The 144,179-nt window shown below is 46.6% G+C and overlaps 2 protein-coding genes and 1 pseudogene across 3 annotated transcripts; 1 reads left to right on the plus strand and 2 right to left on the minus strand.

Annotated features, from left to right (window-relative positions):
* The first annotated feature begins 2,174 nt into the window (after nucleotides 1-2,174).
* On the plus strand, nucleotides 2,175-107,930 carry LOC147430794 (zinc finger (CCCH type) helicase family protein). Of its 2 annotated transcripts, XM_086493353.1 has the most exons (16): nucleotides 2,175-2,369; nucleotides 43,393-43,570; nucleotides 44,145-44,321; nucleotides 100,365-100,521; nucleotides 100,658-100,969; nucleotides 103,436-103,582; nucleotides 103,711-103,891; nucleotides 103,990-104,270; nucleotides 104,356-104,484; nucleotides 105,738-105,891; nucleotides 105,980-106,245; nucleotides 106,408-106,590; nucleotides 106,660-107,193; nucleotides 107,285-107,376; nucleotides 107,474-107,494; nucleotides 107,645-107,930. In XM_086493353.1, exons 1-16 carry the CDS (start codon nucleotides 2,216-2,218, stop codon nucleotides 107,799-107,801), a joined length of 3,123 nt encoding a protein of 1,040 aa, XP_086349479.1. In that variant the 5' UTR covers nucleotides 2,175-2,215; the 3' UTR covers nucleotides 107,802-107,930. The 2 variants fall into 2 exon arrangements, with proteins under 2 accessions (XP_086349479.1, XP_086349478.1); XM_086493352.1 differs by adding an exon at nucleotides 104,950-105,243 and having other exon boundaries at nucleotides 107,285-107,930.
* On the minus strand, nucleotides 52,369-53,601 carry LOC147430795 (uncharacterized). Its single transcript, XM_086494450.1, has one exon. It carries the CDS (start codon nucleotides 53,253-53,255, stop codon nucleotides 52,533-52,535), a length of 723 nt encoding a protein of 240 aa, XP_086350576.1. The 5' UTR covers nucleotides 53,256-53,601; the 3' UTR covers nucleotides 52,369-52,532.
* LOC147430796 (uncharacterized) lies at nucleotides 68,159-71,388 on the minus strand (annotated as a pseudogene).
* Nucleotides 107,931-144,179: the final 36,249 nt, after the last annotated feature.

A 144,179-nucleotide genomic window follows, 5' to 3' on the forward strand; every position in this document is an offset into this window, starting at 1 on the left:
CTCAATAGTGGTTAAGCCATAGGCAAGCCCTGTAGGACTCCACTATTAAGACCATAGCTCTTGTCGATGATGCCCCAAAAAACTGCACAAAGGCAGGCGCACTGCAAGGCTGGAAAATCCCTATTCTACTAACTCACATGCAATTAATAATACCAACCATTTATAGCTAGCTTGAAAACCTCCCTTCCTGAGCAAGAAAAGAGAAACGTGTGCTCTGATACCAACGTAATATTTAATGTCCTAGTAACTTGTGTGTAGCGGAAAAAAGCATGAACATAGTGAGCATTTCATTAGAATAGATTCCTAATGAGAATAACAAGAGTGCTTGGGTGGAGAGAGCAACAAAAAGCATAACACCTAGTTAGATAGCATGAACAATGCTTCAAAAGAGAGAGAAATTAAGCAATTGACAACAGTTGAGGACCGGGTTTGCATGGAACTGGTCCCCCCTCCACAAGGCTTTGTATTATGGTTTCTACCATCAAGAGAGACATTTTACAATACAATTCTTTGTGTTCCTTCAATACTAGTTAGTGCAATGAAGATGGAAACTTCAAGCACTAAGCAAAACACTTATCAAACACAACATCAATTCCCTCACGGTCTCAGACCCAAGACCCTAGACACCGTCGAAGATGGTGAGAGCTAGCGGGGTATGAGAGTAGATTGAGAGGAAGAAGGAGTAGTCTTACGAGAAAGATGTACATCTCCTCACATAATCACTCATATTAGCATCTTAGTTTAGTAATTAGCATGGTAGAGGAGATGAGCATGCATTGAAGCTTGGCTCTTGGTTGGATTTGCATCACAAAGCCTTGAGAGTTGTTGGTGTAGGCTTCCCTTCTCACAAGCTTGGAGTAGGTGATAAGCTTTCCATTAAAGCTTGAGAAGGAGAGAGAGAGTCTTCTTACTCCACACATAGACTTTTGTGCGTGTGTGTGTGCGTGTGTGTGCAATAATGCCTTTGAAAAATCACCCCCCCCTCTCTCTTGGTCAACCCCTCTTGCTATTTGCTCATGCTCACACCCTATTGGACCTCCCCAGGCTTAGCCAATGAAATTTAAGCAGCATAAGTGATAGCCTGCTGACATGTGCCCCCTTTTCCCCTTTTGTGAGAGCTTTAGGTAATTAATTATTGCAACTAAACTCTCACTAGACCCCGTTGTCTCTTGGCCAATAGGAATCAAGCAAGCCATTGGGCTGCTGAATGCTCATTGGACCCCTTGGGAGACTGTCCAATAGTCTTCTAGAGAGCTTAATTCCTACTGGCTCTTTTATTAAGTGTTTTTAAATTAATTAAACTAGATTTACTCTAGCATAATTCTCATTGGTCCACCTCCATTGTCATCCAATAGGATTTGAGTACACCTTGTGGGCATCTGGCCTAGGGAGCTGACATGTGTCCCTGATTCCCTTTGTGTAAAGGGAGCTTGTGTGTGTGTGTGTGAGAGAGAGAGAGAGAGAGAGATTCTCTCTCATCCCCTACTTCTTGGGCTCGCCCCCTCCTTTGTAGGACTTGGGAATACTTTTTGGGACACACACAAAGCATCCAATTTCCTAAGCTTTTGACTATTGGACACAACCTTTGAATTTTGAAACCTGAGCATTTTGGAAGTCTTAATAGGCTGAACCCTAAGGTCTTTGGAGCCCATTGTTGCACATAGCTCTTTTGCAGATGGCCCCCCCTTTGGATCCCTATTTTTCCTCCTTTGGATCCCTACGTCTGTGGCCGATTTGCCAGCTTAACCATTATTCTAGCTTTTTCTCCCCTGACACTTCCCCATATTAAATGATCAGTTTAACATAAGAAAATCATTTAGGAGAATTAGATATTAGTTATTATGATAGGTGCATTAGCTCATGACAATTGCATAGCATGCACGGTTTTCACTACTTCACTGTTGATAGTCTACTCCACTGGCCACGTATCCAAATTGTTATCGCCCACATTAGTGAAGGGCATAGTATCTCACGAAAGATCTCCTAAGAGTTTCCCTAAAACCCTTGCCTTGGGGGCAATCAATGGGAGACTACCACGTGGCTTAAGAGTTTCCTTAAAACCCTTGTCTTGGGGGCAATCACTGGCAGACTGCCACGTGGCTTAAAATAGTATTCATACTCCAAACCACACTAGAGGAGAAGTATAAAGAGAGCTTCTATCACCACCCTATGGCCTCCTTCCTTTCCTCATTACCTAACGGAGGAGGAGCTTCGAATGGCCTCGCCTTGCTCTTTACGGCAGCACACAGAAAACGGCGCTTCCATGGCTTCTTCCAGCAAAAACTTACCCGTTCGTCTTCAAAAAAGACGGATTGTGGACAAAGTGCAGCTCAACCGAGTGACCCTTATCGTTGCCAAGACGGGCTCAGGTTTCTTGCTTGATACTTTCTGCTGTGCATACGTTCATAAACATACCTGCAGTAGTTTGTATGTGTGTGTGTGAGAGAGAGAGAGAGAGAGAGAGAGAGAGAGAGAGAGAGAGAGAGAGAGAGAGAGTTATTAACGTCTTCTAGAGGCCGAAGTCGGCCTATGACACAGAAAGTTGTACATGTGTGTGTCCTCTGGGTATCAAGAAAAGAGGACAAAAGTGTTGAAAATAGACGTGTTACAGAATAGAAGAGACTAATATGTGGGTGTAAACATGTGTATGTGGGATGAAGGGGATAGAGCTCTAACTCTAATGGGTGTGGAGCAATATGCATAGGGGAGTACACATGAGAGGTAGATTCTTTGAAAGTTAAGGCTGCCTACGCATAGAGATGCAAACAAGCATATGTATGTGGACACCGACTCTCTCTCTCTCTCTCTCTCTCTCTCACACACACACACACACACACACACACACACACACACACACACACACACACACACACACACACACATGGACGTGACGCACGTGCGCGCACACACACATGCGTGCATTCACGTGCAACCCAAAAAAAAAAGGTGGTGGGAATTTCAAAGTGATGCAACAAAGGTTCAACCAAAAAGGGGCTTGTATGGCATGCAACTAGAAACAACCATGAAACAACTTTGATGCCTACAGAGGTATTATCTACATGAAAGTAGAAATGTTATGTTATGCACCACTAGCAGAGAACCCGACACGACACACAAGAGAATCACTTAATAATATTTCACAACTTTAATATCACAGTTCAATTTGGTCGACACGGCCCAACGTAGTTCCATGTCCAGAGGTATTGGCCCCAAAGAGTGGTGTCCCTTTCGATATTTCTTTTATATTAATGTTTGATTAAAATACAACTCCCACGGGTCCTCGGCTTTTGGACTCTGCGTCCAGATGCTCTGAAGAGTGAGGCTCTTTGCCCTTTTTATTCTTACAAGGGATGCCAAAAGCAGAGCCCCAAAAGCAATTAAACTCAAAGCAAAGAGTTCCAAAAGCAATTGGTCCTCAAAATCTGCCAAAAAAAAGCATCGATGTAAATTTCGAAAATCCGCACAAGCTGCCACGTCATCAGTTAACACAACAAGTGGAATTCCGTACAGTCTGCCACGTTAGCCTGCCAGCATGTTTTGCGGGGGTCCGTATTGTCACAAATCGAGGACGTGGCAGTAGTTGTAACAAACTTGGACACCTCAAGTCTAGATTCTACCGCGACACAACAGAGATTCACTTCAAAACAGTTCACGATTCACACTTGAGTTGACGTGGCCCGGCATAGTTCCGTGCCTAGAGGTAGTGGCCCCAAAGACTGGTGCCCCTTTCGGTATTTCTTTTTGTATTATCTGTGTTCAAAGTAGAAGAGAGTGGGTAGGTGCTCACTCTTAGACTCTGCGTCCATTGCTCTGAGAAGTGAGGCCATGCACACTTATTTATTGTTATAAGGGATGCCCAAAAGTAGAGTCCCAAAAGCATTCAACTTTAAAGGCTTTTAAAAATAAAGCAACTGTCTCATAAACTATCTAAATATCAGTCAACGCTAAAAAAGCAGATTTCCGTACAACTGTCGTGTCAGCCTGTTAGCGGATTTTACGGGACGTTTGTGCAGTACTGCTACATCAGCCTTGCGGATTTTGCGCCAAAAAATCCGAGTTGCCACGTGTCTGTTGTACAGTGAGTGTCCGGGTCTGCTGTTTGTACCTGGGACAGTGCCACGTCACTAGTTTGTGACATACCCCCCTCTTGAAAGCATTGTAATCTCCCTCGATTATGCCTGCAAAACAGACAGAGGCCATAAATTGTCTTAGCAGACACGGAGACGCAGTAGGAACAACACATCTAGCACATGTACCAATCGACAGTCACATCACAGGACATCACAGGATATCACTTGACATCACATGACAAATCACATTCAAAAATCATTCCAAATCTCAGACCACGATTAATCGGCAATGTATTTAGCAATCGCATCTAGATCCAATCGGGACCTCACAGATGTCCGATTGACTAATCCATATTGCAATTATGTCTATAGAGATTTATGAGACCGAAATGCGATTGGACCTCACAGATGCCCGATTTAACTAATCCATATTGCAATCATGTCTATAGAGATTTATGAGACCGAAATGCTGCAGTCATTTTGTCTATCAGTTTCTGCACTCAAACAAGTCAAGTACAAATCAATCAGTATCATTTTCATTATCGGGAATTCCAGTTTATAAAGTCATACAACAGAATACTGTCAGCCCAACAGTATCCCTGAAACCCAAAGGGACATTAGTGACTCTATATCAAAAATCGGGGAAATCTGTTGACAAAGGAGCAGAGTGACTCCCCTCTTGTGCAAACCCGTTGCACTTGTCACGTGACACATCCAACCCTATGTGTCCATGGACAAGCTACAACATGATCAAGGTTTAGTTCAGTCAAGTCAGTTTAGAATAGGAAGTGATCTGGCACTTTTGTGAGTCTGTTCGCAGACCGTGCCTGTCCAAACACTTAGTGTAGATGCATATCCTGTGGTTGCACACAGCATGATCATAAGCATTTCCATCAGAATCCTTCAAGGGAATTTTCCAATGCATTTAGCCTATTTTCCCTATTTTTGACATTTTTCACTTATTATTTTTAAGTGACTTTTGTTGGAAAGTAGGTAGGCAAATTGAGTAAGTTTGTATATAAGCAAACCTAGGCTAGCACTAATTGGCAGAAGAGGCAGCAGGAGCACCTTGCTCAACAGATTCCTTCTTAGCAAGACCAACCCCCGCGACTACTCGCGTTTTCTCCACAGAAGACCTAGCGTTTTTGCATCAGATCAGCCTTGGCGATTTGTGCACAGCAGATCAGCCCCGGCGTCGTCAAGACACAGTAGATCAGCCTAGCGTTTTGCATTTGCAGAACAACCGGCGACAGCAACAGATTTTCAGCCCTAGCATTTTTGCATCTGCATTATACCCCAACGTTTTGCAGATTCTCAGCCTTAGCACTCGCAGAAGAACCCCCGAACCTCGCAGATCTCACCTTCCCACAACAGTTCCTAGCCACACGGTCAATTTCCGCAAGGTTTACAGTTTCAGCCCGGAAAACGCAGATTTCAGCATCTGCGTTTTCAGCGCGTCGTCGTTGCATCGTCGTCATCGATATAGAGTCAGAATTCAGCAGAGATAAAGATTTGCAGATTTCAATCCCTTAGCATTTCCAGGTTTAGCCCGTCTCGTCGTCGTCCTCATCGTCGTTGACATCGTCGGCAAGTCCAAGCATTGTAGAGATTTGTGCAATCATAAGTAGACCGCTCTCGCCATAGCGAGTGGGGCCTTCGAAGGAGGGTTTTACAACGTCTTTGGTGTCGTATTCTCTTCTCTCTCTATCTCTCAGTCTCATACACTTTCACGCACAGTGTTCATTCACTTTGTTTGTGTCCATTGCACTCTCTCACTAAAGGAACGGAAAGCTCTCCCTTCCGTAAGTAAAAGGAATCCTTGAGCACAGTTCGGAGCACTTATCTTGAGCAAAGTTCAAACATTCATTCTGCTGCACCTTACATTGGTATCAGAGCTTTGGCAGTGTTCTGTATCACTCAAGGAAAGAACCACAAGATTTTTTTTTTGCTTTGTTGCGGTCGCACGTAACCCAAGTCCTCTTGGGCGTGTCGATTCCTAATCGTGTTTTTGAAGAGTGACAGGAATTCCAGGAAAGAAGGGCTTGTCCAGCCTCCCCTTGTGCCTCTTTTCACTCATTGAGAGCGGACCGTGCACTTAGCGGCCGGCCAATCGACGTGAGGTGGACAAAAGCAACCTTGGTGTGAGCGCAAGGCCGCCAAGCCCGCGGAAAAGAGCAGAACTCGGGTGAAGAGAAGATCCTTCTCTAACACAGATTGCAAGCGAAAGGACCGCAAGAACCTCAAGAACCTCAAGACCCTCAAGAACCCCAAGAACCAAGACCCCCAAGAACCCAAGTTCCTCGTGAACCTAAGAACCTAAGACCACAAGAACCCACGACTTCAGTGGACGGTCATCACTCGAAGCGGAATGGATACTTCGCTTGGAGGTGATGAGCATGAGAGAGGCGAAGAAGAATTTTCCCCACCAGGAGGTTTTTCCGACCCTCTCCCTTCCCCATCTACTTCAAGGATTGCACTAACTCCTATGAAGGAGTTGCCGCAGTTGTTTATGGACAAGAAGTTAAACCGAAAAGCAGAAATAGAGCGTGAACACGAAGAAAAGATGAGCCATAGAGCATCAATACACATAAAGAGTGGCAGCCATACATCGCGAGAACAAAGAAAGAGAAGCACAATTTGATCGCGAGAACAACGAAAGACAAGCAGAATATGACCACGAGAACAAAGCCATCAAAGAAAAGAGCGACCAACACATGAAAGAATTCTCGCGACTCTTTTCTCAAGTTCAGGCACAGATTCGGGAAAAGGAGACTCTTTCAGTCTCTCCTCCACCAAAGCAAGACACACATGATTTGTATGATGATGATTTGAATGACAATGATTTGCATGATGATAAGCATGATGATTTGAATGACAATGATAAGCATGATGATATGGATGACAATGACAAGCACGATGATTTGCATGATCAAGATGTGATTTCTCACAAACATGATAATTTGCATGAAGATGATGTGATTGTTCACAAGGATGATGAGTTAGTTGATGCTTCTAGCGAAGCTAACCTCGTTGCAGATTCGATCAATCACGAAGGATCGATCTTGGCTCTCGAGCCTAGGTCCAAAGCACCCCCTCAGGAAAAACCGATCTTGGCTCTTGAGCCTAGGTCCAAAGAACCCTCACAAGAAGTATTATCTGTTCGCATGATTGATATGCACGCATTTTACGAGTGTTTCATTTGTGATCGTTTACTGTATTTTAGTCAGCGTCTTTATGTGATCCCTTTTCTAGGCATGACATCTTGTACGTTGCGCACCTTTCACTCATGAATGGGCACAATTGTATGTGGATTGTTCATGAAAAGCTGAAAAGTATGTATGTAAGGAAGTCACATCCCATGTCTCTGCCTTGGCATGACACATTTGTAGAAAGAGCACATAAAAGTAAAGCACCAAGCATGGGCATTTCCGTTGTGAATTGCCACAGTTGATTGCTTTGGATCAAAAGAGAAAGATTCGATCTCATTGTTTGTGTGTGTGGTGAATAGTTTGGCACTCCGTCGCTTTGTTCATCTACCTTGCATGCACACTCTTTGAGGAAGAAAATATTTTTTCCACTCACTTTACATGGAATAGGTATGTTCATGGTTTTGTGTTGGAAATGGTTTCAGGAATTTTCAGCCATGGAGATTCTTGAAGAAGAAAGAAGCATGACACTCGACGAGTTGAAGCATCGAAGGAGCCACAGAAGATTGTCGCTTTCGGCGTGACCCAAAGAAGCAAGCGTTGCAGACCTTTATGAAGTTCAAGTATCGCACGACCAACTATCAGAGTGGGCCGACGAAGAGTCCTTCACAGGATTTTGGATGCTATTGGTGATCTCCCTTGATGCCATACAATTCGGTTCCAGTACCTCACTTTGAAAAGGAGGGGATGTCATGTGACACATCCAACCCTATGTGTCCGTGGACAAGCTACAGCATGATCAGGGTTCAGTTCAGTCAAGTCAGTCTAGAATAGGAAGTGATCTGGCACTTTTGTGAGTGTTCGCAGACCGTGCCTGTCCAGACGCTTAGTGTAGATGCATATCCTTTGGTTGCACACAGCATGATCATAAGCATTCCCATCAGAATCCATCAGAATCCTTCAGGGGAATTTTCCAGTGCATTTGCCTATTTTCCCTATTTTTGACATTTTTCACTTATTATTTTTAAGTGACTTTTGTTGGAAAGTAGGTAGGGCAAATTGAGTAAGTTTGTATATAAGCAAACCTAGGCTAGTACTAATTGGCAGAAGAGGCAGCATGAGCACCTGCTCAACAAGCAACTTCTCAGCAAGACCAACCCCCGCGATTACTCTTGCATTTTCTCCATAGGAGACCTAGCGTTTTTGCATTAGATCAGCCTTGGCAATTTGTGCACAGCAGATTAGCCCCGGCGTCGTCAAGACACAGCAGATCAGCCTAGCGTTTTGCATTTGCAGAACAACCGGCGATAGCAGTAGATTTTCAGCCCTAGCGTTTTTGCATCTGCATTATACCCCAACGTTTTGAAGATTCTCCGCGACGGAACCTCAAGAAACACCAGCGTTTTCAGTTTTCAGCCTTAGCACTCGCAGAAGAACCCCCGAACCTCGCAGATCTCACCTTCCTGCAGCAGTTCCTCGCCGCACGGTCAGTTTCTGCAAGGTTTACAGTTTCAGCCCGGAAAACGCAGATTTCAGCATCTTCGTTTTCAGCGCGTCGTCGTCGCATCGTCGTCATCGACATAGAGTCAGAATTCAGTAGATAAAGATTAGCAGATTTCAGCCCCTTAGCATTTCCAGATTCAGCCTGCGTCTCGTTGTCGTCCTCATCGTCGTCGACATTGTCGGCAAGCCCAAGCATTGTAGAGATTTATGCAATCATAAGTAGACCGCTCTCGCCATAGAGAGTGGGGCCTTCGGAGGAGGGTTTTACAATGTCTCTGGTGTCGTATTCTCTTCTCTCTCTATCTCTCAGTCTCATACACTTTCACGCACAGTGTTCATTCACTTTGTTTGTGTCCATTGCACTCTCTCACTAAAGGAACGGAAGGCTCTCCCTTCCGTAAGTAAAAGGAACCCTTGAGCACAGTTCAGAGCACTCATCTTGAGCAAAGTTCAAACATTCATTCCGCTGCACCTTACAACACTAGATTCGCCATGCTGAAATCGGAGTTCAATCGGAGTAGACTATGTTAATCCGAATGCTTCAAGGTAAAGTTCCACAATCTGAAGAGTATCTGCTAGGTCCTCCTCCTCCATCCACTTCGCATCCAATCCACTTCTATCTTTATGTGCCAGTATCTGTTCTAGAACGAGTATCTCCTCACTTTCCTCCACTTTGGGTTGCTCATCTGGCTCCCCATCATTGGACACATCGCCTTTAAATTTTAAAAGGCTTCAAGAGACTCACATGAAAAGCATTGTGAATTCTCCAAGTATCGGGCAGCTTCAGTCTAAGGGAGACATGTAAGGTGCAGTGTGAATGTTGAACTTTGCTCAAGATGAGTGCTCCGAACTGTGCTCAAGGTTCCTTTTACTTACGGAAGGGAGAGCCTTCCGTTCCTTTAATGAGAGAGTGCAAGTGATCACAAACAAAATGGATAAATACTGTGAATGAAGGTGTATCAGACTGAGAGATAGAGAAAGAAGAATACGACACTAGAATGTTGTCAAACCCTCCTCCAAGGGCCCCACTCTCTATGGCGAGAGCGGTCTACTTATGATTGCACAAATCTCTACAATGCTTGGACTTGCCGAAGATGTCGACGACGATGAGGACGACGACAAGACGGGCTGAAATTTGAAAACGCTAATGGTTGAAATCTGCAAATCTTGTATGTGGTGAATTTTGACTCTGTTGGTGACGATGTCGATGATGACGATGCAACGCCGATGCGCTAAAACCGCAGATACTGAAATCTGCGTTTTCCGGGCTGAAACTGCAAACTTTGCGGAATCTAACCGTGCAACGAGGATCTCCTACGGGAAGGTGAGATCTGCGAGGTTCGGGGGTTCCATTGCGGAGTCTGACTGCTGAAAACTGAAAACGCTAACTGAGGTTCTGTCGCGATGAATCTGCAAAACGCTGAGTTGCTTTGCTGATGCAAAAACGTTGGGGCTGATTTCTGTCTCTGATGAAAAGACGCTATGGATATGATGCTTCTGCTAATGTCGGGGCTGATCTGCAATGCCAAACGCCAAGGCTGGTTCTCCCATGCAAAAACGCTAGGCTTGGTGCTGCTATTCTGCTATTGCCGGGCTGGTCTGCTGTCAAAAACGCCAGGGCTGAGATTGTGTAGTGAGGATCTGCTATAGGAAGGTGAGATCTACGAGGTTCGGGGGTCCTACTGCAGAGTTTGAAAACTGAAAACGATGATGCTAACTGAGGTTCTTTCGCGATGAGTCTGCGAAACACTGAGTTGCTTTGCTAATGCAAAAACCTTAGGGTTGATTGTTACAGACTTGGACACTCCAAGTCAAGAATCAATCGCGATAGCACCAAATAACCACTTCAAAACAATTCACAGATCACAATAGATTTGCACTGGCCCGGCGGAGTTCCGTGCCTAGAGATATTGGCCCCAAAGACTGGCGCCCCTTTCGGTATTTCTTTATGTATTAAAATCAATGCCAGAGTACAAAGAGCGGTTAGGTTTCACTCTCAGACTCTGCGTCCAGATGCTCTGAGAAGTGAGGCCCTCACCGCATATTTAAATGTTACAAGGGATGCCCAAAAGCAGAGCCCCAAAAGCTTGAAAGCAAAAGCAGATTCTCTCTCTCTCTCTCTCAATGAGAGCAACAAAAAGCAATTATGCCTTCTCTCTCTCTATCTTCCAAAGCGTAGCCAAAAGTTGGAATTTGCGTCGCTAAAAAAAAACCAAATTTTTTTTTTCCACCTCCGCGATTTTCGAAAATATCCGTACAGTGCTGACACGTGGCATGGCTGCCTGCTTTTAGGGTTTCCAGCCATTTTAGGGTTTCAGCCAGCAATTAGGATTAGGGTTTCCAGAAATTAGGGTTTTTGCAAAATTAGGGTTTGCAGGATTTTTAGGGTTTCTGGCAGTTTCTGCTGCCGGTAGCCACGTCATCACTTTGTGACACTGATTTCTGTCTCTGATGAAAAAACGCTATGGATCTGATGCTTCTGCTAATGCCGGGGCTGATCTGCAATGCAAAATGCCAAGGCTGGTTCTCCCATGCAAAAACGCTAGGCTTGGTGCTGCTGTTGCTACTCCCGGGCTGGTCTACTGTGCAAAAACGCTAGGGCTGAGATGATCCAAAAAAACGCTAGGTGTTGCAATTTGCAAAACGCTAGGTCTTCTGATGGGGTTCTGCTGAGAAGTTGCCTGTTGAGCAAGGTGCTCTTGCTGCCTCTTCTGCCAGAAAGTGCTAGCTCTGATTTCCTTATATATTATCTTAGGCAAATTGCCGTACCCAGTTCCCAACAAAAGTCACTTAAAAATAATAAGTGAAAAATGTCAAAAATAGGTCTGTGCACTGTAAAAATGCTCTTGATGGGTTCTGATGGAAATCTGATGATCATGCTGTGTGCAACCAGAGGATATGCATCTAATCTAAGTGTCTGGACATGCATGGTCTGCGAACAGACTCACAAAAGTTCCAGATCACTTCCTAATCTAGGCTGAATGAACTAAATTGAACCCATGTCATGAAGTAGCTTGTCCACGTACACATAGGGTTAGATGTGCACGTGACAAGACATGATTTATCTTTAAGAAAGGTCCATAGTATCTCATGCTAAGCTTTGGAAAAAGCCGCTCGTTTCCCTTTTTCTTTCTCAGGCGTGCCTTCTCAAAACGTAAGAGAACCTAATCGCCTTTAATTTCAAATCGCGACGATGTCGATCTGCTGCCTTCTTGTGTCTTTCCTGAGATTTCTCTAAAGCCTCCCAGATGTTGGCAAAAGCAGTGTCCAAGTCCCTCGTGTACTGGTCGGCCTCAAAAATCTTATCTTTTGTGCTTAGGAAGGGGTGAACCTTCGGAGCACCTTCAATAATCTACTTCCCCGTCGAAGAATGGATCGTGTTATTGTAGAGAAATTCCACCAAAGGCAAAAACTTTTCCCATTGAGTCTTCTGATCCGAAATGTAAGACTCAAATAAATCCAGTATGACTGAATTTGCAATCTCAGATTGCCCATCTGTCGGGTGGAAAGATGACGAGAACTGCAACCGTGTGCCAATGTTCTCCCAAATAGCCTTCCAAAACAAACTCATGAATTGGGGGATCTCTGTCAGAGACAATTGTCTGAGGCATGCCATGTAATCTGAATATCTGGGCAATGAACAGTCTCGCTAAATGATCTGGCTTGACTGTTTTCTTCACTGGAATGAAATGAGCTTGCTTGCTAAATCTGTCAATAACAGTCCAGATACCATCGTGCCCACTCTGTGTCTTTGGGAGATCAAAAATGAAATCCATAGCAATACTTTCCCAAGGGGGGGTGGGAATGGGTAAAGGTTGTAACAATCCCTGTGCTTTATGCCTGTCAAACTTGACCTTCTGGCATACCAAGCAACTGCATACAAAATCGTCCACATCCTTCTTGAGTCTCGGCCAAAAGAAGTATCGCTCCACATGTCACAAGACGGGCACCACGTGCCAATATAAAAGAACAGACTGAACAGACTTTTAGCACTTCAATAACAACTGAACTGAAAGAGAGAGACGACACGCGAGTCGGAGTGGCGGAATTCCACCCCAGAGAGTATTGGCCCCAAACCTTGGTGTCACAAGATGGGCACCACGTGCCAATAGAAAAGAACAGACTGAACTGTCACGTGACACATCCAACCCTATGTGTCCGTGGACAAGCTACAACACGACAAGGGTTCAGTCAATCCAGTCAGTCTAGATTTAGAAGTGATCTGGCACTTTTGTGAGTCTGTTCGCAGACCGTGCATGTCCAAACACTAAGTGTAGATGCATATCCTCTGGTTGCACACAGCATGATCATAAGCATTTCCATCAGAATCCATCAAAATCCTTCAGGGGAATTTTCCAGTGCATTTTACCTATTTTTGACATTTTTCACTTATTATTTTTAAGTGACTTTTGTTGGAAAGTAGGTAGGGCAAATTGAGTAAGTATGTATACAAGCAAACCTAGGCTAGCACTAATTGGCAGAAGAGGCAGTAGGAGCACCTCGCTCAACAGGCAACTTCTCAGCAGAACCCCAAGCCCTAGCGTTTTTGCTCCACAGCAACCACCTAGCGTTTTTGGACCAGATCAGCCAGCGTTTTTGCACTTGCAGATTCCGGCGACAGTAGAACATCAGATCAGCCTAGCGTTTTGCATTTGCAAGAAACCCGGCGACAGATTTGCAGATTTTCAGCCCCAGCGTTTTTGCATCTGCACCATAAGCCAACGTTTTGCAGATTCACCGCGACGGAACATCAAGAAACCTCAGTGTTTTCAGTTTTCAGCCTTTAGACCCCACAGATAAAGTCCCGAACCTCACAGATCTCACCTTCCCGCAGCAGTTCCTCGCAGCACGGTCAGTTTCTGCAAGGTTTACAGTTTCAGCGCGTCGTCGTGGCATCGTCGCCATTGACATCGTCACCGACATAGAGTCAGACTTTAGCAGATAAAGATTTACAGATTTCAGTCCTTAGAGTTTTCAGATTTCAGTCCGTCTCGTTGTCGTCCTCATCGTCGTCGACATAGTCGGCAAGTCCAAGCATTGTAGAGATTTGTGCAATCATAAGTAGACCGCTCTCGCCATAGAGAGTGGGGCCCTTGGAGGAGTGGTGTCGTATTCTTCTCTCTCTATCTCTCAGTCTCATGCACCTTCATTCACAGTGTTCATCCACTTTGTTTGTGTCCATTGCACTCTCTCACTAAAGGAACGGAAGGCTTTCCCTTCCGTAAGTAAAAGGAACCTTGAGTACCGTTCGGAGCACTCATCTTGAGCAAAGTTCAAACATTCACTTCCGTTGCATCTAACATTGGTATCAGAGCTTTGGCAGTGTTTTGTATCACTCAAGGAAAGAACCACAAGAACCATATAATTTTTTTGCTTGTTGAGGTCGCACGAACCCGAGTTCGCTTGGGCGGGTCGATTCCTAATCGTGTTTTGAAGAGTGACAGGAATCCCAGGAAAGAAGGGCTTGTCCAGCCTCCCCTTGTGCCTCTTTTCACTCATTGAGAGCGGACCGTGCACTTAGCGGCCGGCCAATCGATGTGAGGTGGGAAAAAGCAACCTTGGTGTGAGCGCAAGGCCGCCAAGGAGTGCTCTTGCGGAAAAGAGCAGAACTCGGGTGAAGAGAAGATCCTTCTCAAACACAGATTGCAAGGGAAAGAAGAACCTTAAGAACCTCAAGAACCTCAAGACCCACAAGAACCCAAGACCACAAGAACCCAAGACTTCAGTGGATGGTCATCACTCGAAGCGGAATGGATACTTCGCTTGGAGGTGACGAGCATGAGAGAGGCGAAGAAGAATTTTCCCCACCAAGAGGTTTTGCCGACCCTCCCCCTTCCCGTTTACGTCAAGGATTGCACTAATTCCTATGGAGGCTTTCAACAAGATGGTGATGGACATGAAGTTAGACCGTGAAGCACGAAAAGCAGAAAGAGAAGCAGACAGAAAGGCATACGAAGAAGAAATGACAGCCATAGAGCGTAAGTACGACTTGGAAGAAAAAGAAAGTCAAGCCAAATTTGATTGCGAGAACCAAGCAAGAAAAGAAAAGAGAGACCAACACATGAAAGAGTTCTTGCGACTCTTCTCTCAAGTGCAGGCACAGATGCAAGAGATTCAGGAGACAGAGACTCTACAAGTCCAAGCATTGTAGAGATTTGTGTAATCATAAGTAGACCGCTCTTGCCATAGAGAGTGGGGCCCTTGGAGGAAGGTTTGACAACATTCTGGTGTCGTATTCTTCTCTCTCTATCTCTCAGTCTCATGCATCTTCATTCACAGTGTTCATCCACTTTGTTTGTGTCCATTGCACTCTCTCACTAAAGGAACGGAAGGGAGGTAAGTAAAAGGAACCTTGAGCACAGTTCGCAGCACTCATCTTGAGCAAAGTTCAAACATTCACTTGTGCTGCACCTAACATGAACAGACTTTTAGCACTTCAATAACAACTGAACTTAGAGAGAGAGAGAGAGAGAGAGAGAGAGAGAGAGAGAGAGAGAGAGAGAGAGAGAGAGAGAGAGAGAGAGAGAGAGTGGAAAAATTATAGTCTTCTTTAAAGCCTGTGCATGCAATGAAGATAAACAAATAGCCGGAATGCCAAACCGTTCATCAAACACACGCAAAAAGTGGAATCGAAATTTGTCTTTCTGATCTAAATCTATCAACTGTGGCAAATCACAATGGAAATGCCGTTGCTTGATGCTCAATCCTTCTTGTGCTCTTACGGATACTGTGAAGAGAAATGGAATGTGGATTCCTTGAATGCAAACATTTTATCTTTTCATGAGTAATCCGCATACATCCGTGCTCATTCATGAGTGAATTGTGTTCATCATACAATATGGCATGCTTATGAAAAGGGAACACATAAAGACTGTGACTAAAATACAGGAAACCGTCACGAATGAAATACTCGAACAATGCGTACTGACTAATCATGCGCATACACAATACTTCTTGTGGGGGCTCCTTAGATCTTGACTCGAGAGCCAAGATCGGTTCTTCGTGATTGATCGAATCTGCAATGAGGTTAGCTTCACTAGAAAAACATCAACTAAACCATCATCTTTGTGAACAATCACGTCTTTATCCTACAAATCATCATCATGTGAATAATCACATCTTTATCATGCAAATTATATGTGTTGTGCTTTGGAGAAGACAAGACTGAGAGAGTCTCCTTCTGATTCTTTTCAATCTTTGCCTGCACATTAGAAATGAGAGATGAAGAATGAACAACTTCCTCCCCACGAATGACAATGGGAGAGTAACTTTTGGCATTGAAAGTGAAAGTATTGGTTGATGGCAGTTTTTAGGGTTTGGAGGAATTTTAGGGTTTCAGCTAGAAATTAGGGTTTCTGCTGTCCGCCACGTCATCACTTTGTGACAGCAAGATATCTCCTTTCAAGGTGTCGGGCTTCGCTCCCGGTATGGACTCTCTCATTACACAAGAGTGCTTTGATGTGTTGTTCATTGTTCAACAAGCGTCTTTCTGCAGGAAAATTGTAGTCTCTTCTCTTTCAGGATGTGATATGCTTTTAGGCATTCGATGGTTTCGTGAGCATAACCCTCTCATTGATGACGTGGCGGACAGCAGAAACCCTAATTTCTAGCTGAAACCCTAAAATTCCTCCAAACCCTAAAATTGCCGGCGCGTGATGACATGGCAGCAGGTACGGATTTCTGCTTTTTGCGGCGCGTTTTACGGTAGCCTTCTTTTTCTTCTCCACGCAATGAGAGAGAGAGAAAATGCTTTTTGCTTTGAGTTGGACTCTTTGAGAGAGAGAGAGAGCAGCTGCTTTTGATTTTGAAGCTTTTTGGGGCTCTGCTTTTAGGCATCCCTTGTAAATCTTTAAATAATTGGCTTGGGCCTTCACTTCCCAGAGCATCTGGACGCAGAGTCTGAGAGCGAACCCCGAGTCACTCTCTTGTACTTTGAACTGATTAATATAAAAAGAAATACCGAAATTGGGGCCAATATCTCTAGGCACGGAACTCCGTAGGGCCAGTGCAAATCTATTGTGATCTGGGAATTGTTTGAAGTGGTTATTTGGTGCTGTCGCGATTGATTCTTGACTTGGAGTGTGCAAGTCTGCTACAGTGGTATCAGAGCATGGCCGATTTCTCTTCTACGGGAAATCTAATCCCCAATTTTTTTTTTCGGCAGCACCTATGGCTTCACGCAAGGATCAGTCGACTCCCTCTGCATTTGGAGATTCGGGTAGGGATCACAACGAAGATTCAGGCAGAGAGTATGGCCCGCCTCGGCCTACTCAGGCGGAGCGGCGAGAGATGGAGCGTCGACAGTTGATCGGCGATGCAACGAAGATGATGCTCAATTTTGCGAAGGACCCAAAATTTGCAAAATATATGAGCGAGACTTCTGAGCAGTGGCAGAAAACCACTACACCCACTCTCAAGAAACCTTCTGCTCACAAGAAATATTCAGAGAAGGAATTAGAAGAGGTGGTTGATGCACAGATCGCCTAGCTTTTTGACGCGCAAAAGAAAGCCAAAAAGCACGGCAAAAAGCAGAAGAAAAGCACTGAATTCCCGGGATATTTGGGTCGTCAGTCAACTTTTGATAAGGCAAAGAAACAGAAGAAGCGTGTTCGATTTGAAGGAGTACCCAGTTCTTCTTCTTCTTCTTGTGATAGTTCTTCTAGCTCTTCAGATTCGAGCGAAGAAGACAGAAAAGGTAAAAAGCGAAGCAAGAAACAAAGCTTCGGAAAGGGCAAGAAAAAGGCAAAGAAGGCCAAATCTCGCCCAGAGCCTGACAGTTCTACTGAGGACTCGTCTACAGACAGCTTAGATTCTGATGATGGAAACTTGTATGCGAACAAGAAGAACTTTTATAAAGCCAACCAGTATGACTTTCTTGAAGATAAAAGCAAGAAAGTTCGAGAGTTTAAGGAAGGTAGCCACTCGATCAAGTTTGATACTTTTTCAGGATACTCAGATGCTTCGAAAGCTTTGTCTTTTATACAACAGTTTGCCATCGCTTTCGCGGGAGGACGCTATTCAGAGCACTCCAAGATTCGGAGAGCTGCCTCTTACTTTGACGGGAATGCTCGTACTTGGTGGTCCACGCTTCTTTTAAACAAGACTGCGCCAGTTAAATGGTTGAAATTTAAGAAGCTTTTAATTTCTTCTTGGTTGACGCAAGAATATGAACGAGATATATGAGCTGCTTGGAACCATCTTCGGATGACCAAGAAAGATAGAATCAATGCTTACTGTGAGAGATTCTCGAGCTCTTTTCTACCCGCCTCTTCATTCAAGAAAATCTCGTTCAGAGAACAGATTGAGCGGTTCACCTTGGGTCTACCTACAGAGATCCGAGATCACTACTTGGAGCAGAAGTCAACTTCTATTCAGGAGTTGATGAGTCATGCGAAGCGGGGTTTTGCCATTCACTCTGACAGTCTGACCTACCTCACAGATGAGGCCATGACACAACGAGCCGAACAGACTTCTGGGAATGGAAGTAGAAAGAAAAAGAGCAACCCAGAGAAAAACAATGCATGACCCAAGCTTACTCCTCAAGAGTGAGCTCGATTCATCAAGGAGGGGAAGTGCTTTGGATGCGGGGAACATGGACACATCTCCGCGAAGTGCCCTAAAAAGGCACAGAAAGAACAGAATGATAAGGACGACGACAAGCCTGAGAGTTTGAGAGCAGCTGAGGAACGTGGACGAAAAGGCAAGATGAAAACAGGACTGGTTCCAGATTGTGTGGGTACCGATCCCGACACCATGGATGAGAGTACAGAACTTTGCCGAGCTTGGGGCAAAGTGAAAGATCAAGAGGCCCTGATTTTCTTTGATGGAGGAGCCAAGGCCAACTTCATTTCACCAGAATTGGCGGCACGGCTCGAGATTACTCCCGATCGGATGGGACCACTTGCAGAGGCAGTTCTAGCGGCACCCGACAGGGACGTAGCCATTACACCTATCATTGGCAAACTTTGGTTGCATTGTCAGGGGTATTTGGGGCATGAGGACTTCTTCATATTGCCTTTGGAGGGTTGTGATGTTCTCTTAGGGATTCCTTGGTACCACAAGAACAACGCCGTGGTCGATTATCGGGCGAGAAAAAGCGACTTTGACCACAGAAAAGGGTAGAACAATTGTACTTGATATTAAACTGAAGGGCAAGTCTGTCCCTATTGTATCGGCTTCGGCCATTTCAAAATTAATGAAATCCAGTCTGTTTGTTTACTCGATCTTTATGAAAGAATTGAGCGATAAGGATAGGACAAATATGTCTAAACTTGAGAAAGAACGCCAAGATTTTCTCCACTCTCACGCCGATTGCTTCTCAAAGGGCCTACTAGGAGAGTTACCACCTGCTCGTCCTGAAGATCATACCATTGATCTGATACCTGGAAGCACACCACCGAACCGGCCACCTTTACCGTGTGAGCCGAGCACAGAATGAAGAGATTATGGACCAGGTGAAAGACCTCTTGGAAAAGGGTCTTGTCCAGCCTAGTGCTTCACCGTATTGATCTCCAGTGTTGTTGGTTTTGAAGAAAGACGGATCTTGGAGGATGTGCATCGATTATAGATCTCTCAACAAAATCACCATCAAGAACAGATTTCCGATTTCTAGGATCGATGATATACTTGACAGGTTACAGGGATCCTCGTGCTTTAGCAGGATTGACTTGAAGAGTGGATATCATCAGATCCGAATCGCACCGGGAGACGTCTACAAGACAGCCTTTTGGACTACTTTTGGGTTATTTGAATGTTGTATTTTCTCAGAAGCAGCAAGATCTACTAACGCTAGATAACCCTTGCAAAAGCTTTCTCCAAGCGACATTTAACCGGATGATGGACAGGATTTTTTCGAGAGTACAGACTATTTGTTGGCACTTTCTTTGACGACATCATTGTTTTCTCCAAGAATGAGGCAGAACACAGAGATCATGTGCTTCAGGTCTTTCAGCCATTACGAGATCACAAGTTAGTGATTAATGCAAAGAAAAGTGAATTTTTCCTACCAGAGATACACTTTTTGGGACACATTGTCTCAGCAGCTGGAGTGCAAATGGACCCGGCCAAGATAGAGACTATTTGTGATTGGCCCGATTTGAAGAATGTCCATGAAGTTAGAAGCTTCTTGGGACTGTGTTCATACTACAGGCGGTTTATACGAGAGGTTGCAGAGGTTGCTTCCCCTTTGCATATCTTGACATAGAAAGGAGTCCCTTTTTCGTGGGGATCCACAGAGGTAACTGCCTTTTGGACCTTGAAAGAGAAATTGACTACGGGACCACTTTTGACTTTGCCGGACTTGTAGAAGTCATTTGAAGTATATTGTGATGCTTGTGGTCGTAGTCTCGGTGCGGTCTTGATGCAAGAAGGCCATGTCATTGCTTACGAGAGCCGATTGTTCTCTAGGCCGGAGATGACAGCACAGACATATGAGAAAGAGCTTTTGGCGGTTATCTATGCTCTTACTCAGTGGCGGCACTACCTACTCGGAGCGGATTTTACTGTCTTTACAGACCATCAGAGTTTGCGCTACTTCTTGTCACAGAATCAGCTTTCGGAAAAGCAGATGCGGTGGGCGAACATCTTGTCACAGTTTCACTTCCAGTGTAAGGTGAAGTGGAATGAATGTTGTATTTTCTCAAAATTAGTGATCTTTATTGCTCAAGGTTCGTTTTAGTCGTTAGGGAAAGAGAGAACTTTCCGTCTTGTAGAGTGCTGTGGTCACGAACAAAGTGAGTGGGTTGTGCGTGCAAGTGAATGAGACTGAGAGAAGGAGAGAGAAGAGATACGACACCGAGAGGTTGTAAAACCCTCCTCCGAAGGCCCCACTCTCGTCGGCGAGAGTGGTCTACTTTGATTGCACAAAGGTGTACAATGCGAATGCAATGGACTGATGCAATGGGACTATGCCGATGACGACGACGACTTGATGGCTGAAATCTGAGATCTTATAATTGTTGAATTTCGGGACTGTTTTGGTGGCTGAAAATGACTGTTTTGGCTGCGTTTTTATGGATGAAAATGGGGGAACATCTGCAACCGTCTTGGGGGGAATCTGCTACTGTGCATAAGGCTGAAAATACTGTGGTTTGATGCAGTTTAGGGCTGAAAACGAAAACGCTGGCTGATCTTATCTCTTGCCAAAAACGCCGGGCAGATCTGGGTCAAAGAACCAAAAACGCTGGGCCTTGGGTTGAAATCGCTGAGCTTTTGCAAGGGTTATCTAGCGTTAGTAGATCTTGCTGCTGCTGCTGGTAACTGGGGAAAACGCCAAGCACTGGGGGATGATGGTGATAGCTACTGAAGATGAAAAACGCCAAGGAAAGTGGAAGGATGGCGAGGGTCTACGGGGGGGGGGGGGGGGGGGGGGGGGGGGGGGTTTGGGGTTTTACTGCTGAGAAGTTGCTGTTGTGAGCGGGAGGAGGGGAAGCTCCTGTTGCCTCTTCTGCCAGAAAGTGCTAACTTGGGTTTGCTTATATATTAACTTAGCAAAATTGCCCTACCTACTTTTGTTGGAAAGTCACTTAAAAATAATAAGTGAAAATAACCAATAAATAGGAAAATAGGTTGAATGCACTGGAAAATTCTCCTAACTGATGCTAATGGATTCTGATGGGAATTCCGATGATCATGCTGTGTGCAACCGGAGGATATGCATCTATACTTAGTGACTGGGCATGCACGGTCTACGAATAGACTCACAAAAGTGCCAGATCATTGCTAATCTAAATTGACTGAACCCTGTTGTGGTGTAGCTTGTCCACGGACACATAGGGTTGGGATGTGTCACGTGACATCCCCTCCTTTCCAAAGTGAGGTACTGGTACCGAACTGTATGGCGTCGAGGGAGATCGCCAACAGCATCCGGAATCTTGGAAGGGACTCTTCGCCGGCCCACTCTGATGTGTGGATCGTGCGGTACTTGAACTTCATAAAGGTCTGGAACGCTTGCTTCTTTGGGCCGCGCCAAAAGCGACTCAAAGTCTTCTGTGGCTCTTCTGATGCTTCAACTTCGTCTAGAGTCCTGCTTCTTTCGTCTTCAAGAATCTCCATGGCTGAAAACTCCTGAAACCATCTCCAACACAAAACTATGAACATACCTATTCCATGTAAAGTGAAGGAAAAAAATCGTGTCTTCTCTAAAGACTGTGTATGCAATGTAGATGAACAATTAGATGGAGTGGCAACCTGTTCATCAAACACATGCAAACAATGCGGTCGAACCTTTTCTGTTTGATCGAAAACAATCAACTGTGGCAAATCACAATGGAAATGCCCATGCTTGGTGCTCATACTATCATGTGCTCTTTCGGAAACTGTGTCATGCTAAGGAAGAGACATGGAATGCGCCTTCCTAACATACAAACTTTTCAACTTTTCATGAACAATCCGCATACATCCGTTCTCATCCATGAGAGAAACGTGCTCAACATACAATATGTCATGTCGAATAAAAGGGATCACATACCGATGCTGACTAAAATACAGGAAACCTTCACGAATGAAACACTCGAACAATGCATGCGTATCAATCATGCGAACACATAATACTTCCTGTGAGGGTTCTTTGGACCTAGGCTCGATAGCCAAGATCGCTTCTTCCTGAAGGGGTTTTGTGGACCTAGGCTCGAGAGCCAAGATCGATTCTTGGTGATTGATCGAATCTATAACGAGGTTAGCTTCGCTAGAAAAAGCATCAACTAACACATCATCCTTGTGAACAATCACATCTTGTTCATGCAATTCATCATGCTTGTCTTTATCATCCAAATCATCATGCAAATCATGGTCAATCAAATCACCATCATGCTTCACACAATCATGCAAATCCTGTGTGTCATGCTGTGGAGAAAGAGAGACTGAGAGAATCTCCTTTTCCTGAATCCTTTCAATCTTGTCCTGCATATTAGCAATGAGAGATGGAGAAGGAGAAGTATCCACTCCATGAAAGACAGTAGGAGAATCACTGTCGGCATTGAGAGTTATAGTGTTAGCCGTAAATTTTATGACAGCATCAGTCTCACGAAACCACTTAATGCCTAAAATCATATCACATCCTGAGAGAGGAGAAACAACAAATCTTCTAGTGAAGGCAGTCTGTTGGATTGCAAACAACACATCAAGGCATTCCTCGGTGATGAGAGCGTCCATACCAAGACGAAAGCCAGAGACCTCGATAGGAGATCTCGGACTAACTTCGAGGCGGGCTCTCTCAACAAGAGAGGAACTGATCACATCATGCATACTACTTGGGTCAAACAATATGACAAAACGGTGCCCCGACGTACGACCATAACATTTAATGAGAGAATCATCATTGGGAGGGTCCTGAGAAAGTGTGGACACAATCGTGTTATCATTCATTGCATTGACAGATGTAGTGGGTACTGTGGGTTCTTTAGATTCATTCGATTCAAGCTTAGGAAATGTTCTTTTTATGTGACCCTTAATGTGACAATAAAAACAACGACCTTCCTTAGAATAAGTGCTTTGTTCTTCCGTCGTGATGTAACCTCCTACAATTCCTTGTGCTACCTTTTCATCTAGAGTAAGCTTAGGTTTAGCAGTTGTGTTAGCCTTACCCTTAGATTCATTCGAAGAATTCTTTGATGAGATACTGTTGGTAGATTGGTTAGAAGAGTTATCATTCTTACCATTCTTACCGTTCTTACCGTTCTGAGGGTTCTGAGAAGTCTGCGAGGTACTTGTGGAAGTCTTGTTTTCCTTAGGCTTTCCCTTGCTGTGGTTCATCTCCTGTGCGAGAGCAATCGCTACCGCCTTGTTGAGATCGATTGGATCCAATACCTCGACATCGTACTTGATATACTTGTCCAATCCAAAGAGAAAAGCCTCTTTGCGCTCTTCATCCGACATGCGTAATTGAGTGCCTAGCTGCAAAACACGATTAGAGAAAGACATAACTGGCATACCATTTTGCTTGAGAGCTTGCCAATCGTCCTTCAATCGCGCAAGGTACTGAGGTGGCATAAACCGCGCCTTGAGCTTGTCTTGGAAATTCAGCCCAACTAAAAGAGGGGCGTGAGATCGTCGGCTGCCTCTAGGTGCGCGGCTAGCTGTGCCTCTTGCCATGCGTGGTACTAATTAATGGCATCACCGGCAAGGTACATAGCTGCCGTCAATACTTTGCTATTTCCTGTCTTCTTAGTTGTCGCAAAATAAGCATTAAATTGATGCAACCAAGAATGAATAACTGTAGCATCCATCTTACCGTCATACTTACTGAAAATCAACTTTTCTGTAACTGGATGGTTGGAATCCGCGTCGTGGCTTGCGCCACTTGACGAACTTCCACGATCTTTGGGTGGTTCGGTCTTCGAGGCTAGGATGTGGGAAATAAATTCTTGATGACGAATCTCCCTTTGAGCCTCTCGTTCATCGCGCTCGCGTTCGAAAGCAAGTCGATTTTCTTCTTGTTTTGCGGCAAGAGCAATGCGCTCACGCTCCTGAGCAAGGCGATTTTCTTCTTGTTTTGCGGCAAGAGTGGCGTTTCTTTCATCGCGCTCGCGGTCCTTGGCTTCTTGTGTTTCTGCTTTGCTTGCGAGTTGTGCCAATGCAACTTGATTCGTTTCTTGTTGTTGTGCCATCATGTCCAACATCGACTTGACCATCATCTCCATAGGAGTGAGTGCAACTCGTGGCGTAGACGGCGAAGCGGGAGGGTCGAAAAAGTCTCCTGGTGGGGAAAAATCTTCGCCGCCTCTCTCATGCTCATCACCTGTATGTGAAGTATCCATTCCGCTTCGGGTGACGACCATGCACTATAATCTTGGGTTCTGAAGTTCGCAAGGAACTTGGGTTCTTGAGGTCTTGAGGTTCTTGAGGTTCTTGAGGTCCTTGATTTGTGAGAATCTAGGGTTCTTGAGGTTCTTGAGTCTTCAGGGTCTTGGGTTCTTGGGGTTCTTGAGGTTTTCTTTCGCTTGCAAATCGCGTTGGAGAAGGATGTTCTCTTCACCCGAGTTCTACTCTTTTCTGCGGGCGCACCCCTTGGCGGCCTTGCGCTCACACTAAGGTTGCTTTTTCCCACCTCACGTCGATTGGCCGGCCGCTAAGTGCACGGGCCACTCTCAATGAGTGAAAAGAGACACAAGGGGAGGCTGGACAAACCCGTCTTTCTTGGGATTCCTATCACTCTTCAACAAAACACGATTAGGAATCGCCACGCCCAAGTAAACTTGGGTTCGTGCGATCGCAACAAGCAAAAAAATTCTTGTGGTTCCTGTGGTTCTTGTGGTTCTTTCCTTGAGTAATGCAAAACACTTCCAAAGCTCTGATACCAATGTAAGGTGCAGCGGAATGAATGTTGTATTTTCTCAGAATTAGTGATCTTTCTCAAAAATTCTTGTGGTTCTTTCCTTGAGTAATGTAGAACACTTCCAAAGCTCTGATACCAATGTAAGGTGCAGCGGAATGAATGTTGTAGTTTCTCAGAATTAGTGATCTTTATTGCTCAAGGTTCGTTTTAGTCGTTAGGGAAAGAGAGAGCTTTCCGTCTTGTAGAGTGCTGTGGTCACGAACAAAGTGAGTGGGTTGTGCGTGCAAGTGAATGAGACTGAGAGGAGAGAGAAGAGATACGACACCGAGAGGTTGTAAAACCTTCCTCCGAAGGCCCCACTCTCGTCGGCAAGAGTGGTCTACTTTGATTGCACAAAGGTGTACAATGCGAATGCAATGGACTGATGCAATGGGACTATGCCGATGACGACGACGACTTGATGGCTGAAATCTGAGATCTTCTAATCGCTGAATTTCGGGACTGTTTCGGTGGCTGAAAATGACTGTTTTGGCTGCGTTTTTATGGATGAAAATGGGGGAACATTTGCAACCGTCTTGGGGGGAATCTGCTATTGTGCATAAGGCTGAAAATACTGTGGTTTGATGCAGTTTAGGGCTGAAAATGAAAACGCTGGCTGATCTTATCTCTTGCCAAAAACGCCGGGCAGATCTGGGTCAAAGAACCAAAAACGCTGGGCCTTGGGTTGAAATCGCTGAGCTTTTGCAAGGGTTATCTAGCGTTAGTAGTTCCTGCTGCTGCTGTTGGTAACTGGGCAAAATACCAAGCACTGGGGGATGATGTCGATAGCTACTGAAGATGAAAAACGCCAAGGGAAGTGGGAGGATGGCAAGGGTCTACTGCCTGGGGGGAGGGGGGGGGGGGGGGGGTTACTGCTGAGAAGTTGCTGTTGAGCGGGAAGCTCTTGCTGCCTCTTCTGCCAGAAAGTGCTAACTTGGGTTTGCTTATATATTAACTTAGCAAAATTGCCCTACCTACTTTTGTTGGAAAGTCACTTAAAAATAATAAGTGAAAATAACCAATAAATAGGAAAATAGGCTAAATGCCCTTGAAAATTCCCCTAACTAATGCTAATAGATTCTGATGGGAATTCCGATGATCATGCTGTGTGCAACCGGAGGATATGCATCTATACTCAGTGACTTTGGCATGCACGGTCTACGAATAGACTCACAAAAGTGCCAGATCACTGCTAATCTAAACTGACTGAACCCTGCTGTGGTGTAGCTTGTCCACGGACACAGGGTTGGGATGTGTCACGTGACATCCAGATTGTCCATCTTTAGGGACAAAAGAATGTGGTGGCAAATGATTTGTCTCGGAAGGCGTTGGTTCTGGCTATTTCCGCGATACATCAAGGAGCTTCGACGAGGATATGGTCGATTAGTATGCCACAGATACAGATTTTGCAGATATTTTCACACGGATACAGGATGGGAAGACAGTAGCTGGATACTCCCTTCGGGAAGGCTACCTGATGAAAAAGACTATGTTGTACGTTACACAGCCGTTGAGGGAAAAGGTTATGACTGAATGCCACTATCCACCTTTTACGGGTCACCGCGGCATTGCTACCGCCATGAAAGGGGTAGAGAGATACTTCTTTTGGCCGAGACTCAAAAAGGATGTGGAAGAGTTTGTGCGCAGTTGCTTAGTATGCCAGAAGGTCAAGTTTGACAGGCATAAGGCATAGGGATTGTTACAGCCTTTACCCATATCCACCCGCCCCTGGGAAAGTATTGCGATGGATTTCATTTTTGATCTCCCAAGGACACAGAGTGGTAATGATGCTATCTGGTCTGTTATTGACAGATTTAGCAAACCGGCTCATTTGATTCCAGTGAAGAAAACAGTCAAGCCGTATCACTTAGCGAGACTGTTTGTGGCCCAAATCTTCAGATTACATGGCATGCCTGAGACGATCGTCTCCGAAAGAGACCCCAGATTTACGAGTTTGTTTTGGAAGGCAATTTGGGAGAACATTGGCACGCGGTTGCAGTTCTCGTCATCGTTCCACCCACAGATTGACGGACAATCCGAGATTGCCAATTCAGTGGTTCTAGATTTATTGAAGTCTTATATCTCAGATCAGAAGACTCAATGGAAAAGATACTTACCTTTGTATATCTCAGATAAGAAGACTCAATGGGAAAGATACTTACCTTTGGTTGAATTTGCCTACAATAACACGATACATTCTTCGACGGGGAAGGCGCCATTTGAGATTGTTGAAGGTGCTGCGAAGGTTTCACCCTTCCTGAGCACGAAAGATAAGATCTTTGAAGCGGATGAATATATGCGAGATTTGGATACGGTTTTGCGAAGGTTCGCGAGACTTTGCAGAAGTCTCAAGACCGACAGAAAAAGGCAGCGGATCGCCATCGTCGCGACATGTAATTGAAGGAGGATGATTGGATGCTCTTACGTTTTGAGAAGGCACGCCTACGAAAGAAAAAGGGAAAGGAGAGGCTTTTTCCAAAGCTTAGTATGAGATACTACGGACCTTTCCAGATTACTGAAAAGATAAATGATGTCTCCTTTCAATTGAAACTGCCAGATACTTGGAGGATTCACAATGCATTCCATGTGAGTCTCTTGAAACTTTTTAAAGGTGATGTGCCTGATGATGGGGAGCCTGATGAGCAACCCGAAGTGGAAGAAAACGAGGAGATCCTTGTTCCTGAACAGATTTTGGCACATAAAGATACGAAGACTAAAGGTAAAGTCCGAAGGCGGTTCTTGGCTAAGTTTAAGAATTATCCTGCACTAGATGCGAAGTGGATGGAGGAGGAGGACCTAGCAGATACTCCTTAGATTGTGAAACTTTACCTCGATGCTTTTGGTTTAGCATAGTCTACTCCAAATGGAACCCAGAATTCAGCTTGGCCGGAGATCTGGTGCAGTGGGATGCACAAGAGGGGAGTCACTCCGCTCCTTTGTCAACAGATGCCTTGATTTAGATACTAGAGTCACTGATGTCTCTTTGAGCTTCAGGGATACTGAGAGCTGACAGTATTCTGCTGTATGACTTTATGAAATGGAATTCCTGATAATGATACTGATTTGTTTCTTCACTTCTTTTGAGTGCAGGAACTGATAGACGAAATGACTGCAACATTTTGGTCTACTTGATCTTGAATAGACATGGTTGCAATAGGGGTTAGTCAATCGGACATCGATGAGGTCCCGATTGGACCTAGATGTGATTGCTAGCTACATTGCCGATAAATCATGCTCTAAGATCCGAATGAATGTTGAATGTCATGTGATGTCTTGTGATGTCGTGTGATGTGACTGTCGATTTGGTACATGTGCTAGATGTGTGTTCCTAGTACGTAGGTACTAACAGTCAGTGTCTGCTAAGACGGTTTATGGCTTTTTTCGGTTTTGCAGGCATAATCGCGGTCGATTACAGTGCTTTCAAGAGGGGGGTATGTCACAAAGTGATGACGTGGCGGTTAGCAGAAACCCTAATTTCTGGCTGAAACCCTAAAATTGTTGCAAACCCTAAAAACTGCCAGACACCCTAATTTGCAGTAAACCCTAATTTCTGGCTGAAACCTAAATTCAGCAAACCCTAAAATTGCCGGCGCATGATGACGTGGCAGTAGGTATGGATTTTTTCTTTTTGCGGCGCGTTTTACGGCAGCCTGCTTTTTCTTCTATACATAAAGAAGGGATGAGTAGCAATCGCATAAAGCAAAGCACTCAAAGGGCAGCCCTGCCTTACCGACCGTCCCAAAGGTCAAGATTCTGTGAGAGATTCATCCAACAAGCTTGCAGAAGTGCTGTGTGCATACAAGAAAAGCACGACATGGGATAGCCTAGGCCCAAAGCCCAAGTGTTGCATGGTTTCCGCAATATAATCCAAAGAATAGTGTCAAATGCCTTTCGACCCAAATCAAGCAAGCCAGCATATAATTCCGGCTCAGTGAAAATAGCTTCCAAGTCTTGAGCCTGTCGCATCGAAAGAATGGGAGCAACATGCGATAGAAACATTTGACGCGCTTGGCGAGCTTCACTTCTGGGAGAAGAAGGGGCCTCAAAAATCTTGCCATAATGAGAGTGTAGGGCTAGTGCCAGCTCTCGGAAAGTGGAGGCCCACTCCCCTGACGGTAATTTAACTCTTCGTATAGCTTGAGAGTGCCTGGAGTGATGCAAATGCTGGAAGAATTGTTTAGAAGCACATCCTTTATCCTCAAAAGCCTGTTGACGAGCTCGTGTCTACCATTTGGTCAATTTCCTCTCATCATTGTGCCGTAGCATAACGCGAGCAGAAAGTAACTCAGTCATTTGAGTGGCAGTAAGAGAAGAATGATTAGCCAAGTGCATTAATCTGCTACAAGCATCCTTTGCCTGATAAACTTGTTCCCTTAATCGTGACAGGTAATCTTTGCCATAATCCTGGATAACACATTGAACACGCATAACAAAGCAGAACTAGGCTATGTCCATATCAACATACATCTGGGAGATCAAAGATGGAATGACCCACAATCATAGTGCGAAAAGGTTCATGCTTGAGGTAAGGATTATTGATATGCAAAAGTCTCTTCTTGGGTAGGCGGTCATTGACATCAAAAGAGCCAAAACTAAGTTTCAAGCATACGGGAAAATGATCCGAAAGACACATAGCGTAATCAATCCTCATCTCACATACAAAATCATCATATTGTTGCATGTGAAAAAGATACCAACGATCCAGCCGAGCTCGATACATAGATTGAGCATTATGCTGAAAAGTGAATCCTGGATTAGTCGCATGCAAAAAGGACCACAAATCAAGCCCATTACATGTCGTGTAAGGCGTAGCGGATGTGAATGTTGAACTTTGCTCAAGATGAGTGCTCTGAATTGTGCTCAAGGGTTCCTTTTACTTACGGAAGGGAGAGCCTTCCGTTCCTTTAGTGAGAGAGTGCAATGGACACAAACAAAGTGATGAACACTGTGAATGAAGGTGCATGAGACTGAGAGATAGAGAGAGAAGAATACGACACCAGACTGTTGTCAAAACCCTCCTCCGAAGGCCCACTCTCTATGGCGAGAGCGGTCTACTATTGATTGTACAAATCTCTACAATGCTTGGACTTGCCGACGATGTTGACGACGATGAGGACGAGGATGAGACGGGCTGAAATCTGAAACGCTAAGGACTGAAATCTGCAAATCTTTATCTGCTGAATTCATACTCTATGTCGGTGACGATGTCGATGGCGACGATGCGACGACGACGCGTTGAAAACGCAGATGCTGAAATTTGCGTTTACTCGGCTGAATCTGCAAACTTCGACGGATCTGATCGTGCAGCGAGGATCTTCTGCGGGAAGGTGAGATCTGCGAGGTTTGGGACTTCTACTGCGATGTCTGACTGCTAAAAACTGAAAACGCTGGTGCTTATTGAGGTTCCGTTGCGGGTGAATCTGCAAAACGCCGAGGCTGATCTGCAAACCAAAAACGCTAGGGTTGGTTCTGTCCTGCTGGAGAAATCTACTAACACTAGGGCTGATCTGCTGTGTTGCTATTGAATCTGCTAACGCTAGGGGTGATCTGCTGTGTTGCTGTGGAATTTGCTAACGCTAGGGCTGATTTGCTATCTTGCTGTCGCCGGGGCTGATCTGCAATGCAAGCGCCAAGGCTGATCTTTCATGCAAAAACGTTAGGCTTTTAGATGGGCTGAAAACGCTAGGTCTATTGCGGGAAGGTGGTCTTGCTGAGAAGGTGCCTGTTGAACGCGAAGTTCCTGCTGCCTCTTCTGCGAGAAAGTGCTACCTGTCAGGTTTCTTTATATACATGCTTGGCTAATTTGCCCTACCCAGTTCCCAACAAAAGTCACTTAAAAATAATAAGTGAAAAATGTCAAAAATAGGGAAGATAGGTCTATGCACTGTAGAAATGCTCCTGATGGAAATCTAATGATTATGTTGTGTGCAACCAGAGGATATGCATCTACTCTAAGTGTCTGGACATTCACAGTTTGCGAACAGACTCACAAAAGTGCCAGATCACTTCCTAATCTAGACTGACTGAAGCCATGTCACGAAGTAGCTTGTCCACGTACACATAGGGTTAGATGTGCATGTGACATGTCGACATAATTTGGTCCCATGATTGCCGTTCCATATGAAGCATGTGAGAATGGTCTGTAGTATTATCTGCAAGGTTTGGAGCATTATTAGCATTGTAACGCCAACAATAAGAGGAGATAGCACTCCACAATTGTGCCCTATCTGCAAAAGCTGTGTGTGCATATAATCTCCAAATTCGAAAACTTCCCCATTAATAATACATTGGATAACCATCCATCTCCCAGCCAGGTCATTGAAAACCAAGGTTGGGAAGAGTTCATGTTGAACAAGTATAAGCACTCCAGAATAGCCAGCTGATCCTGCATAAGCTATCCAGTAGCCCGCAAAGTAAAGAAGTCTGTCCTGCAAATTGATGCTGGTTATGCTCTTGAAGAACCACAATGTCCGCTTTACATGTATGCACATAGTGCCAGGTAAGCCGCCACTTGTTGTGATTGCACAACCCACGCACATTATAGGAGAAAAGAACTATGCATTCTATATGGTATATACAGTGGGCGAGGAAACAGAAAAAAGGGGGAGAAAACTCAAGTACTAGTGCCCATCGACACATCCTCCCCAGCTGTAGGAACCTGAGGAGATGGGTCAAGACTTGGATCCAGATGATTAAAAATAAAGGCACCTTGTGACGAAGAGGCTTTCTTGTAACAACTTCCTTGTAAGAATGAACCACCTTGTCCCAAGCTTCAACCAAAGAAGTGTTGTCATTACAAGGGAGTTTTTTTTGAACAACATTCTTCAAAGGGGGCACATAATTACGAGAAGATGCCGTAATACAGGCCGTAGTAGCTTTAGCGGTTTCTTGCGCACCAACCAAGTTTGAGAGGTCTAAACCTGTTCTTTTCCCTTGTCTTTAGTATTTGGAGAAGCAGACAATTGTAATTGTTTCCCTTTGCCTTTATTCACCCCAACAGTCGTGGAGGAGGTTGAAGTACCTTTGGTTTGAATTTCAGAAGATTTCTGAGGTGAGCGAGGTTGAGGAGTAGAGACAGCTGAAGGAGGTGGTTGTAGATTTGGTTCCGGACATTCGGACTGCATATGACCAAATTTGCCAGAGCGGAAGCAAGAATTTGTAAACTTGCCCCATTTAAGCTTGAATGGATGCTTTCCAACCACTGCATCCCCAGAATCAATCGAAATACCTGCTGGTGTGGGAATATCTGTGTCCCACAGAATACAAAAACGGTTAGTGTTTGCGTCCAGCTTAGGATGGCAAATGACTTTGCCTAGTTGAGCAGCCAACAAAGGAAGAAAGTGACGCCAAGTGCGAGGAAAATCGACCACCTCAACCCAGACGGGACACTTGTGACGAATGAGACTCTGATAGTCCTTGGTGAGAGCCCAAGGCAGCACATGAGTCATCTGGGTATTGAAAAAAAAGGAGACATTTCAAGCAAAGCATCCCGAGCATCCATGTCAGCCATCAAGACTTCATAGAACCCTCGCGCGCCAAAGTAGACTCCTCGGACTGCTTGTCATTTGAGTAGGAAATCAACCCATTGGCCTACATCCTGAGCCATAGGCATTCTACCCGGGAAAAAAAGAATCACCGTGTTAAGAGCATATTGAGCAACAAGATCCATAAGCTTCTGTATAGGGGTACGCACTTCCATGACGGGAGCGGATCCTTCCCAGGCTTGACGTGCATCCTCGAAGTCCTCATGCAAACATTCTTTGATAAGGCTTAAAGCATCCATATCCGAAGATTCCATGGCTTTCCAACGTTTGTATATACACTGATCAATTGAATCCATGTGAAGGTCACACACACACACGCACTCTTTTTTTTGGGGTTTTTAGATATTTGACTGCCATAGACACAGACAGACACACACGGGGTTGATTGTACAGAAACACTCACACCTCTCTCTCACACAAAACGACAAGAGGGCTGCGTGCAGGCGAAATCAAACTTCAACCACCGGCGTGCTGTGAAGGGCCTGCACATGGTAGATGTTGTGCAGAACAAAGTCGCGCGACAGACGAGTGGCCGAAGGATTTACCACACCCAAATCCCCCGGGCGCGTACACACAGCCACACACACTCATACACTCACACCCACACACTCTCACACTCACACACTTGCACACAACAGAGGGGGCGAAAACAGGAAAACCCTTGTATCCACACACACAACAAAACGAAGAACAATAGCTGAACAGAACACGCTGAAAGTTGACTGCGTAGGGGGTTGCTGGATGCTGCGCAGAGGGCAACACACCCATAGAGCAAGTCAAGCAGGCGCAAAAGGAGTAGGGCGCACAACCTGTACAGAGGGTGCAGCCTGTGCAGGTCGCGTGGAAGAGAATCGCGCAGGGTGCAGGGCACAGAGAGCTCGCAGTTCGTTCTTCTCACCTCTCTCTCTCACACACTTTTTTTTTTTTGTAAATTTGCTTTGATTAATTTACAAGTGGGAAACCTCAAAGCGAGAAAAACCCACGAAAAGAAAGGGATACAAAACACGGAGCACTATGAGGCTCCGAAGGCTAGAAACAGTCAAAGTAAATCCTGTAGGTATCAAGAGTGATGTCTCCAGCATCATAGGCAAAATGCAGCACTTGACCAAGAGATAATTTGAAATAGGAAAAGGGGTCAACAAAAGTGCCCTGGAACATTAAGGAATTCCTATGATGCCAGATGGCCCACATAGTCCAAAATCTGACCCAGGTGAAGAACACTGCAAACTGAGATTGTGGCGACCGAAGCACCCCAAAAAGCCAAAATCGTCTGTGAAAAGAGCCGGAAGGAAAACGCAGTCGAAGAGCAATCGACACTTGCCGAATGAAGGCTCTGGAGTGACGACAACACCACAGTAAGTGTGGCACGGTCTCCTCAGCCTCAAGGCATCTGGGGCAGCGGGAAGGCGCAATATGCCGAGCATGCAACACACTGCCAATAGGTAGAGCTCCCACCAAGCACCGCCACAAGAAAACACGTTCCTCCAAAGTCAGATGACTCTGCCAAATGCGAGACAATGTGTGTTGCCACCGCAAGAATGACTCGGAAAGCGACCACAGCTGATTACCCCGATACACAATCCATACATCAGACTGAAGGATGGCCTAGACATTGGCAGCTGAGATGCAGTCCAATCTAGTAGTAGCCAGATTCCAATGAGAGAAGCGAGAGTCCACATCTAGCGGAGGAATGAGCAAGCATCCTTTGAATCTCCCGCCAGAGAGGAGAGTAGTGAAGGCCCAACCGAAAGCGGGAGACGGCATCGGCGAAAGAAAGAACATAACCCGAGTCATCAACCACCTGATGCACCTGACAGATTCCTTTTTGGGAAAGAAAATACGCCTGTCGTGGAGACCGTTGAACCAAAGTCAAAGCAAAAACCTTGCTCCAATGCAGACTCTCCAAGCGAAGAGAGTTACCCCCAGAGGATTGTCGACCATCCCAAGCCAAATGCGAAGTGACAACCTTCCAATCAACAATTAAGGAAGAAGTAAATGGACATCCAGGAATGTGTCCTTCAAGCTTCCCAAAAACAACATCCCAATAAGTCGGTTTCCAACGACCAAAAGAAGGGGCGACTGTGCGCACACAAATGTGTGACCATGAGAGCCCAGGGTGGCTGCTACTCCACCAAATCTGGCAACAACATAGCTTTCCGAGCCAGAAGATGACGTCTCAAGTCCAAAATATTCAACCCTCCTAGCCGCTTGGGAGAACACAGCTTGTCCATAGATAGAAGCCGAAGGCCCCTCTTGCTAGACGAGGTCTGCAAAAAATGCTCTAAAATATTGGGACATGAGGGATTGCAAGCGGAACCGAGTCCAGGATAACAAAGGCAAGCCAAACTGCACATAAGCCGCAAGGATGCATTGGACAATCCTGAGACGCACATGAAGTGGCCACGTGGACAATTTCCAATAATTCAACTTGGAATGCAGACGTTGGATCCCCCAATCCAGTTTCTGCATAGCCGATACATTCCAACCCAGTGGATAACCCAAATGGCGAACCAGAACATGTGGAGGAACAATCTCCCCCGGCCACAATATCTTATGCCAGTCACACTCTTTCAGAGGCAATAGCTTGGATTTGCAAAAATTAACTTTGAGACCTGCTGCCAATCCAAGAGTATCCATAATCTGTTGTACATCATCATAGTCATTACGAGGCATGAACAAAGAGTCATCCGCATAAGCCTGACCAGCAAACTGTCGACCAGAAGGTAAAGTCAAGCCATGTAGCCTACCAGTGGAGGTCAAGGAATCCAAATACATAAACAAGGGATGAGTAGCGATCTCATAAAGCAAAGCAGCCAGAGGGCAGCCCTGCCTTACCGACCGTCCCAAAAGCCAAGATTCTGTGAGAAAACCATCCAGCAAGCCTGTAGAAGAACTGTATGCATACAAGAAAAGCACGACTAGGCCCAAAGCCCAAACGTCTCATGGTATCCACAATGTAATCCCAAAGAACAGTATCAAATGCCTTTTCAATGTCGACGTGCATGATTAAGACATCCTGTCGAGTATATTTTGCATATTCCATACCAATAATGACATTCGTGAGGTTATCAGTAATTTGACGTCGCGGAATGAAGCCGTATTGAGATTGATGCAAGCCTTCATGCAGAAAGCACTTGAGTCGGTTAGCGAGCATTTTTGCCATTAACTTATATACCACGGGCATAAGCGTAATAGGCCGCCAATGCGAGAATTCTTCACACAATGCATGCTTAGGTATCAGCTTGAGCAAACCTTCTTTCCAAGAGGAAGGCAATTCCTGTTGTTCCTAGGCTGTATTCATCATGAACAATAGAGGCACCTTCAAATTATCCGAGAAAGACAAGAAAAATTCCACAGAGAGACCATCCCAACCAGGAGCTCTCCATCGACCCAAATCAAGCAACTAGCATACAGTTCCGACTCAGTGAAAACAGCTTCCAAGTCTTGAGCCTGCCGCATCGAAAGAATGGAAGTAACATGCGATAGAAACATGTGACGTGCTTGTCGAGCTTCTTTGTGGGAGAAGACGGGGCCTCAAAAATCTTGCCATAATGAGAGTGTAGGGCTAGTGCTAGCTCTTAGAAAGTGGAGGTCCACTCCTCTGACGGTAATTTAACTCTCCTGAGACTGCCTCAAGTGATGCAAATGCTGAAAGAATTGTTTAGAAGCACATCCTTTATCTGCAAAAGCTTGGTGACGAGCTCGAGTCTGCCATTTGGCCAATTTCCTCTCATCTTTGTGCCTCTCTCTCTCTCTCTCTCTCTCTCTCTCTCTCTCTCTCTCTCTCTCTCTCTCTATGATTTCCCGAATGATTAGAGCCAAGGCCTCCGTACCACACGCGATTACCCGAGCAGAACTAGCTGCCCCTCTGATAGAAATTGAAGCTCTTACCAGATCAGTGTCCTTCATACATGGTTTATGGGATACAAATAATTGCCGATATACTAGATTGGCCCTCGAATCCTCTCGACAATTAGCAATGAAAGGAGATACATCATGCTGGTATGCGCAACTGTCCTCATGGTTTCAGAGACACGGGTTCAGTATGGAAAGATTACCCCCCTTCCAATACTCTCTTGAGGCTCCATCACTGGCAATCACACGAACGGAGATTAATAAAATCATCCGCAAGGATCTTATACAGTTGGACACTAAGAGGACATGGGTAGACCCTACACAAGAATTGGGCATGAAGATGGCCGACTACAAAGAAAACTTCCTAAAGCTATCTGAAGATGGTTTTGTGATTCGCCCGAGCTACATGGATACCCACCTATCTCATGGTTTGAGATGTGTTAATGGTCAGATTCGTACATCCTCACACTAGCTGGAAATTGAATTTGGAAGATTTAGGGGAATCCCACCTGAGAGTAGAATTTGCAAGTTATGCGGAATGGAGCCGGAGACAGAATCACACTACATATGCCATTGCACCCTATACTATGAGATACGTGGGCGTTTCCATTGCCTATTTAAAGAAGGCTTTGGACCTCTAGATAGAGTCATGCAATACCAAGATCAAAGGTGCTTAGGCCCTGTACCTACTGGAACTACATCGGCACTGGGATAATCTAATGAGAAGACAAAGAGCACTACAGCCTCAGAGGCAGATCACAGATTTCTTCGGATCGAGAGAAGTAGGAATGGAAGGAGAAACAAGAGGCCAGCAGCGAGCACAAAGGAGTACCCACATTCATACTAAAGGCACCCTCATTGACAGGGCGATTGAGCTTAGGAAATCGAGACGACCACGACCGAGATGCAGAAGCACACTTCACCGGAGGAGACTACAACAAAGGATTAGAATCATTCTAGCCAGACACCCAGAATGCTCCTAAGAAGTTTATCTAATACTTGGTATTTAGTTTTTCGCATTTATTTTCACACTTTCACACTTTTCAGACATTGTAACAGACTCACCACTTTTGGTCTCATAGGTCACTCTGGCCTTTTGAAGACGTTAATATAACATTTCATTTCATTTCATTTCTCTCTCTCTCTCTCTCTCTCTCTCTCTCTCACACACACACACACACACACACACACACACACACACACACACACACACACACACACACGACAAAACACATACACACAAAAAAAAAAGAGAAGATGGGGGGAGAGGAAGAAAACTAGGAAAAACACAGCAAAAAACCCCCTACTAGAAAGAAGGAAAGCAAACAGTAAAAGAGAAAACAGGGATAGGGACATAGAGGTAGACTTTTTTTTTTCTGGAGGAGGGAGGGGGAGTACAGGTGTTGCTGCAAAAACTGGTAGAGCAGTCCGTCAACAGCAAGGAGAGGCTTGCGGCTCCAAAACCATCGATAGCAAGGCAAGACAACATGGGTATGCCTAGGGATTTGATTTGATTTGATTTGGTATTAACGTCCGCGGGGGGCCGTAAATGACCCATGGGACCTCAAAGTGATACATAGTCTCCCCTCACGAGGGTGTATGGTGTGGTGTGTGTTATTCTCTTTTTGTGTTCCTATGAGTGTCTTTTGATGCTCAAGTATGCGGGTGAGGTATGTTCCGAGAGCTGTAGGGGAGGGGTCTATCTTGGATAATAGGTCCGCAAAGGTAGAGAAACCGCTTAGAAGTGGTTGAAAATTAGCCCGGATGTGAGCGTATTCTGGGCATTCCAATGTCACATGTGCTTCATCTTTGGGAGCTTGCATTGTACATGATGTGCATATCCGTTTAGAAGCATCAATTTTCAGCCAGCCCTCTGTTTCTATTTTGAGCATATGTGACCTTGTGCGCATCAAAGAGATGGCTCTTCGTGCCATGTGGGGCATGGGTGCTCGTATGTGGGCCTGGGCTTCCATTGGGTTTGTGTTATAGCCTTCCCAATACTTTGTGTTGACATGCTTGCAATAGTATTCAAATTTCGAGCGGTGTTGCGTTGTCTTCCACTTGGTGTGGAGGCTATTTAGTAATGCAATTTCAAAATTCAGCATATGTTCTCCCTCCTTGCCCTCCTCAATAAGCATGTCCACATATGCTTCTACATTCCATTTAGCGAACCATTTCTTAATGTCCTGTATGAGGCTCGATGACAGAAATTTGTTTTTTTTTTGTCTTTTGCGGCGCACATCCCATTTCCCATGCAATGCGGGGGATTCGAGTAGTAGGCATCACTTTGACCTTCATGATATACGTGTACATTTTTTGCAATGCTTTCATTTCTAGTGGTCTCTTGCCTGTCTCCAAGAGTAGCACGGAGTATGGTGTCGTCTTTTTGACCCCCATGTGTCGACATAGAAACTTTTTCTGAATTTTTTCAATTTCATTCCATGTGTGGGCCGAAATGCTTGCTCCCCAGATTTCCACTCCGTAGAGGATGGCTTGCACTACGCATGTCTCAAAAATGGTCGCTTTTATCTCCCATCTTTTTATGCTCCTTTGTGTGCACATGTTTTCAAATTGATAGTACTTGGCATGGCCAATGTCAATTCTATTATGTGCGCATTGTCCCCAAGCATAGTTGCACGGGATGTCAATCCCCAAGTACTTGAAACTGTCGACTTTCTCAAATTTTTTCCCTTGATACATGAGGGGGGCGTGGATATCCATCTTACGAGTCTTTACAATCATGAACTTTGTTTTGTCTACATTGATTGATAGACCCACATTTTCACAAAAAGCATGTAACGCATCGACCAATTTCTGTAGAGATGTAATGTCATGGGCGAAAAGAGCCACATCGTCTGCATAGATGAGCATGAGAAGTGTAAGCATTCCGATGGCTGGTTCATCCCCTTCTAGTTGAGGGAGGAAGCTTTCTATTTGATCAATGCATAATCCAAAAAGAGTAGGGGAGAGAGGGCATCCTTGTTTGACCCCATGTTGCTCGAGAAAGCTTTGGACAGCCCTTCGTGCGTTTTTAGTTGACATATGACTCTGTCATAGAGACGTGCTACCACACTCCTGAGATGCATCGGTACTTTTATGCATTCCATCCTTTTCCATATACCCAATCTCGGGACCGTGTCAAAGGCTTTGGTGAAATCTACAAAGCAACAGTATAATGTTTTTCCCTTTAGCCGACTCTCTTCCATTAATACCCTGAGTGAAACAAGGTGATCAATGGTGCTATGTTTTGGTCGAAAACCTGCTTGTTCTTTTGCTCGTTTCCATTTGTCTTTGCCCATGTGCTTATGCTTTGTTCTATGATGCTTCCCAAAAGCTTTGCCATGCAAGATCCTACCATAATGGTATGGTAGTTGGTAGGCTGATTTACATCCCCTTTTTTGTAAAGTGCTTTGATCCAGTTCTTTTGCCAATCCTCGGGTAGCCCTTGAACAATGGCTTGGTTTAGCATTCTATGTATCAACTCTCTGGCTCTCATACCTGACCATTTAAGCATTTCTGAGTTCAAGTGTAGTATGTCCGGAGCTTTCCCATTTGCAAGTTTCTGTATGCCTTTTTTAACCGTTTCGGAATCAAAGTGGTCTTGGGCATGGAGATCGGTTTGCATGTGTGGCATTTCTTCCGCATTATTATGCGCATATAGTTGTTCCACATACATGTACATGTCATCTGAGCTTATGTCCCCCATAATGTCATGTCTCCATCCTTTTATTTTCAGCCATTCCTTTTTGGGATTTTTCTTGAAGTTGGCTATGGCTTGTGTCTCCGTGCGTAGCTCATAGTTTCTTCTTTTCCGCCTCTTGAGATTTGTGTAGTCTTTTGATAGAGTTTCCCATTCCGTGTTCGTCGTTGACAGTGCCCGCAATTGTTTTTTTATATACTTGCACTCTTCATCAAACCATGGGTTATGCGGTAGCTCTTTAACATGATTTCCTCGCCGATGCGTTTTTCCCATTGTTTGTTCCACGGCGTCACATAGAGCTTGTTTGAAAATTGGCCATGTTTGTTCAATGTGTGATGGCATGGGTACATGAGAAAGTGCATTGTCTAGATGTTCTGCATACATTCTTTTCTTGTCCACTTGCATTTTGTATGTCCATGATCGGGCATGGGGCTGTTTTTGTGCTTTTTGAGTGGGAACTTGTAGCCATACATGGATTGGGGTGTGGTCCGAATTGGGTGACCTCTTCCCAATTGTAAAATTACTTACAATATGGGATGCCTCATATGCAATCAATACATAATCAATAACACTCATGCCTTTGTTGGTCGTGTAGCATGTGCATTCTCCCGATTTTTCGAACTTACTTGTTCCATTGACGTCGATTAGTTGTAAGGATGTCATCATACTGAGCAATGCAATACCTTGCGGGTTTGTAATGAGATCTTTCGAACATCTCTCCCATGTGGGATCTAGTATCTCATTATGTTGAAGCATTGGAGGTGTCATGAGATCCACCATTTGCATTTGCGCATGTGCTATGCGAGCATTCATGTCCCCAATAAGCATAATCATCCCTTCTTGTGCATAGGCATGGATATCGGCATACAGATCCTCGAAAGGGTAATTCTTCTCTACATTGAAGGCACCATAGAATGGTGACTCTCTATGGGGGATGTAGCACCCGGCAATGAACATAGGTTTAGGTTTTGTGTCAAACTTGATCCATATGTACCGGTTATGAGCATCTGTCTTGCAAATTGTGATCATTTTTTTGAGTTCCTCTCGGTAAATCACCGCGACGACTCCTTGTCCCCTCATTTTTGTACATGGCATCCGTAGGGAGTGTGTGACATATCCTTCAATGTGTGGTATTCTACATGCATCGTGTTCCCATGTTTCCAATAAAAAGAGAATGTCGGCTTGTGGTAGGACTTCCGTTAATCCTTCTCCTTTATGCCACGGGAAGCCTCTGCAATTCCAACTTGTCACGTGTAGTTCCGTGAACCCATGGGTCTCGCATTGTCATTTTGTTTCCTCTTTTGCTTCCCCTTTCGTGTCCTCTTGGGCTGTTTTTTTGTTCATGCGAGATTCGTATGCTTCACGTCTGGTCTTTTGTTGGTTCGGCGTTCTATCTTCACTGATGTATAGTGCGCTATCCTTTAAGTAGATGCGGGCGTTTTCGAGGATAATAGCCCTCTTGCGGGCATCCAGAAGTGTGCATACGATTGCCCGATTTGCTTCTGGTTTCTTCTTGCCTACTCGATGTGCACCATATACCACCACATCATGCATTCCGAAGTTAGCGGAGATCATTTCCGTGATGTCGGTGTTCAAGGTAATGACCTTCTCTTTGTCGGATTCGGGGATGCCCCGTATCACGATGTTCATTTTTCTTTTCTCTTGTTCGGTGTATTCTTTGTCATCCTCATTAGCATACATGTCTCTGTTCATTGAGGAAGTTTGAGGCATTGGTGTGTGTGTCAATGCATCTTTCCCAGAGCCCACATTTTCAGATACATTCATTTGCGCAATCTTTTCATCATTTGTGGCTAGCATGTCTTGCATTGTAGCGCTGTGCTTATCGAGAGCACCCTGGAGCTCTTGCATCTTCTCCTCTTGGTGACGGACTCGTAGGTCTTGCATTTGGAGCTTGTGTTCCAATTCTTGGTTTTTTAGAGCTAGGTCTTTGATTTCATCGCTCTGCTTCATGATGGTGGTGTGCATCGAGGAGATGAGTCCCCATATGTCTCGTAATGAGCATGGTGGCGTATTCCCTTCCATGATGTCCGGTTTCGGGGGGGTTGTTTGCTGTATTGGTTTGGGTCCCATGGTGCGTGTAGGTGAGGACGTGACAGAGAGGCCGCTTCTGGAAGTTCGCATGTTCACAGTGTCATTCATGTGTCCATGGTGTGATTAGAAAGAGGAGCCCGTTAGTGAATCAAGCGGGGGGAAGAAACAGAGAGAGAGAGAGAGAGAGAGAGAGAGAGAGAGAGAGAGAGAGAGAGAGAGAGAGAGAGAGAGAGAGAGAGTGTGACCTGCATGGAGATAGATGACGAGCAGGAGGTGGAATTGCGGACAACCATAAGTTTTATGAACAAAGTATGCAAGTTAGATTTTCATGCAATCGATGATTTTATGAGGCTATTGATTGTCTAGAATACAAATTTGGTAGTCCAAACATTTTCTGATGAATTAGAGCACAAAATGGCAGCAACTGCTGAGCAGCCATATTGCCTATTCTGAATTAAAAAGTGAATGGGTTTTTAAAACTTTTAGACGTAAACCCTAAATGCTTTAGTAGCTAAAGGTAACATCATTATGTGTTCAAGCTTCAAAAATTCATGCTGCCCACTGAAAAATTGGTGTAGAATTGGTTTGGGTGGGCAGCATGATAATGACCATCACTTCTATCAGGCATAGTACTGTCAACATACTACAGCGTCCAACGAACATCCACGTGAGTGTTTGCAACAACTACATAATTTAACTGTCTGCTGGTTTCGCTTAGCTGACTTTTTTCATGTTTTAACTTCAAACTTTCGATACTGCATGTTTAAGACCAGTTGATGATATTACAGAAATTCTTTCCATCTGTAGTGGTGCGCGTGCCCTATCAACCTTGTTTCTGTTGTATGCTCTTTTTTCTTCCGGATGTTTTCGTTAGTGCTAGGCTTCATTGTGGCCGAGTCTTCCTTGAATCTCCGGGGTCATGACAGAAACTCAGTGTGCTAATTTCTGTGTTGACGTTTGCTTATGTGAGTGTGTGTGTATCATGTGTGCTTGTGTTGGGAGCATATAGTGGTATGTAATTTTACACTTGCTATGGGGAACTGATGATGTTAGTGGGAAAGTCAGTCCTCTGATGGTTCTAATGTCTTGTGGATGACTACAATAAGTCAATCACTTGCACTTTCCTTTATCAGAAAATCTGAGCTTTTCTTCGAGCCATTTAGCGATTTATCATTACAGGTTCTTCTTGCTGGTGGTTGCTTTCATGCAGGGAAAAGTTCACAAGTCCCACAAATGCTTTTAGAAGAAGGAATCAGTCCGATATTGTGCACCCAGCCAAGGAGGCTTGCTGTTGTTGCTATCTCTAAGGTTGTTGCTAAGGAAAGAGGTTGCCAACTTGGAGACGAAGTAGGATTTCACATTGGCCATAAAAAAGTTGCTTCCCCCAAGTAAGTTTGGTTTGGTTCATCTCACATGTTATCTTTTTCCTTTTGCATAATTGTATGTGCTGTTGGGAGGGAATGGCAATGCCTTTGTTCCTATTTTCTTGTTTTAAAAATGTTGCATATGACAGAATCAAGACAACTTTTCTTAGCTGTCGCTCCTTGAAGGATTTTTCAGTGAAGCATGAATTAGCAAGAATGCATCATTCTGGGAAGCTTGTTCCGTTCTCTTCTTTCTCATTCATCATCATAAGGGTGTAGTTTTTTTCAGAAATCTCATTTGTAATGTTTTTTTGTATTGTTTTGTTCGATTGGAAGGTGTTAAGTTTGATTATAGGCTTTTTGTGGGCCACCCTTCTTATGGTTTTGTTTTCATAATAAGCCAAGCCCAAGGCAATCAGACATCTACTATTTGCTTTTCAATGCACATTTCATTCTTTTTGTAAGACAGTTTCAAAAAGTGAGATTAGTAGCTCAAGTTATGATTAGGCTTGTGGTTTTTACCAAGAGTGTCAGCAATGGTTTTCTTTCAAGATTAGATTTGCTAGAAAATTGATGAAGGTTTTTATTGTAATGATAGGTCAAGAATTATCTTTGAAACTGCTGGGGTTCTTTTGGAGGAGCTGAGATGTGGAGGAGCTAAGGTCTTATCACGCTATAGAGTTGTTATATTTGATGAGGTGCATGAGAGGTCTGTAGAATCAGATTTAGCGCTTACATGTATCAAACAATTTATGTTGCGGAATGGCAACCTAAGGTACTTTGTTAATTCTTTCTACGCCAGTTTGTAGGATTTAATCCTCTTTTCCAGTAAAATGAAGTTTTGAGCTCATCAATTGTAATCGTAATTCATTTGAATGTGGCTCCTTGTATTCATTGCTCACTTTTGCTACCATCATATTTATTTGGAGAGCTTTTGCAATTTTAAGGTTTGTCTCCTTGGCATTTTGATGGTGTTACACGTGTGAGGTTTTCTTTTGTTCAATTTTTTTTTGCAAAAGCCAGATTGGTTAGTGCTAAAAGAGGAAAAATCTACAACCCTAACAGTAATCAAAGAATTTCTCTCTTAGTGATTTATGAATTTCTTTTTCACCCATACATCCTGAATAGAAAGCATTGTGCTCCGAAGTGAGGCTTGGCATCAAGATGATAACTACGTTTTCCTAAGAGGCCAGCTTCCTTGTCTTAGAAGAACCTGCTGCATCTGCTGCACTTGGACTGTCGATGGTCCAAAGTCCGCAACCGTACCTCAAGGTGAGCTCTCTTCATAGATGCCATCCTATTGTAGAAGTTATCCAAATAGCTCAAGATCTCCCGAGCATTAGTCTTATATGTCCAAGTGTTTGTGGAATACAATTGAGGAAGATAAAGACCGTATCCTAGCATTAGCAGATCCGATGAGCGTTGGTATTTCTCAACCTTCTTTAACTCTTGAGAAGAAAGAGAACGGTTCTCAGGAGCCTTTGACGGTTCATTCTCGTAATTCACCATCAAGATAAGCTCGTAGGTCTCCAAAACCTGTCAAAAGTTGACGGAACTTCCCCAAAGATAGGAAGTCCCCCTCGCGCTCAATCCTGGGAAAAGAGAATGAGTACCACCATAAAGAAATCTGAGACAACCTGGAGTAAAACCGCTTCCTCTGTAACTGAATAGTGGAACCTGAAACTCATGGAACTCGAGCCTCAAAAAGAATCACACCATCAACTCAGACTGTGAAGAATAGGAAGACTGGAAAGGCCATCACCTAAGGATCATGTTTGCGAAAGAAGCCGTTGAGGTCCAAAAAGAGAGCCTAGCTACTCAAGCAAAACTCCCTGAGATCAAACCAAATGTCCGCCAATTCTCTGCATCTGCCAAGATCAACCCTATAAATACAATCCAATACAATGTGCCAAACTGCAATGATAAGGACGACGACAGGCCTGAGAGTTCGAGAGCAGCTGAGGAACGTGGCAGAAAAGGCAGATAGAAAAGCAGAACTGGTACCACATGGCGTGGGACTTGCACCGAATCAAATGAATGAAAGTACAAACTTTGCCATTTTTTGGGGCAAAGTGAAGGATCAGGAAGCTCTTTTGAAGGAGCCAAGGCCAACTTCTTTTCACTTGAAATTGGCGGCTCGATTTGGAATTACGCTCGATAGACTAACGCCAGAGGCAAAGGTAGTTCGACTGGCACCCGGATACGGGATGTTGCCATTATACCGAGCATTAGCAAACTTCGTTTGCAATGATAGGGGTGTTCAAGGCACGCGAGTGACGTTCTACTCGGAATCCCTTGGTACCACAAGAACTATGCTGTGGTTGACCACCAGGCCGAGAAAGCGACTTTGACAAATGAAGAGCTCAGAGATTGTACTTGATAAACTTCAGTTTCTTTACTCATTCTTTTGGGAGAGAACTGAACGATGGATAAACGTCGAATATGTTTTGACCTGAACAAAAAAACGCCGAGATTTTTCTCCACACTCATGCCGATTGCTTTTTAGAGGGCTTGAAGATCAATGGTTGAAGATCATACCATTGATTTGATACCTGGAAGCACGCCACCGAACCGGCCACCTTATCGTGTGAGCTGAGCACTGAATGAAGAGATTATGAACCAAGTGAAAGACCTCTTGGAAAAGGGTCTTGTCCAGCCTAGTACTTCACTGTATTGCTCTCCAGTGTTGTTGGTTTTGAAGAAAGACGGATCTTGGAGAATGTGCATCGATCATAGAGCTCTCAACAACATCACCATCAAGAACAGATTTCCGATTCCTAGGATCGATGATATACTCGACATGTTATAGGGATCCTCGAGCTTTAGAAGGATTGACCTGAAGAGTGGATATCATCAGATCCGAATCGCGTCGGGAGACGTCTACAAGACAGCCTTTTGGACTACTTTTGGGTTATTTGAGTTTTTGGTGATGCCTTTTGGCTTAACCAATGCTCGTGCGACATTTAACCGGATGATGGATAAGATTTTTCGAGAGTACAAGCTATTTGTTGGCACTTTCTTTGACGACATCATTGATTTCTCCAAGAATGAGGCAGAACACAGAGATCATCTGCTTCAGGTCTTTCAGGCATACGAGATCACAAGTTAGTGATTAATGCAAAGAAAAGTGAATTTTTCCTACCAGAGATACACTTTTTGGGACACATTGTCTCAGCAGCAGGAGTGCAAATGGATTCGGCCAAGATAGAGACTATACATGATTGGCCCGATTTGAAGAATGTCCATGAAGTTAGAAGCTCCTTGGGACTGTGTTCGTATTACAGGCGGTTCATACGAAAGTTTGCAGAGGTTGCTTCCCCTTTGCATATCTTGACACAGAAAGGAGTCCCTTTCTTGTGGGGATCCACAGAGGTGAGTGCCTTTCAGACATTGAAAGAGAAATTGACTACGGGACCAGTTTTGACTTTGCCGGACTTATAGAAGTCATTTGAAGTATATTGTGATGCTTGTGGTCGTAGTCTGGGTGCAGTCTTAATGCAAAAGGGCCATGTCATAACTTACGAGAGCCGATTGTTCTCTAGGCCGGAGATGATAGCACAGATTTATGAGAAAGAGCTTTTGGCGGTTATCCATGCTCTTACTCAGTGGTGGCACTACCTACTCGGAGCGGATTTTACTGTCTTTACAGACCATCAGAGTTTGCGCTACTTCTTGTCACAGAAGTAGCTTTCGGAAAAGTTGATGCGGTGGGCGAACATCTTGTCACAGTTTCACTTTCAAATTGTCCATGTGCAGGGACATATGAATGTGGTGGCAGATGCTTTGTCTCGGAAGCCGTTGGTTCTGGCTATTTCAACGATACATTATAGGAGCTTCAAGGATAATGGTCGACCAGTATGCCACAGATAGAGATTTTGCGGATATTTTCACACGGATACGGGATGGGGAGACAGTAGCAGGATACTCCATTCGGGAAGGCTACTTGATGAGAAAAACCATGTTTTGCGTTACACAGCCGTTGAGGAAAAAGGTTATGACTGAATGCCACTATCCACCTTTTACGAGTCACCACGGCATTGCTACCACCATGAAGGAGGTAGAGAGATACTTCTTTTGGCCGAGACTTAAAAAGGATGTGGAAGAGTTTGTGCGCAGTTGAAGTTTGACATGCATAAGGCACAGGGATTGTTACAGCCTTTACCCATACCCACCTGCCCCTGGGAAAGTATTGCATTGGTTTTTATTTTTGATCTCCCGAGAACACGGAATGATCACGATGATTTTCCCGATTGCATGGCACGCTTGAGACGATTGTCTCCGACAGAGACCCCAGATTTGTGAGTTTGTTTTGGAAGGCAATTTGGGAGAACATTGGCACGCAGTTGCAATCTCGTCATCGTTCCACTCGCAAGCTGACGGGCAATTTGAGATTGCCAATTCATTGGTTTTAGATTTATTGAAGGCTTGTATCTCGGACCAGAAGACTCAAATGGGAAAAGTACCTACCTTTGGTGGAATTTGCCTACAATAACACGATACACTCTTTGACGGGGAAGGCGCCATTTGAGATTGTTGAAGGTGCTGTGAAGGTTCCATCCTTCCTAAGCACGAAAGATAAGATCTTTGAAGCGGATGATATACGCAAGATTTGGATATGGCTTTTGCCAAGGTTCGGGAGACTTTGCAGAAGTCTCAAGAACAACAAAAAAAGGCAGCGGATCGCCATCGTCGCCACTTGAAATTGAAGGAGGATGATTGGGTGCTCTTACGTTTTGAGAAGGCACGCCTAAGAAAGAAAAAGGGAAAGGAGAGGCTTTTTCCAAAGCTTAGTATGCGATACTACGGACCTTTCTAGATCACTGAAAAGATAAATGATGTCTGCTTCCCATTGAAACTGCCAGATACTTATGGATTCACAATGCATTTCATGTGAGTCTCTTGAAATCTTCCAAGGGTGATGTGCCTGATGATGGGGAGCTTGATGAGCAACCCGAAGTGGAAGAAAACGAGGAGATCCTTGTTCCTAAACAGATTTTGGCACATAAGGATACGAAGAATAAAGGTAAAGTCTGAAGGCGGTTCTTGGTTAAGTTCAAGAACTATCCTGCATTGGATGCGAAGTGGATGGAGGAGAAGGACCTAGCAGATACTCCTCAGATTGTGAAACTTTACCTCGATGCTTTTGGTTTAGCATAGTCTACTCCAAATGGAACCCAGACTTCAGCTTGGCCGGAGAATTCAGCTTGGCTGGAGATCTAGTGCAGTGGGATGCACAAGAGGGGAGTCACTCCGCTCCTTTATCAACAGATACCTTGATTTTGATACTAAAGTCATTGATGTCTCTTTGAGCTTTAGGGATACTGAGAGCTGACAGTATTCTGTTGGATGACTTTATGAAATGGAATTCCTGATTATGATACTGATTTGTTCTTGATTTCTTTTAAGTGCAGGAACTGATAGACGAAATGACTGTAGCATTTTGGTCTGATTGATATCGAATAGACATGGTTGCAATAGGGGTTAGTCAATCGGACATCGATGAGGTCCCGATTGGACCTAGATGCGATTGCTAGCTACATTGCCGATAAATCATGGTCTAATATCCGAATGAATGTTGAATGTCATGTGATATCTAAGTGATGTCGTTGATGTGATTGTCGATTTGGTACATGTGCTAGATGTGTGTTCCTAGTACGTAGGTACTAACAGTCAGTGTCTGCTAAGACGGTTTATGGCTTCTGTTGGTTTTGTAGGCGTAATCGCAGTCGATTACAATGCTTTCAAGAGGGGGGTATGTCACAAAGTGATGACGTGGCTATCGATAGCAGTCTGCCAGAAACCCTAAAATTCTTGCAAACCCTAATTTCTGCCACAAACCCTTATTTGCAGAAACCCTAATTTTTGGAAACCCTAACCGTAATTTTCAGGCTGAAACCCTAAAGCGGCTGAAACTGCCACGTGGCCAGCGTACGGATTTTCGAAAATCGCGGAGGTTGCTTTTTACTCCTAGCGACACAAAATTGCAGCTTTTTGGGCTATGCAATTTGAATAAGAGAGAGAGAGCTAATTTGCTTTATTTACTCTCTTGAGAGAGAGAGAGAGAATTGTTACTTTTGAACTGGAAGCTTTTGGGGCTTTGCTTTTGGGCATCCCTTGTAATCTTTAAATATGTGGTTTAGGGCTCACTCTGCAGAGCATCGGCACGCAGAGTCTGAGAGTGAAACCCTAACTGCTCTTTGTACTTTGACATTGATTTAATACATAAAGAAATGCCGAAAGGGGCGTCAGTCTTTGGGGCCAATATCTCTAGGCATGGAACTCCGCCGGGCCAGTGCAAATCTATTGTGATCTGTGAATTGTTTTGAAGTGGTTATTTGGTGCTATGGTGATTGATTCTTGACTTGGAGTGTCCAAGTTTGTTACATACGATCGTAGACAGGCTCCAAGTATCAGGCAAGCCCTCACACATGGCACGGTTAAACATAACTGCTAGAAGCTCCGCTAGTAGATCTTTGGCATGCATGAAATGCTCAGCCACTAAGCCATCATGATCATATGCTCTCCCAGTCCTCATCCTGTCAATGGCCTTCTTCACCATCTCAGCGGTGAAAAAGGCACATGTGTGTGGGCATGGATCGGGGGGGTCGGGAAGGGGTTGTTGTCCAGAAACTGTGTACAAAGATGATGCGTTCTGACCCTAGGTCTCTGTAGAGGTAATGGCAGGGGGGGGGAGAGTGCTCATGAAAGAGCCTCCATGCCTCACGCGAGTCTTGACTCAAGAATAGCTGGTATAGATCCTGCTCTAGTCGAGCCAAAAATGCCCTCTTCTTCCGCTGCACCAGGCGTCGGAAGTGAATGTGTGACTTGTCTGTGTGTGATGTCCCCCAAAAGCACTTCCCTCTGAAGTCTAGCTCTAGTTTGATGGCATTTCTTATCAGACCAGCTGTTCTGAGGCATGCTCCCAGAACGACCGCTCTGCTTGGGCTGTGTGTGTGGGTATGCCTCTGCTACTGCATATGTAATGTCTGTGTCAGTATGGTAGAAAGCTCCTCCAGAGGTCGCCCCGGCTCCTCAATGGATAGGCGCATGTAAATCCCGTCTATGTATACAGAATCCGTCTCCCACGTGAAGATGTAGCGAGTAGGGGCTGCCACCCATGGAATGTGTGCTACATTGAATTGGAAAGAGATGGTCAGCGACACAATAGCATGATCCACTGCCACCCCAACAAGTCTAGGCCCAACTGTGAGATCCGGTATACTAGATATGAGGCTCGACTGTGCCATGACATAATCTACCGTGCTGGCTCCATGTCTGTGGAAAGCATGTGAAGCCTCCCACATCGGGAAATCTCTGTAGGCCATTCAAGATGGCCAATCCATGTGCAGTCCCCATGTCTATCAAGTGCTGTCCATACTCAGTATGCTCCCCATCCTGTGATATTCTGGATAGGCCCGTCTGAACAGTATCCAGCTATCTCAGCATCTCCTCTGAAGTATCGTAAAATACCGTCTGATGATGGGTAGTCCTAGCATTGAAGTCCCCTAGAATGATAATGTTGCCATCTCTAGAGAATTCCCATATGTCATCATCCAAAATAGAGAAGGGGGATTGTCCTCTGGGTGGTGCATATACTGACGTACTCGAGGGAAGTAGCAAATGGCAATGTAAAGATATCTACCAGTCTCTGCTCTCAATCTCACCCACATGTACCTAGCTTGCGCATCTCTCCGAGCTATATGTATCAATGGCTGCAATTCTTCCCTGAATAACACTACCACTCCTCATGAGGCCTGCCCTCTGTGCTCTGATCGTGTCTCCTGTCTACGAACTCCCATCTGTATCCACCAATGTGAGGCATAGACTGCCCAGGGGCCTGATGTGTCTCAGAGTAGAAGATGATGTCTCTCCCAGTAAAACTCTCCTCAAAAGCACCCACATCAAGACGCATAGATCCATTACAATTCCAAGTAGCAACTTTGAGTGTGGTCCCATAGGTCTCACACCGTCATGTGGAGCGTGGCTCCAATATCACCACTCTTCCATCTCAGTAAAAAGCGATCTTACCTTTTGCCCTTGCTGCTCTAATCTGTGGCATTACCTCCTGCATATGAGCGATCTGTGAGAGGGTAAGATCATCCCCGAGAAAGATGCCCGTTTTCGTAAGAGTTGGTCTCTTCTTCCAAAAGTCCTTCGCTTGAGAGAGAAATGAAATGAAATGTTATATTAACGTCTTCAGAAGGCCAGAATGACCTATGAGACCAGAAAGTTACAATGTGGTGGATCTGATACAAAGTCAGAGTAACAAAAATGACAAAATAAAATGACAGAATAAAATGTTATGGAATCTGAAACAGCTAGGTGTGATCTAAGCAGATAGGTGGGATAGCTAAATCACAGATCACAAAAGATCCAGCTAGGTGGGATAGCTAAATCACAGATCACAAAAGATCCAGCATCGGTCGCTGGCGGATCTCATCAATCTCCTCCATGGTCAATAGCCTGACCGTGCGTCGTGTATGCTGGGCCAAAGTGATCCGAATCCTCTGATGCAACCTCTGTCGATGCTGTGTAGTCCTCCGCAGTCGTGGGCGTCTGGATCTCCCTAGCTCGGTCTGAATCCTCTGATGCAACCTCCGTCGATGCTGTGTAGTCCTCCGTAGTCGTGGGCGTCTAGAACTCCCTAGCTCGGTCGCTCGGTCGATATGAGAGAGAGAGAGAGAGAGAGAGAGAGAGAGAGAGAGAGAGAGAGAGAGAGAGAGAGAGAGAGAGAGAGAGAGAGAGAGAGAGAGAGAGAGAGAGAGAGAGAGAGAGAGAGAGAGAGAGAGAGAGAGAGAGAGAGAGAGAGAGAGAGAGAGAGAGAGCATTATCGTCCACGGAGGTCATATATGACCCATTGGACCGGAGAAAAAAAAAAAAAACATTACAACGCAGCCTTTTAAGTGAGGGCATTGGATACATATCAGTTATGGACTGAGGGTCCGTCAGCAGGGTAGAAGATAAGAAAAGAAAAGGAAAACAAGACTTAAACCTGAGTAGGGTTGGATGAGGGGAGAACCCCTTTGGGAGTTCGAAACTCTTGAATGATGGCCTTCCCCCCGCGGTAGACTGCCCATTTGCCTTGCTTTCGGGCTTCTCCGACCTTCTTGAGTTCGCACTTTTTAACCTTGAGTTGATTCATGGTCAGCTCCTCAGCAATCCAAACCTTTGTTCCTTTGAGGAGGTAAGATTGGCGCAATAGCCTCACTCGCTCCTCTTTGTCCTTAAAAGTGAGAAGGCAGTGCTCCGGTGATACTTTCCTGTGTGTGTCGTTAATCCAAGAAATGTCTTCTGGCTTGATGGCGATGGGCTGAATAATATCGTTGAGCTTGATGATTGCTTCTTCAAGCGTGTCCTCGGTAGTGCACCATGGTGAGGGAAGCCCACCTATTCGGATCTTAAGGGCATTCTCTTCCTGGAGTTTCTGCTCGTGAAGCTCCATCGTCACACAAGTTTGTACTTTTGCCAAAGCCACAGACTGAGCATTGGTGACTTTCACCTCAACTTCTCTTACTTTGTCTGTGGCAAGATCGACCATGGAGTCGAAGCGCGCCTCAAGCTTACCGAGGCGAGCCTTGAGATCCCGATTCTCTTCCATAAGCTGGTCAAGGGCTCTTTGAAGTTGTCCAATCCGGTGGTTCTTGCTCGGTGCTGCCACAACGGCTGCAAAAGTGGGTCGGCTCCTCATGGTGACCTTTGGTGTATTCATGGTAAAAAATCGGGCTGTGATGGCTGCTGCTCACTTTGTCCCAAAGTGCACAGAGATTTATCTGGGTTTGATTTGAAGCCCTTAGCTTTTAGGGGGGCGGGGGCTCTTTAGGTTCAGAGTGGCGAGAGAAAGAGAGAGAGAGGGAGAGAGGAGGAGTCTCCTCTGTCTGCTCGGGTGCCACCACTTGCCGCAGCAACTCCAACAGCTTCAGCAGCCCCTCGTCGTCCCCAGCAGAGGGAGGCTCGCCTTCACCATCGTTAGGCTTCTCGAGTCTCCGTTGCTGGTGTCGTCTCGGCTCTGCACGCTATCACAGCAGCAGGTCACGAGGATGCCGCAGGTTAGCTTGGAGGGGGCGGGGCTATGGCTTCATACCTCCCCATAGGGCAGCCCCTCGCCCAGGGGGAGGCTGGGGGACAGAGGACGGTGGCGGTGGCAACCTGTGCTAGAGTTAGGGTTAGAGAGAGAGAGAGAGAGAGAGAGAGAGAGAGAGAGAGAGAGAGAGAGAGAGAGAGAGAGAGAGAGAGAGAGAGAGAGAGAGAGAGAGAGAGAGAGAGAGAGAGAGAGAGAGAGAGAGAGAGAGAGAGAGAGAGAGAGAGAGAGAGAGAGAGAGAGAGAGAGAGAGAGAGAGAGAGAGTCCTCCCTCTCCTCCTTTATCCGATCACTCCTTCAGATTTGGGTTTCCATGCGACGGGCTATCATACGCTCACCTCCCTCATGTCGTGAGGAGATTGAGCGCCAGCCTCTCATTTGGAATGCTGTAGTTCTGGATTCTTCGGTTGATCCACCCCGTCAGCTTGGAGAGCGGACTCGCATTGATTGGGCTGCCTGGGACGCTGGCCCTACTACCTCTATGCGGTTGTTTCATGAGACACCGATGCTAGATGCTGATTTTGTGGCAGAGCATTATGACATTGGTCGCGGGGTGGCAGACAGATTGCTTGAGATTGACACTGCCCTTCCTTCACAGTGGGATGCAGTCATGAGAGGCACCGTTCAGATGCCTCCCCATTGCTACTGGGAAGGCCTCTTTGCTCAGAGCACTCTCTTATTAGTTCGTTTAGACACCATGCTGTTCACAGTTGATACTGCCCAGTCTGAGGGGATTCATGCTAGATTGACATCTGATGCCACCTTTCCACATCCTATCCTTCCCGGAGCTCGATGGGAGGCAATCAGAGTAGTTGGCTCCCGCGGGAAGCGTCGTTGTGTTGACCCTCATTTCGCTTCCGCTGATGCTGCACTTTGGAGGCTTTGGGTGTGGGAGGGTCGTGCCCTATCTCAGCTTTATTGGGACCCAGGAGAGTGGCATTGGCCTCACTCTGACCCCATCGGTGCACCTATTTCATTTTTTGAGTACACTGTTAGGATTGGAAGGTTAGCATTGATGAGACAGCAACCAGAGCAGCCCACTCGTATGCGTTTCTGGTTACATTCAGGTCTCTCCCATGCCTATCTACAACAGTTTTGGTCCGCCATCTGGGATTTACATGCGGCTCGTCGTATTTCTTTTTTCATGTGGATGATTGCACATGTAGGACTTCCAGTTGGGACTTGGCTAGCTACTATGGGTCATGATCCGTTATGTACTCGCTGTCCTTTGTGACTACTTGAGTCACCTGCACACTTTCTTTGGTCATGCTCAACTTCCCATGTAGTGTGGCTTGCAGTTTGCTTTTTACTTAGCAGAGCGGGTGTTCAGCATGGATTTCTCACTTGGGGATCTGTCTCATGGTTGATGCTGATGCCCGGCCCGCATCTTTTCTACGAGGGCTCAGACACAGATCCAGCCTTTATGCTTACCTCGAATGGTTATCGGTGAGGGACTTTGGCTATGCTACCATAGATTGCTTGGCAGGGGGATTCTCAGACACATGATGAAGTTTTTTCAGTCATCACTAGTATTACACTATGGAATGTTTGGAGAACTCGTTGTCTTCACATTCTAAGTGCGGCTCCACAGCTCCTTTAGGATACCCTCACTACCATTTGGCTGGATATCATTCACACCCTGATTTGGCAGTGGGATTCTTCCTCAGGTGCATCTTGAGCAGCCGAGGCTCGCCGTTTTGCCTTCCTTCGGCGTTGGGCACGATCCCCACTCTTTTTTACACTTATAGGTGGACAGATTACGTGGCATTATGCCCCTCCTCGGTGGTTTCTCCTCCACTTGTCACACCGACCACCATGAGATTGTTTTAGTCGAGTTGTCTCCTCCTTACATTCAGCTTGTACACCCCACGTGATAGGCTATTTTGGCATCCGCTGGGGATTATATTGTACTCAGTAATATACAGCCTGACTTTTTGAGAGAGAGAGAGAGAGAGAGAGAGAGAGAGAGAGAGAGAGAGAGAGGAGAGAGAGAGAGAGAGAGAGAGAGAGAGAGAGAGAGAGAGAGAGAGGAGAGAGAGAGAGAGAGAGAGAGAGAGAGAGAGAGAGAGAGAGAGAGAGAGAGAGAGAGAGAGAGAGAGAGAAATGAAATGAAATGTTATATTAACGTCTTCAAAAGGCCAAAATGACCTATGAGACCAAAAAGTTACAATTGGTGAATCTGATACCATGTCTGAGTACGGAAATTACCAAGTTACAAAGTTACCAAGTTACAAAGAACTAACACTAAAACACTAAGGCACTAAGGAGAAAGGTAATAAGAGGGGGGGGGGGGGGGGGAGAGGGGGGGTTTGTGGGTCCTTATGAAATCTCTCATCTGTCGCTGTCAGATCTCATCGACTTCCTCCATGGTCAGAACTCTGGTTGGGCGTCTTGCATGTCGAGCTAGAGTGATATGTATCTTTTGTTGCAACCTTCGTCAGTAGTGGGAGGCCCCCCGAGGTCGTGGACGTTTGTATCTGCCAGGTTCAGTGGCTCTGTCAAGCAGTGTACCTCTAGTATGAGAAGGCTGCAATGACTGCTCCGTTTGCTCTCCTCTGTCTGGTGTAAAGAACTCTGTGATTCGTCTCTGAGACTGTCTTTCCCTTGATGTCCTCAGCAAGCTCTCCCTAAGTCTGCGCAGCTCTAGCAGGAACAATCCGAGACACTTCTGATCCTTGTATCTCATGACTCTAGAAAAAGGTCCGAACCCTTCTCTGAAGAAGCAGTGGAAGCGTCCGCGTATCTCATAGTATACCGGGCAGTGGCATGTGTAGTGCAGTTCTGTCTCTGGCTCTAAGTTACATAGGTGACATATCTTTGCTCCTGCCGGCACCCCTCAGAATCGGCCAGTCTCGATCTGGAGCTGATGTGAGGATGTGCGTATCTGTCCAATAGCGCATCTTATCCCATGAGATAAGTGTGTATCCATGTATGGTGGCCTAGTCACAAAGCAGTCCTCTGTGAGTTGGAGAAGATGCTCTCTATAGAAGGCCATCTTCGTGCCCAATTCCTGTGTCGGCTGTATCCATGTGCTCCTGGTATTTAGTTGAATCAGATCCTGACGGATGAGCCTGGTGATCTCTGTCCGTGTGAGAGACAAGGGGGGTGCTTCCAAGGAGTATTGAAGCGGAGGTAATCTATCCATATTGAGACCATGCGACTGGAACCATGATGCCATCTGTCCATACCAACATGCTGTATCGCCTTGTAGAGCTAGTTGTCGAGATGACTCCAGGGCAAGCCGAGCGTATCTGTCTCTGGGGAGATCCCATAAACCCTGCATAAAGGAAATTGATCTCGTCAGTGCCTCCACCACAAGGGGGGGGGGGGGCGGCTAGCTCGGCTCGGATAATCTCATGTGGTACTGAGGCCTTAGCCCGAATCATCCGAGCAATCATAGAGACCAAAGGCCTCTCCATACATCTCCATCCATCTGTATTACCGGATCTCCCATGGTGGTCTACTGAGGGTCCCCATACCTGAACTCCATAGAGCATAGCTGGAGTCACCAGAGTCTCAAAGAGCCATAGATTTGTTCGCGGTTCCTGAAACTGAACTTGCGAACACATCCTCTCCAATCCTCCCAAAGGTGCATATGGTCTCGTCAGTCTAGTCTCTGATGCTCTCCTTAGTGAAAACACCTGTCCACTGAATACTACCCCAAGATAGGTATATGCATTTGTGTACTCCACAGTCTCCTGGCCATACATAAATGTGGGTGCCGACCTCCTGACCCATTGTGGTGTGGTGTTGAACACCATAACCTTGGTTTTTCCCAGATTGACCGACAATCCACTGTCACGAGCAAATGTATGCAGAGCATCCAAATGACGCTGCATCTCCTCTGGGGAGTCTGAAATCAACACAATATCATCAGCATATAGTAACAGCGGAATCCATGTCCCTGCTAGCTGAGCCCCCCTGTCTCCTTGCCGCTCTACATAGTCTGAAAACTCATCCACATACATCCCAAAAAGAGTCGGGGATAGTGGGCATCCCTGCTTTACTCCAATAGTGGAGTGGACCATGTCAGACATTCCCTCAGTGGTGCGTACTTGTCCCATCACTGTCCTGTATAGAGCCAGAATACCCCATATCAGCTCTGTAGGCACACCCATGTCTTGTAGTCTGTGTATAAGTCTGGCTCTCGGCACTGTGTCAAAAGCTTTGCGGAAATCCACAAAGCTACAATAGATTCTCTTGCCATGGTGTCTACCCTCCTCAATAATAGCTCTGAGTGTCAGAATCTGGTCAAGAGTGGAGAAACCTCTCCTGAAACCTGCTTGCCATGGTGCTCTTATTCCCTCTCGCTCTGCCCATCTACTCAGCTCCTGCTCAAGGACGGATGCATACAACCTAGCTAATGTGTGGCCAACCATGATGGTGCGATAATTCGCGGGTGGGATCCCTTGACTTGAAAATAGGCACAATCGTAGACATACTCCAGGTCTCTGGGAAGCCTTCATACATGGCTCGATTAAACATCATAGCCAGGAGCTCTGCAAGCATATCCCTGGCATGGATGAAGTGCTCTGCTACCAGACCATCATGATAATGCGCTCTCCTTGTCTTCATCCTGTCAATGGCTTTCCTTAGCCTCTCGGCAGTAAAGAAAGAACATGTCTCTGGGCATGTCTCTAGTGGGTCCGGCAGAGGTGGTTGCCCTGATGCTGCGTAGAGAGATGTGGCATATTCCCCCCATGTCTCAATGGAGGTGACCGCGGGTGGTGGTGAATGCTCGTGGAATAGCCTCCATGCTTCGCCCGAGTCCTGACTTATAAATAGTTGATATAGATCCCGCTCTAGCTGAGATAGATAGGCCCTTTTCTTTTCGTCGCACTAGAGGGCGAAAGATAATCCGTGACTGTCGATGTGTGGTAATACCCGTGAGCACTTCCCTGTGTAGTTTGATCCTCGTCTCTTTGCACTCCTCATCATACCAACTGTTCTGGGGCATGTTCCTAGATCGTCTCCGTGTGGGCAGGCTGTGGGAGTATGCCTTTGATGCTACATCATGGAGCGTCTCTGTCAAACTCTGATTGAGTTCATCTAGTGGCTGTCCCGGCTCCTGGGTGCATAGCTGCCTGTATATCTCATCCATATACACAGAATCCGTCTCCCTCATGAAGGTATACCGAGTGTGTATGGGGACCCCACCTAATGGAGCTGTGCTGAACTGAAAGGTCAGGGTGAAAGACACGATAGCATGATCAACTGCTACTCCAACTGGCCTAGTGCCCACCATGAAATCCTGAAAGAATGGGATGAGACCTGGCTGGGCCATAACATAATCCACTGTGCTTGCACCATGTCGGTGTGGAAAGCAAGTAAAACCTCCAGCTGTTGAAAATCTTTGTAGGCCATTCACAATGGCCAATCTGTGTGCGGTTCCCATATCTATCAAGTATCTACCATACTCAGTGTATTCCTCATCTTGTGATAGTCTGGATAGACCCATCTCTGTGACGTCCACCTCCCTGAGCATCTCTTCGGACGTATCATAAAATATTTTCTGGTGGTGGGCAGTCCTAGCATTGAAATCCCCTAGTATGATAATGTCACCATCCTTGGAAAACTCCCATATGTCATTATCCAAAATAGCAAAGGGGGATTGTCCTCTAGGTGATGCATATACTGACGTACTAGGAGGAAAGTAACAAATAGCAATGTAGAGGTATCTGCCCGTCTCTGCCCTGACCCTCACCCACATGTACCTAGCCTGTTCATCCTTGCGTGCTGTATATATCATTGGCTGCAGTTCCTCCCTGAATAGAACTGCCACTCCCCCTGAGCCCCGTCCTCGATGCTCCGATCTGGTCTCTTGTCTGCAAGCTGTCTCCCATCTATATCCGCTCACGTGTGGCATGGATTGTCCCGGTGCTTGATGCGTCTCAGAGTAGAAAATGATGTCTCTCCCCATAAAGCTATCCTCAAAGGCCCCTACATCAAGACGGAGTGACCCGTTACAATTCCAGGTTGCCATCTTTAGTGCGGTCCCATAGGTCTCGCACCGTCATGCGGGGCGTCGCTCCAATATCACCACCTTTCCATCCCTGTAAAAGGCAATCTTCCCCTTTTCCCTTGCTGCTCTTATTTCCGGCATTACTTATTGCATATGAGCAATCTGTGAGAGGGTGATGTCATCTCCAAGAAAGATGCCCGTCTTCTTTAGAGTCGCTCTCTTCTTCAAGAAGTCTTTCTTCGCTTCCATGGAGGGGAAGCAGAGAATGAGTGCCCTTTCCTTCGAGGTTTCTCCGTTGCTCCCACTTTTCTTAGTGCCCACTCTCCAAGCCCTTGTATGCGTCTGCTCGTTGACCCCCACCAAGGTCATGAGTTCTTTCACCTCTGTCTACATTATCTTGGTCTCTGAGGCCACATACCCTTACGTGTAAGGCCCGCACACATCTCCTTTGCTCCTCTTCGAGTGTCAGGTTGATGATGGTTGGTGTGGGGGTGGGAGTTATTTCCTTGCCTTTCCCTTCCTTAACAATCTTGATCCATTTTTCGGCGTTTTCTGCTTTCTGTTGGGTCTTTGTGATGACATCTACCCACGAGGTCGTCATTTCTTTTTGTTGCTCCCCACCTTCTTTGATGGCCCGTACTTGTTCCTTGATCGTGTTAAGCTCTTCAATGAGAGAGGGTTGAAGTTCTCCCTCTTCGAGGACATTCTGCGATCTCACCTCTGCAAGCTCTTTCTTGAGTAGTGCGATTTCCTCATCTTCGGGGAGCGGGTTGTAGAGCGCGCGAGGGCGGGTGCAGAGCAGCCGCGAGCAGGGGCGGTGCAGAACAGCGCGAGCAAGGGGGGGGGGGGGGGGGGGGGGGAGGACAGGCGGGAGCAGCGGGGAGAGAGGCCTTTGGCTGCGGCGGGTGGGCGCGAGGGTAGGTGAGAGAGAGAGAGAGAGAGAGAGAGAGAGAGAGAGAGAGAGAGAGAGAGAGAGAGAGAGAGAGAGAGAGAGAGAGAGAGAGAGAGAGAGAGAGAGAGAGAGAGAGAGGGGGGGGGGGGGGGGGGAAATGAAATGAAATGATATATTAACGTCTACAAAAGGCCAAAATGACCTATGAGACCAACTGATTACAATGATGAGTCTAGTACCAAGTCTGGGTACAAACAAAGAAAACTACAAACAACAAACTGAGATAGGAGTGCTACCGACTCCTATGGGTGGCTGGTAGGCTGAGCAATGGTATCATGCCACAAAGGTACAAAGTGGGGATAAGTGTCACCATGATATAATATAGCAGTAGCATGAAGCCTATCCCGATCGACACTCTGGGTGTCGTGCTAGGATCCTGTGGATCCTCTGCCGCAATCTCCGTGGGTGCTGTGTGGCTCCCTTCCTCAGTCGCGGTCGTCTCGATCTCCCCAACTCTATAGCTCGGTCATTGAGAGTACCGCTGGTGTGTGTATGGTTGGGAGCCGAGCTCTGTGATGGTGGTGTCCCCTCTACCTCTGTGGTACTCAGACTGAAGAAATCTGAGATGCGTCTCTGGGGCTGTCTTTGTCTTTGCCCTCTCAATAGAGCGTCTCTATGTCTCTGTATCTCAAGTAGAAATAATCCGAGACAGCTTTGATCCTGATATCTCATGACTCTATCTAGCGAGTCAAAACCATCTCTGAATAGACAATGAAAGCATCCCCGTATCTCATAGTAGATTGTGCAGTGACATATGTAGTGAAACTCTGTCTCTGGCTCTGCATGGCATAATTGACATATCCTACTGTCTGTTGGTATGCCTCTGAATCTACCTGTCTCAACCCCAAGCTGGTGTGAAGATGTGCGAATCTGGCCTATGGCACATCGTAACCCATGAGATAGATGTGTGTCCATGTAGCTGGGCCGTGTGACAAATCCGTCTGTCGTGAGTTGCAGAAGATGCTCTCTATAGAAAGCCCTCTTCGTACCCAACTCACGTGATGGCTCTATCCATGTCCTCTTGGTATCAAGTTGGATAAGATCCTGCCGAATGAGCCTAGTAGTCTCCATTCGTGTAAGAGCCAAAGATGGTGCATCAAGAGAATACTGGAAAGGGAGCAGCCTGTCCATGCTGAAACCATGCCTCTGAAACCATGAGCTCATTTGTGCATACCAACATGATGTATCTCCCTGTAATGCTAGCTGTCTGGATGACTCAAGAGCAGGCCTAGCATACCTGTCCCTGGTGGTGTCCCATAAGCTGTGTACAAATGATACTGATCTGGTGAGTGCCTCAACCTCCATAGGTGGGGCAGCCAGCTCCGCTCGTATGATGTCATGTGGGACTGAGGCCTTGGCTCTAATCAGCCTAGAAATCATAGATATCAAGGGTCTCTCCATATTACTCCATCCAGCACTGTCAATAGACGGTCCCCAAACCTGAACCCCGTAGTGCATAACTGAAGCGACCAAAGTGTCGAAAAGCCAGAGCTTTGTTCGAGGTTCCTGGAACTGAACCTGCGAACAAATCCTCTCTAAACCGAGGGCCAGATTGATGCGCCGACTTATGGAATTGGGGGTACCCCCACAAAGCTGATATGGGGAATTATGGCATTGTACAGTTTAGTGATGGGTCATGTACGCACATCAGAGGGGATATTTGACATAGTTCACTCCACTATCGGAGTGAAACAGGGATGCCCATTGTCCTCTACTTTATTTGGTATGTTGATGAGGTCTCTGATTATATTGATAGAGGAGGAGATAGAGGTGCTTAGCTTGCGGGGACATGGATCCTTGTTTTATTGTATGCTGACGATATCGTGTTGATATCAGACTCACCAGAGGGTATGCAGAGACATTTGGACGCATTGCATAGTTTTGCAGGGGATAGTGGATTGTCTGTCAACCTTGGTAAAACCAAGGTCATGGTATTTAATACCACGCCACAGTGGGTTAGGAGATTAGCACGTACATTCACATATGGGCAGGATAGTATGGAGTACACTGATGCATACACATATCTTCGGGTGGTCTTTAGTGATCCGAGGTTCACATTGAAAGTGGCAGCAGACACTAGATTGACTCGTGCCTATGCAGCCCTAGAGAGAGAGAGAGAGAGAGAGAGAGAGAGAGAGAGAGAGAGAGAGAGAGAGAGAGAGAGAGAGAGAGAGACTATGTCACCAGGAGGTGTATTTTTCCTGTTGCCTTCCGTAAATAAGTATTAGATATATTTATTTTATTTTTAATTGTTTGTCCCAAAACCCTTGAAAAGGTGCAAGTGGACATTGCATGGCCAGTGTGAAACGGTTGCAGCCAAATGGGTTTCTCACATCGGGGATCTAGGTCGGTCAGACAGGGACTGCCCGGGCCAGTTAGCACTGAATTCTGATGAGTATGGAAGCTCGTGTGCGCCAAACTGGAATTTGGGCCACTCGTCAAGTCACTGCAACTTTATAAGTTGAAAGGGGCCAGTAAATTAACCCACATTGTAGATGTTGGTCAAATGGTAGTCTTCAATGATGGTCAGAGACCGATAGGGACGCCATGGAAGCATCTCCTAAAATTTAGGGAACTGCTATTTTTGACCAGAAAATGTGTTCGCGTCATTAGCTCTGGAATGACAAGGGGAACATTCTATTGCTCTGCTGCTAAGTCAACTGATGCAACAGTTGAGATATTTTTAGCAGGGAAAGCCCAAACTCGGAAACTGGGCGACGTGTCAGCCTGTGAGCGATTCTGCCACTCTGGGAGGCAAAAACGAGCTGCATAACAACAAAGGGGGCGCCATTTTCAGCCTCAGGTGGATTGTAGCAGGTACAGAAGCTATGGAATGCTTACCTTGCCCTCTATGCACAGTATGGTGACGGGAGTGATGCCCCGCACGCTACATACTGCTCTCTTTCTCCCCTACGTACAGTATGTTATGCCCCACTAGTGGGCTTCTCATTTGACCTATGTACAGTTCTGAGGGTTTATGCGCGTTTGCCAAGGCAAGAGCCTTTTGAACAGGAACCGGATTAGCTAATTGCTAATCCCCCACAGGTACGCACAGTTCCATCACGAAAGATTGCGAGTTTGGAGAGTTTTCTCGCGTGAAAACTCGTCCAATTCACAGGGGAACTATCCCATTGCGTGCGGGAGCCCTTGGGACACGCGTAGGCGTGTTCGCTCCGCTAAAGACGATCCGAAACAGGGAATTACAGCCTGCTGTGTTTTTCTGCAGGTTTAGGGTTTCACACCTAAACTACAAGGGAACATCGGGGGAGCCTCGTGAGAGCCTTGGGATGCGTGTACAGGGTTTTGGGCTCCCGGCAGTGAAAAACAGAGAATTACAGCCCGCTGAATTTCTGTGACAGCTCACCAGAAAGCTTCCAGATATTGAGGGAATCCGTCCTAGACGGGTGTTTTTGACCTACAGGGGTTTTTGCGCCGTTATGCTGTCGAAATCTGGTCGAAAACCTGCGTTTTCAGCCCTCGCCAGGTTTGGACAGCTTTGTGAAAGCTTGTGCTAAGTGGTCGGATCGTCTACCTTAATTTGAATAAAGAAATACCGAAAGGGGCGCCAGTCTTTGGGGCCTACAGGGTGTCGGTCTCGTGTGCGCAGTGACATTCTAGTCGCTGGACGCAACTGTGTTCTCTTCCCTTCTCAGTGCTCTGTGTAAAGTTAACAGGTAATTGAAATAGTACCGCCCTCTACGTTGTACGGGCTGGTTATAGACTACATATGCATCCTGATGTTATTCTTGATATGTCTGCAGATTATTTTGAGACATTGTTCACTGTTGATGTATGCACTACTGAGGTTTTACTTGCCCGTGAGCAGATCTGGCATCACACTCGACACCGTTGTACAGACACTATGGCAGAGATCTTGTTGGCACCCTTCACACTTGCAGAGCTCCATGTTGCTATAGAGAGTCTTGATCCATCCTCCTGTCCAGGAGAGGATGGTCTCACTAGAGCTTTCTTTTTGACATATTGTGATGTATTGCATATACCATTGCTTCGCGGTTGCCAGGACATCTTTGCATCAGGATATATGCATCCGGATCTTTGTTTAGGTCTCATATCTCTTATTCCGAAGGGGGGTGACACCACTCAGCTCCGACAGTGGAGACCTATTACCCTACTCCCTTTGGTCTATAAGATATTAGCGTTATTGATCAGCCATCGCTTGCGACTGTTCTTACCAGATATTATTCATACTTCTCAGACAGGCTTTGTCATGGATCGATGCATCCTAGATAATATCTTCACTTTTTATGAGGCAGTAGAGTGGGCCAGATCATCTTCTGAACCTCTTGCTTTTTTCATCCTTGACTTCAAGAAAGCATACGATCGTGTTGAGTGGGACTTTCTCGAAGGATCTTTAGCCAGGATGGGTTTCCCTTCGAGATGGATCTCAAGCATTTCCGCTCTCTTCAGGACTGCCAGCAGTGCTATTACTATTGGTGGCCGTGTCAGTCGTAGTTTTGAGCTTTCTCGATCTGACCGTCAGGATGTCCTTTAGTAGCATATCTGTATCTGTTTGTCGGAGAGACTATGTCCGACTTTCTTCGTGCTCAGAGTCATGCATTTCGTGGCTTGACCATGCTAGTACCTATAGCTCCGGACCTTATCGATCAGGAGTTTGCTGATGACACTATGCTAATGTTGCGCTATTTGCTAGCTGCTCTTGATGCCATGCGGGAGGCCCTAGAGGTTTTTTTCATTGCCAGTGGTGCACGCATTAACTGGCATAAATCCTATGGGTTACTGGTTGGCAGTGATGACATACCTACTTGGGGGGTAGCTGATGGTTTCACATGGCTGCAGCCGGGTCAGACATGTAGATATCTGGGCTTTCAGGTTGGATTTGATGTTTCCTCACAGCAGTAGTTTGCACCCATACTACAGTCTATTCGTAGGAAGCTATGCCATTGGTCTTCACGTCATCTGTCGTTGGCTGGCCATGCATTGGTCGCCAACCAGGTCATTCTGGCTACAGTATGGTATACGGCCTCTTGTTGGATTCTACATTCTGGTGTGATAGCTCAGCTCCGCCGACTAGTGCGGAACTTTTTATGGAGTGGCACAGATGGGACTATTGGTACTCGTGCTCGAGTTCGTTGATCCACGATTATTCGTCCTAGGTCAAAGGGAGGCCTTGGCATTATTGATCCAGAGTTACAGAGCCGCGCCCTTCTTACCAAGCTTATTGTTCGGGGTCTTTTTCCCGGCCAAGAACCTTGGAAGATGCTTCTTCAAGCCGCTCTTTGCACAGTGACTCCACGCCTCGGCACTAGAGATGGTCATACTTGGCACTAGAGATGGTCATACTTGGCATGCAGGGTATCGTTTTCTCTTTACGGATGCCCCCTTGTCCACCACCACCCTCTCACCCTTCATCGGATCGCTCCTTCAGATTTGGGTTTCCATGCGACGGGCTATCATACGCTCACCTCCCTCATGTCGTGAGGAGATTGAGCGCCAGCCTCTCATTTGGAATGCTGCAGGTCTTGATTCTTTGGTTAATCCACCCCGTCAGCTTGGAGAGACGACTCACATTGACTGGGCTGCTTGGGACACTCGCCTTGTTGCCTCTATGCGGTTGTTTCATGAGACACGTATGCTGGATGTAGATTTTGTGGCAGAACATTATGACATTGGTCGAGGGGTGACAGACAGACTGCTTGAGATTGATTCCGCCGTTCCTTCACAGTGGGATGCAGTCATGCGAGGCACGGTTCAGATGCCTCCCCATTGTGGCTGGGAAGGCCTCTTTGCTCAGAGTACTCTCTTATTAGCTCGTTTAGACACCATGCTGTTCACAGTTGATACTACTCTCAGGGGATTCATGCTAGATTGACATATGATGCCACCTCTCCGCACCTTGTCTACCCCGGCGCTCGATGGGAGGCCATACGAGTAGTTGGCTCCCGCGGGAAGCGTCGTTGTGTTGACCCTCATTTCGCTTCCGCTGATGCTGCACTTTGGAGGCTTTGGGTGTGGGAGGGTCGTGCCCTATCTCAGCTTTATTGGGACCCAGGAGAGTGGCATTGGCCTCACTCTGACCCCATCGGTGCACCTATTTCATTTTTTGAGTACACTGTTAGGATTGGAAGGTTAGCATTGATGAGACAGCAACCAGAGCAGCCCACTCGTATGCGTTTCTGGTTACATTCAGGTCTCTCCCATGCCTATCTACAGCAGTTTTGGTCCGCCATCTGGGATTTACATGCGGCCTGTCGTATTTCTTTTTTCATGTGGATGATTGCACATGCAGGACTTCCAGTTGGGACTTGGCTAGCTACTATGGGTCATGATCCGTTATGTACTCGCTGTCCTTTGTGACTACTTGAGTCACCTGCACACTTTCTTTGGTCATGCTCAACTTCCCATGTAGTGTGGCTTGCAGTTTGCTTTTTACTTAGCAGAGCGGGTGTTCAGCATGGATTTCTCACTTGGGGATCTGTCTCATGGTTGATGCCGATGCCCGGCCCGCATCTTTTCTACGAGGGCTCAGACACAGATCCAGCCTTTATGCTTACCTCGACTGGTTATCGGCGAGGGACTTTGGCTATGCTACCATAGATTGCTTGGTAGGGGGATTCTCAGACACATGATGAAGTTTTTTCAGTCATCACTAGTATTACACTATGGAATGTTTGGAGAACTCATTGTCTTCACATTCTAAGTGCGGCTCCACAGCTCCTTTAGGATACCCTCACTACCATTTGGCTGGATATCATTCACACCCTGATTTGGCAGTGGGATTCTTCCTCAGGTGCATCTTGAGCAGCCGAGGCTCGCCGTTTTGCCTTCCTTCGGCGTTGGGCACGATCCCCACTCTTTTTTACACTTATAGGTGGACAGATTACGTGGCATTATGCCCCTCCTCGGTGGTTTCTCCTCCACTTGTCACACCGACCACCATGAGATTGTTTTAGTCGAGTTGTCACTATAGTGGCTCTCCTCCTTACATTCAGCTTGTACACCCCACGTGAGGCTATTTTGGCATCCGCTGGGGATTATATTGTACTCAGTAATAAACAGCCCTGACTTTTTCCAAAAAAAAAAAGAAAAGAGAGAGAGAGAGAGAGAGAGAGAGAGAGAGAGAGAGAGAGAGAGAGAGAGAGAGAGAGAGAGAGAGAGAGAGAGAGAGAGAGAGAGAAAGAAAGATTTTTTTACGTCCATAAGAGGCCGAAATTGGCCTATGAGACAAATCAAAGTACATGGGGGTAAGTGTCCTCTGGATACCCTGTGAAGGATAAAAGGTACAAAGCAAAAAATAGCTATCCTGTGTAATGACTGGGAGAGAAGGGAGGTGGTACAAGGGTAGGGGGGGGTGGAGCTCTAAACCAGGGAAAAAATGCAATCCTATATGCTGGGAAATATACAATCATGAGAGAAAGTGCTATCATATCTTTAGCTCCATCCAGTCCCGTAATCAGGGTGTAAGACATGATGCATGGGTGGGTGAGGTGTGAACAATCCCCGTAGGATGGCGGCTGGGTCTGCAAAAGCCCGGATGCGTCTCTCCTCTAGAGATCTGCAGTAGCGCTCCTGAATCTCCTGGATCTCTCTCTGGTGAAGTCGGGGTGCCCTACGTCCGTGGAGAAGTGGACGCCCGCGAGCTCAGACCTCCTCAGCCTGCTGTAGAGTCACTCCTCTCTGAGTAGTCTGGGATGGTGGTACTACTGTGTCCGTCTGGAAGAAGTCTGTGAGCTGTGTCTGGTGCTCGTCTCTCACGACCGATGATGTCTGAAGGAGAGAGTCCCTGTGCTGCTGTGCCTCTATGAGGAAGCGGCCGAACTGTCTCGCTGGTCTTTGGACTCAAGAATCTGATGTAAGGTGGGCTGATCTGCAAACAAGGTCGGGTATCTGTCTCTGATCTCCTCATATGCTCTGCATTTGCATACAAAATGCTCCTCACTCTCAACGTCTGCTGTGCAAAGTCTGCATATCCTCTCTGCTCTGGGGACATGTGCAGCTCTCCCTGCCTCAATCTCTAGCTGGTGTGATGATACTCTGAGCTGTCCAGTGGCGACTTGTGCTATGTGTGGCATGTAGACATCCATGTACCTCGGTCTCTGGATGAACCCATCTGCTAGGATGGTCAGGAAGTGGTCTCTGTAGTACTGCCTCTTTGTAGGAAGAGGCTCTCTGGGTGTGATCCATGTCTCTCTGATGTGTAGCTGCCAGAGATCCTGTCTGAGAACTCTATTCCTCTCATGGTGTGAGAGGCGTATGTGTGGGGAGTCAGGATCATACTGAAAAGGAGGCAAGTCTGTGATGTCTAGGCCATGTGATGTGAACCACTCTGTGACCTACGAGTACCATGCTCTGGTGTCCCCCTCCTGGTGTAGCTATATCGATGCCTTGAAAGCTGTGCGGGTGAGTCTGTCTGGTGGCAGCTCTCGCATGCGTTGGATGAAGCAAACTGTTTGGAGGAGGGCTTCTACTAGCATCGGGGGTGCCGCTAGCTCTGCTCTGATGATGTCGTGTGGTACTGATGGTTTGCTATGGAGCAAACGAGAATCATAATGATCTGTGGGCGCTCTATCTGTGTCCAGAGAGATGCTGGTAGCCCTGGTGCCCATACTGCGGCAGCGTACATCATGGCAGGTGTAACTAGAGTGTCAAAAAGCCACCTCTTGCTACGGGGCTCTTGGAAGTGGGCCTGGTGGCATCTGCGCTCTAAGGTGGCCAGTGCTGCATATCCTCGTGTAAGCCGGTCTCTGGCTGCCCGGGTCATGGAAAATCTGCCAGTGGTGCCAGTGAAAGTCACCCCCAAGTATACATATGAATCAACTACCTCAACCTGTCCACCTGCTACAATGAGCACTGCTCTACTTCGGACTGTCCTGGAGGTGTGGAAAATCATGACCTTGGTCTTGCCAAGGTTCACTGTGAGCCCTCTATGTGTGCAGAAATCATCCAAGGCGCGTAGGTGGCTCTGTAGTCCCTCCTGTGTCTCAAAAACTAGAATAATATCATCTGCATAGAGCATAATATGGACTGGTCTACCTGCCAAGTCGGAGCCCGCCCCGCCTGCTCGTAGGATGTAGTCTTCTATCTCGTCGATGTAGAGGCCAAATAGGGTCGGGGAGAGGGGGCATCCTTGCTTCACACCAATGGTGCTAGCAATGGGGTCCGATACTCCACCTGGGCACCGCACTCTGCCTATGACCTGTGCATACAAAGAATGAATGGCCCATATCATCTCAGATGGTATCTGTAGCTCCTGGAGACGCTGAAAGAGTCTCTCTCTAGGGATAGTGTCAAAAGCCTTGCGGAAATCTACAAAGCAGTAGTAGAGTCGTCTCTTCCGTGCTTTCGCTCTGTCGATCAGGCAGCGAAGCACGAAGATGTGGTCGATGGTCGAGAAAGTGCGTCGAAACCCTGCCTGTCCTGGTGCGCGTAGCCTTGATGCCTCTGCGTATGTGCTGAGCTCTGCCTCAAGAACTGCTCCATATAGTTTGGCCAATCATGATAGTCCTGTAGTTCCCTGGGTCCAAGGTGTCACCAGATTTGTGGATAGGCACGATGGTGTGCATGGTCCACTCCTCTGGTAGTCCCTCAACCAAAGCGCGGTTGAAAAGACGTGCTATCAAGGGGGAGAGGGTGTCTGCTGCATAGATGAGGTGCTCACTCTGGAGTCTAGTGTGGTTGGCTGAGCAGCCATGCTGGAGGCGTCGAATAGCCCTCTTCACCATACTAGATGTGAAGAAAGTCGAGGTGGTAGGTCGGGGGTTGGATGGCTCCGGGGTCAGTGGCTGCCCAGGTATCTGGTATAGGCGCTCGGCATAGTCATGCCAAATCTGAGGATCCTCCAAGGGGGTGGTGGGGCGTGGCTCTCTGAGAATCCTCCATGCGGTGGCGCAGTCAGTACTCATGAGAAGATGGTATAGCTCAAGCTCTTGCGCCTCTTCGAAGGCCCGCCGTTTACGGTGTGTGATGGCCTTCATCTGGCGCCTGACCTCGCTCTCAGTGATCTCCTCCAAGGCTCGTCGAGCCCGTAGCTGCCTGTATAGATCCCTACACTCCTCATCGTACCACCGGTTCTGGGGCATCGTCCCAGAGGGTGGAGGTCTACCAGTGTGGGTAGTATGTGGAAAGCAGCTGAGGGTCGAGGTGTGTAGAATTGCGGAAAGCTGGCTAGTGAGTGTAGAGAGTGGTGTATCTGGGTCGAGAGTGTAGATCCCCTCGTAGACATGTGATGAGTAAACTCTGGCTAGCTCATGTGTGAAATGTATGGTGGTGTGTGGTGTGAGTGTAGGTGGTGTGTGTGAGATGGGTGAGCCAGTGAAAGAGAGAGCAAGATATGCATGGTCAGCCCCAATAGGTAATGGGGGGATGGTGAAGGATGTGAGGAGGTGAGCTGCCTCTCTGAAGCCGATGATGTAGTCCACTGTATTGCCGCCGCTGGGTACTGATGGTGGTATGCAAGTCAGGCCTCCAGATGATGGCCATTGCGCCATCCCGTTGTAAATAACGAGACGGTGCTGTGATCCCAAACGAAGTAGATGTCGCCCGTATGGTGTCGGTGTGGTGGTGTCTCTGGAAGTCCTCTCTGCCTCTGTGTTCTCCATGGTGGAGAGTAGCTCTGGGTCGTCAAAGTCGTAGATGTCACACTGTCTACTCTGTGTCCTGGCGTTGAAGTCTCCCGTGAGGAAAACTTCTCCTAGCCTGGAGTATTCCATGATCTCCTCCCTGAGACATGCATATGGTGAAAGTGTATCATCCTCCTCCTCCCCGCCCTGTGTATGAGCCTCATCTGTCTCTCCTCCGCCTGTCTGTGCGAATCTAGAACCACTGGGTGCAAAGTAGCAAATGGCAATGTAGAGCTCAATCCGCACCCACATGTAGCGTGGACTGCTACTCTGCCAGATCCTCTAGTGGTGTTGTGCCGTGTGCACTTCCTGTGTGTAGACTCCCAATGATAGTCCTGTACTCGAGGTAGACCTCTCTTTGAGCTCTCATGTGTCTCTGTGAGTAGAATGATGTCTCTGTTATGCATCACCTCCTCCAATCTCCCTGGGTGTGTCCACAAAGAGCCATTGCAGTTCCAAACTGCTATGTGTATCTCCTCATATAGTGTCCCATAGGCCGCGAGTTCCTATGCTACGGCCTTGCCATCGATGATGACCCGGCCGTCCCGATAGGAGGCTCGTTTTCCTTCATTGCGCGCTTGTTGGATCCGAGGCATGCATGCTCTTCTATGCTCCACTTGCATTTTTGTGAGGTCGTCATCTAAGTAGATAGGGGGGCCCGTGAGACCTCGTAGGATTACCCTCTTTCGGATGAAAAGGGTGCGTGCCTCTTCCGATGGGAATTGGAGTATAAGAGGCCTCTTCTTGGTGAGGTCTTTGCCGGCTCGCCAAGCTTTGGTGAAGGGGGTTGGGTCTTCTATTTTGTAGCCAAGTGTGTTGCATGAGGTTTTACCATCTTTCTCGGGGGTGGATTCCTTCCCTTCTTCAATGCCGGTGACTCGTATATTGAGGCGACGGGCATTCCGCATCTTCTCCTCTTCAAGGGTGGTGTGTACAAGGAAAGCTTCTTCCTTGTGGGCGTCCTCTTTCGCTTCTTTCTTGAGGTTCTTTTTGACCACTTCTACCCATCCCTCCTTCGTGGCTTTGAGCTTGTCTTCCAAGCTCTTGGTAAGGGCTTTAGTGAGTTCTTCTTTGATGGCCTCCTTTGTGTCATTGTTGATTTCCCGTTCCTTGGGGGTAAGGGATGCGATTGAGGCCTTGAGGATGGCCATTTGCTCATGCATCTCTTCCTTCTCCTTCTTCCATCCTTCTTGGGCTTTCTTCCATCCCTCAAGCTCTTTCTTTTTTTCCTCTTCTTTAGCTTCCTTCTCCCTTGCCCATTCTTCTTTCTCTTTGTTCAAGACTTCTACTTCCTTCTCAAGTTTGGAGAGGCGGTTGATGATATTGGTGATGGCGGAGTCGGTCAATTTCTTGTTTTCTTTAATCGTGGCGTGTAGCTTGTCCTCCATCTTGGCCATGTCGTCCTTTGTGGCCCCTTTTGCCATAGCCGGGTCGGATTCAGGACGGTTCAAGGGGAGTGGCTCAAAGGGTGAGGCCCATTGGTATAAATGACGAGCAGCGGCAGTGGGAACAGGCGATATGCTGGGTTTCTGTTGACTGCTGACGGGTAAAACAGGGTTTCTGGTAAATGATTGCTGACGGGTTTAGTTGGGCAGACAGGCTGGGCGCCGTACTGTTGATGGGCAGGGCCTTATGGGCAATAGTGGGAACAGGTTCAGTCGCGCGAAGCAAGACTAAGCAGTTGCGCGAAAAAAACCCAAGCAGTAGCTCAGGCGCGTAGCAGGGGCTGCGCGCGCAGGGTGACCTGGCCTGACAGGGGCAGACCTGCGCGACCTGAGGAGACTTGCGCGTGGCCTGACAGGGGGCAGACCTGCACGCGAGAGAGAGAGAGAGAGAGAGAGAGAGAGAGAGAGAGAGAGAGAGAGAGAGAGATGATAAAATGAAATGTTATATTAACGTCTTCAGAAGGCCATAATGACCTATGAGACCAGAAAGTTACAATGTGGCGGATCTGATACAAAGTCAATAACAAAAATGACAAAATAAAATGCTATGGAATCTGAAGCAGCTAGGTGTGATCTAAGCAGATAGGTGGGATAGCTAAATCACAAACCACAAGAGATCCAGCATCGGTCGTTGGTGGATCTCATCAATCTCCTCCATGGTCAATAGCCTTACCGAGCGTCGTGTATGTTGGGCCAAAGTGATCCGAATCCTCTGATGCAACCTCCGTCGATGCTGTGTAGTCCTCCGCAGTCGTGGGCGTCTGGATCTCCCTAGCTCGGTCGCTCGGTCGATCAGTGTGCCTCCGGTGTGAGGCTGCGAGCTCTCCTGTGGTAGTAGCTCCTCCGGGTGTCCAGTGTCTACTCTAGAGAAGTCTGTGATCCGTCTCTGAGACTGGATGGCCTCTCCTCTCATCTGGCTCTCTTGGTGTCTGCGTAGCTCGAGCAAAAACAGACCCAAGCATCTCTGATCCTCGTACCGCATGACTCTGGAGAGTGGTCCGAAGCCCTCTCTGAACAAGCAGTGGAAGCGGCCGCGTATCTCATAGTAGACGGGGCAGTGGCATGTGTAGTGCAACTCTGTCTCAGGCTCCAGGTCACATAGGAGGCATGTCCTGGCCTCTACTGGTACTCTGCTGTATCCCCCAGTCTCGATCCGCAGCTGGTGTGAAGATGCGTAGCTGGCCAATAGCACACCGTATCCCATGAGACAAGTGGGTGTCCATGTATCTAGGTCTCGTCACAAAACCGTCCTCCATAAGCTGGAGAAGATGCTCTCTGTAGAAAGCCATCTTTGTGCCCAACTTCTGTGCTGGCTGTATCCATGTTCTGATGATGTCTCGCTGAGTCAGGTACTGGCGGATGAGCCTGGTGATCTCGGACTGTGTGAGAGTCAGAGAGGGTGCATCCAGTGAGTATTGGAAGGGGGGCAGTGTGTCTATGCTGAACCCATGCGCCTGAAACCATGATGTCATCTCCCCATACCAGCACGCTGTATCTCCCTGCATGGCTAACTGTTGAGAGGACTCAAGTGCAAGGCGGACATATCTGTTTCGGGGAAGTTTCCAAATGCGGTGTATGAAGGAGACAGATCTGGTGAGCGCCTCAACCACTAGCGGGGGGGACGGCTAGCTTTGCTCGTATAATGGCACGTGGTACTGAAGCCTTGGCTCTAATGAGCCGTGAGATCATAGAGACTAGTGGCTTCTCCATGTTCCCCCATCCATCAGTGCGACCTGTCCTCCCATGATGGGCCAATGAAGGTCCCCAAATCTCAGCTCCATAGAGCAATGCAGAAGCCACCAGGGTGTCAAAGAGCCAGAGCTTCGTCCGAGGCTCTTGAAACTGAACATGTGAACACATCCTCTCCAATCTACCCAATGCTGCGTGGGCTCTGGTCAATCTAGTCTCTGCTACTCTTCTCAATGAAAATGCTGGTCCACTAAAGCATCTGTATTCTCCATTGTCTCCTGGCCGTATGTGAATGCGGGCACTGACCTCCTGATCCACTGTGGGGTCGTATTAAATACCATGACCTTGGTTTTACCAAGGTTGACAGACAAGCCACTTTCATGGGCAAAGCTATGCAAAGCATCCAAGTCACATTGCATCCCCTCTGGAGAGTCAGAGATCAACAGAATATCATTAGCATATAACAATAGTGGGATCCATGTTCCTGCCAGTTGTGCACCTCTATCACCATCTCTCTCAATATAGTCAGAAACCTCATCCACATACATACCAAACAGAGTAATAGAGAGCGGGCAACCCTGCTTCACCCCAATAGTGGAATGAACCGCTGTAGATAGGCCCTCTGAGGTGCGTACATGCCCCACTACTGATCTGTACAGTGCCATGACCCCCCAAATGAGCTCTGTGTGGGTACACCCATCTCCTGTAATCTGCGCATCAATCTAGCTCTGGGTACGGTGTCAAATGCTTTGCGGAAGTCCACAAAGCTGCAATAGATCCGTCTTCCATGTGATCTGCTCTCCTCAATGATGGCTCTGAGTGTCAAGATATGGTCAAGAGTAGAAAAATTTCTCCTGAATCCTGCCTGCCCGGCTGCGCGTATCCCTTCCTTCGTTGCCCATATACTCAGCTCTTGCTCAAGAATGGATGCGTACAACTGTGCCAATGTGTGTCCGATCATGATAGTGCGATAATTCCCAGGCTCCATAGGGTCTCCTGGCTTGAAGATATGTACAATAGTAGATAGGCTCCAAGTATCAGGCAAGCCCTCACACATGGCACGGTTAAACATAACAGCTAGGAGCTCTGCTAGTAGATCTCTGGCATGCATGAAGTGCTCAGCTACTAAGCCATCATGATCATATGCTCTCCCAGTCCTCATCTTGTCAATGGCCTTCCTCACCATCTCAACGGTGAAAAAAGCACATGTATGGGGGCATGGATCGGGGGTGTCAAGATATGGTCAAGAGTAGAGAAACCTCTCCTGAACCCTGCTTGCCCAACTTGAACCCTGCTTGCCCAGTTGCACGCATTTCTTCCCTCTCTGCCCATCTACTCAGCTGTTGCTCAAGAATGGATGCATACAACCGTACCAGTGTGTGCCCAATCATAATAGTGCGATAATTCCTAGGCTCCATGGGGTCTCCCGACTTGAAGACATGTACGATCGTAGATAGGCTCCAAGTGTCCGGTAGGCCCTCACACATGGCACGGTTAAACATAACTGCTAGAAGCTTTGCTAGTAGGTCTTTGGCATCCATGAAATGCTCGGCGACTAAGCCATCATGATCATATGCTCTCCCAGTCCTCATCCTATCAATAGCTTTCTTCACCATCTCAACGGTGAAAAGAACACATGTGTGGGGGCATGGATCGGGGGGGTTGGGGAGGGGCGGCTGTCCAGGTACTGTTGTAACAGACTTGGACACTCCAAGTCAAGAATCAACCGCGATAGCACCAAATAACCACTTCAAAACAATTCACAGATCACAATAGATTTGCACTGGCCCGGCGGAGTTCCGTGCCTAGAGATATTGGCCCCAAAGACTGGCGCCCCTTTCGGTATTTCTTTTTGTATTAATCAATCATCAAAGTACAAGAGAGCGGTTAGGGTTTCCCTCTCAGACTCTGCGTCCAGATGCTTTGAGAAAAGAGGCCCTCACCACTAATTTAAAGGTTACAAGGGATGCCCAAAAGCAGAGCCCCAAAAGCTTCAAATCAAAAGCAATTGCTCTCTCTCTCCCACAGAGAGTCAAAACTTGAAAGCAAAAGCATTCTCTCTCTCTTTCTCATATTGTAGAGAAAAAGCAATATTTGCGTCGCTCATCATTTTCGAAATTTTTTTTTATAATAATTTTCTTTAAAATCGCCTCCACAATTTCCGGAAATCAAGGTTTCTGGCAAAGATTAGGGTTTGTAGGAATTTTAGGGTTTCTGCTGTCCGCCACGTCATCACTTTGTGACATACCGCCGTCTTGAAAGCATTGTAATCGACCGCGATTACGCCTGCAAAACCGACAAAAGCCATAAACCGTCCTAGCAGACACTCACTGTTAGTACCTACGTACTAGGAACACACATCTAGCACATGTACAAAATCGATAGTCACATCACACGACATCACAGGACATCACCAGACATCACAGGACATCACATGACATTCAACATTCATTCGAATCTTAGACCATGATTTATCGGCAATGTAGCTAGCAATCACATCTAGGTCCAATCGGGACCTCATCGATGTCCGATTGACTAACCCCTATTGCAACCATGTCTATTCGAGATCAATCAGACCAAAATGCTGCAGTCATTTCGTCTATCAGTTCCTGCACTCACAAGAAGTCAAGAACAAATCAGTATCATAATCAGGAATTCCATTTCATAAAGTCATCCAGCAGAATATTGTCAGCTATCAGTATCCTTGAAGCTCAAAGAGACATCAGTGACTTTAGTATCAAAATCGAGGCATCGTTGACAAAGGAGCGGAGTAACTCCCCTCTTGTGCATCCCACTGCACCAGATCTTCGGCCAAGCTGAGTTTCTGGGTTCCGTTTGGAGTAGACTATGCTAAACCAAAACATCGAGGTAAAGTTTCACAATCCGAGGAGTATCTGCTAGGTCCTCCTCCTCCATCCACTTCGCATCAAATGCAGGAAAGTTCTTGAATTTAACCAAGAACCGCCTTCGGACTTTACCTTTCTTCGTATCATTATGTGCCAAAATCTGTTCAGGAACAAGGATCTCCTCGTTTTCTTCCACTTCGGGTTGCTCATCAGGCTCCCCATCATCAGGCACATCACCCTTAACAGGGTTCAAGAGACTCACATGCAATGCATTATGAATCCTCCAAGTATCTGGCAGTTTCAATCGGAAGGAGACATATTTATCTTGTCAGTGATCTGGAAAGGTCCGTAGTATCGCATACTAAGCTTTGGAAAAAGCCTCTCCTTTCCCTTTTTCTTTCGTAGGCGTGCCTTCTCAAAAGTAAGAGCACCCAATCATCCTCCTTCAATTTCAAGTCGCGACGATGGCGATCCGTTGCCTTTTTCTGTCGTTCTTGAGACTCTGCAAAGTCTCGCGAACCTTGGCAAAAGACGTATCCAAATCTCGCGAATATTCATCCGCTTCAAATATCTAATCTTTCGTGCTCAGGAAGGATGGAACCTTCGCAGCACTTTCAACAATCTCACATGGCGTCTTCCCCGTCCAAGAGTGTATCGTGTTACTGTAGGCAAATTCCACCAAAGGTAAGTTCTTTTCCCATTGAGTCTTCTGATCAGAGATACAAGACTTCAATAAATCTAAAATCACTGAATTGGCAATCTCAAATGGCCCGTCAGTCTGCAAGTGGAACGATGACGAGAACTGCAACCGCGTGTCAATGTTCTCCCAAATTGCCTTCCAAAACAAACTCATAAATCTGGGGTCTCTGTCGGAGACAATCGTCTCAGACGTGCCATGCAATCTGAAAATCATCGTGATCATTCTGTGTAATCAGGAGATCAAAAATGAAATCCATTTCAATACTTTCCTAGGGGTGGGTGGGTATGGGTAAAGGCTGTAACAATCCCTGTGCCTTATGCCTGTCAAACTTGACCTTCTGGCATACCAAGCAACTGCGCACAAACTTTTCCACATCCTTTTTGAGTCTTGGCCCAAAGAAGTATCTCTCTACCCCCTTCATGGTGGTAGCAATGCCGCGGTGACCCGTAAAAGGTGGACAGTGGCATTCAGTCATAACCTTATCCCTCAACGGCTGTGTAACGCACAACATAGTCTTTTTCATCAAGTAGCCTTCCCGAAGGGAGTATCCAGCTACTGTCTCCCCATCCCGTATCCGTGTGAAAATATCTGCAAAATCTGTATCTGTGGCATACTGATCGACCATATCCTCGAAGCTCCTATGATGTATCGCGGAAATAGCCAGAACCAACGGTTTCCGAGACAAAGTATCTGCCACGACATTCTTCTGTCCCTGCACATGGACAATCTGGAAGTGGAACTGTGACAAGATGTTCGCCCACCGCATCTGCTTTTCCGAAAGCTGCTTCTGTGACAAGAAGTAGCGCAAACTCTGATGGTCTGTAAATACAGTAAAATCCGCTCCGAGTAGGTAATGCCGCCACTGAGTAAGAGCATGGATAACCGCCAAAAGCTCTTTCTCATAAATCTGTGCTGTCATCTTCGGCCTAGAGAACAAACGGCTCTCGTAAGCTATGACATGGCCTTCTTGCATCAAGACCGCACCCAGACTACGACCACAAGCATCACAATATACTTTGAATGACTTCTGCAAGTCCGACAAAGTCAAAATAGGTCCCGTAGTCAATTTCTCTTTCAATGTCCGAAAGGCAGTCAATTCTGTGGGTCCCCACGAACAAGGTACTCCTTTCTGTGTCAAGGTATGCAAAGGGGAAGCAACCTCTGCAAACTTTCGTATGAACCGCCTGTAGTACGAACACAGTCCCAAGAAGCTTCTAACTTCATGGACATTCCTCAAATCGGGCCAATCACGAATAGTCTCTATCTTGGCCGGGTCCATTTGCACTCCTGCTGCTGCTACTGACACAATGTGTCCCAAAAAGTGTATCTCTGGTAGGAAAAATTCACTTTTCTTTGCATTAATCACTAACGTGTGATCTCGTAATGCCTGAAAGACTTGAAGCAGATGATCTCTGTGTTCTGCCTCATTCTTGGAGAAAACAATGATGTCATCAAAGAAAGTGCCAACAAATAGCTTGTACTCTCGAAAAATCTTGTCCATCATCCGGTTAAATGTCGCAGGAGCATTGGTTAAGCCAAAAGGCATCACCAAAAACTCAAATAACCCAAAAGTCGTCCGAAAAGCTGTCTTGTAGACATCTCCTGGCGCTATCCTGATCTGATGATATCCACTCTTCAAGTCAATCCTGCTAAAGCACGAGGATCCTGTCGTGTATATCATCGATCCTAGGAATCTGAAATCTGTTCTTGATGGTGATTTTGTTGAGAGCGCTATAATCGATGCACATTCTCCAAGATCCGTCTTTCTTCAAAACCAACAACACTGGAGAGGAATACGGTGAAGTACTATGCTGGACAAGACCCTTTTCCAAGAGGTCTTTCACTGGGTTCATAATCTTTTCATTCTGTACTTGGCTCACACGGTAAGGTGGCCGATTCGGTGGCGTGCTTCCAGGTATCAGATCAATGGTTTGATCTTCAGGCCCTCTGAAAAGCAATCGACATGAGTATGGAGAAAAATCTTGGCGTTCTTTTGATCAGGTCAAAACATATTCAAACTTTATCCAGCGTTCAGTTCTCTCCCAAAAGAATGAGTAAGAAACTGAAGTTCATCAAGTACAATCTCTAAGCCCTTCATTTATCAAAGTCGCTTTCTCGGCTCGGTAGTCAACCACGGCGTAGTTCTTGTGGTACCAAGGGATCCCGAGTAGAACGTCACTCGCGTGCCCTGAACACCCCTGTCATTGCAAACAAAGTTTACCAATGCTCGGTGTAATGGCAACATCCCATCCGGGTGCCAGTCGAACTACCTCCGCCTATGGCGTCAGTCTGTTGGGCGTAATTTCCAAATCGAGCTGCCAATTCCAAGTGAAAAGAAGTTGGCCTTGGCTCCTTCAAAAGAGCTTCCTGATCCTTCACTTTGCCCCAAAAGCGGCAAAGTTTGTACTTTCATTCATTAGATTTGGTGCAGGTCCCACGCCATGTGGTACCAGTTCTGCTTTTCTATCTGCCTTTTCTGCCACATTCCTCAGTTGCTCTCGAACTCTCAGACCTGTGGTCATCTTTATCATTCTGTTCTTTCTGTGCCTTTGTAGGGCACTTCGCGGAGATATGTCCATGTTCCCCGCATCCAAAGCACTTCCCCTCTCGGATGAAGCGAGCTCTCTCCTCAGGAGTAAGCTTGGGTCGTGCATCTTTTTTTCTCTGGGTTGCTCTTTTTCTTTCTACTTTCATTCCCAGAAGTCTGATCGGCTCGTTGTGTCATGGCCTCATCTGTGGGGTAGGTTAGACTGCCAGAGTGAATGGCAAAGCCCCGCTTCGCATGACTCATCAACTCCTGAATAGAAGTTGACTTCTGTTCCAAGCAGTGATCTCGGATCTTTGTAGCTAGACCCAAGGTAAACCGCTCAATCTGTTCTCTGAACGAGATCTTCTTGAATGAAGAGGCGGGTAGAAATGAGCTCCAGAATCTTTCACAATAAGCATTGATTGTATCTTTCTTGGTCATCCAAAGATGGTTCCAAGCAGCTCGTATATCTCGTTCATATTCTTGCGTCAACCAAGAAGAAACAAAAAGCTTTTCAAATTTCAGCCATTTAACTGGCGCACTCCTGTTTAAAAGAAGCGTGGACCACCAAGTACGAACATTCCCCTTAAGGTAAGAGGTAGCTCTCCGAATCTTGGAGTGCTCTGAATAGTGTCCTCCCGCGAAAGCGATGTCAAACTGCTGTATAAAAGACAAAGCCTTCGAAGCATCTGAGTATCCTGAAAAGTATCAAACTTGATCGAGTGGCCACCTTCCTTAAACTCTCGGACTTTCTTGCTTTTATCTTCGAGAAAGTCATACCGGTTGGCTTTGTAAAAATTCTTCTTGTTCGCATAAAACTTTCCGTCATCGGAATCTGAGTTGTCTGTAGACGAGTCCTCAGTAGAACTGCCAGTCTCTGGGCGAGATGTAGCCTTCTTAGCCTTTTTCTTGCCCTTTCCGAAGCTTTGTTTCTTTCTTCGCTTTTTACCTTTTCTGTCTTCTTCGCTCGAATCCGAGGAGCTAGAAGAACTATCAGAAGAAGAAGAAGAAGAACTGGGTACTCCTTCAAATCGAACACGCTTCTTCTATTTCTTTGCCTTGTCAAATGACGACCGACGACCCAAATATCCCGGGAAGTCAGTGCCTTTCTTCTTCTTCTTGCCGTGCTTTTTGGCTTTCTTCTGTGCGTCAAAAGGCTGAGCAATCCGTGCATCAACCACCTCTTCTAGTTCCTTCTTTGAATATTGTTTGGGATCAGAAGGTTTCTTGAAAGCAGAGTTTGGGAGTGGTGTTGTGGTTCTCTGCCACTCCATCTGTACCTCTTCCAAAGAGGTCTGGTTCATATATTTTGCCATCTTCGGGTCCTTGGCAAATTTGAGCATCATCTTTGTTGCATTGCAACTGGCGACGCTCTATCTCTTGCCGCTCCGCCTAAGTAGGCCAAGGCGGGCCATACTCTCTGCCAGAATCTTCGTTGTGATCCCAGCCCGCATCTCCAGATGCAGAGGGAGTCGACTGATCATTTCCTGGAGCCATAGGTGCCGCGGAAAAAATTCGGGGATCGGATTTCCCGTAGAAGAGAAATCGGCCGTGCTCTGATACCACTGAAACAGACTTGGACACTCCAAGTCAAGAATCAACCGCGACAGCACCAAATAACCACTTCAAAACAATTCACAGATCACAATAGATTTGCACTGGCCCGGCGGAGTTCCGTGCCTAGAGATATTGGCCCCAAAGACTGGCGTCCCTTTCGGTATTTCTTTTTGTATTAATCAATCATCAAAGTACAAGAGAGCGGTTAGGGTTTCACTCTCAGACTCTGCGTCCAGATGCTCTGAGAAGTGAGGCCCTCACCACTAATTTAAAGGTTACAAGGGATGCCCAAAAGCAGAGCCCCAAAAGCAGAGCCCCAAAAGCTTCAAATCAAAAGCACTTGCTCTCTCTCCCACAGAGAGTCAAAACTTGAAAGCAAAAGCATTCTCTCTCTCTTTCTCATATTGTAGAGAAAAAGCAATATTTGCGTCGCTCATCATTTTCATTTAAAAATAAAAAATAAAATAAAAATATAATAGCCTCCGCGATTTCCGGAAATCAGGGTTTCTGGCAGAGATTAGGGTTTGCAGGATTTTAGGGTTTCTGGTCAGAAATTAGGGTTTCTGCTGTCCGCCACGTCATCACTTTGTGACAACTGTGTACAAAGATGATGCGTACTGACCCCAGGTCACTGTGGAGGAAATAGCCGGGGGGGGGGGGGGGGGGGGGGGGGGGGGACTGCTCATGAAAGAGCCGCCACGCCTCACGCGAGTCCTGTTTCAAGAATAGCTGATATAGATCCTGCTCGAGTCGAGCCAAAAAAGCCCTCTTCTTCCACCGCACCAAGCGTCGGAAGTCAATCTGTGACTGTCTGTGAGTCATGTCCCCCAAAAGCACCTCCCTCTGAAGTCTGGCTCTAGTCTGGCGGCACTCCTCATCGTACCAGCTGTTCTGAGGCATGCTCCCTGATCGGCGGCTCTGCTCAGGCTGGGTGTGTGGGTATGCTTCTGCTGCTGCATCATGTAATGTCTGTGTCAGTATAGTAGTTAGCTCCTCCAGAGGTCGCCCCAAGTCCTCAGTGCATAGGCGTCTGTAGATCCCGTCCATGTATACAGAATCCGTCTCCCGTGTGAATGTGTAGCGAGTAGGGGCTGCTACCCGTGGCCTGTGTGCTACAATGAACTGGAAGGAGATGGTCATCGACACCAGAGCATGATCCACTACTACCCTGATCGGTTTGTGCCCAACTGTGAGATCCTGGATACTAGAGATGAGATTCGGCTCTGCCATGACATAGTCCACTGTGCTGGCTCCACGTCTGTGTGGGAAGCATGTAAAACCTCCCGCAGCAGGAAATCTCTGTAGGCCGTTCAAGATGGCCAATCCATGTATGGTGCCCATGTCTATCAGGTGTCGCCCATACTCTGTATATTCCACATCGTGTGATAGTCTGGAAAGGCCCGTCTCTACATCTAGCTCTCTTAGCATCTGCTCTGAAGTATCATAAAACATTGCCTGGTGATGGGCAGTCCTAGTATTGAAGTCCCCTAGGATGATTATGTCACCATCCCTAGAGAACTCCCATATGTCATCATCCAAAATAGAGGAAGATGACTGTCCTCTGGGTGATGCATAAACTGATGTACTCGGGGGAAAGTAGCAAATAGCTAGGTAGAGATATCTGCCTGTCTGTGCTTTCAAGCTCACCCACATGTACCTAGCCTGCTCATCCCTGTGGGCTATATGTATCACTGGCTATAGATCCTCTCTAAATAACACTGCCACTCCTCCCGAGCCCCGCCCTCTGTGCTCTGAGCGTGTCTCCTGTCTGTAAGCTGTCTCCCACCTGTAACCCCACTGATGTGAGGCATGGATTGCCCAGGGGCCTGGTGTGTCTCAGAGTAAAAGATGATGTCTCTTCCAGTAAAGCTATCCTCAAAAGCACCCACATCAAGACGCATAGATCCATTACAGTTCCAGGCAGCCACTTTGAGTGTGGTCCCATAAGTCTCGCACCGTCATGTGGAGCGTCTCTCTAGTATTACCATTTTTCCATCTCGGTAAAAGGCAATCTTGCCTTTTCCCAGTGTTGGCTCGCTGCTGCTGCACGCTCCCTCCCCTGTTGCGCCATCGCCTCCCCTCACCCCCCTTCTCTCTCTTGCCCTCGCGCTGCCATCAGCCCCCCTCGCGCTGCCCCCCCCCTCGCCCTCGCGCTGCATCCCCCACCCCCTCCCGCCTTGCGCTGTCTCCCCCTCCCAGCCGTGCCCGCTGCCCCGTGCTGTCCGCCGCCCCCCCCCCCCCTTGCCCGCATTATCCCCGAAGGTTTCTTTGCGCCTGGCTCTGCAACATTTGTTCTTCGGACAAGTGTTCGGCGTCCTCGGTTGCAGATTGTTCTTCTCCGTCCGCCTCTTCGACTCAACAGTAGACACAGATGGAGGCTCCAGCTCCGCCACAGAGGGACTCGCCTGAAGCCCCCTCGCCTGACCCCGCTGAGCCCACCATTCGACTTGCTCTTTCGCCGACAGAGCAAGCGAGCCTTGCCGCAGAGGTAGAGCGCTTGCAAGGTTCTCGGCACCCGTCCTAGCAGAGGAGAGCTACGAGACCTTCTCCAGGCCCGCCTTCTCGCAGAGGCGGGCAAGATTTTGGATGTTCAGATCCTCGGACGGGGGTACTATGAGATCGAGTTCGAGACTTCTGAGATGGCCTCCAAGGTCATAGCTATGAGTCCACTGGCTATCCGAGCATCACGCGCCCACTTTCGACAGTGGCGACATGGTTTTGACCCGACTTCGGATGTGCTAGTAGAGGAGGCAGACATCCCCATCTCAGTCTGCTTTCCGGGTTTACGGAGGGAGTACCTTCCACTTCTCTCCAGGATTGGCTCCGCCATCGGGACTGTTCTGGAGACACCTCGTACGGCAGCATCAGTAGTTGCCAAGGCGGCTGGCATCCCTTCAGTTCGAGTTTCGATCAGAGATACCCACATGCTCCCGAAGGTCATCCTCTTGCCTCGGGTGAGTGGGGGTTGGTTTAGACACAGTGTGGAGTACTTGTGTCTCCCGAACCAGTGCTTCATTTGCAGACAGATGGGCCACCTAGCGAAGGCCTGTCCACGGAGGAGGCCACGACCTGCACCTCAGCCTCAGCCCGAGCCTGCCAAGGCTGGGCCGCAGCCTCAGCCAACGACACAGCGCACAGATTCTGAGCCACCCTCCGAGGCTGGGGCTCCAGCGGAGGAGGGGTGGCAGCAGGCCCGTGGCCGTCGACGCTAGGGGCCACAGCGACAGCCTGGCACGCAGAGTGGCCCTCAGGTGCCTACTCAGCAGCAGTGGGTTCCCACGGGGAACCGCTTTGGTCCTCTTGAGCAGGAGGAGTCCCCTACGCCAGCCTCCACCTCCGCTTCACCCTCGCCAGCCTTCCCACCTCTAGATCTCCCCTCTTCCTCCTCATCCCCTCCTTCGCCCTCTGCTCCCGCCCACTCCCCACCTCGCCCCTCTGTCTCTGTCGCCCCACCCCGCTTCTCTTCTCCTCCGCCCCCCCCTGCTCCTGCTCCCCCTCCTCCTGCTCCAGTACCTCAGTCGACCCAAGAGACTGGTCCCTCGCCGGCGGCTAGGAGATCTCTTGGCAATGCTTTTTGCCACAAGTCGCCTAGCGAGAGAGGGTCAACCCTTCTTGCGGCCCCCTTTGCAGATTCAGACATCTTCCCTTGCAGCTATCCCTCGTGGTCTGACGAGCATTGACCTCCGACGCCGCTGGGATTTCTTCGATTACGGATTCACTCGCTTTCTCGGCGATTCCGTAGCAGACCACGAGGCAGCCTGCTTCAGGGTCCACGCTCTGTTCCTCGCCGCTAGGGGGACAGAGGCCTTGGACTCGGCAGTTGGTTTCTCCTTTCCCCTCTGTGGTAGGATCGAGAGAGAGTGGTCCCCCGACTCAGTGGAGGGATGGTTGCATACACAGGTTCTCGAGTTCTCTCACCACATGGGAGAACTTGGAGTTACAGATTTGCTGCAGACTTTGTGGCCACTGGCCAAGTTTGCGGTGACACCCCAGACTCAGCAGGATGTAGGCACATTGTGGTATACTTTTTTGCTGATACGCAATGTTTGCCTTGCTATGTATACATACATGAGGACTCCTGGACAGAGGAGGTTGCTTTACGCATGGCTCGCTCTGCTTGGGCTTGGGCCAGACACTCACTACAGGCTCGCCTATCTAGAGGACGCTCGGATGCGGATTACTCCCCATCCAAGCTAGCCCGAAGATAGCCCGTCTTGCTGCTGCGGCAGCATCTGTTCTCTCTCGCTCCCCATAAGGATCGTCTCGTGGAATGTGCAGGGATTAGGTGGGCCCCCGTTTCAGCGACAGCGGGGCCGATTGCGTCAGGAGCTGCAGCGTTGCCTTGTGGGAGGAGAGATTGATCTCCTTATGCTTCAGGAGCACCATTTGTCTGAGAGCCGCATTCGGCGATGTGGTCAGATTTTGTGTGGACGTTATGATACCTTTTGGTCAGCTGCTTTTGGACCTGGAGGCATCCAGGGTGGGGTATGTATGACTATTGCGGACTCACTACAGCAGGCCATTGTGGGCAGAGGGATTATTGTGCCAGGCAGGGCTCAATGGATCACTCTGCAGGTTCAGGGTGACCTTGTGGGCTTCCTGAACATTTATGCGCCCAATGTGGTGAGTGCTCGTGCAGAGTTTTGGTCACAGATTGTTGAGTCTCTGCCACAGGTTGACCATTGGTGTGTAGGAGGGGACTTCAACATGTTGGAGGACCCCTCTGACATGATCGGAGGCAGCCATGCTACTGTGCATGGAGTCGAGTTAGCAGCCTGGGAGAGGTTGTGTATGACTTTGAGGGTCTCGGATACATGGCAGCATTGAGGCTTTGTGAGGCCTTCAGAGAGTCTTGCCTTCTCTAGATCGGACCGCAGAGTGGGAGGAGTGAATCTATCGCGGATAGATCGCTTCTACACTAGTGACCACTTCAGTGACATGGGGGGATCAGTGGGCATCCTGGCAGGGACATCCTTCTCGGACCATGCACCAGTGATCCTCACAGTGGCAGACAGGCAGAGGAGTGGGAGCACGATGCTTCGCATCCCAGAGCGGGTCTTGTTGGACTCAGCACTCAGAGAGAGGGTCGAGGCTCTTTGGACAGAGGGCATGGACAGCCAGGCTCTACCGGCAGACAGAGTGGCCTCAGGCCTAGCTCAGCTTAGCCACTTCTTTCTCCAGGAGTCTTTGGCTCGACGGGCTGCAGCGAGAGAGGAGGAGCAGCGTCTCAGACGAGGCATTGCTTCACTACAGAGGATGCAGGAGCAGCATCCAGACAGTCCATGGTTGGAGGAGCAGCTACAGCAGGCTCGACAGGAGCTTGCTTGCACAGAGGAGAGGCGCCATGAGTTTGCCTTTCACCGACAGGCATCTCAGTGGACTCAGGTAGGTGACAGTGACAGGTGCTTTTTTTGAGACAGTGGGACCTCGGCACTCGCATGCCAAGGTCAAACAGCTGAGGAGACCCGATGGGTCAGTTGTTTGTGAGCCTGAGGATATGCGTGCAGTTGCTACTGACTTTTACCGTGAGCTACTGTCAGCTGAGCCTGAGTCAGAGAGACAGGATGCATGCAGGGAGCAGGTTTGGGCGCAGATGCCTTGTCTTGTGACTGAGGAGATGTGCCAGAGGCTAGAGATACCTCTTCAGCTTGAGGAGCTGCACACGGCTCTTAGGGCCCTTCCTCGTGGTAGCTGTCCCGGTGAGGATGGGCTGACTCCCAGCTTCTTCTTGGAGTACTGGGACTTGCTTGGCCCAGATCTTTGTAGTGCCTTTCAGTACATTCTGCACACAGGAGTGATGCCGGATAGCATGAGTGAGGGCCTGATTTACCTCATTCCAAAGGAGGGTGGCTCCTTGGATGAGATTCGACAGTGGCGCCCTATCACCATCCTCAACTCAGCCTACAAAATTCTTGCCAAGGCTCTGAGTTTGAGGATTCAGCCACTTTTGGAGAGCCTTATTCATGGGACTTAGATAGGTTATGTCAAGGAACGTAGTATCCTTGACAACATCTTCACTTTCTGGGAGGCTTCTGCCCTGGCACGTCTCCGTGGAGGACCTTGTGATTCTTCTTCTCGATTTTGAGAAGGCATACGACAGAGTTGACTGGGACTTTCTAGAGGGCACGCTTCGCAGGATGGGCTTTTCAGATGCTTGGATCAGAGGGGTGTCAGCTTTGTACAGACAGGCTCACAGTCAGGTGCTTTTGGCAGGAGGTAGAGGTGAGCGCTTCATGCTCACACGATCGGTCAGACAGGGTTGTCCTCTTGCCCCCTTTCTCTTTCTGTTCTATGCGGAGGCGATGAGCAGATTTTTGGTGTCACAGCAGGTTGGTTTGAGGGGCTTAGCACTCCCTATATGGGGAGATGAGCTTTTGGATGCTGAGTTTGCCGACGATTCAACCTTGTACTTAGAGGGCCAGGAGGCCAATCTACACAGGTGTGGGCAGGCTCTGGAGACCTTCTGCTGTGCATCGGGCGCACTGATCAACTGGAGAAAGACAGTGGCTTTCTCGGTTGGCAGTGCTCCTTTGCCAGAGTGGATGCCAGGAGAGGGTTTCAGGTGGATTCCTCCAGGGACTGCAGTTCGATACTTGGGTTGTCAGGTTGGTTTGGATTTGTCCCCCGAGCAGCAGATTGCTCCGCTTCTCCTGTCCATCAGGAGAAAGCTGTTACATTGGAGCTCAGCACGACTTTCGCTGGTTGGTAGAGTAGTAGTTGCCAACCAAGTGTTGTTGGCAACTATGTGGTACATCACTTCTTGCTGGATCTTCTCGAGTTCTTGTATCAGCCATGTAGAGAGGCTGATCAAGAACTTCCTTTGGTCAGGACGCGACACTCAGATTGCCCGAGCCAAGGTGGCTTGGTCGGTCATCACACTCCCTTGCTCTCAGGGAGGGCTTGGGATCATTGATCCAGCACAGCAGAGCAGAGCCCTTCTTGGGAAGTTTGTCGTCAGAGGACTTCTTCCAAGCGAGGAGCCCTGGAAAGAGTTCTTGCTGCAGAGGCTTCGTGCCAAGGTGCCTCAGTCAGGAGGACCTTGGCAACTTTCGACCAGATGGATCTTCACAGAGTTGCGCCGAGTTGGTTTGAGCAGGAGACTGGAGGACTGATTCGCTGTGAGTTTGCTTCGTTCTTGGGAGCTCTTACGGCGTGGCCTAGAGCAGAGACAGCCGACATGCACGGAGGAGCGCCTACGGCAGCCCCTCGTCTGGAACCCCATGGTTAGCACCCAGCGAGGCCACTTGGTTGGGAGTAGGCCTCATGTTTCTTGGGGTCCCATGGCAGCAGGTCCAGCACGCTCTCTAGGTGACTGGCTAGAGTTCACAGGTCTGCCAGAGGAGGTACAGGCTGTCCAGCTACAGGGCATGAGAGGGGTTCAGAGCATGTGTCAGGACATCTCAGAGTCAGTTCCCGCTGAGTGGCTCACACATCTCGAGCCAGTAGCACCCCGATGGATGGGAGCCTTCACACGACTGGAGGTTCTCATCTCAGTTAGGGCTTGTTCAGAGACTGTCCCAGCCCTGTTCTTCGAGCTTCAGGGTGGGGGACGATTACAGCGAGTTGCAGTAGAGGCCCCGTAGGTAGCAGAGTGCTGCTTCCAGAGGATCCGTGTTGTGGGCATCTGTGGGAGGACTTGCGTCATAGACCCTGACCCAGCAGCTCTTGAGACAGGGCACTGGAGGCTATGGGCTTGGGAGTGCTGTCCATTGGCACGAGTGCAGTGGGATCCTGGTGAGTGGCTATGGAGGGACCCCTTCTCTTCTGCAGACCGCCCAGGAGTCCCTTTCTTTCAGTACACTATTCGGCTAGGACGTCATATACTTGCAGCGCAGAGAGAGGCCCGCCCCGCTGCAGCACGTCATTGGCAGGAGGAGGGCCTCACAGTTGAGTTCTTGGCAGCTTTTTGGCAGAGGCTGTGGGACTCCAGACAGCCGAGGCGCGTCACTTTGTTCCATTGGTTGGTTACACACAGAGCCACAGCAGTTGGGAGCTGGCTTGTGCATAGTGGTCTCTCGGCCGCATGTACAGCCTGTGACCAGTTGGTGGAGAGTCAGCGTCACTGTCTTTGGGACTGTCCCTCGGCCCAGCAGGTGTGGCTACGAGTTCTTCGGCTGATGCCTGCCCTCTCTACGGCTCGACAGTACACTTGGGGGGCAGCAGCTTGGTCCACCCTCACGGGCCCGGCACTTCAGTTTGAGCTATCTTCCACCAGCAGGATGATAGTGATACAGGGGGGGCGACCTACACTCCAGCCTGTTACAGATCTTACTCCACAGGAGTGGAGCAGTGAGAGAGGAGTGTTGGGAGCTCAATAGCGGCTTAGCTCTCTGGTTCATCTGGCGGGCCCGCTGTTTCCGCATCTTTGAGGCTCGCCTTGTGCCACCAACAGAGACTGTTCGTGACTTTTGGCTAGAGCTGATCCATACTCTCAGAGGACAGCTTGAGGGACTACAGGGCAGCTCCGACCGCATGCGGGAGCACCGAGAGGCTTTCCTTCGACTCTGGCGCCCTGGGCCTTTTTACACCATGGTCCAGGGGGTGCTCAGATGGCACTACTGTCCACCTGTGTGGCTTTTCCCTCCTCCCATCTCTTGATTTAGCCCCATTGTATATATGCTATTTTTTCATTGGGAGAGTCTCCCCATCATGCTTGTTGTAGCCCTCTCCTGCAGAGGTGGATGTAGCCCTATGGGCAGTTTTCATTAACTAATAGAAGGATCTTTTTCTCGGAAAAAAAAAATCTTGCCTTTTCCCCTTGCCGCTCTAATCTTTGGCATTACTTCCTTCATATGAGCGATCTGCGAGAGGGTGAGATCATCCCCGAGAAAGATGCCAGTCTCTTTAAGAGTTGGTCTTTTCTTCAAGGACTTCTTCATGGAGGGAAAGCAGAGCATGAGTGCTCTTTCTTTTGAGGTTTCTCCACTGCTTCCATTTTTCTTTACGTTGCCCACTCTCCATGCCCTTGTGTGCGTTGGCTCATGAATCCCCATCAAGGCTGTGAGTTCTTTTACTTCTTCGTCCACATTGCCTTTGTCTTTAAGACCGCAAATTCTCACATGTAAAGCGCGCACCCGTCTTCTTTGCTCCTCCTCTAGTCGTCATTTCTTTGTGTTGCTCTTCTCCCTCTTTGATGGCCCGTACTTGCTCCTTGATCGTGTTGATTTCTTCGATTACTGAGGGTTGCAGTTCGCCCTCTTCCAGTGTGTTTCTTGATCGTGCTTCGGCGAGATCTTTCTTGAGTGACGCAATCTCTTCCTCTTGAGTCGTCACTCGGTCTTCCAACGTACTTATCTTGCTCTCTTGGATCAACACGCGTCCTTCGAGCATGTTATTGTGCCCAAGAGATTGCGTTTCATCTTGGTAATGATCTCCGTCATTTCCTCTTTGCACTTTTGAATGGCATCCTCTAGGGGGTCGGCTTTATCGTTCAGCTTCCTCATGCTTGATCGCCGTCCGCAAGGAGTCACTAAGCGTACGTGTGCGAGGGGGGGGAGGGGGGCGGGGCAGCGCGGCGGGAAGCGGGGGGCGAGGAGCAGGGGCAGCGCGTGAGCAGGGGCGGGGCTACAGGCGGAGTGCGAGGGGGGGTGGGGTTGCAGAGGCAGCCCGAGGGGGGGCAGGGCAGAGAGAGAGAGAGAGAGAGAGAGAGAGAGAGAGAGAGAGAGAGAGAGAGAGAGAGAGAGAGAGAGAGAGAGAGAGAGAGAGAGAGAGAAAATGCTTGTCTATGAGCGCTTTACTTGCTTAGTTTGTGTTTTTCTCATTGAGATGATTTTTCTTTGTTGTGTTTGTGTTGGGAGAGAGAGAGAGAGAGAGAGAGAGAGAGAGAGAGAGAGAGAGAGAGAGAGAGAGAGAGAGAGAGAGAGAGAGAGAGAGAGAGAGAGAGAGAGAGAGAGAAATGAAATGAAATGAAATGTTATATTAACGTCTTCAAAAGGCCAAAATGACCTATGAGACCAATCAGTTACAAAATAGTGAATCTAATACCATGTCTGGGTACAAAAGAACTAGAAAAGAACTAGAAGTGGAACAAAATACTACTACTACTACTACAATCTAAAACTACGTGGGTGTAGCAGCTGATACAATAGGTACCCGGTAAACTGGATGTAACAGTGTGTGAAACAAAGATGGAAGAAATGGTGAGGATCCATCCTCATCTGCACTCTGGATGTCGAGAGAGTATGGCTCGAATCTTCTGTTGTAGTGTCCGTCGATGCTGTGTAGCTCCTCTCCTCAGTCGCGGTCGTTTGTATCTCTGTAGCTCCAATGCTCGGTCGATGAGAGTGCCAGTAGTGGTCGAATGAGTGTGGGACGAGCTCTGCAGTGGTGGCTGCTCCTCTGGCTGTCCCATATCTAGTGAAAAGAAATCTGTAATGTGTCTCTGGGACTGCCTCTCTCTAGCTCTCCCCAGTAAAGTGTCTCTATACCTGTGTAACTCAAGTAGATATAGTCCAAGACATCTCTGATCCTCATAACTCATGACCCTAGATAGAGGACCAAAACCCTCTCTGAATAAGCAGTGGAAACGCCCCCGTATCTCATAGAACACTGTGCAATGACATATGTAGTGCAACTCTGTCTCTGGCTCTCTCTGGCATAATCGGCATATCCTGCTGTCTGCTGGTATCCCTTTGAATCTACCAGTCTCAATCTCGAGCTGATGTGAGGATGTGCGTATCTGACCAATGGCACAACGCAAACCATGAGACATATGTGTGTCCATGTAGCTGGGTTGAATCACAAACCCATCTCCTGTGAGGTGGAGAAGATGCTCTCTATAGAAAGCCATCTTCGTGCTCAACTCCTGAGGCGGCTCTATCCATGTCCTCCTGGTGTCGAGCTGGATCAGGTCCTGACGAATGAGTCTAGTGATCTCCACCCGTGTAAGAGACAGCGAGGGTGCCTGAAGAGAATACTAGAAAGGGGGCAACCTGTCCATGGTGAAGCCATGCGTCTGAAACCATGAAGTCATCTGTGCATACCAGCATGAAGTGTCCCCCTGTAGAGCTAACTGTCTGGAAGACTCAAGGGCCAGTCTAGCATATCTGTCTCTAGTAGTATCCCATAGGCTGTGCACAAAGGACACTGATCTGGTAAGCGCCTCAATCTCCATGGGGGGGGCAGCTAGCTCTGCTCGAATGATCGCGTGAGGTACGGAGGCCTTGGCTCTAATCAATCGGGAGATCATAGATACCAAGGGCCTCTCCATACGTCTCCAACCATCCTGGCCTACAGAAGGTCCCCATACCTGTACCCCATACATCATAGCTGAGGCTACTAAAGTATCAAAGAGCCATAACTTTGTCCGAGGTTCCTGGAACTGAACCTGCGAACACATCCTCTCCAAGCCTCCCAAGGCTGCATAAGCTCTGGTCAGTCTAGTCTCTGCTGCTCTCCCCAAAGAAAACCTCGGCCCAGTGAAGACTATCCCGAGAGAGAGAGAGAGAGAGAGAGAGAGAGAGAGAGAGAGAGAGAGAGAGAGAGAGAGAGAGAGAGAGAGAGAGAGAGGATGAAATGAAATGAAATATTAACGTCTTCAAAAGGCCAAAGTGACCTATGAGACCAAAAAGTTACAAAGTGGTGGATCTGATACAAAGTCAGAGTAACAAAATAACAAAATAAAAATACTATGCTATGGAATCTTAAGCTGCTAGGTGTGAACTAAGCAGCTAGCTGGGATAGCTTAATCACAAGAGATCCAGCATCGGTCGCTGGCGGATCTCATCAATCTCCTCCATGGTCAGTAGTCTGATCGGGCGATCCTCTGATGCAGCCTCCGTCGATGCTGTGTAGTCCTCCGCGTCGTGGGCGTCTGGATCTCCCCATCTCGGTCGCTCGATCGATCCGTGTGCCTCTAGTGTAAGGCGACGAGCTCTGCTAGGGTGGTAGCTGCTCCGGGTGTCCAGTGTCTCCTCTGAAGAAGTCTGTGATTTGTCTCTGAGACTGCCTAGCCCGTCCTCTCATCAGGCTCTCTCTTTGTCTGCGCAGCTCGAGCAAAAACAAACCTAGGCATCTCTGATCCTCGTACCGCATGACTCTGGAGAGTGTCCAAATCCCTTTCTTTCGAGGTTTCCCTCTTGCTCTCATTTTTCTTGTTGCCCACTCTCCAAGCTCTTGAGTGCATCGGCTCATGAATCCCCATCAAAGCCATGAGTTCTTTTACCTCTTCGTTCACATTATCTTTGTCTTTGAGACCGCAAATCCTCACATGTAGAGAGCGCACACGCCTTCTTTGCTCCTCTTTAGTGTCAGGTTAATGATGGTGGGTGTGGACGCAGTTGTTTCCTTGCTTTTCCCTTTGTGGGCAACCTCAATCCACTTCTCGGCCTCATCTGCCTTCTGCTGAGTCTTTGTAATAACGTCCACCCAAGAGGTCGTCATTTCTTTGTGTTGCTCTTCCCCTCTTTGATGGCTCGCACTTGCTCGTTGATCGTGTTTAGCTCTTCTATTACTGAAGGTTGCAATTCTCCCTCTTCAAGTGTATTTCGTGATCGTGCCTCTACGAGCTCCCTCTTGAGTGACGCAATCTCTTCGTCTTGGGCCGTCACCCGATCTCCCAGTGTGGCTATCTTGCTTTCTTGGGCCAACACGCGTTCGTCGAGCATTTTGCCCAATAAGTTGCGGTTGATCTTGTTAATTGTTTCTGTCATTTCTTCTTTGCATTTTTGAACTGCATCCTCTAAAGGGTCAAGCTTGTCATTTTGTTTCCGCATACTTGGTCGCCGCAAAAAACGAGAGGGGAGTTTGCGATGAGAGAGAGAGAGAGAGAGAGAGAGAGAGAGGAGGAGAGAGAGAGAGGAGACGAGAGAGAGATAGTATGAGAGAGAGAAGGATAGCATATGAGAAGACCTGTACTATGTAAGACACTTGTTTATTTTTTGTTTCCACATTATGTATACCTGTGTATTGCCTCCCCACACTCACGCATACATGCTTATGCTTTGTATGCAACACCATCTTCTTTTTTCTGATGAAATTATTAACTCTGAAATTACTGGAAGATACTGTAAATCTTGAAATTTCGGCAACTTCTGAATTCTGAATTAGAAAATCTGAAAACTGGAATTTACTACTGCCCTCTGAGATTACTCAAAATCTGAAAATTTTTTCTGACCTAAATTCCTGAATATTCTGCAGGTTCTGCACACTCAGAGACTGCACTCCTGAATTTCTGCAGGTTCTGCCCACCTGAAAGCTGCACTGGCAAGGTGGGTTGAGGGAGCACGTGGGGTGGGCAGCAGGGCTGAGGGTGGCGCGAGGGGCAGGGCTGAGAGGGGCGCGAGGGGGCAGGGTTGAGGTTGGCGCGAATGGGCAGGGCTGAGGTTGGCGCGAGAGAGAGAGAGAGAGAGAGAGAAGAGAGAGAGAGAGAGAGAGAGAGAGAGAGAGAGAGAGAGAGAGAGAAATGAAATGTTATATTAACGTCTTCAAAAGGCCAAAGTGACCTATGAGACCGAACTGATACAAAAGTGGTGAATCTGGTACAATGTCTGAAAAGTGTGAGTGTGAAAATAAATGCGAAAATAAGTGAGAGAGAGAAATGAAATGAAATGTTATATTAACGTCTTCAAAAGGCCAAGATGACGTATGAGACCAAAAAGTTACAACTGGTGAATCTGATACCATGTCTGATTACGGAAATTACAAAGTTACAAGGTTACAAAGTTACCAAGTTAACAAAGAACTAACACTAAAACACTAAGGAGAAAGGAAATAAGGGGGGAGAAGGAAGGGGGGGGGGGGTCGTGGGTTCAGATGAAATCTCTCATTGGTCGCTATCGGATCTCATCGACCTCCTCCATGGTCAGAACTCTGGTTGGGCGTCTTGCATGTCGAGCTAGAGTGATCTGCATCTTCTGTTGCAACCTTCGTCGGTAGTGTGAGACCCCCCGAGGTCGTGGACGTCTGGATCTGCCAAGTTCAGTGGCTCTGTCAAGCAGTGTACCTCAAGTATGAGTAGGCTCTGAGATCTGCTGTAATGACTGCTCCGTTGGCCCTCCTCTGTCTGCAGTAAATAACTCTGTGATTCGTCTGAGAGAGAGAGAGAGAGAGAGAGAGAGAGAGAGAGAGAGAGAGAGAGAGAGAGAGAGAGAGAGAGAGAGAGAGAGAGAGAGAAGAGAGAGAGAGAGAGAGAGAGAGAGAGAGAGAGAGAGAGAGAATGAAATGAAATGTTATATTAACGTCTTCAAAAGGCTATAATGACCTATGAGACCTGAAAGTTACAAAGTGGTGGATCTGATACAAAGTCAGAGTAACAAAATAACCTAACAACAGTACAAAACAAAGATATATACTATGGGGTCCTAAGTTGGTCGATGTGAGTCAAGCAAAAACTAAGCAGAAAAATGGGCGGCTTGTTGGGATAGCTGAATCACAAGAGATCAAGCATCGGTCGTTGGCGAATCTCATCAATTTCCTCCATGGTTAGTAGTCTGACCGGGCGTCGTGCATGCCTGGCCAGTGTGCTCCGAATTTTCTGTCGTAGCCTCCGTCGATGCTGTGTAGTTCTTCGCAGTCATGGGCGCCTGGATTTCCCCAGTTCAATCGCTCGGTCAATCAGTGTGCCTCTCGTGTGAGACGAGGGGGAGCTCTGCTGTGGGAGTGGCTCTTGCGGCTGTCCCGTGTCTGCTCTGAAGAAGTCTGTGATCTGTCTTTGAGACTGGCTAGCCTCGCCATTCATCAGGCTATCTCCGTGTCTACGCAGCTCGAGCAAGAACAAACCCAGACATCTCTGATCTTCGTATCCCATGACTCTTGAGAGTGGTCCAAAACCCTCTCTGAACAAGCAATGGAAGTGGCCTCGTATCTCGTAGTAGACGGGGCAGTGGCATGTATAGTGTAGCTCTGTCTCAGGTTCCATGTTACACAAGGGGCATGTCCTGTCCTCTGCTGGTACTCCGTTGTATCTCCCAGTCTCAATCCGCAACTGGTGAGAAGATGTGCATAACTGGTCAATAGCACATCGTATCCCATGAGACAAGTGGGTATCCATGTATCTGGGTCTCGCCACAAAACCATCTTCCGTAAGCTGGAGGAAGTGGTCTCTGTAGAAAGCCATCTTCGTGCCCAATTCCTGTGCTGGTTGTATCCATGTCCTCTTGATGTCTAGCTGGGTCAGGTCTTGGCGGATGAGCTTGGTGATCTCTGACTGTGTAAGAGTGAGAGATGGTGCATCCAACGAGTAATGGAATGGTGGCAGCCTGTCTACGCTGCCATGATCCCCCAAATGAGTTCTGTGGGTACTCCCATTTCCTGTAATCTGCGCATCAGTCTAGCTCTGGGCACCGTGTCAAAAGCTTTGCGGAAGTCCACAAAGCTACAATAGATCCGTCTCCCATGAGATCTGCCTTCTTCGATGATGGACTTGAGTGTTAGGATATGGTCAAGAGTAGAGAAGCCTCTCTTGAATCCTGCCTGCCCAGTTGCACGTATTCCTTCCCTCTCTGCCCATCTACTCAGTTGTTGCTCCAGAATGGATGCATACAACCGTGCCAGTGTGTGCCCAATCATAATAGTGCGACAATTCCTAGGCTCCATGGGGTCTCCTGATTTGAAGATAGGTACGATCGTAGATAGGCTCCAAGTGTCCGGTAGGCCCTCACACATGGCCCGGTTAAACATAACTGCTAGAAGCTCTGCTAGTAGGTCTTTGGCATGCATGAAATGCTCAGCGACTAGGCCATCATGATCATATGCTCTCCCAGTCTTCATCCTGTCAATAGCTTTCTTCACCATCTCAGCGTTGAAAAAGACACATGCGTGTGGGCATGGATCGGGAGGGTTGGGGAGGGGCGGCTGTCCAGGTACTGTGTACAAAGATGATGCATACTGCCCCCAGGTCTCTGTGGAGGAAATACCAGGGGGGGGGGACTGCTCATGAAAGAGCCGCCACTCCTCATGCGAGTCTTGACTCAAGAATAGCTGATATAGATCCTGCTCGAGTCAAGCCAAAAAAGCCCTCTTCTTCCGCCGCACCAGGCGTCGGAAGTCAATCTGTAACTGTCTGCGAGTGACGTCCCCCAACAGCACCTCCCTCTGAAGTCTGGCTCTAGTCTGGCGGCACTCCTCATCGTACCAGCTGTTTTGAGGCATGCTCCCTGATTGGCGGCTCTGCTCAGGCTGGGTGTGTGGGTATGCTTCTGCTGCTGCCTCATGTAATGTCTATGTCAGTATAGTAATTAGCTTCTCCAGAGGTCGCCCCGGGTCCTCAGTGCATAGGCGTCTGTAGATTCCGTCCGTGTATACAGATTCCGTCTCCCGTGTGAATGTGTAGCGAGTAGGGGCTGCTACTCGTGGCCTGTGTGTTACACTGAACTGGAAGGAGATGGTCATCGACACCAGAGCATGATCCACTGCCACCCCGACCGGTCTGGGCTCAACCGTGAGATCCTCGATACTAGAGATGAGATTCGGCTGTGCCATGACATAGTCCACTGTGCTGGCTCCATGTCTGTGTGGGAAGCATGTAAAACCTCCCGCAACAGGAAATCTCTGTAGGCCGTTCAAGATGGCCAATCCATGTATGGTGCCCATGTCTATCAGGTGTCGCCCATACTCTGTATATTCCACATCGTGTGATAGTCTGGAAAGGCCCGTCTCTACAACATCTAGCTCTCTTAGCATCTCCTCTGAAGTATCATAAAACATTGCCTGGTGATGGGCAGTCCTAGTATTGAAGTCCCCTAGGATGATTATGTCACCATCCCTAGAGAACTCCCATATGTCATCATCCAAAATAGACTAATAACACTGCCACTCCTCCCGAGCCCCGCCCTCTGTGCTCTGAGCGTGTCTCCTGTCTGTAAGCTGTCTCCCACCTGTATCCCCACCTTTCAAGCTCACCCACATGTACCTAGCCTGCTCATCCCTGTGGGCTATATGTATCACTGGCTATAGATCCTCTCTAAATAACACTGCCACTCCTCCCGAGCCCCGCCCTCTGTGCTCTGAGCGTGTCTCCTGTCTGTAAGCTGTCTCCCACCTGTATCCCCACTGATGTGAGGCATGGATTGCCCAGGGGCCTGGTGTGTCTCAAAGTAAAAGATGATGTCTCTTCCAGTAAAGCTATCCTCAAAAGCACCCACATCAAGACGCATAGATCCATTACAGTTCCAGGCAGCCACTTTGAGTGTGGTCCCATAAGTCTCGCACCGTCATGTGGAGCGTCTCTCTAGTATTACCACTTTTCCATCTCGGTAAAAGGCAATCTTGCCTTTTTCCCTTGCCGCTCTAATCTCCGGCATTACTTCCTGCATATGTGCGATCTGCGAGAGGGTGAGATCATCCCCGAGAAAGATGCCAGTCTCTTTAAGAGTTGGTCACTTCTTGCTTCCATGGAGGGAAAACGGAGGATGAGTGCTCTTTCTTTTGAGGTTTCTCCACTGCTTCCATTTTTCTTTATGTTGCCCACTCTCCATGCCCTTGTGTGCGTCGGCTCATGAATCCCCATCAAGGCTGTGAGTTCTTTTACTTCTTCGTCCACATTGCTCGTCTTTAAGACCGCAAATTCTCACATGAAAAGTGCGCACCCTTCTCCTCTGCTCCTCCTCTAATGTCTGATTAATGATGTTGTTGGGTGTGGGCGTTATCTCCTTGCCTTTTCCTTTCTTGGCCACCTTGATCCATTTCTCGGCTTCGTCTGCCTTGTGTTGAGTTTTGGTAAGAACATCCACCCAAGAAGTCGTCATTTCTTTGTGCTGCTCTTCTCCCTCTTTGATGGCCCGTACTTGCTTCTTGATCGTGTTGATTTCTTCGATTACTGAGGGTTGCAGTTTGCCCTCTTCCAGTGTGTTTCTTGATCGTGCTTCGGCGAGCTCTTTCTTGAGTGACGCGATCTCTTCCTTTTGGGTCGTCACTCGGTCTTCCAGCTTGCTTATCTTGCTCTCTTGGATGAGCACGCGTCCTTCAAGCATGTTTATTGTGCCCCAAAGGTTGTGGTTCATCTTGGTAATGATCTCCGTCATTTCCTCTTTGCATTTTTGAATGGCATCCTCCAGGGGGTCGGCTTTATCGTTCATCTTCCTCATGCTTGATCGCCGTCCGCAAGGGAGTTAGATGTACGTGTGCACCCACCCTAGCAGCGGGCGCGGCGGCTGGGCGAGTGGGGGAACAGGCCGCAAGGGAGTCACTAGATGTACGTGTGCACCCACACTAGCGGCGGGCATGGCGAGTGGTGAGCGCGAGGCGGTATGGCCAGGGGGGGGGGGGCAGCGATAGTTACCTATCTGATTGCGGGCATGGAAAATTGCTTACAAAAAATGAACTAGTCGTCTGAAAAACAAAAGTGAAAAGGGGGAGGGAGGGGGCGATGATTAGGTGCCCTCAATATGCTCAACTGTGGTGTGTGTGTGTGTGTGTGTGTGTGTGTGGAAAACAAAAGTGAGGGGGGGGGGGGGGAGGGGGGGGGAGAGAGAGAGAGAGAGAGATGAGAGAGAGAGAGAGAGAGCGCTGAAATGATAATCATTCAGGTTAGTGCTGATGTCTGCAACCTTTGACTGTGACTTTTATAAAGACTATTTCAAGGACCTTGATAGAGGAGAAAGAGTGGAAATTATACCTATTTCTGGTTCAAGTGTGGATAGTAGCTCTGTTCCTTACAAATGTGAAGTTAGCTACGTGGAGGATGTAAGTGCTTGTTGTTTTAAATCACTGAGGCTGGTTAGGATGTCAGCTGTTGAAAATTATCAGCTCACAATCTTTTTGTCTCTACCTGGATATCTGCAACTCTTTCGCCTTGACAATGTGTTGCTCTTCCATATAGGTGGCGGCGATGTTAGGTGACGACAAAACTGCCTGTTTCATTTCAGAACTCACCTCGTCTTCAAGCGATGAAGTAATACACTTAGATCAGCAGATGCATAAGATGATTACTAGCCTGGTTAGTCATCTTCATGAAGAAGAAAGTGATTGGAAGAAAAACATTCTCATTTTCCTGCCAACCTATAAAGCGCTTGAAGAGCAATGGTCTCATCTGAAAAGCAGGGGACTAAAATTGAAAGTATTTGTTCTGCACAGTAGCATTGATATGGACCATTCCTTGCAGGCAATGGAAGTTTCGCCTCAAATGAGAAAGGTACCGTAATATTAATTTCCTGCATGGAACCTGGAACCTTGTCCTATTCTTTTTATGGTCTGGTAAGTGTCTTGCACAGCATTATAGCCCATCTGGCTGTCAGCATTACAGCGGCACTTCAGTCCTCCCAAAAGCTGGTTCAAAGACAAATGATTAACTAATAAAGTTTGTCCCAATTCTTTTGATATAAAGCTTGCTGAGGGGGATTAAAAAATTTTAATTCATTAACGCAAGATCACAACCTTGAAGGATTTCAAACACAACATCAAGCCCAATAACCTAACCCTCCTATAAAACTCACTCCTTGGAACAGCTAATAGAAAAACATTTAGAAAAAGTGAGTAAACTGATTGACATGCGCTTGTGGTTCTTCATTATTGGTAGCTGTAGATCTTGAAAGGCATTTCATGTGCTCGACAAGCTCTCATCCCCTTTGGGACTTACTTCAGTCAAGATAAAGTTATTCAACTATAATTAGATCTTCATTCAACTATAGTTAGATCTTTACCGATTCTAATACCAAAGAATGATCCCAGATTTTTGAGTCTTACTTCAAGATCAGAATTCTAGGAGTACTTTTTGATTGTTACTGCAGAGTCAAATATCAGAAGTACAATTGGATTATTTCTGCAACGCATGTGGTTCGTTCAGACAATAGAGGAGAGCGTGCTGGTCAATAAAGTATATTAATTTGTTCGTCAACAAATTATGGCATGTCTTTTGATCTGGAAAAACTTTAGTTGGCTGTCGTGCTCTTTGATTGCGTACTTGTGCTCAACAAAATTTGGCTGTTTAGAAATTGTATGCAAAATGACTCACATTGACATGCATACATAAAACCTACATGAATTTTGGTCCATTAGGTGATTGTAAAATGTGTCTCTAAGTGTGGTTTCACTGAAGGAAAAAATGTGTGTGTGCGTGCGCGCACATGCAGCGTGTGTGATAAGGATCAGTTGGGAGCTGCTCCTGTCTCTCCTAGATGCAGCGCTGATGATGTCTTGTGTTCTCGTGGATCTCCCTCTCCCTTTTATGTGTGCCTGGGGCAACGTAGCTACTAGCACCTTAGTTCCATCAAGTGATGATGTGTGCATGAAGAAGATCATATTATCTGGATGTTGTGAGCGCTTGGAGGATAGCATAAGGATCGATAGGGAGGTGCTGTTATCTCTTCATATGGGTCTCTTGAGTATAGGCATGATGAATCCTCTCTAGCAAAGCCTGTGGGGAATAAGCCTGCGTCAACCCGTCTCTGGATGCATTTTTAAGTCTTCGAGCCCTGATAGAGAAGGTGATCCTAAGATATACATGGAGTCAGATACTGCCGCCATATATACTTGATATTGAATAGCAATCTCCCCTATTTGTAGGTGAGGTATGAAAGAGCATAAGTGAGTCCCCTCTTAAGTGCATAACATTTTGTAGGGGGTGCCCTATAGATGCTGTGGATCGTCCTCCTATGACTCAGAACTCAGTACAAACTCTCAATAGTGAAAAGCAATCTCCTTCTCATTGTCGGTGAGGTATGAAAGATCATAAGTGAGTCCCCTCTTTAAGTGCATAATATTTTGAAGTGCCTGTAGATGTTTGGGAGTTCTTCCTATGATTCAGAAATCAGACCTCTGTATCTGAGATGTTCGACTCTATTCCTTGTCGTACTATAAATAATCTGCCACCTCTTCTATGTATTACTTGACTTGATCTTTAAAGAAGGTAATTACGAACACACATTGGGATAGGCATGTAGATACTTGAACACCACATGCTTCGTGATTCAAGCCTGTACAAGACTAGAATTACATGAATCACTAGTCCTAGGCTTTGGCTCCGACAATTGATTGTGCTCAATGAATTATGCAAAGAGGGCTATGTAGGGGTTCTCTGTAGTATTAATGGATTTTTTTTGAACATGGTGTGGACAAGGTGACAAAGGTGCCAATACAAGATCCACTAGGCTTTCCGGCCAATTATTATATTTTTGAAATTAGCTGGGTCAAGTTGATTCCCTGTTCGATGCGCATTGTGGTGAATCTATTGTATGCTTGGTACAGCTGTCAAATATGTATGATCATATGATTTCCCTTAGTGTAGATCCATTTGGGCTCTTTTTACTGTGTCAACTGAAACTTTAGAGCTGTGGGGTGCGGCTCAGCTGGCTGTCGGTTGGTCAGATACTTTGGACCTCCACTCAGTAAATGAGTTTCAAAGTAAGGGATCCTCAGTAGGTGTCACAGTGCTCCTCCATGGGAGATGACTCCATGCCACATCTGTATCCCCAAGACTTGTTTCACCCCAGGCTCCTTTAGACCCCTTGTTAGCATTTGAGTGATATAGGGAGATAATCAGCTACCACCAAGGTCCAATGCACCTCTAGGTAGTCTTTGTTTCCTGGGAGCAACTTTTAAGCATCTTATTACTAAATCTCGCTTTTTATATGCGCTGAGTCTTAGATTTTTGTGAATGCAGGTGATATTAGCAACAAATGTGGCAGAGTCATCAGTAACCATTAAAGGTGTATCTTATGTCATTGATACATGCCTCTCCTTGGAAATTTACTGGGACAATGAGAGGAGAAAACAGTTACCGCGACTGGTTTGGGTCTCCAAGTCCCAGGTAATAAATTGTTGGCTCCCTTCTCTATGAACCTATTAAACAATCTTTGCTACTTCATAGGGAAAGTCTCCTCTATGATGCTTATATTATTTTGGATTGATGCTATCTTTGGGGGTTTGCTTGGGCAGGCAGACCAGCGAAAGGGGCGGACAGGCCGTACTTGCGATGGTCAGGTGTTTCGTTTGGTTCCAAGACAAAGGTTTTATAGCTTTATGGAGTTTGAGAAACCAGCTATACAGCTTCTGTCTTTAAGGGAGCAAGTTTTGACAATCAGCTGTTCAGAGTCGAAAGTCATCAATGATCCAAAAGGTGAATGACGGGAGTTAAAAAGATCCTTAAAGTCTTGTGGGTCTTATGAACTTTTACATGGATGCTAAAATCTGTGGTTTTGAATGGTATCTTTGCAGTTTTTTTCTCTAAATCCATGACTCCACCACCTGAGACTACTGTCCAAAGTGCCTTGGTTGCACTGCAACATGCAGAAGCGCTAAAGCCATCACTGCAGAGAGGAAAGCTTCTTCCAACACATTACGGGAAACTGCTTGCAAGCTTGCCCTTATCCTTGGAGTCTGCCATGTTAGTAGTCAAAGGTGGCCAGCTAGGGTTGCTTAGAGAGACTGCGGTACTAGCCGCTTTAATGGATTCAAGCCCCTTCCCAATTGTCCATCCATTTGGCCATGACATTCAGGTTGGATTTTTAATGGGTTTGTTTTGTTTTTTTCTGTCCATGTCCAAGGGCAATCTATAAACGCTGTCATGTTTTTGAAATGCAGTATCAGAGATTTTTGGAACGGTTTTACCAGCGAAGAGAATGTTCGCAAGGGGAATCAAAAACTTTCTCCTATATCTCTGTTCTACTAGCAAATTTGCAAGCATTTGAGTTTTGGCAGTCCGTCATGAAGGTAGGTGGTTATCTTGATTTTTTTCTAAAGTTTGTAGTTATATTGGTCAGCAATGAACATGTTGGTGCATTGTTTTCAAAAAAGTTAACCTTCAAGCAAAGCAAAAAAGCAAATACCTAGGCCCCAAGAGTTCTGAATACAAAGAGCCAATGAGGTAGCAGAGACGTGATATAGTTGTCATTGTGGAGGTAGCGATGAGGTGTGTAGTCCTTCAGGTAGCTGACTTATTTTGTCATGTCAAATCTTGCCCTTTCCTTTAAAGGTGAATCTGGGCTTGTCCTGGATTCATCTAGGTATATTTTTTAGTTGCATAGCGGACATGCAAACTTCACATTGTGAAGTTTTCGTCTGCGTTGTGACCAGTTGATATTGTGCTAATTCTATCTATCTTTTGTGGTGCGTATGCTTTGTCAGCTACCTCATTTTTGTGCTAATTTTTCCAATTTAATACTTCTTTTGTGTTAGGCTTCATTATTGCTGAGTTTGCCCTTGATCTCCAGAGTCGTGACAGAAACTCAGTACGCTGAACTTTGTATTGATGTATGCTCATGGGCACTGACAACATTAGTGGGGATGTCGTGGCATTTAGTCAATACTATGGATGATGGAGCTGATGGTTATATTGTGGGTGACTACCATGGGTCTATACCTTTGAGGGTGAATTTGGGCTTGTCTTGGATTCATCTAGGTATATACAAATCTTGCCCAGATTATGGGTGGTCAGTGCAAAACTCCTGTCTGAAGACACTTCTGCATCTGGTACACCACCCAATACCAACCAATATGATGTGTATCTCTGTGCATTCCTTATTCCTATTCTCTAGTCACATTGGCAAAGGTACTCTCTAAAGGCTCCCCTCTTTATGCATATGACCATATCTGCGACACTGGGCTAGGCTGAGACTTGGGTCTGGTGATTTGGTCCCCATCTTCTGTTCCATGTGTTGCTTGCTTAGGGTCGCCACATCAACAGCATGTCACATTCCCCTCTCCTAACGAAGAGTAATTATCCTAGCTTACACCTGCGTACACAAAAGTCAACTGACATTGTTAATAGTTACCATCCCACGCCATCATGTAACAACATTGAATGACTAGACATTTATCATTGCACAAAGAGAGAATGCTAGCAGCTGCAATTATTCATCTCTTGACTCACAATGTCAAAGAGTAATGACATGGTTCTGTATACAGCATGTCCAGCACACACACAAAGTTGAGTGTTCGTTTTTTTTTTTTGTTGGCGGGTGCAGGATAAGCAACGCTTGGAGAAGTTAATAAGCCATGCTGCTCATTTGAAGAAAAAGGACTCTACTGAGTATGTTTTAACAGAAGTAGGGGAGGAGCAACGCTGGTGCACACAACATTGTCTCTCTCTTTCTGCACTGCAGGCTACTGCAGAAATCAGTAGGTGACTCACAGGCCATCTTGTCAACTGTCGTCGCTGCTTTCATAAGTCCGTTACTTATTTAACATCATTATGAGCTTTTGACAGGCTACAATGTCATTGAAAAGATACACCTTTACAGGCCAACATTTCTCAGTGAAGCTCAGGGGGCCCCAACATATTACATGGCATATGACTTTCATCACTGCTGTGAGTTCTACCCGGATGAAGAGAACCTTACTGATAAAATTATTTTACTTGAGGATCAACTGCCTGATGGTGAATCAGGAATTTGTTCGGGGAGGCAGTATGTTTCAGAGCAACAATTCCACTATCCAGACCAGATTGATCTACTCAGAAACTTGATTGGACAGGTATTCCCTGATAATTTCTTATCATTTAACTTAGGCCGGAGGCGGATGTCGTTTTGAATTGTGGCCAACTTGGCGCTTCTATACTTGTGATTTGCTATCAATAAGAATAGCTTTCCTACCGTGCTCAGCCTGTGAAAAGACCCTCTGATCTGGCGGTTTCAGGTGCTAAGCCACTTCCCTCAAGAGGGTTTGGTCATGGATAATGACGAAGATGAACCACTGGGTGATGAACCCACTCTATGCAGATATTTTCAACGAGGAGCATGCACGAGGGGCACTGAATGCCATTTTGCTCACGACTTCACGGCCAAACGATCAGTCTGTAAATACTTCATGACTGAACATGTGAGAGTCGAAAACTCTGAAGTGAATAGTCTACCTTACTCAAATTAATGTTCCTGTTGTTTTTTTCAGGGTTGCCGGTATGGAGAATTGTGCGAGTTCCGACATCCTGGAAGCTCTGAGATATTACCAATACAGGAGTCTTCTGTCGTGTTTGAAGGAAGTCTCCCGTCAGATAGGGATTTATTGAGCCTGTGGCCTCTATCTGAAAAGGGAATGATATTTATCTATGGAGAAGAGGATTTCTCTTTTACATGGAATTTGTCCCAATACTATCCATCAAATTGTTTACTGGCTACATCTAGCAACGAAGATGAATGCATGCATCTGAAAACTGAAACAGCTATAAAACAAAGGGTGAACCAACTGTCTGAAGCAGGCGTAGAAATTAAGTGGGGCTTGGAGCTGCATTCTTTACCCTCAGATCGTTGGGAAAACATCTCTTGTGTGCTTTGGACAATCAAACGAGATAAACCAGATGATGAATCTCTGGCAAAGAGACTGCTGGATTTCTTTTCTTCTCTTAGTGTCATTTTGTTATCAGGATGTCGTGCAGACATAGCGCTGATTTTGACAATGTACAATGATCAATATTCAAGATATCAGGTCTCCTGTCAGGCTTTACTTCTCTTATTATGGTAAGCTTTTGCCTTTTTATTGCTGGAGATGAATTCTTACTTTTAATTCGACTTTGCAGGTCGAACGTCTGGCGAGGAACTGCTTTTTTTTCTTAGAACAATCGATACCGTTTGACAGTATGACATTTGGTGTCTATCCACACCTTGAAACGTATGCTTTTGGCGAACCCAGACCTGTAACTTATTTGTTTGAGCTGAAGCCACCTTCAGCAGGGCAACATGGAGACTACTTCTGGCTGCTTCAGCAGGCTTTTAATGACTAAACACAAGTAAAACTTTTTTTGAAAGTGTGTACAAGGACAGATCGTTACTGACTAGTGAGAGTAGAGTTGAGCAACTTTAGTGCATGACCACAAACAAGTGGTGGTAGATTTGATGGGGTTCTCAACATTAGGGATAATGTGTGTGTATTTGGACAGGTTGCACATGACTTTTCAAGGTGCTCAAAGCTACTCAGCTTGTGCACGGGCTTGTGACATCGTTGTTCCTGTGGCAGTTAGCGAATGGAGCTATGGAAACTTGCTGGCTCCTACATTCTCTTTGCTTGCTTGGTTATGTAGGTTTGAATTCAGTTAGCCTGGCAATTTTCTCTCTCTGTATTTTCCTCTGGAGCCATGGCTGTAAATGAATACCAGAGATGTTCAATTGCAGCCATTGCTGAGAATTAGTGGTAATCTTAAATGTACTCCAGACCTTGTTATTTCACGAGTGTGACATCTCTCTCTCTCTCTCTCTCTCTCTCTCTCTCTCTCTCTCTCAGGTTATTTTGTTACTCTGACTTTGTATCAGATCCTCCACTTCGTAACTTTCGGGTCTCATAGGTCATTATGGCCTTTTGAAGACGTTAATATAACATTTCATTTCTCTCTCTCTCTCTCTCTCTCTCTCTCTCTCTCTCTCTCTCTCTCTCTCTCTCTCTCTCTCTCTCTCTCTCTCTCTCTCTTTCACCGTGCTATAATGGCCTCACATCAGTGGATACAGGTGGGAGACAGCCTACAGACAGGAGACACGCTCAGAGCACAGAGGGTGGGGCTCGGGGGGAGTGGCAATGTTATTTAGAGAGGACCTGCAGCCACTGATACATATAGTCCGCAGGGACGAGCAGGCTAGGTACATGTGGGTGAGATTGAAAGCAAAGACAGGCAGATACCTCTATCTAGCTATTTGCTACTTTCCCCCAAGTACATCAGTTTATGCATCACCCAGAGGACAGTCCCCTTTCTCTATTTTAGATGATGACATATGGGAATTCTCTAGGGACGGTGACATTATCATCCTAGGGGACTTCAATGCCAGGACTGCCCATCACCAGGCAGTGTTTTATGATACTTTAGAGGAGATGCTAAGAGAGCTAGATGTGGTAGAGACGGGCCTTTCCAGACTATCACACGATGTGGAATGTACTGAGTATGGGCGACACCTAATAGACATGGGCACTGCACATGGATTGGCCATCTTGAACGGCCTATAGAGATTTCCTGCTTCGGAAGGTTTTACATGCTTCCCACACAGACATGGAGCCAGCACAGTAGACTATGTCATGGCACAGTCGAATCTCATCTCTAGTATCCAGGATCTCACAGTTGAGCCCAGACCGATCGGGGTGGCAGTGGATCATGCTCAGGTGTCGATGACCATCTCGTTCCAGTTCAGGGTAGCACACAGGCCACGAGTGGTAGCCCCTACTCGCTACACATTCACATGGGAGACGGATTCTGTATACATGGACGGAATCTAGAGACGCCTATGCACTGAGGACCCGGGGCGACCTCTGGAAGAGCTAACTACTATACTAACACAGACATTACATGAGGCAGCAGCAAAAGCATACCCACACACCCAGCCTGAGCATAGCCGTCGATCAGGGAGCATGTCTCAGTACAGTAGGTACGATGAGGAGTGCCGCAAGACTAGAGCCAGACTTTAGAGGGAGGTGTTGTTGGGGGACGTCACTCACAGACAGACACAGATTGACTTCCGACGCCTAGTGCGGCGGAAGAAGAGCGCTTTTTTGGCTAGACATGAGAAGGATCTATATCAACTATTCTTGAGTCAGGACTCACGTGAGGCGTGGCGGCTCTTTCATGAGCAGTCCCCCCCCCCCCCCCCCCCCCTCTCTTGCTATTTCCTCCATAGAGACCTGGGGGCAATACGCATCATCTTTGTACACAGTACCTAGACAGCTGGCCCTTCCCAACCCCCCCGATGCATGCCCACATGCATGTGTCTTTTTCACCGCTGAGATGGTGAAGAAAGCTATTGACAGGATGAAGACTGGGAGAGCATATGATCATGATGGCCTAGTCGCTGAGCATTTCATGCATGCCAAAGACCTACTAGCAGAGCTTCTAACAGTTATGTTTAATTGGGCCATGTGTGAGGGCCTACCAGACTCTTGGAGCCTATCTACGATCGTACCTATCTTCAAATCAGGAGACCCCATGGAGCTTGGGAATTATTGCACTATTATGATTGGGCACACACTGGCACGGTTGTATGCATCCATTCTGGAGCAACAGCTGAGTAGATGGGCGGAGAGGGAAGGGATACGTGCAACTGGGCAGGCAGGATTCAGGAGAGGATTCTCTACTCTTGACCATATCCTAACACTCAGGGCCATCATCGAAGAAGGCAGAGCTCATGGGAGACGGATGTATTGTAGCTTTGTGGACTTCCACAAAGCTTTCGACACGGTACCCAGAGCTAGACTAATGCGCAGACTACAGGAAATGGGAGTACCCACAGAACTCATTTGGGGGATCATGGCATTGTACAGATCAGTAGTAGGACATGTACGCACCCCGGAGGGACTTTCTACATCGGTTCACTCCACTATTGGGGTGAAGCAGGGCTGCCCTCTCTCTCCTACTCTTTTCGGTATGCATGTGGATGAGGTTTCTGACTACATTGACAGCAATGGAGATAAAGGTGCTCAGTTGGCAGTGACATGGATTCCACTTTTGTTATATGCTGATGACATAGTGTTGATCTCCAAATCCCGAGAAGGAATGCAACGTCAATTGGATGCTTTGCATACGTTTGCCCACGAAAGTGGTTTGTCTGTCAACCTGGGTAAAACCAAGGTTATGGTGTTTAATACCATCCCACAGTGGATCAGGAGGTCAGCACCTATATTCACATACGGCCAGGAGACTGTGGAGTACACAGACGCTTACACTTACCTTGGAGTGGTTTTTAGCGGACCTGCATTCTCACTCAGAAGAGCAGCAGAGACTAGACTTACTAGAGCCCACGCAGCATTGGGTAGATTGGAGAGGATGTGTTCGCAGGTTCAGTTTCAGGAGCCTCGGACGAAGCTCTGGCTCTTTGACACCTTGGTGGCTTCAGCATTGCTCTATGGGGTTGAGATATGGGGACCTTCACTAGATCACCACGGGAGGCCGGGTCGCTCAGACGGATGGGGGAACATGGAGAAACCTCTCGTCTCTATGATCTCGCGGCTCATTAGAGCCAAGGCATCAGTACCACGGGCCATTATCCGAGCAGAGCTAGCGGCCCCCCACTAGTGGTAGAGGCGCTCACCAGATCAAGTCTCCTTCATAAATCGCACATGGGAACTTCCCAGAGACAGATATGCTCGCATAGCACTTGAGTCCTCTTGACAGTTAGCCATACAAGGAGATACAACATGCTGGTATGGGGAGATGACATCATGGTTTCAGGCACATGGGTTCAGCATAGACAGGCTACCACCATTCCAGTACTCATTGGATGCACCATCTCTCATTCTTACACAGTCGGAGATCACCAAGCTCATCCGCCAAGACGTGACCGAGCTAGACACCAGGAGGACATGGATACAACCAGCACAAGAACTGGGCACGAAGATGGCTTTCTACAGAGACCACCTTCTCCAGCTTACGGAAGATGGTTTTGTGATGAGACTCGGATACATGGATACCCACCCGTCTCATGGGATTACGGTGTGCTATTGGCCAGTTACGCACATCGTCTCACCAGCTACGGATTGAAATTGGGAGATACAGCGGAGTACCAGCAGAGGCCAGGACATGCCCCTTGTGTGACATGGAACCTGAGACAGAGCTGCATTATACATGCCACTGCCCCGTCTACTACGAGATACGAGGCCGCTTCCATTGCTTGTTCAGAGAGGGTTTTGGACCACTCTCAAGAGTAATGGGATACGAAGATCAAAGATGCCTTGGTTTGTTCTTGCTCGAGCTGCGCAGACACAGAGAGAGCCTGATGAATGGCGAGGCTAACCAGTCTCAAAGACGGATTACAGACTTCTTCAGAGCAGACACAGGACATCCGCAAGAGCCACTCCCACAACAGAGCTCCCCCCCGTCTCACACCAGAGGCACACTGATTGACCGAGCAATTGAACTGGGGAAATCCAGGCGCCCACGATTGCGCAGGACTACACAGCATCGACGGAGGCTACGTCAAAAGATTCAGAGCACGCTGGCCAGCCATGCACGACGCCCGGTCAGACTACTAACCATGGAGGAAATTGATGAGATTCACCAACGACCGATGCTAGATCTTTTGTGATTGAACTATCCCAACTAGCCGCCCCCCTTTTTTTGCTTAGTTCTCGGCTTAGCTCACATAGACCAATCTAGAATCCCATTATATATATCTTTGTTTTGTATTGTTGTTAGGTTATTTGGTTACTCTGACTTTGTATCAGATCCACCAGCTTGTAACTTTCTGGTCTCATAGGTCACTATGGCCTTTTGCAGACGTTAATATAACATTTCATTTCATTTCATTTCTCTCTGCCCCTGCCCCTTCCCGCGCACCGTTGTGCCCGCCTGCAGCCCCACGCGCTACTGAGCCTCTCTCTGTGCTGCTCGCGCGCGCTGCTCGCTGTCGCGCTGTGCTGCGGCCTGGCTTGTGCCCTGCCCCCCCGCCTCTGCCCTCGCGCCCGCCGCCTTGCACTCCCGCCTCTGCCCCGCGCGCGAGTTGTTCTGCACCCCCGCTGCCCTGCCCTGCTCGCGCGCTGCACGCTGCCCTAGCCCCCCAACCTCTACGCGTAGCATGTCTTCCCCCCCCCCCCCCCCCCCCCCCCCCCCCCCCCCCCCCCACCTCCCCCCCTTTTTTTCTTTCACGCGTAGGACGTCCATCCTCTACGTGTAGGACGTCAAAAATATATATATATATATATATATATATATATATATATATATATATATATATATATATATATATATATATATATATATATATATATATTTTATGACCCCGCCCTCGTCCCCACCACTTTTTAACTTTCGGGCCCCATAGGTCATTATGGCCTTTTGAGGACTTTAGTATAACATTTCATTTCATTTCTACCCCCCCCCTTCCCCCCCCCCCCCCCCCCCCCCCCCCCCCCCCCCCCCCCCCCCCCCCCCCCCCTCTCCTTCACTTTTGTTTTCGAGGCACGCGCGCACACACACAGCTGAACATATTGAGGGCATCGGGCCACACCGCCTCGCGCTCCACCGCTCGTCGCGATCGCCGCCAGTGTGGGTGCACACGTACATCCAGTGCCGCGCCCGTTGCTAGAGTGGGTACACACGCGCATCTAACCCCCTTGCGGACGGCGATCAAACATGAGGAAGACGAACGAAAAAGCCGACCCCCTAAAGGATGCCATTCGAAAATGCAAAGAGGAAATGACGGAGACCATCACCAAGATGAACCGCAATCTCTGGGGCACAATAAACATTCTCGAAGGACGTGTGCTGATCCAAGAGAGCAACATAAGCACGCTGGAAGACCGAGTGATGACCCAAGAGGAAGAGATCACGTCACTCAAGAAAGAACTCGCCGAAACCCGATCAAGAAACACACTGGAAGAGGGCGAACTGCAACCCTCAGTAATTGAAGAAATCAACACGATCAAGGAACAAGTACGGGCAATCAAAGAGGGAGAAGAACAGCACAAAGAAATGACGACTTCTTGGGTGGATGTTCTTACCAAAACCCAACAGAAGGCAGACGAAGCCGAGAAATGGATCAAGGTGGCCAAGAAAGGAAAAGACAAGGAGATAACGCCCACGTCCACACCCAACAACATCATTAACCAGACACTAGAGGAGGAGCAGAGGAGAAAGGTGAAACCGGCTCGTAGGGCGGTAGGCGTTGGCTTTCACCTGAAATTCTTTACTTTAAACACACACAGAGCACTTTGCAAAGGAGACCTGTAACGGGAATTAACACTTAATCACACACAACTCAGAAGCTAGAATGCTCAGAGCAGACGCCGACAACCTGTAGGCCCCAAAATTGGCGCCCCTTTCGGTATTTCTTTATTCTTTAGGAGGGTAAATTACAAGGTAAGGTCCTGGGAATCCTTCACGTGTATCCACGTAGATACCATTTGATTTGGCCAAATTTCGGCAACATAACAGCCCCAAAACTTGCACGAAACCAATTCCCCTGCTAGAACTCACTTGTACTGGCGTATACCCTCTGATTCCTGCCCAAAAACAGTAAATTCAGCACGCTGTATTTACTGGTTTTTGCCCTGTTTTCAGCCCAAACAGTCCCCTTACTGTCCTATACCAGTGGGGCACGATTCCCAAGTGTCCTGGCGTCCGTATGGCTGAAAAACAGTCAAATTATAACGCATACACAGCGTTGATTTTGCACCTGTATGGTGAGGTTATGACCCTCACCAGTGCCTGCTTTGGAGTAGTAGTTAGCTACCCCTGTTCCTGCTCAAAGAGGCTCTTGCCTCAGCACGAAAGCATGAACCCACACAGTTGTACATCAGTCAAATGAGGAGCCCTCTTGTGGGGCATCACATAACTGCACATAGAGGAGAGAGAAAAAGCAGTGTGTAGCGTGCAGGGCATCACTCCACACTGTACATGAGAGGGAAAGGAAGCACTCCATAGCTCTTAACCTGTGAGACAGATTGCATAATGAGGCCTTCCCAGCTTAAAAATTCAGCGCCCATTTTTTTGGAAGAGGCAAGTGCATGAAAATGTGACACTTGGCGCACGTACAAGCATTTTCCCGTTTCGGGTTCGCCGCTTAAAAATACCCCAACCGACGCGTCAGTTGACTTCGCGGCAGAGTTATAAAATGTTCCCCTAAACATACCGGAGGTAATGACGCGAACACATTTCATGGCCCAAAATAGCAGTTCCCTAAATTTTAGGAGATGCTTCCGTTGGGCTCCCACTGGTATTTTGACCATCTATCCTCATTGGGACCGCATCCAAAAGTGCAATGTGGCCCAACTGTCGGATACTTTTTGTTGGTAGTCCCACCTTGACTTTACGCCTTAATTGAGTTCACTTCCTAGTATCCACCAACTTGCTAAGTGCGACGGAGGGACCTATATGATCTTGCTCTGAGCCTAGACATCCTCTTACCATACGAATTCCAGTGCCGACCACTTCCCGTCTGCGGGTGAATCTACCGTTCACATTGGCCATACAATGTCCGACCGTTTGCTACTTCAAAAAGAGGGTCTCAAAACAAATAAAACAAACCCCATTGGAAAGAAACCAACAACCAAGGTTAGCAGTTGCCACATCTCTGTGACATGGTTAATAACTGCCATGTCCTCGTGACATACCCCCCTCTTGAAATCGCAAACGTCCTCAATTGCATACCATAAATACACGCCACTGATGATCTTGTGCTATTAACACTCTTTTATCATCGCATGTATCCGCAAGAAAGGTCGTAACATACATAGATACAAATGACTTAATGAGGCCTTCATACTTTTGCCATTTCCATCTATGGCACTGAATTCATATGTACATTTGATGTACTAGCTCTATCATTACCCCTCCTTTGCACACATTGGGTTGGGGCATAAGTAGGCTGTAACCCAAAGGCTTCACGGTAAAGCTGCAATACATTTGGTGACTCTGACAGTTCATGCTCTTCCATCCACTTTGCATCCATAGGCGGATAGTTCTTGAACTTCACCAAATAGCGTCTTGCAACTTGTCCTTTAACTTTTCTATCCTTATGTGCCAAAACTTGCTCAGGTTCCAGGATCTCATCAAGTTCCTCAACTTCTGGCTGATCCTCAACTGGCATATCTTCTGGCACATCACCCATGAGGGTCTTAGAAGACTCACGTGAAACGCATTATGAATCTTCCATGCATCAGGCAATTTCAGCCTGTAAGCCACATCGCTGATCTTGTCAAGCACTTGAAAAGGCCCATAGTAACGCATGTTGAGCTTAGGAAACAGCTGTTCCTTGCCCTTCATCTTCTTTAACCTTGCCTTTTCGAACCTCGACAGAACCCAATCACCAGGTGATAACAGCAATTCATGATGGTGACGATCAGCAGCCTTTTTTTGCTTTGCCCGAGTCTTCTCCAAGGCAACTTTAATCTTCTTATACATCTCATCCATGTTCTCAACATATCGATCTGCCTCAAAGATCTTGTCCTTTGTATGCAAAGTGGGAGGAACCTTTTTGCCGCCTTCAACAATCTCAAAAGGTGCTTTGCCAGTAGACGAATGCACCGTATTATTGTACGCATACTCAAGCATAGGCAAATACTGTTCCCACTTGCCCTTATTATCTGACACATAGCATTTCAGCAGATCTAAAATAGTAGAATTAGCCTCTTCTGACTGTCCATCAATTTGTGGATAAAACGAAGACGAAAACTTGAGCGTAGTGCCCATGTTCTCAAACAATCCTCTCCAGAACAAACTGGTCATGCGAGGATCACGATCACTGATAATCGATTGTGGCATACCATGGTACTTAAACACATTGTACATGAACAAGCGTGCCATCTGATCAGATTTTATCTTCTTCCTGACAGGGATAAAATGGGCCTGCTTGCTGAACCTGTAGATATGGTCCATATACCATCATTCCCTGTTGGCGTCCTTGGAAGATCAAAGATAAAGTCCATAGCATTGCTTTCCCATGGGTTATCCGGAATCGGCAGTGGTTGTAACAACCCTGGTGCTTTTTGCATGTCAAATTTGACCTTTTGGCAAACTATGCATGCTCGCACAAAGGCATCCACATCTCTCCCCAAGGTAGGCCAATAGAAGAATGTCTCTACCGCTTTAACTGTTCCATCAATGCCACGATGCCCTGCATACGGTGGGACATGACTCTCTTCTATGACCTTATGTCGTAGTGGCCTAGTGACACAAAGTCTGCCATGCATCATCATAAAACCATCTCTGAGGAGGTAGTGCTCGTGATGTTGCCCCTCTTGTAACTGTTCAAAGATCCTTGCAAAATCTTCATTAGCAGTATATTGTTCCTTCATGTCATCTAACTCATGATGATAAGGAATTGACACAATTGAAATTTGTGGCTTTCTTGATAACGCATCAGCCACAACATTCTTCTTGCCTTCCACATGCATAAGTGGAACATGCAAAGAATGTTTGCCCATCGCATATGCTTTTCGGATAACTTTGACTGTGTCAAGAAGTATCGCAAGGTCTGATGATCTGTTTGGACAACAAAATCAGCACCTAAGAGGTAGTGCTTCCAGCTAGAAAGCGCATGAATCACAGCCAAGAGCTCTTTCTCATAGACTTGCATAGTCCTCTCTGGCCCTTGCAAAATTCGGCTTTCATAAGCTACCACCCGTCCGTCTTGCATTAGCACTGCTCCGATGCTACTGCCACACGCATCACACTGGACCACAAATGACTTCCTGAGATCTGGCAAAACAATAACTGGATCTGAAGTCAACTTTTCCTTTAAGAGACTAAAAGCTGAAATCACTTTTTGGGTCCATCTGAAAGTGACTTCTTTCTTTTGCAATGCGTGAAGAGGCGATGCTATCTCTGCAAAATTTCTGATAAACCTTCTATAGTAAGAACTTAATCCCAAGAAGCTTCTGACATCGTGAACAGTCTTCAAGTCTGGCCATGTCTTGATAGCTTCGACCTTTGCGGGATCCATTCTAACACCATCCTTTGAGACTATGTGGCCCAGAAAGTGGATCTCTTCGAGGAAGAATTCACTTTTCTTAGGATTGACAAGTAACCTGTGACTGCACAGCTCTTCGAACACAATGGTCAAGTGACGCCTATGCTCCTCTTCATTCTTTGAATACACTATCATGTCATCGAAGAACGTTCCAACAAACTGTTGATGCGAGCGGAAAATCCGGTCCATCATTCTGTTGAACGTGGCAGGAGCATTTGTTAGCCCAAACGGCATCACTAGAAACTCATAAAGACCAAATGTTGTTCTAAACGCAGTCTTGTGCACATCCTCTGGCCTTATACGAATCTGATGGTACCCACTCTTAAGGTCTATCCTGTTGAAAATTGCAGCACCCTCTAAACGATCAAGAATATCATCAATGCGAGGAATAGGAAACCTATTCTTGATGGTATTCTTATTTAACGCACGGTAATCAATACACATGCGCCATGAGCCATCCTTCTTCTGCACGAGGAGCACTGGGGAGCAAAAGGGTGAAGAACTAGGCTGAATCAGCCCCTTCTCTAATAACTCCTCAACCTGGCCCATAATCTCTTTCTGCTATGCCGCACTAACCCTGTAGGGAGGTCTATTTAGCGGGCTACACCCTGGCACCAAATCTATCCGATGGTCCTCAGGTCTCTCTGGCGGCAATTGCGACGGTAATGAATCAGGAAAACAGTCACTAAACTTTTGCAAAAATGCTGACCTTTCTTTATCTAACACAGATAAATTTGACTGATCACTATCTGAGACATCACGTGCAAAAATCAAGTACACAGAAAGATGATTCTTTATTACAGAAGTGATAGCAGAAGCAGAATAGGGACCGACTCTCCTTTAAGCTTTACATCCAAGATGTGAGTTTTGCCCTGTGCTGTACAATGATCTTTTTGTTGTAGGCATCCAAGACTCCATGCACTCGGAACATCCACGGGATCCCCAACAAGGCGTCACAACCTTCCAGCGGCATGATGTAAAACTCTTCAGTGTCCACATACGACTGAATATGCAGACGCAGTTTTCCAATGATGGGAGTAACACACTCTGAGTGGCCAAGACATGCCAACCCTGCCTCTGCTGTGTACCCCATCTCTTCAGCTCTGATGCCCAGCTTCATAGCTAACTCTGGTGAGATAAATTTGGCTTTGGCACCTGGATCAAAGAAGATGAGTGCCGTCTGATCCCTAACTTTACCCCATGCCACTGGCATCTGTGTTGGGCCTGTCACCCACCATGTCTGGCACTAAACCTGCCGTGGGTTTTGGCTTCTTGCCTTTCTGATCTTCTTTATCCTCTGAGTCAGCTGGCCTTTTCCTTTGTGGACAATTGATAGAAAAGTGACCAAGCTGCTCGCATATAAAGCATTTGTTCTCAGCCATTAGGACCTTCTTTTCCTCGAGCGACTTGCGCAAAAAAGGCTTCCTTTTCTGTTTCTTTGCCTACGCTCCAGAAGTCCCGGTTGAATCCTTGTCTTTGATGGCCTTTTCTGACCCTTGTGACGCATCAGGAGCCGTTTTCACAAAGGGCTTCTTCGCTGAATTTTTCTTTTGCTGCCCTCCTTTGTCACTGCTTGGAAATCCACTGTCCTCTCCTTTCAACAAGGCAAGACCAGTGTTCGCAACTTCCATAAGCTGAGTAAGGGTAGCCACTCTGTTCTTTGTACAGTAATCGCGAAGCCCTTTAGGCAGCCCACAACAGTACTTCTCTATCTGCTCTGTCAATGGCACAAATCTGTAGGAGGTCACTGAGAGTAACGCTTTACAAAACCTCCTATTGTACTCCAGCAAGCTCTTGCACGAAGCTGAAGTAAGCTGGTGCCAATCTGTCAGGACGTCGGCTTCAAATTCATTTGACAGCCAAGCAGATGCAAAACATTTGCTTGAAGTAAACCCAAGTGGCGGGTGCCTGTCCTTGCATTAACAATGTCGTCCACCATGTAAGCGCATTGTCTTTTAAGAAAGTGGCAGCTTTCTTGACCTTCGAGGCCTCTCTAAAATTCCCTCCCGCATAAGCTGTATGAAACTGCTGGAGGAAAGTGAGTGCCTTTGTCTTATCCTCGAAACCACCGAAGGTATTGAACTTTACCGCTGCACCACCTTCTTTGTAAGCCTTCGGCTTCTCTAGTGCCCCCAAATTGTCATACGGAATGGTCTGCAACATGGGCATTGTACTAGGCATCATTGGCACGTGTTGGCCATTCACATTTTGCGTCAAAGGTGCGATATCTGGCTGCTGTCCAGAAAAACCAGCCATGCCAAAATGACCCTGCGGCACCCCAAACTGACCCTGGTTGCAGTGGAAACCTTGTTGCATGCCGATACTACCATACATGGGGTTTGGCATGATGCCTTACATATCCCCGAACACTGTTCCTGGCATGTACGACTGACTTCAAGACGCATAACCAGCCATACTTTGGAACACTGATCCACCCCCGAAATACCCAGGATGTACCGTGGGTGGTGGAAAAACTGAAGGCATAGCCTGGTATCCAGCTCCCTGTCCATTCAAGACAGCATGCTGGCTCTGAAAGGTGGCGGGCTGAACTGGCATAACCTGTGGAATAGGCGTTCTAGCCACCTGTTCAAGCACGGGAGGAACCTGCTTTGGAGCCCCCGACTCCGCAACATGCGAGTGTTCCCTTTCCTCCTGCGCCACATGAAGTACCTGGGCTTGAGCATCAACAAGCTCCGTACGCGGCGTAGGTTGCCTATTTTGCTGTTGCACTGGTGGCGCTTGCAAGAATTCCATAAACCCCGGATTCTGCACCAGCTGCGAAAAGACATTCACCGCGGCAACTAACTGAATCTTGAACGCATCATCCTCAAGTTGCCCTGTCATAAAGCCCTGTACTACTGGAAGGACATTCACGTTGACAGGAGGTATAGACTGACGTGGCCGTGAGCTCTCGCCAATCTCAAAAACCATAGGAATCTCCTTCCTGTCCTTTGAAGAGGAACCCTCTTCCATAATTCCCTTCCCCTTGTCGGCCATAGTGTAATCCCCGTGTTCCTGCACTGTGGGTCTTTACCCTGAACAATCCAGGCTCACTCTTTGAGGAAAAAGTGATTGATGTTCCGGCAATGGAACCATGAAACCCGCCCGTAGGGCGGTAGGCGTTGGCTTTCACCCGAAATTATTTACTTTAAACACACACACAGAGCACTTTGCAAAGGAGATCTGTAATGGGAATTAACACTTAATCACACACAGCTCGGAAGCTAGAATGCTCCGAGTAGACGTCGACAACCTGTAGGCCCCAAAATTGGCGTCCCTTTCGGTATTTCTTTATTCTTTAGGAGGGTAAATTACAAGGTAAGGTCCTGGGAATCCTTCACGTGTATCCACCTAGATACCATTTGATTTGGCCAAATTTCGGCAACATAACAGCCCCAAAACTTGCACGAAACCAATTCCCCTGCTAGAACTCACTTGTACTGGCGTATACCCTCTGATTTCTGCCCAAAGACAGTAAATTCAGCACTCTGTATTTATTGGTTTTTGCCCTGTTTTCAGCCCCAAACAGTCCCCTTACTGTCCTCTGCCAGTGGGGCACGATTCCCAAGTGTCCTGGCGTCCGTATGGCTGAAAAACAGTCAAATTACAACGCATACACAACGTTGATTTTGCACCTGTATGGTGAGGTTATGACCCTCACCAGTGCCTGCTTTGGAGTAGCAGTTAGCTACCCCTGTTCCTGCTCAAGGAGGCTCTTGCCTCAGCACGAAAGCATGACCCACACAGTTGTACATCAGTCAAATGAGGAGCCCTCTTGTGGGGCATCACATAACTGCACGTAGGGGAGAGAGAAAGAGCAGTGTGTAGCGTGCAGGGCATCACTCCTGGCACCACACTGTACATGAGAGGGAAAGGAAGCACTCCATAGCTCTTAACCTGTGAGACAGATTGCATAATGAGGCCTTCCCAGCTTAAAAATTCAGCGCCCATTTTTCTGGAAGAGGCAAGTGCATGAAAATGTGACACTTGGCGCACTTACAATCATTTTCCCGTTTCGGGTTCGCCGCTTAAAAATATCCCAACCGACGCGTCAGTTGACTTCGCGGCAGAGTTATAAAATGTTCCCCTAAACATACCGGAGGTAATGACGCGAACACATTTCACGGCCCAAAATAGCAGTTCCCTAAATTTTAGGAGATGCTTCTGCTGGGCTCCCATTGGTCTTCTGACCATCTATCCTCATTGGGACCGCATCCAAAAGTGCAATGTGGCCCAACTGTCAGATACTTTTTGTTGGTAGTCCCACTTTGACTTTACGCCTTAATTGAGTTCACTTCCTAGTATCCACCAACTTGCTAAGTGCGACGGGGGGACCTATATGATCTTGCTCTGAGCCTAGACATCCTCTTACCATACGAATTCCAATGCTGACCACTTCCCGTCTGCGGGTGAATCTACCGTTCACATTGGCCATACAATGTCCGACCGTTTGCTACTTCAAAAAGAGGGTCTCAAAACAAATAAAACAAACCCCATTGGAAAGAAACCAACAACCAAGGTTAGCAGTTGCCACATCTCTGTGACATGGTTAATAACTGCCATGTCCTCGTGACATAGCGTGCGTGCTTTACATGTGAGAATTTGCGGTCTTAAAGACAAAGGCAATGTGGACGCAGAAGTAAAAGAACTCACAGCCTTGATGGGGACTCATGAGCCGACACACACCAGGGCATGGAGAGTGGGCAGCATAAAGAAAAATGGAGGCAGTGGAGAAAACTCAAAATAAAGAGCACTCATCCTCCGTTTTCCCTCCATGGAAGCAAAGAAGTCATTCTTGAAGAAAAGACCAACTCTTAAAGAGACTGGCATCTTTCTTGGGGACGATTTCACCCTCTCGCAGATCGCTCATATGCAGGAAGTAATGCCGGAGATTAGAGCGGCAAGGGGAAAAGGCAAGATCGCTTTTTACCGAGACGGAAAAGTGGTAATACTTGAGCGACACTCCACATGACGGTGCGAGACTTATGGGACCACACTCAAAGTAGCTTCCTGGAACTGCAATGGATCTATGCGTCTTGATGTGGGTGCTTTTGAGGATAGCTTTACTGGAAGAGACATATGGGAGTTCTCTAGGGACGGTGACATTATCATCCTCGGGGACTTCAATGCTAGGACTGCCGATCACCAAGCAGTGTTTTATGATACTTCAGAGGATATGCTAAGAGAGATAGATGTGGCAGAGATGGGCCTTTCCAGACTATCACACGATATGGAATGTACTGAGTATGGGCAACACCTGATAGACATGGGCATTGCACATGGATTGGCCATCTTGAACGGCCTACAGAGATTTCCTGCTGCGAGAGGCTTTACATGTTTCCCACATAGACATGGAGCCAGCACGGTGGACTATGTCATGGCACAACCGAATCTCATCTCTAGTATCGAGGATCTCACAACTGGGCCCAAACTGGTCGGGTTGGCGGTGGATCATGCTCTGGTGTCAATGACCATCTCCTTCCATTTCAGTGCAGCACATAGGCCACGAGTAGCAGTCCCTACTCGCTACACATTCACAAGGGAGACGGACTCTGTATATATGGACGGAATCTACAGACGCCTATGCACTGAGGACCCGGGGCGACCTCTCGAGGAGCTAACTACTATACTGACACACACATTATATGAGGCAGCAGCTGAAGCATACCCACACACCCAGCCCGAGCAGAGCCGCCGATTTGAGAGCATGCCTCAGAACAGCTGGTACGATGAGGAGTGCCGCCAGACTAGAGCGAGAGTTCAGAGGGAGGTGTTGTTGGGGGACGTCACTCATGTTAGGAAATAAGACGTAGCTAAATAGATTTTTGAGTAGATTACTTAATGGAGAGAGATAGATTTCACACACAAGAAATTATAGAGTAGAGAGAGAGAGAATACACACGATATACGTGGTTCACCCAATGTGGGCTACGTCCACGGGAAAGAAGCCACTCAATGGCTTTAGCACTTCAAAAGAAGAAGTATTTTACAAAGGGATTAAACCCTTGATAGAGCTCCCGCCTTGCTTCATTCTCACCACCTCACACTCACCTTGTTGCATCAACTTCACACTATGAAATGTGTGTAGAAATGGCCTTCGTTTATAGGCCAAAAGGGCTGCCATCTCTTATGAGAGGCAGCCATGTGTAGCCGCCCTTGTGCGAATAAGTCCAAATCGGACCCTCCAATCGGCCCATGTGTGGCTGTCCTTGAGAAGACAAGTCCGCTTTTGAATTCGGCCACCGGCCACCGGCCATTGACTTCCGGCCACCGGCCATTGACTTCCACCGGCCATCGGCCATTGACTACAGGCCACCGGCCAACCGACCGGTTGTTTTCCGACCACTTTCCGGCCGCCGTCCGGCCATAATATTCCGGCGAAAAAAAAAAGTCTCGGGGGCCTCCGCCCCCGAGGCCTCTAAAGTTGCCCCTGATTCTTGTCCGTGAAAATTTTGGTTTCCGGTGAGTGATTTTCGTTCACGCACGATGGCTTCTCCTCATAATGGGGGCCTCACAAATGTGCGCTTTTACCATAGAAAATTACAAGGGTAAATCACGCTCCATACTTAACAATCTCCCAGTTGGAGACTGATCTCCAAACCAAACCTGTGACTGCTTTCCATTCTGGCTTCTTATCCTTGAATGCCGATTGAAGATGAGCAAAAGCTTAACTTCTCCTTGTTGACCCCCTTTGTAAACATGTCTGCAGGATTTTCACTTGTATGCACCTTTCCTAGCTTTAGCTGTCCCTCTTCCAAAAGAGTGCGTATGAAGTGATATCTCACCTCAATGTGCTTTGTCCTTGAATGAAAGGCTGAGTTCTTCGCAAGATGGATAGCGCTTTGGCTATCACTATACAAGACACAATTGTCTTGTTTGAATCCAAGCTCTTTTAAGAATCTGTGAAGCCACAGAATTTCCTTGCTTGCCTCCATCATTGCTACATACTCTGCTTCTGTGGTAGAAAGTGAAACCACCTTTTGCAGCTTTGAATCCCAGGTTACTGCTGTGCCTCCAACCGTGAACACATAGCCAGTAGTGCTCCTTCGAGTATCTTTGTCACCTGCCATATCTGCATCAGCATACCCTTCTAGAAAAATATCAGTTCCTCCAAAATGCAAAGCATTTGTTGTTGTCCCTTTTAGATACCTAAGTATCCACTTCACAGCTTGCCAATGCTCTTTACCTGGGTTGTCCATGAACCTACTCACAACTCCCACTGCATGTGCAATGTCTGGCCTTGTCCAGACCATAGCATACATTAGAGAACCTACTGCTGCAGCATATGGAACTTTAGACATATAGGCTATCTCCTCTTATGTCTTTGGACACATATCCTTCGTTAGTTTAAAATGACCAGCCAAAGGTTTGGACTTTGCATCTAGCTTTGATCTTAGGCTTCTATCTATGTGCATGAAAGCCTCACACCCAAACACTTTGAGAAATGCATAATTCACCGGTTTACCTGTCCATGCCTTTTCTGGAACTCCCCCATCGAATGCCGTTGAGGGTGACCGATTGATTAAGTACACAGACGTACTTATAGCTTCCGCCCAAAGCTCAAGCGGTAGGCCTGCATGTAGCCGCATGCTTCGTGCTCGTTCCATGATTGTCCTGTTCATCCTTTACGAAATCCCATTTTGTTGAGGTGTCCTTGGGGTTGTCCTTTGCCTCCGAATGCCATTGCTAGCACAAAAACTTTCAAAATCTTGGCTGCAATATTCGCCTCCATTGTCGGATCTGAGGCATTTAACCTTGGTACCTGTTTCATTCTCCACAAAGGCTTTCCACCTTTGAAATATGGAAAATACATCGGATTTATTCTTCATGACATAAACCCATGTTTTTCTAGTCGCATCGTCTATGAATGTTACATAGTACAATGAGCCACCAAGTGATGGTGTACTTGCAGGACCCCAAACATCAGAATGAACCAACTCAAGTTTTTTATTTTTTCTTTCATTTCTTGATTTTTGAAATTTTACCCTCTTTTGTTTACCATAAACACAATCTTCACAAAACTCTAAGTCCACTTCTTTCAAACCTGGTAGAAGCTTCTTTGTTTGAAGGATTTGCATTCCTTTGGCACTCATATGCCCAAGTCGGTAGTGTCACACCGCACTGTCAACTTCTGTAGTTGTTGCACAAGCTGAAGGTTGCGTTCTAACAGTACACAAGTAAAGTGTACCAACTTTTTCTCCCTTGGCAACCACCAAAGATCCCTTTGAGATCTTCCACCGTTTGTTTCCGAATGCAATGTTGTGACCTTTATCGTCCAATTTTCCTATAGAGATCAAATTTTTGTGAAGAGAAGGAGCATGCCTAACATCTTTAAGCTTCCATTCATTTCCGTTAGCAGTTTTGACAGAAACTGTACCTTTGCCGACAATCTCACAAGCTTCATCATCTCCCAAGTATACATACCCAAAATTACCTTTGGTGTAGTCTTGGAAATGTTGCTTGTGTGGTGTCGCATGGAATGAAGCCCTGGAATCTACCATCCAAGAATTAGACACATTGTCTAATGAGAGAATTAGAGCATCTTGCTCTACTTTACCTGCCACATTAGCCTCCGATGTTGGCTTGTTGTCTTGAGACTCTGTCTCCTTCTTCTTCTTGGACCAACAATCCTTCTTGACGTGGCCCTTCTTGCCGCAGTTCCAACATTCAAGAACTGACTTTGTGCGTGACTTGCTCCGCCTTGAGCGATCACGACCCTTTTGGTTTTTGAACCTCTCCTTAGGCCTTCCTCTTGTTTCCACTGATAGTGCAGCACTTGATGATTCTCCTGTGCTTAGGAGAACACCCACAACATCATCAAACTTAAGAGTATTTGTGCCAGAGATAGAATTACTTACAGCCATCACAAGGCTGTCCCAACTATCCGGTAGAGATGATAGTATAAGGAGAGCTCGCACTTTGTCATCGAAATTGATTTTCACTGATCGAAGTTGACTTATGTTTGTGTTAAAGTCATTTAGGTGTTCTGCAACTGAACCATTCTCTGCCATCTTTAGATTGAACAAGCGCTTCATAAGAAATACCTTATTGGATGCGGATGGTTTCTCGTAGAAGTCGTCAAGTGACTTCATCAAGTCCTCCGTGGTCTTCATCTCCGAAACTTTGAAGGCCACCGTTGACGCCAAGCTTAACCGGATTGTTCCCAGTGCCTTTCGATCAAGGACAATCCATGCTTCATCTGCCATTGTTGCGGGCTTCTTCGCAAGACCGCCTAGTGGCAAATAGAGCTCCTTCTAGTAGAGATACTCTTCAATCTGCATCTTCCAATGTTGGTAGTTTTTGCCGTTGAACTTCTCAATCTTGAGCTTCCCTTCCTCCGCCATAACTCCCACTCAATTCAAGGAATCCTTTCCTTGAGATAATTTAGCTACGAGCAAACCTTGCTCTGATACCAGTTGTTAGGAAATAAGACGTAGCTAAATAGATTTTTGAGTAGATTACTTAATGGAGAGAGATAGATTTCACACACAAGAGATTATAGAGTAGAGAGAGAGAGAGAGAGAGAGTACACACGATATACGTGGTTCACCCAATGTGGGCTACGTCCACGGGAAAGCAGCCACTCAATGGATTTAGCACTTCAAAAGAAGAAGTAGTTTACAAAGGGATTAAACCCTTGATAGAGCTCCCACCTTGCTTCACTCTCACCACCTCACACTCACCTTGTTGCATCAACTTCACACTATGAAATGTGTGTAGAAATGACCTCCTTTTATAGGCCAAAAGGGCTGCCATCTCTTATGAGAGGCAGCCATGTGTAGCCACCCTTGTGCGAATAAGTCCAAATCGGACCCTCCAATCTGCCCATGTGTGGCCGCCCTTGAGAAGACAAGTCCGTTTTTGAATTCGGCCACCGGCGACCGGCCATTAACTTCCGACCACCGGCCACTGGCCATTGACTTCCGACCACCGGCCATCGGCCACTGGCCAACCGACCGGTTGTTTTCCGACCACTTTTCGGCCACCGTCCGGCCATAATATTCCGACGAAAAAAAAAGTCTCGGGGGCCTCCACCCCCGAGGCCTCTAAAGTTGCCCCTGATTCTTGTCCGTGAAAATTTTGGTTTCCGGTGAGTGATTTTCGTTCACGCACGATGGCTTCTCCTCATAATGGGGGCCTCACAAATGTGCACTTTTACCATAGAAAATTACAAGGGTAAATCAAGCTCCATACCTAACAACTCACAGACAGTCACAGATGGACTTCTGACGCTTGGTATGGCGGAAGAAGAGGGCTTTTTTGGCTAGACTCGAGCAGGATCTATATCAGCTATTCTTGAGTCAAGACTCGCGTGAGGCGTGGCGGCTCTTTCATGAGCAGTCCGCCCCCTGCTATTTCCTCCACAGAGACCTGGGGTCAATACGCATCATCTCTGTACAGAGTACCTGGACAGCCGCCCCTCCCCAACCCCCCCGACCCATGCCCACATACATGTGTCTTTTTCACTGCTGAGATGGTGAAGAAAGCCATTGACATGATGAAGACTGGGAGAGCATATGATCATGAGGGCCTAGTAGCTGAGCATTTCATGCATGCCAAAGACCTACTAGGAGAGCTTCTAGCAATTATGTTTAGCCGTGCCATTTGTGAGGGCCTACCGGACACTTGGAGCCTATCTACAATCGTACCTATCTTCAAATCACGAGACCCCATGGAGCCTGGGAATTATCGCACTATTATGATTGGGCACACACTGGCACGGTTGTATGCATCCATTCTTGAGCAACAGCTGAGTGGATGGGCAGAGAGGGAAGGAATACGTGCAACTGGGTAGACAAGATTCAGGAGAGGCTTCTCTACTCTTGACCATATCCTAACACTCAGGGCCATCATCGAGGAAGCCAGATCTCATGGGAGACGGATCTATTGTAGCTTTGTGGACTTCCGCAAAGCTTTCGACACGGTATCCAGAGCTAGACTGATGCGCAGATTACAGGAAATGGGAGTACCCACAGAACTCATTTGGGGGATCATGGCATTGTACTGATCAGTAGTAGGGCATGTACGCACCCCGGAGGGACTTTCTACACCGGTTCACTCCACTATTGGGGTGAAGCAGGGCTGCCTGCTCTCTCCCACTCTTTTCGGTATGTATGTGGATGAGATTTCTGACTACATTGACAGCGATGGGGATAAAGGTGCTCAGTTGGTAGGGACATGGATTCCACTTTTGTTATATGCTGATGACATAGTGTTGATCTCCAAATCCCCAGAGGGAATGCAACGTCAATTGGATGCTCTGCATACGTTTGCCCACGAAAGTGGTTTGTCTGTCAACCTGGGTAAATCCAAGGTTATGGTGTTTAATACCACCCCACAGTGGATCAGGAGGTCAGCTCCTACACTCACATACGGCCAGGAGACTGTGGAGTACACAGACTCTTACACTTACCTTGGAGTGGTTTTTAGCGGACCTACATTCTCACTCAGAAGAGCAGCAGAAACCAGACTTACTAGAGCCCACACGGCATTGGGTAGATTGGAGAGGATGTGTTCGCAGGTTCAGTTTCAAGAGCCTCGGACGAAGCTCTGGCTCTTTGACACCTTGGTGGCTTCAGCATTGCTCTGTGGAACCGAGATATGGGGACCTTCATTGGATCACCACGGGAGGACGGGTCGCTCAGACGGATGGGGGAACATGGAGAAACCTCTCGTCTCTATAATCTCGCGGCTCATTAGAGCCAAGGCATCAGTACCACGGGCCATTATCCGAGCAGAGCTAGCGGCCCCCCAACTTGTTGTGGAGGCGCTCACCAGATTAGTCTCCTTCATAAACCGCACATGGTCACTTCCTAGAGACAGATATGCTCGCATAGCACTTGAAGCCTCTCGACAGTTAGCCATACAAGGAGATACAACATGCTGGTATGGGGAGATGACATCATGGTTTCAGGCACATGGGTTCAGCATAGACCGCTTGCCACCATTCCATTATTCATTGGATGCACCATCTCTCACCCTTACACAGTCAGAGATCACCAAGCTCATACGCCAAGACCTGACCCAGCTAGACACCAGAAGGACATGGATACAACCAGCACAGGAATTGGGCACGAAGATGGCTTTTTACAAAGACCACCTTCTCCAGCTTACGGAAGATGGTTTTGTGGCGAGACCCAGATACATGGATACCCACTTGTCTCATGGGATACGATGTGCTATTGGCCAGTTACGCACATCTTCTCACCAGTTGCGGATTGAGACGGGGAGATACAGCGGAGTACCAACAGAGGACAGGAGATGCCCCTTGTGTAACATGGAACCTGAGACAGAGCTACACTATACATGTCGCTGCCCCGCCTACTACGAGATACGAGGCCGCTTCCATTGCTTGTTCAGAGAAGGTTTTGGACCACTCTCAAGAGTCATGGGATACGAAGATCAGAGATGTCTGGGTTTGTTCTTGCTCGAGCTGCGCAGATAGAGAGATAGCCTGATGAATGGCGGGGCTAGCCAGTCTCAAAGACGGATCACAGACTTCTTCAGAGCAGACATGGGACAGCCGCAAGAGCCACTCCCACAACAGAGCTCCCCCTCGTCTCATACCAGAGGCACACTGATTGACCGAGCGATTGAACTGGGGAAATCTAGGCGCCCGCGACTGCGAAGAAATTGATGAGATTCGCCAACGACCGATGCTAGATCTCTTGTGATTCAGCTATCCCAACAAGCCGCCCATTTTTTGCTTGGTCTTTTGCTTGGTTCACATTGATCAACTTAGGACCCCATAGTATATATCTTTGTTTTGTACTGTTGTTAGGTTATTTTGTTACTCTGACTTTGTATCAGATCCACCACTTTGTAACTTTCGGGTCTCATAGGTCATTATGGCCTTTTGAAGACGTTAATATAACATTTCATTTCATTTCATTTCTCTCTCTCTCTCTCTCACTGTTTCTCGTCACCTCCTTTTTACTCTTTTTAGGGTTTCGTCATCGTTTTTTTACTATTTTTAGGGTTTTGAAACTTTTTTTAACTGTTTTTAGGGTTTTGAAACTGTGTTTTTACAAGGTTTTGCCAATCTTTCATGTTGTTTTATTGGGTTTTGTCACTGTTTCTTGCTGTTTTTAGGGTTTTGAAACTGTTTTTTGCTGTTTTTTAGAGTTTCGCCAATGTTTTTTTTGCTGTTTTTTAGGGTCTCCAATATGTTTTACTGTTTTTTTTTTTTAGTTTTGAACCAGATTTTCTCTGTTTTTAAGGGTTACACTTTAGTTTCTTGCTATTTTTTGGTGTTTCTTGTATTTTTTTGGTTGTTTTAGTCTCTCTCTCTCTCATGGTCTCCCTCCATTGGGCTACCCATTGACCCCCTTTCACATGGCCTCTCCTGTGGCTATAGCTTGCCTCCCTGTCAACATGAAGTTCTCGATTACCAACCAGTGGATATCAACACTTGAAGTTGAAGTGAAGGAGTGGAAGAAAGAGATGGAGGCAACCTTTCTTCAAAAGATGGAGGAATGGAAAGAGGAGAAGAAGAACCTATGCGAAAATATTTCTCGCGCCGAAGAGCAAGTGGCTTCACAACAAGCCGTTGAACTCTCATGGGTATAAAGTTGGGACTTGTCCCAACTTTAGGGATTATTGCCGAGGGGCCCAAAGTGACATCAAAATAAAGCAAAGCGGCTGCTGACATGGTTGGCTTACGGATTTCCGCGAATTGTGTTGACTGTACATCTCTGTAAAATGCGTTGACTGTACGGATTTTCGTAAATCGTGCTGCCAGTCTTTGGAGATTATTGCTTCTGAGTTTAACTTTTTGGGGCTCTGCTTTTGGGCATCCCTTGTAAAAATAAATATGTCCAAGGGCCTCACAATGCAGGGCATCTGGACGTAGAGATTGAGAGTGAGCACCCGTGGGCTCGGTTGTACTTTGCTCACAGATCAATATAAAAATAAATACCGAAAGGGGCGCCAGTCTTTGGGGCCAATATCCCTTGGCACGGAACTACGCCGGGCCGGGTCGTCTCTTGTGAACTATTTTGATGTGACACAACAGAATCTTGACTTGGGGTGTCCAAGTTGTTAGAGTGGTATGAGAGCACGACCGATTTCTCTTCTACCGGGAAATCCAATCCCTTAATTTGCGACACTTATAGATTTCAAAAATAATCAGTCGACTTCTTTTGTATCTGTTGATACGGGAGGAGATCATGCAAAAGATTTAAACGACTTAACAAGGAAAGAGTACGGGCCACCTCGGCCTACTCAGTACGAACTTCAAGAGATGGAACGTCGACAACAAGTTGACGAGCGCACAAAGCAGATGATCAAATTTACGAAAGACCCTCACTTTTCAAAATTTTTGTCTCAGCAATCCATCGCTCAAGTTCACTCAGTGGCAAAAAGCCAGCGAACCACCAATCAAACCGGCAATCAAGAAACCTTCTTCTCCGAGGATGTTTACAAAACAAAAACTTCAAGAGGTGGTTCAGACTCTGATCAATCAACTTTTGGACGCGAACAATCAATCCAAACAGCAAATGAAAAAGCGCAAGAAGGGGAGTGGCTACCTTGGTTATTTGGGCTGTCAATCTTCTTTGCATCAACAGGAAAGCAGAAGAAGCATGTACGCTTTGAAGGACTACCCAGTTCTTCTTCTTTCTCTTCTTTTGAATGTTCTTCTAGCTCTTCGGACTCGAGCAAGGAGGACAGACAGGGCAAAAAGAGAAGCAAAAAGAAAATCTTTGAAAAGGACAAGAAAAAGGCAAAGAAATTCAGATTTCGCTCAGTTTTCGATAGCTCTAGGGAGGAGTCATCCACTGACAGTTCGGACTACGATGACTATATGTTTTATGCAAAGAAGAAGCACTTCTACATAGCCAACCAATATGACTTCCTCAAAGATGAGAAAGAAAGCAAAAGAAGGTGGATAGTCGATAAAATTTGAATCCTTTTCTGGGTTTTGAGATGCTCCGAGGGCTTTGTCCTTGATCGAGCAGTTTGACATAGCCTTCTTTGGAGGGCATTACTCAGGGCACTCCAAGATTAGGAGAGCTGCATCTTTTTTCAAAGGAAATTCTCGAACATGGTGGTCCACTCTTCTTTTGAAGAAAGAAGCTCCATTCAAGTGGTTGAAATTCAAAAGGCTCTTTATTTCTTCTTGGTTGACCCGGGAGAACGGGATATACGAACCGTTTGTTGGCACCATCTTCGGATGACCAAGGGAGACTCTTTGGATGCTTATTGTGAGAGGTTTTGGGATTCTTTTCTACGAGACGGGTGATGGAAGAGGTGATACCTTTTGGGCAATATTTTCACCACCACTTGCAAGCGTTTTGCTTGACCCCCACCCGCTCAAAATATCGGCAATGCTTCTCAAAGGCTTCATGAAGAGGAGGCGGCATTATGTAGTATGTAGCTAGTAGCTACTAGTATGATGTATGATGTATCAATAGATGAGAGAGAGAGAGAGAGAGAGAGAGAGAGAGAGAGAGAGAGAGAGAGAGGACACTTGGAAGGATGTGGTGGGGGTGGGAGGAGGAGAGACCCAAAGGGAGAGAAGATGGAGACTCGAGAGCTTGAGCCTTGTCACTTGAGAGCTTCAATGGAAGCACATGGATGATGAGAGCATTGAGAGGCTTAGGGCTAGAGCTTGTACAATGTAACTTGTAGGTTGTGTTGGAGAACAAGGAGGAGGAGTTGCTTAAATAGGAAGAGGAAGAGCTTAGAGCATGGGAGAGGGAGAGCAATGAGCATGAGGCATTATGCACATTGCATATAATGCATGTGAGAGGGAGAGCATGGCAATGGCCCATGGGCATTGGCACATGGTTGCAAAATTGCTCCAAAACGGCTCCCTGTAAACGTTCAAAAACTGCCAATGGTCATAAACGGCTGTAAAATTTTGCCGTATGAAACGGACAGCACGGGACGAAACCGGCCGAGTGGAAGGAAACGTTCCGTACGACGTACGAAAACTACCCTGTGGATGAGACATAGCCATTACACCTAACATTGGTAAACTTCAGTTGCATTGTCAGGGGTATTCAGGGCACGAGGACTTCTACATCATGCCTTTGTAAGATTGTGACGTCCTCCTAGGAGTCCCTTGGTAACATAAGAACAACGCCGTGGTCGACTATTGGGCAAAGAAAGCAACCTTGATGAATGAAAAGGGTCAAAAAATTGTACTTGATGTAAAACTGAAGGGCGAGTCCATCCCTATGTATCAGCTTTGGCCATTTCCAAATTAATGAAATCCAATCTCTTTGTTTACTCGATCTACTTGAAAGAGTTAAATGATGAACACAGAACGAACATGTCTGAACTTGATAAAGAACGCCAAGATTTTCTCCACACATGTTGCTTGCTTCTATGGGGGCCTGCCAAGCGAGTTGCCCCCATCTCGTTGTGGGTATCACACCATTGATTTGATTCGAGGAAGTACACCAACGAACCGTCCATCTTATGTGTTAGCCAAGACCAGAATGAAGAGATCATGAACCAAGTGAAATACCTTCTGGAAAAGGGTCTTATCTAGCCGAGTACTTCACCCTGCTGCTCTCCGGTGTTGTTAGACAGATCTTGGAGAATGTGCATTGATTACGAAGCTCTCAATAAAATCACTATCAAAACCAAATTTCCGATTCCAAGGATCGATGATATTTTTGACCGACTTCAGGGATCCTCTTGTTTCAGCAGGATTGATTTGAAAAACGGATATCATGAGGTCAGAATTGCTCCAAGAGATGTCTACAAGACGGCCTTTTGGATAAGCTTCGGTTTATATGAATTTTTGGTGATGCCTTTTGGCCTTACCAATGCTCTAGCGACTTTCAACCGAATGATGGATAACATTTTTCGAGAGTATAGATCATATGTCGGTACTTTCTTTGATGACATTATAGTCTTCTCCAAGGATGAAGCAGATCATCGACATTATCTACTACAGGTCTTTCAGGCATTGCAGGATCACTAGTTAGTTATCAATGCCAAAAAGAGTGAATTTTTCTTACCGGAGTTACAATTTTTAAGACACATCGTCTCAGCAGAGCAGGAGTACAGATGGACCCGACCAAAGATTGAGACTATGCGTGATTGGCTAGATTTGAAGAATGTTCATGAAGTTAGAAGCTTCTTGGGTTTGTGTTCTTACTATCGACGGTTCATTCGAAAATTTGCAGAGGTAGCTTCTCATTTGCACATATTGACACAGAAAGGAATCCCTTTCTCGTGGGGACCAACAAAGGTGACTGCCTTTCAGACACTTAAAGAAACACTGACTACTAGACGAGTGTTGACTTTGTCGGATTTGCAAAATTCATTTGAACTATATTGTGATGCTTGTGGCATGCTCTTACTCAGTGGCGACATTACCTACTCGGAGCCAGTTTCACACTTTTCACTGATCATTAGAGTTTACACTACTTCTTGTCACAGCAGTAGTTTTGGAAAAAGCAGATGTGGTGGGTTAATATCTTGTCACAGTTTCACTTCCAGATTGTCCATGTTCAGGGACATAAAAACTTAGTGGCAAATGCTTTGTCTCCGAAGCCACTAGTCTTGGCTATTTCCGCGATTCATCATAGAAGCTTTGAGGACATGGTTGATCAGTACGCCACAGATCCGGATTTTTTGATGTATTCACTCGAATACAGAATGAGGAGGTAGTAGCGGGATATTCTATATGGGATGACTACTTGATGAAGAAAACGATGTTGTGCGTCACACAGCCGTTGAGAGAAAAGGTTTTGACTAAGTACCATTGTCCACCTTTTACAAGTCACCGCGGCATCAACACCACCATGAAAGGTGTGGAGCGTTACTTCTTTTGGCCGAGACTCAAGAAAGATGTGGACGACTTTGTACGCAGTTGTTTAGTATGCCAGAAGGTCAAGTTTGACACACATAAGGCATAGGGATTACTACAGCCTTTACCAATTCCCACCTGCCCCTCGGAAAGTATTGCAATGGATTTCATTTTTTATCTCCCGAAGACACAGAGTAGGCATGATGGCATTTGGACTGTCATCGACAGATTTAGCAAGCAAGCTCACTTCATTCCAATGAAGAAAACAGTCAAGCTGGATCATTTAGCGACAATGTTCATTGCACAGATTTTCAGACTACATGGCATGTCTGAGACAATAGTCTTCGACAGAGATCCCGATTCACGAGTTTGTTTTGGAGGGCTATTTGGAAGAACATTGACACACGGGTGTAGTTCTCAGATGGGTAGCCTTAGATTGCAAATTCAGTTGTTCTAGATTTATAGAAGTCTTACAATTCTAATTAGAAGACTCAATAGGAAAGTTTTTTTCCCTTGGTGGAATTTGCCTATAATAACACAATCCACTCTTCAACGGGGAAGGCGCCATTTGAGATCATTGAAGGTGCTTCGAAGGTTCCACCCTTACTTAGCACTAAAGATAAGATTTTTGAAGCTGAGCAGTACACGAGAAACTTGGACATTGCATTTGCCAAGGTCCGGGAGGCTTTAGCAAAATTTCAAGAACAACATAAAAAGGCAGCAGATCGACATCGACGAGATTTGATATTAAAGGAAGACGATTGGGTGCTCTTACGTTTTGAGAAGACACACCTAAGAAAGAAAAAGAAAAAGGAGCGGCTTTTTTCAAAACTTATCATTAGCTATTATGGCCCTTTCCAGATAAAAGAAAAGAAAAATGATGTCTCCTTTAGACTTAAGCTGCCCGATACTTGGAAGATTCACAATGCATTTCATGTGAGTCTATTCAAGCCTTTTTAAAGGTGATGTGCTCGATGATGGGGAGCCTGATGAGTAACCCGAAGTGGAGGAAATCTAGGAGATACTTGTTCCAGAACAGGTTTTGGCACACAAAGACATAAAGATAAAAGGTAAATTGATTAGGCGATTCTTGGTTAAATTCAAGAACTATCCTGCATTGGATGCAAAGTGGATGGAGGTGGAGGACCTAGCAGATACTTAGATTTTGGAACATTACCTTCAAGCATTCGGTTTAGCATAGTGTACTATGATAGAACCCCTAATTCAGCGAGGGTGAATCTAGTGCAACGGGTTTGCACAAGAGGGGAGTCACTCCACTCCTTTGTCAACGGATTACCCCAATTTTGAATAGTCAGTAATGTCCCCTTTGTGTTTCAGGGATACTAATGGGCTGAGTAGTATTCTGTTGTATGACTTTATGACAAGAATTCCCGAAAATGAAATTGATTGATTTGTACTTGACTTGTTTAAGTGCAGGAATTGAAAGATGAAATGATTGCAACATTTCGGTCGTATAAATCTCTATAGACATGATTTCAATAAGGATTAGTTAATCGGGCATTCGTGAGGTCCTTAATGGATATAGATGCAATTACTAAATATGTTGTCGATGGTATGAGATTTAAAATGAATTTGTCTGTGATGTCAAGTGATGTCCTGTGATGTGAATGTCGTTTTGTACAAAGTGCTAGATATGTCGTGTCTAGTGCATCGGTACTAATAGTCAGTGTCTACTAAGACAGTTTATGGCCTCTTTCTTATATTTTTCAGGCGTAATCGAGGGCGACTACAATTCTTTCAAGAGGAGGTATGTCACAAACTGATGACGTGGCAGTTCCCGGACACACACACACCCTAATAAGGTTGTCCCAACTTTAGGGATTATTGCGGAGGGTCCCAAAGTGACACTAGGGCATTAAAATAAAGCAAAGCGACTGCTGGCCTGGCTAGCGTATGGATCTCCGTGAATTGCAGTGACTATACGGATCTCCGCAAATCATGATGCCAGCTTTTGGAGATTAGTGCTTTTGAGTTTAACTTTTTGGGGCTCTGCTTTTGGGCATCCCTTGTAAGAATAAATACGGCCAAGGGCCTCACTATGCATGACATCTAGATGCAGAGACTGAGAGTGAGCACTCGCGGCCTCTTTTGTACTTTGCTCACAGATTAATATAAAAATAAATACCAAAAGGGGCACCAGTCTTTGGGGCCAATACCTCTTGGCACGGAACTACATCGGGTCGTGTCGTCTCTTGTGAACTGTTTTGAAGTGAATCTCTGCTATGTCGTGGCAAAATCTTGACTTGGTGTGTCCAAGTTTGTTGCACGAGACCTATGGGACCAACCTTAAAATGGCAGCATGAAATTGTAACAGATCAATGAAGCTAGATGTAGGTGCATTTGAGGATAGCTTCAAGGGAAGATACATTATTTTTTACTCTGAAATGCATCAGACTCCTGGTGGCACATTACCTAGAGTGACGGGATACCATTGGGAGACTACTTGTAAGCAAGAAGTGAGATCAACGCATAGAGGACAGGGGTCAGGAAGTATGGCAACCCTATTCACGGAGGAAGGCAGTCACGGATTGCTTCTCGTCGTTTGGTATGACAAAAGAAGAGGGCTGCTCTAGCTTGGCTAGAGCAAGATTCATATCAGTTGTTTTTGAGCCAGGATTTAGGCGAGGCATGTTGACTCTTCCATAAGCACTCCCCTCCCCCACCGGTCATCACTTCTATGGAGGTATGGGGTCAGTATGCATCATTTCTCTACACCGTCTCGGGGCAGCCACCTCTTCCAGATGCGCCAAAGTCATACCCACACCCATGTGATTTCTTTAACGCTGAGATGGTAAAGAGGGCCATTGACATGATGAAGACTAGGAGATCATATGATCATGATGTCCTTGTAGCACAGCATTTTACACATGCCAAAGATTTGCTTGTAGAGCTTCTAACAATGATGTTCAACCGTGCCATGTGCAAGGGCCTACCTGATACTTGGAGTTTGTCAGCGATTGTACCTATCTTCAAGTCAAGGGACTCTATAGAGCTTGAGAACTACCGCACTATCATGATTGGACACACATTGGCACGATTGTACGCATCCATCCTTGAGTAGCAGTTGAGTAGATAGACAAAGAGAGGGGGTGTACGGGCAACAGGACATGCAAGTTTCAGAAGAGGATTCTCTACTCTTGATCATATCCTGACACTCAGAGCCATTATTGAGGAGGGGAGATCACGTGGGAGACGGCTCTATTGTTGCTTTGTGAACTTCCATAAAGCCTTCGATACAATGTTCAGAGCTAGATTGATGCGCAAACTGCAAGAGATGGGGGTTCCAAACGAGCTCTATACAAGTCCCTAGTGGGGCATGTATGCACTCTAGAGGGAATTTTTTATTTGGTTCACTCCACTATTGGGTTGAAACAGGGCTGCCCGCTATCTTCTACACTATTTGACATGTATGTGGATGAGGCTGCTGATTACATTGAGAGGGATGGTGATAGAGGAGCACAGTTGGCAAGGACATGGATCCCACTACTGTTACATGTTGATGATATTGTGTTGATTTCCGACTCCTTGGAGGGGGTGCAGCGTCATTTAGATGCTTCGTACACATTTTCCCATGATAGTGGATTGTTTGTTAACTTGGGGAAGACCAAGGTTATGGACACCACAATGAGTTAGGAGGTCATCACCTACTTTGATATATGGTTAGGAGACGATGGAGTATACAGATGCATACATCTATGTTGGGGTAGTCTTCAGTGGACTGGCATTTTCATTGAGGAGAGCTGTCACAAACTGTTGACATGTCAAAGCCTTGAAGAATAAATCCAACTTGCAAATGTCGGGCGAGGGGCCTAAACCCTAAGAAGAACAAGTAGCATAAGAATTCCTACCAACTTATGGGGACCCCGTCCGATGGGGCCCCAACATAAAGGATTAAAATAAAGCAGGACCCGCACACACACACAAACTGATGACATGGTAGCTTTCCAAAAATTGCACTGACATGATGATGTGGCAGGCTGTACGGATTTCCACGTTTTGCGCTGATTGCTGTATAGAAATTGTGATTTATGCTGGCAGCGTTTTGGCATTGCTTTTGCACTAGATGCTTTTGAGTTTGAAGGCTTTTCACTGTAAATTGCTTCTGGGGCCTAGGGCCTTTAAATATGTGCTAAGGGCTCATTCTCTGGCATGCTTCCTGGAGAAGGTGCAGAGTCTGGAGTACCGGCTTGTATTGTGTTGATGCAATATAAAGAAACATCGAAAGGGGGGCCAAGGTTTGGGGCCAATACTCTCTGGGGTGGAATTCCGCCACTCCGTGTCGCCTGTCGTCTCTCTCTTTCAGTTCAGTTGTGATTGAAGTGTTAGAAGTCTGTTCAGTCTGTTCTTTTCTATTGGCACGTGGTGCCCGTCTTGTGATAGTGATATCAGAGTATCAGGCGTGTGCTTTTCTAAAAGCATACCAATGTTGGGAGAAGAGGGGGAGATCGACCGCTTAAAGTACTCAACATAAGCTTTCAAGCCATCACCATCAAACTGTCCACCTCTTCTTCCAATTTCCAAGCACACACACTCACCTAGACTATGACACACACACACAGTAAACAGAGAATTGATATAGACAAGCTTGTAAGGAGGTGTAAGAGATGGAGACTAGATTAGAGAGTACACAGCAAAATAACCATAGCTTAAGAGAGTAGAGAAGAGAATCTGCAAGAGAAAGGCCTAAATCTAGCCCCAAACTCCACGGCACCTCTCTTGTGGAGTTGGTATTTAATATATTATTTTTGAGTTTGAGGTGCCAAAAATTGAGGCCCCTCTTTTACAACCACTTCACTTTTGTAAATGAGTGAAGCTCATTAGTTCTTGCATGACCCATAAGGGGAGTTCCCACTACAAATATTTACAGAGCCATAATGGCTTATTGAAATGAGATTCTAAGATACTGTGCAACTATAAAATGGCCAAGAATAATTGCCGTCGCCTCTTCATCAACTCCCCGCATTCCACTCTACAAAATCATCATCAACTCAATTAGTAAAATAAATAGACAGCACATAATTAACCATTACGCCCAGCTATCCCAATTGCAGTTAACCACTACAACAGGAGGGTGCCCAGTCTCGTAACATCCCTCCCACCAGGGATAGCAACTGTCCTCAGTTGCTCAATAGAGAAATCAACTGGACCGTGAGTGATGGAAAGTGTGGAGAAGGTTGGGAAAGTTGCGAAAAAACTTTTCAGGCATCCAGTTGGCATCCTCTCTAGGGTGGCCCTTGAAAGTCAAAAGGTAACGGTTATAAACCATTCCAGTGCGTGTAGTGGTGGTCTCATGGTCAACTATTTTGTCAGGGATGAGTTGCTCTTCTTGGTCTACAAGTGAAGGTGGGTCTTCGTAAATGTGGTGTGTAGGTAGGGGTCCTCTGAATGGTCGTAAAAGACTAATGTGAAATGCATTGTGAATGTGCCAATGTGCAGGTAATTCTAAACGAAAAGAAACATCATTAATGACAGCTGAAATTTTGAAAGGTCCATAAAAACGAGGAGCAAGCTTAACAAAGACATTAGTATCAACACTTTTGATCCTTCGTTTTTTGATGCGAATTAAAACATGATCACCTTCTTTGAATTGGTGTGCCTTGCGATGCTTGTTAGCATGCTTGGTGTAAAGTTCTTGTGAGTGTTTAATGGCAGAATGCACACTTGCATAAATATCATGAAAGCCAGTAGTGAAATCATCAGCGGCAGGCACAACATTAGAAAGACGTGAAGCAGGAGTAGGAAGTGAGTGACCATAGACAATTTCAAATGGAGACTTACCCGTGGCAGTGTGAGTGGTGTTGTTGTATGCAAATTGCAAAGTATGTATGTAATCATCCCATTTCTTAGGTTGAGAGAAAACATAAGCCTTCAACAAGTCAATAATAGTGCGGTTGGTGACTTCGGTTTGACCATTAGATTCAAGATGAAATGCAGAAGTAAAGTCAAGTGTAGTGCCAAGATTTTCAAATACAGTAGTCCAAAAAGCACTACAAAATTTTGAGTCTCGATCGGAAATAATCACTTTAGGCAAACCATGGTGTGGAAAAACAGTCTTCAGAAACAAAAGTGTAGCTTGATGTGTTGTGAGTGTTTTCTTACATGGAACAAAAATACGCTTGTTTAAAGAAACGGTCAATAATAGTCCATATCATGTCATGTTTGTGCATTGTGAGTGGGAAACCAGTAACAAAATCCATGGAAATATGTTCCCAAGGTCTTTCAGGAATGGGGAGAGGGTGTAAAAGTCCCAATTTCTTACCTGTAGCTGCTTTGATTTTTTGACAAATCAAACAAGTTGACACATACTGTTTAACATCCATTCTCATAGCAGGCCAATAGAAATCACGACATAAATTTTGAAAAGTTGCAGCAAATCCTCTATGTCCAGCATAAGGTGGTTTGTGCAATTCTTCAATAATTAATGTACGAAAAGATTTAGTCACACACAATTTTTGTTTGAAATAAAGGAAGTTTTCTTGAATAGTGTATTCGAGAAATGTGTGTACAGAATTATCGAGCATGTGCAACCATGTCGTTTTGAAGTCATCATCATGTGCATAAGTGTCAGGCATAGTGTCAAATGAAGTTCCCGTAATGGTTGATAGATGATTAAGTGAGGGTCGTCTACTCAAAGCATCGGCTACAACATTTTCTTTACCAGGTTGGTATTGAATGTTGGGCTGAAAACTTTGAACAAAAGCGGCCCACTTAATATGTCTATCATCTATTAAAGGCTCAGAAAGTAAATATTTGATACTTTGTTGATCAGTTTTAATGATCAAGTCAGTACCCATTACATAGTGTTTCCAGATTTTCAATGCATGTACCACAGCAGTCAATTCTTTATCATAAGTACTGAACTTTATTTCAGACGGTTTGAATTTACGACTTTCGAAAGCAATGGGATGGTTATCTTGCATAAGGACTGCACCGATACCTTTTCCACTAGCATCAGTGACTACCACAAAGAATGGTCTTTCAAAATCAGGCAATTGCAATACAGGTGCATTAGTCAAAGCATGTTTAAGTGCATTAAATGAGCTTTCTTACAAATCAGTCCATTCATAAGGCGTGTTTTTCTTCAACAAGAGAGTCAAATAATGTGCTTTGTAAGCAAAATTACGAACAAATTTCCTGTAATAGCTACAAAGACCAATAAAAGATCGTAGCTCATGCAAGTTTTTGGGTCTAGGCCAGGATTGAATGGCTTTAATTTTCTTTGGATCGACATGTATTCCCTTACCCGATACAATATGTCCCAAATATTCAATTTCAGATTGAAAAAATGAACTCTTTTTAGGATTTAAATACAAGTGATTTTGTGCAAGCAGATCAAATACACGTGTTAAATGTTGCTTATGGTCTTCTTCAGATTTACTGAATACCAAAATGTCATCAAAAAATACAATCAAAAAATCTTGATGGTCAATGAAAATTCGATTCATCATGCGTGTGAATGTAGCTGGTGCATTTGTCAAACCAAATGGCATGACAAGAAATTCATAGTGCCCAGTTTGTGTTCTGAAAGCAGTTTTGTAGACATCATGTTCAAACATTTTGACTTGGTGATATCCTGATTTAAGGTCAATTTTGCTAAAGATGTTTGCCCCTTTCAGTTTGTCTAGTAGATCATCCACTCTAGGAATAGGAAACCTATTCTTAATGGTGATCTTGTTTAAAGCCCTGTAGTCGATACACATACGAAAGGTTCCATTTTTCTTCTTGACAAGAAGTACTGGAGCTCCGTATGGTGAACTACTAGGTCGGATTAGGCCTCGGTCAAGTAAATCAGTGATTTGAGTTTGTATTTCCCTGTGTGCGGTAGGATTTACACGATAAGGTGCTCTACAAGGAGTTTCACTACCCGGTATGATGTCAATTTTGTGGTCTTCTGGGCGTGATGGTGGAATTCCAGGTGGGAGATCATGCATGAAACAATCTTTAAATTGTGAGAGAAATTCATCGTGTGTGGAGTTACGTGAAGTTTCAGTTTCAACAGAAATTTGATTTACCAATACTAGATATGTTTTCCCCTGTTTTCGAATTGCTCGTTTGGCTTGAGTGTGAGAGAGGAGTGGAAATTTTTGATGTGCCAGTGTTGCTTGGATGGAGAATTTTTTTTTAATTATGCGTGAGAGACATTGTACGTGTTTTATAATTAATCAACGGGTCAAATTCATGACGAAATGGCATTCCCAAAATCATATCGAGTCCATGCAATGGTGCTACCAAAAATGTACGTGCTTGTGTGAATTCACCAATGCAAACTTCAACAGTGACTTGAGTTTTACAATTAAAACGTTGATTATTAAAAACAGTTTTGACCTTGTGGGGTGATGAAATTTCAGAGAGTGATAGTTGTTGTGCCAATCGTGTGGAAATGAAATCATGGCTACTACCATCATCTAGCAGAATGGTGACATTTTCACCCTTAATAGTGCCTTGCACTTTAAACAAAGTGTGAGGAGATATAGGAGTACCTGAGGATGGGTTGTCATCGTTATCATAATCAGGATCATATCCCTCACCGTAGTTAACTTCCACTTCATTGTCGTCGGGTGTAGCATCTTCGATGAGGTTAAGAGTAGCTCCGTTGGGGCGGTTGTTGTTGAAGGGTTTTTTACTTGAATTCCTGTTGACTCCATTTGAATGGCCATTGGATTGACCATTGCCCTTAGCATGACCATTTGGGCACTTATCTGCATAGTGACCATACTGAAAGCATTTAAAACACTTCACCTTTTTGTTACCATTAGAATTTGGAGGAAAACGCTGGTTGAAAGGATGTTGGTCGCCTCGTTGCTGAGTGTTGTTGTGGTTGTTGCTCGTATGAGGTTGAGCAGTGGCAGGAGGATTGTCAAATCTTCGTCTTTTGAAAAAGGTACGGCTTTGGTGTTTGCTTCTGTCAGAGTTAGGAGAGAAAGGAGGTCTCTTGTTGCGGTTAGTGTTAGCAGGTTGATCAGTGTGAGAGGAATGTCCACCTTTCTTCTTTTCTGCGTTGAGAGCCAAGTTAATGGCCTTTGACAGAGAATCTGGTTCAAACATATCTACCTCAGCACTAATTTGTAGTGCCAAGCCTGATATGTACTTTCGCTTCAATTTCCTGCGACTAACATGTTCAATAGCTTGCAATTGAATTAGACAATTCCAAAAACGGTCAATGTAACCCTGTACATCTTCATTTCTACCCTGTCGAATTAAATCCCATTGACGTCGTGCTTTAGCTTTGTACTGTGTTGGCAAAAATT

The sequence above is a fragment of the Adiantum capillus-veneris genome, chromosome 21, assembly GCF_014529385.1.
Source record: "Adiantum capillus-veneris isolate H3 chromosome 21, ASM1452938v2, whole genome shotgun sequence".
Taxonomy (NCBI): Eukaryota; Viridiplantae; Streptophyta; class Polypodiopsida; order Polypodiales; family Pteridaceae; genus Adiantum; species Adiantum capillus-veneris.

Coding starts and splice junctions, on each gene's coding strand:
- LOC147430795 (XM_086494450.1), bottom strand. CDS start 53,255: ATGAATACACCAAAGGTCACCATGAGGAGCCGACCCACTTTTGCAGCC.
- LOC147430794 (XM_086493352.1), top strand. CDS start 2,216: ATGGCCTCGCCTTGCTCTTTACGGCAGCACACAGAAAACGGCGCTTCC. Junction 103,583..103,710: donor TTTGGGTCTCCAAGTCCCAG/GTAATAAATTGT, acceptor TTGCTTGGGCAG/GCAGACCAGCGAAAGGGGCG. Junction 105,892..105,979: donor GCAGGCTACTGCAGAAATCA/GTAGGTGACTCA, acceptor AGCTTTTGACAG/GCTACAATGTCATTGAAAAG.